This window comes from Odocoileus virginianus, chromosome 12, assembly GCF_023699985.2.
Source record: "Odocoileus virginianus isolate 20LAN1187 ecotype Illinois chromosome 12, Ovbor_1.2, whole genome shotgun sequence".
Classification (NCBI taxonomy): domain Eukaryota; kingdom Metazoa; phylum Chordata; class Mammalia; order Artiodactyla; family Cervidae; genus Odocoileus; species Odocoileus virginianus.
In genome coordinates this window covers 66,019,355-66,162,122 of record NC_069685.1, presented here as the reverse complement: position 1 = coordinate 66,162,122, position 142,768 = coordinate 66,019,355, and the positions used below count along the sequence as shown (strand labels likewise).

Sequence of the window (142,768 nt, the reverse complement as noted above, 5' to 3'; positions counted from 1 at the left end):
TGAGGTGGAAACTCTCAAGGCAGGTCAGGAGACACCCTCTAAACTGTGGGTCCGGCAAAGGGAGGGCAGTGGGGAGGGGCCATCACTGGGGTTTTGGTCTCACTTCTCTGCCCGTGTCACTGTGGGTTACACGAAGCTGCTCCCACTGCCATGGGCTGCCCCACAGATGTATTCAGCCTCGTCTTCGTCCTGGATGTTCTGGAAGGTCAGGGACCCTCCAGGCCAGAGCCCAAGCCTGAGAAGTGGTCAGAGATCCCATCCCCCTTGGATCCAGCAACACCACTGGTGCCCACTCGCATCAGGAAACGGGGGCCCCTCCCTGGGACCTGCTGGTACCAGTTCACATAGTAGCTGCTGAAGCCGCTGCTCAGGGTGCAGGTGAGCTTGGCCGAGGCTCCCAGGGGGGCAGAGGCAGAGGGCGGCTGTGTCAGCTCAGGCTGGAAGAGGGACCCTGAGATCCCAGACACCCTTCATGTCCCGAGGAAGGACAGGGAGGCACGTTTCCTGCACGTGGTGGGAGCGGTGAGGGAGGGGGCGTCAGGGTGCTGAGGGCTGTCCTGACCTCTGCAGTGAAGGAGGGGGTCAGGACTGCAGGGGAGGCCAGCCGCCCCAGAGCTGTGCTGAGGCCGCGACTGCCCGTCTCTCAGCCCCCACCCCCAGGACAAAGGGCCCCTCAGACGAACGTGCCCCCGCCCTCTGACCTAGCAAACACCTCCCTGGGTTCTGTGTGTCGCCCAGGGCTCAGCATCACATCTGGGAGGGTGGCCTGAGCTGGGTCTGTCCTGAGGTTCCCAGGGACACCGAGAGGACCCGCAGCTGGGAGTCTGGGACCTGAGGCTTCTGGAGAAGGGAGATGTCAGCCCGGCTCAAGGGGAGGAGGAGGGAGTGAGCGTCCCGTTCAGGAAGCTCTGGAAACACGTCCATGGCCTTCTGACAAAGTGAGCTTGATCAGGCTGGAGGAGGTCACGGGGTGGAGGGCTGTAGAAAGAAGGGAGCCCAGGACTGGGGAGGAAGGCCATGAATCAGAGCGGGAGGGGAGGGAACGGAGGCTCTTAGGGAAGCGCTGAGGAGGAGCAGGAGGAGACGGAGGGGAACTGAGGGCTGCATGGGGCCGGGATCCGGGAGCGCCTCCCCTCCTCTGCTCCTGGGGAAGACGGTGGGGCCTGATTACCGCCTGAGCCCAGACCCTCCAGGTCTCACTCATGGGCCCCCTTTGCAGCTTCACTCCCAGGAGGAGGCCGGGGGGTTCAGGGCCCTGAGTCTGTCCCCGGAGAGGAAGCACCTGCTGTCACGTCCATCTCGGGCCACTGAGCCTGGGGACTCGCCCAGTCAGGGGCCCTTCTGGTGTGTTCAGGCTTTGCCCGTTCTGAGCACGTGCACAGCGCCCCCTGGTGACGCGCGCGGGGAATGACCATGGTGGGGAAAGAGCGAAGAAGGAGGGGCGACTGCCTGTTCTCAGGTCATGAAATACTCCAACCATGAACAAATTAATTAAACAACCATAAGTATCACATGTCTTTTATTTCAACAAATGAATTTCTTTTTTACTTTCACCTGATGAATTTCTATGTTTCTGCCTACTTTGTTCTCATGGTGGTGGTGGTTTAGTTGGTAAGCCGTGAGTCCAATCTAGCAACCCCCGTGGTCTGTAGCCCGCCAGGTTCCTCTGTCCACGGGATTCTCCAGGCAAGAACACTGGAGTGGGTTGCCATTTCCTTCTCCAGGAGATCTTCCAGACCCAGCAATCGAACCTGGTCTCTTGCATTGCAGGCGGATTCCTGCATTGCCGGCGGATTATTTACCGACTGAGCTATGAGGGAAAAGCCCCACTTTGTTCTCTGAACTGTATTTTTTGCATTTATTTCCTTTTCCCTTTTCCCAAAAGTGCTTATACTTGCTCATCAAATAGATTTGATGGTTGTTCACTAAAAATATCTGTCACCTGATTTCATCATCTGAGTCACCTCAGCATTGATGTCTATGTAAGTCTCTTTTCCCATCATTACTTACTTTCCTGGTTCTTGATAGCAGTGATATTTTTTACTAGGTCCTGGACTTTGGGGAGATTACATGAAGCAACTTGTTTGGACCAGCCCAACAACGAACCAATCTGAGGGAGTGGTGCTGCAGAAGAATAAGGGAAAATAAGACTCAGAAATAAAGTGGGGATCAGGGGTCTGATGCCATTCACAGGGAAAAGCCAAGATCCTAATCCTTGCATGCCTTTTATTGTTAACTTCTACTTCCTTAATCGTGCTTTAGAGATATCTGTTCTTTACAATCTCAGATGGGGGATAAAGATATAGAATGCACAGTCCTCAATGTCAAACCTTCAGGCCTTTCATGACTTTGTTTAGCCCTTCGGCTAGTGACGCCCTTTCTCAGCAACTCCCTCAAGGCTCTGGTTATGGGAACAGTCACTAATGGTTTTCCATCAGTCACATCAGTACTTCAAGATGTCTTTCCACGATGTACTTTTAACTACTCCCAGCCCTTCACCTGGGGGTGATGAGAAAGTCATGCTTATTTGTCAAAGAGGCCCTGGTTATTATAGCACAGGCCTGTGCATAGCATATTCCCTAAAGAAACTGTGATTCCCATTTCTTCTTCTTTTTATCTGGAGAGCCTCCTGCAGCAGAAGATCAGAGGTGTGTGTTCACTGACCGGTGACCCAGCAAAGGGGGCACTGGCCCCAGTTCTCTGAGCTGCTGACTCTGACCTGGGGACGTGGGGCAACGACTGTCGACTGTCGGCAGCTTCTTCCATCCGGGTGGGTGTGAAACCACGCTCTGCTGGGCTGCTGCCCTCAGGGAGGGGAGTCAGGCTGAGGGGGCTGCTGTGCTGCAGTGGGTGGGCTCAGACCCTGGGCTCCCTGGCCTCAGTCAACAGAGAGGGAGCGGGTGACTGCAGGGCCACCGCCTGTGCCCACCTGGTATTCAGCACTGTTGACCTGGGGGGGCGGGGGTCAGTCTCATGTCCTCACTGGCCCCACAGTCACAAACAGGAGACAGGAGCGCAGACATGCTTGCCTTGTCCCTGGGGTTCTGCTCAGTCACCTGCAAATGGGGACTCGGACTTGGTGACTGAACAGATCTGCGTGCCAAGCAGATCTGCTCATTATCTGCAGTAGTAATGGGAACGAGGCTTTGAGGAGCTGTGACTTCAAAACACAAGCTCACCAGGTCTCAATGACACAGTGGATATAAAGTGGCATAAAGCAGAAGATGACCTTGGAAACTTTTACTGTTTTTGGACTGAGGGAAATGTTAAATTATACACATAGATAGAAGTAGAGTAGTATTAATATAAAGTATCTTAACAGACCCAAGACCAGGATTGATAAGTACTAATAACTGTCAATGAAGCAGATGGTGATTGCAGCCATGAAATTAAAAGACGCTTACTCCTTGGAAGGAAAGTAATGACCAACCTAGATATCATATTAAAAAGCAGAGACATTACTTTGCCAACAAAGTCCGTCTAATCAAGGCTATGGTTTTTCCAGTGGTCATGTTGTGAGGCTGCACCATGACAGGCAGCCTAGATTAGGAGTAGGCCTGGTTTTCCAGGGTAACATGATTATCAGGCCACCTGGAGCCAGCCAATCAACATGCGCCTAGTAAGAAAAAGGGAACCTATCAGGGGAAAGCTGAAAAGCCTGTGAACGCCCAAGTTTGAAAAAAGCCCACGAAGGTTTGGGCCAATAAGATTACTTTGCAAACATGTAACCAATCCGCTTAAGCCAGCTACCAACTGCTTATGCACACCTTATAAATTTGGTAACAGCTGGGGCTCTCTGACCCCGTACCACTGTGTTGGACGTGCGGCAGGAGCCCTGACTCGAGTCAGCAATAAAGTTCCCTTTTATGCGAGTTGCATTGTCTTGGAAGCCTTCTCTCTTCCCGCTCAGGGATTCGGACATCGGGCATAACAATGTATGGATGTGAGAGTTGAACTATGAAGAAAGCTGAGCACCGAAGAATTGATGCTTTTGAACTGTGGTGTTGGAGAAGACTCTTGAGAGCCCCTTGGACTGCAAGGAGGTCCAACCAGTCCATCCTAGAGGAGATCAGTTCTGGGTGTTCATTGGAAGGACTGTTGCTAAAGCTGAGACTCCAATACTTCAGCCACCTAATGCGAAGAGTTGACTCATTGGAAAAGAGCCTGATGCTGGGAGGGATTGGGGGCAGGAGGAGAAGGGGACGACAGAGGATGAGATGGCTGGATGGCATTACTGACTCGATGGACATGAGTTTGAGTAATGTCTGGGAGTTTGTGATGGACAGGGAGGCCTGGCGTGTTGCGATTCATGGGGCTGCAAAGAGTGGGACACGACTGAGCGACTGAACTGAACTGAACTGAACGACTTTCAATTTTTGCTTTATTATTATTATTTGTAATTATCATCTCTGTGTTTAGCACCCAATTGTACTTGACCCAGAGTTGCCTACCTGAACCCCAACTGACCAGTCCAAGGTTACCAGACAAACACAGACCCTTCTCTCAGACAGGACATCCCTGGGACTTATAGAATGCTTCCTAGGACCAAAATCAGAGGTCAGTCTCTTGTCTAGTGATGCGAATGATTTTACACTGTGGTTATATGTACATCAGGGATTCCCATTTACATCCAGAGGGTGTGAGCCTGGGGGACAGTCTCTCATCTCGTGATTCTCAGGGGATCCATGGAGTTGACACAGAGTGGATGTGAGACCAGCATGGAGGCGGCCCTCAGACAGATCCCCTCACAGGATGTGCTGAGGCTGAAGGAGGAACAGACAGAGCTGGACTCCGTCTCAGGCCAGGCTGCAAACTTTAGGCTACACGCATGGTCACCCTCCCAGTGGACTCTGAACTTTGTACCCGATGTTTATAGAAATGGCAAGCCAATGGGAAACCAGACCGCCCCGGATAAAAGAGCCTCAGGACTTGGACTTGGACTCTCTGTTGCCTAAAAGAATGTGCTAATTATCTCTGTAACAGAAGAAAGTGGTAAATTCCACTATGTTTACTGGGATATGACCACAGGCCTGTTGATAAATATCCACTGTTTATCTAGTCTTATGACACATGAATCATGGGTTAACTGTGATCGTATCTCTTACCTTGTCCAGACTAGTTTCAAGGAATTTGGGGAGGTGGGCTTGAGCAAGTACACTTAGGGTATGTAAGGTTTTCACAAAAACTGGTCGGGGTCATTGGCTAAGAGGAGACTCTGCCTTGGGCCTGCCAGTGTAATAAACTGCACTCCACTATCTGCATTGTCCTCCTGAATGAGTTTGTTTCCCAGAATGTGTGGCTACAACAAGACCCCAGCTCCAGACCCTCCAATGTGGGGAGGGTGATATAACAGAGAATCCAGTCCTCCCACTGCTGCGGGACGCCCGTCATCTCAAAGAGCCATCAGCCACCAGGAGGTTCTCGTCGCACTTCCCCACAGCCCTGGGCACCGTGGGAACACTGAGGCCGCGGGCCCAAGGTGAACATTAATAGTCAGCCTCGTCCTCAGCCTGCAGCCCAGAGATGGTCAGCGAGGTGGTGGAGCCAGAACGGGAGCCCGAGAACGGGGCTGGGATGCCCCTGAGGAACTGGTGCCGGCTCTCGGGTCACCGCGTCCAGTTCAGGGAAATGGAGGAAATGACAGTGATTCAGCCGAGGCTGACGGTGAGGGAGGGTGGCGGAGGCTGCGTCCACACCGAGTGCCCGGCGATGCCCACAGGAGGCCTGCCCAGCTGCCAGAGGATCAGGGAGAAGGAATTTACACCAAACCCAAAGGATATATTTAGGAGTCAGCTGTGGGCCAGTTCTTCCTGAGCCTCTGAGGCAGTAGGGAGACACAGAGGAAGCCTTGCCTGCGGGCCCCAGATTGTGCCTTCTCCCCAAAGTAAAAGCTGTGATCCTGACACTCCTCCAGCCCTTCCTGCTCCACACCCACCTCCATCACATACACACACACACACACACACACACACACGCCTCCATCTCACACACACACCTCCATCTCACACACACACACACCCACCTCCATCACACACACACACCTCCATCGCACACACACCTCCATCACAGAGACACACACACACACACCACTCCATCACACACACATCCTCAAACCCCTCCATCACACGCACAAACACACACACCTCCATCTCACACACATACCCTTCCATCACACATACACAGACCTCCATCACACACACACACAGACACACACACCCCTCCGTCCCACACAAACGTTGGGACCAAGCGTCGGGGGACTGGGGACAGACTGTGGGGGACACCATGACACCACCCCTTTTCTCACAGATGCGGGATCTCCCAAAGGCTCTTCTCCCCAGAGAGGGAACCTGGAGACAGTGGGTCCTGGGGAAGTAACATCACGGACTGTGCCACTGCCACACTCTGCACCTCCCTCATTCACTGAGGCGCCCTCAAAGCTCCCCCGCATCCAGGGCCTGCCTGCCCTTCCTCACAGATTCCCCTGTGCCCACAGCCTCCCCTTCACCCACCCTGCTGAGCTGATCTCAGAGTCAGGATCGCTCATGGCTGGAGTGCTGGCCACTCAGCCCTTCCTGCTGCTGTTCTGAGCCCAGATCTGCACTCAGGGCTCCCACCTCCGCATCCCGTGTCTCCTCCTCCAGAGCAAGGACACAAGTCCTTTCATCCCCCGAGTGGGGCCAAGCCTCACGTAGAGCAGCTCACGGCAGGCCCAGGGATGGCCGCTCTATCAAGAGCCAAGGGTTCAGTTCTGTTGTGGTGTTGTGGTTGCTGTTTACCCGAATCACAGACACGATCTCTTTCAACTCCCCTCTTTGATGGGTGAGTTTAGTGAATCGGACTGAGGCAGGGAGATTCAGAGTTTGCCCCCCCAGGAGCGGCCAGGAGGAAGCATCTCCCGGGATCCACAGTGGCCTGTGAGCAGGGACCCTGCCCAGGCCAGAGAGGACACCCTGCTGAGTGCCCGTCACACACAGAGACCCACTCATGCAGAGCTAGTAGTTGGTGGGGGCGGGGGCCACACAGCAGGGGCTGCCCACAGGTCAGACCCTGGGGAGACCCACAGCGCCCCTTATAATCCCCACAGACCAACTCTCGGTGGAAGTGGTGCTGGGCCGGGCTGATGCCGGCTCACCGCCAGCCTAGGAACATACACAGCCATGCCCTGTGCTATGAGCACAGTTAGCGATTGACAACGACTGCCCCGCTTCTCAGGGAGCAGCACTTCCAACGTCAAATACATGTACATACATGCATCCATATGTATACATATATGTTTTATACATATATATACATGGATATGGATGTTGAAAAAGCTACCAATATGGTCGTCAATAAAATTCATAGAAATTTAATATGTCATTTTAAAATATTAAAACTATGTCAGATTTGAAAATAAAAAAAAGGCCTAGAAGTCTGAGAAAAGACTTCCAGAGAGCCGGAGCTGTCTGGGGCAGTATCAGACTTGCAGGCTTTCAAAGCTTCTTTTCCACGATTAGCTTCAGTGCAATGACTGTGAGCACGTGGTGTATAATCAGATCAGCATGTGTTCTGTGGATCAGGCTATTGCACACATATAAAAAAATGTTTAGGGATTACTTTATTCTCCATCTTCAAGTTAACGAAATTGAGTATGTCTCTTGAAACTCTGAACAAGAAGGGTCGTGCTGGCTGTTGGGGGTCTCTGAGTCTCTATGTTGTTGATAAAATGTGCACCTGAGCCCCTCTACCCGTCCTCTTGGGGACCTGGACACACCTGGGGAGAGACTGCAGGAGGCGCGGGGCCGTGGCCCACTGGACACGAGATGGGCCCGGAGCCTCCCCCCCCACAGGGGGGCTGACCACTTCCGCCCCTCCTGCCTCTCCTGCGTCTACAGGCTGCGCCCTCTGAGCGTGGGCAGGTTTCAGCAGCGCTTCCCCAGGGGCTCCCAGCACTGTGCAGCTGTAAGTACCGCTGCCCTTGTACAGTAAGCAGTGATAGTCGGCCTCGTCCTCGGGCTGGGCCCCCGTGATGGTGAGCGTGGCTTTGTTCCCAGAGATGGAGCCAGAGAAGCGATCAGGGATTCCAGAGGGGCGGCTGTTTGTGCTGTAGATAACAGTTCTGGGAGCCTGGCCTGGGGTCTGCTGGAACCAGCTGGGTTCAGTGTACTGTAGTGACTGACCCAGAGCTCAGTCCACAGGTGAGGGTGACCGTCCCTCCTGGAGACACTGACAGTGACGGTTCCTGGATCACAGTCTGAGCTTCTACCACTAAGAGCGACAGAGAGAGAAAGGGGTTGTTATGGCGACAAGGTGCCCTGAGACCCTGCGTGGAGGTGGCCCAAGGGTGCAGAGTCCCGGCCCCTGACCTGAGCCGTAAGCCAGCAGCCCGAGCAGAAGCACCGTCCAGGCCATGGTGGGGACCCTCCCAGGACACGGCCTCCTCAGCCTCCTGGGCCGGAGGTGGGGTCCTGGGCCTTTTCATGCCTCCAGCCTGTCAGGAGGAGGAGGGGCCTCATGCAAACCACTTCCTCCTCTCCCTGCCCAGGTCACCTGAGGTCCCTGGGGTGGGGGGACTTGAAGGAGGCAGATGCTGGACCTCACACAGAGCGGGGACAGAACCGGAAGGAGCCCCTAAGTGATGGGGCGACGTCTTTCAGCAAATGTGCTCCCGTGACCTTGGTGACCTCGGTCCTCTATCTCCTCCCTGGAGAGTCTGAGGCTGAAGGAGGAGTTTACAAGTCTGTCTCTCTTGCCCCAATAATCTAGCCTTTCCCAAACCTGAGCCCATCTTTAGAACACTCTCTGTCCTTCTCAGGGAAACGCTGTGTCCCGTCTGTGTGATGCTGTCCGTCCTTGTCCCTCCAGCCCTGAGCCCAGTAGAGTATCCAGAACCCGTGTCTGGTGTGAAGGGAAAGGCGTGGCCCTTGAACACAATCTTGTAAAGTGTCTCTAGTCCCAGCGGTGGGGGGCCCAGGCCTGGAGGTGGGGGGTGACATGTAGAGATACAGGCCTGGGGTGACGGCGTCCTGTGCTGTGAACGGCCATGACCATGGGGAGTCGCGGCACAGAGCCACGGATTTTAGGGGTAAAGGTCACCATGTCATCATGCAATGATGATAGCTGGCAAGTTCGGTTCCAACAAAGTTGGCATACATGTCTCATCATCAGAAATAGAAAAGCACCGTGTGTGAACAGGCAGGTGTGCTGAGCACCGTGGACACTGTAAACTCCCTTCCCTGCGGTTCTGCTGTGGAGCCGATGGACTCGGGAGGGAGGAGGGATGTGGGGGCAACGAGGACGAGAAAGAGCTCAGACACCTCAAGTGTTAACGTGTGTGGAAGAGACGGGAAAGTCTTGTTCGCCTCTTGTTTCTTTGACATAAAAATGTAAATACTGTTCATGTTAGATTTGCTGCTAAAGTAGCTGTTTAATAAAATTCACATGATTTTTGTCAGAGGTGTTTGAGAACCTCAACTCATAGAGGTGAAAAATATATATTTCTACATAATTCTTTTCTTATTATACGAACATATTGATGACAGTTTGGCGGAACTTGTGATTTCATATATTTCATGTTACAAGTGTTAATATAAAGTATTAACATAATGGAAAGGAAGGAGTAAGGGAGCCACAAAAACTGAAACAATATCAGTTTCCATAGTTCACTCTAAAATGTTGAAACTGCCAAATAACACAACAGGGATAATTTCAAATGACATAATGGTGACAAAGTGTCCGTGCCTGCATCCCTCTCCCACTGTGAACACCGGGCGTTCTGTCGGCAATGGGGCAGCCCCTCTGCAGGGGTCTCTCATCCCCTGTCCAGGTATCCCTGGAGGTCGAGGTTACTGAAGGAAGTTCATTTCTGTTGTATGACCGTCCCTCTGTCTTTGGTTGGATGTCAGGTCTGGGCACTGATCCATGACAGAGGAGCAGGAACTGAGAGGCAAGCCTGTGGCTCTGAGCTGAGAGCTGTCATGTCTCCTGGGGGCCCAGGTGCAGGAACGTCACCCTCCAGTGAGGACCCTGCTGCCCACGTGGGCAAGAGCCAGGGGAGGAGGTGCCAGCCTGCCTGGCCAGGACCCTGAGCTCTCAGGACCAGGCCCACAGCGCCCCCTGCTGGACTCAGACCTCCTCCTCCCGCACTTCACACCACAGCCTCCTGGAAGGGCTTTCTCACAGTTGCAGGAGGGTCTTCCTGATGTCACCTCCCAGGGCAGTAGAATGAATCCCCTTCTTCTAGTTTGGGCCTGGACATTAATTTTTCCAGGTACCTAATGACCTCAGACCCCTGAACGGTTTGCTGATAAACTAATGAATTTCAGGATTCCCTGATGTCTGAGTTTGCTCTGCCTTGCTCATGGGTTCACTACCAGAACACAACCACCTGAACCAAGTCCCAGGATTCAAACACCCAGCGTGCCCATGGGTTGTGCCTGGTCATGATTCTGTCTGAGTTTCCTTCCCAGGTTGATATGTAGTCAAGGCTGAATTTGCAGGGCCTCCCGAGACCTTCCCAGCCCAGGCTGCATGGCTGTGTTCTTATCTCTCTCTTTGCAAAGAGAATAGGAGGCTCTCAGGTACAACAAATCTCTTCCTGATCTCTTCCAGGGGTTCTCATTTACCCTTGATCATGGTCCTCAGAGTACTTCTTTTTGACTCAGATATTTAAAGATGTTTTTAGTCCAATTTTGTAATCTTTCTATATTAAATGTTTGGTGTAAAAGATTATGCCTATAAATGGGAATCTCATCCTTGTCTGAGCTCCTGTTTCATCTCTGGTTGAGAAACCCTTATGACTGTTACCTGATCTTAACTGACATAGTGAAGTCTAACCTTCTAAACTTCAATTGTTAGAATCCATGGAGATTTAATGGAGGTGAGTTTATAAGGTATGTGTCCAAAATAGTGACATTTATCCAATATCATCTCAAACAAGGGACCAGGGAGGGAAAAGTGGGAGAGACCATGAGGCAAAAGACGAGGATATGAGCAAGTGAGGAGTGTGAGAGGTGCGTCCTACTGGGGAGGGTCTCCCAGTACCTGGAGAGGAGGGCAGCAATCCCTGGGGAAAGGGAGGACCCAGTTTACCTAAGGGTCAGGGTTCAGGCAGAGCACAAAGCCTGGAGCAGGAGAGGGATGTGCAGGGGGATGGGAGAGGCCCCCTGGGGCTCCAGGGCACAGATGCTGGACTTCTGCTTCCTCGTCATCCTGCCCAGTACCTGTGAGGGACCCTGTGTATCTGGGCACATGGGCATTCTGCTTGGATTTGGAGACCAGAGAGAAAGGGAGACAATTTCATGGACCCCATAAAGATGGACCTGGATGAGGAGGTGAGACTGCCTGGATTTAACAGCACAAGTGACCGCAGAGACCTAACCCAGCACAGCTGATGTCACCGTCAGGCTCAGGGCAGTGATGGGTCCCACCCTGGAGTAGAGGGCAAACTTTCATCAGACATCCCCATCACACGGGAATTCCTTGTGGCTGTGGTTAGTGATGAGGTGTGTGACACTGATGACCAGTCTCCTCATCACCATGGGGTCCAAAGTGATCCAGGAGGGCATGTGGACCCACCAGCAGCAGGAGAGCAGGGCCAAACCTCTCAGTGTCCCTCACCTCTGTCCTGGGTCACAAAGGCAGGGCTTTGCCTGGCATCCCTGGTCATCATTGCCATGGTGATCCCGTGTCCCTACTGCTCCCTCTGCAGGAGACGGTGCTCTCAGATCTGGGCTCATTAGGGGCATCATAGGCAGCGGGACATGGGAATATATTGTGGAGCCCCTGCTCCTGACAGTCCATAGACCTCCCCGACTCTGAAGTAGGAAATGCTCCGATGGGGTAGAGAGGAGAGGAGGAGAGGGAAAGACACAGCCAGCACCTTGGGTCAGGAGAACCACTCCCGGGGTTCCCCGCCTCCTGCGATGTATCACTGGTGCCCCTGACTCCTCAGGGTCTCTGCTCTGACCTTTCAGGAGCAGAGTTCACGCCCTGGGGACAATCCGCCTGCTGGGATGGTCCACAGACTGCTGCAGGCACATCTGGGAAAGCCTCCTGCTCCTGATCTCAGCTGAGGGAGCTCAGCTCCACGGCTCTCTTGATCACATGGATGATCAGGGTGCACTTCAGTGGTGTCAGAATCTGTTTACATTTTCTGAGACTTCAGCAAAACTGACTGTGCAATTGGGAGTAGACTTATTATGAACTAGAACATATCTCAGGAATTAATTGATTCTGTGGACTTATTTAAAATTTGACAGTTCTCTGAGAACAAGCCCCTGACAGGCTGAGGTCTCATCCCAGTTTCCATCTGCCTGTGTCTCTGTGAGAGGCCCTATTGTACCAGCCTGCACGGTCAGAGTCAGCCTCGTCCTCAGGCTCCAGCATAGAGACGAGCAGGAGCCCTGCGTCATCCGAGGCACCTTTGGATCCAGAAAACCCGCGGGGGACCCCGGAGCCTGGTTCTTCCTGGAGTCTGAGTGGTAGGACAGAGGACTGAGGAGGCCTCGCTGGCTTCTGCTGGTCCCAGGATAGAGCACAGCGGCGACAGTGATGTCCCTGCTCAGGGTGCAGGGAGCCACAGCGCCACCTGTGGTCTGGGGGGTCAGGGGTCTCCCCACACACGGGCCGTGACATCACTGATGGTCTCAACAGTCCAGGGCATCAGGGCTGCGGTGTGGACACCCACACCAACCAGCTCTAGGGGCTTAGCTATCCTGTGTGAGAGCAACCAACAATAACCGGGGGTAGAATTCATATACCTGCAACCTTACAGACGACAGCTAACAATACAGGCATTAAGTTCAGACTCTTCTAAATTATCAGTTGAAAATAATAGGAAAACACACTACTCAAGATCAGAAATTAAAATGATAGTGTTTGAACATGGTGGTTTGAACAAATTTGCTTTCCACTAAATGGTCGTACATGGATTAGAAGGACTGGGAAGAGCAGCTGAGGGCGTTGGGGTGAAAACTTTGGCAGTAAGCTGTGAAGTACGGCTGAACATTCTTGCTCCCACCGTGTGAAATGAAATACGATTTATGTCCATTTCAGAGCTGCTGCTACAGTGTCTGCTTTGACAGAGATGTTTCAGCCCCAGGAGGCCCATGACTTGGGGGAGAGCAGGTTTTTGTCTCACTTCCCCCCTGGCCTGGAGCACTGTGCCATTATAACTACTACTGTCATAAGATGCACAGTAATAATCCCCCTCGTCCTCAGCCTGGAGCGAACTGATGGTCAGGGTGGCTGTGTTCCCAGACCTGGAGCCGGAGAATCGGTCGGGGACCCCCGAGGCTCGACTGGTTGCACCATAGATGAGGGTTCTGGGGGCCGATCCTGGGACCTGTTGGTACCAGCCCACATAATTACCACGCCCAACATTGCTGCTGCTTCCAGAGCAGGTGATGCTGACCCTCTGGCCCGGGGACCCGGACACGGAGGACGGCTGAGTCAGAACAGTCTGGGCCCAGGATCCTGGAAGGGAGAGAGACAGAGATGGTCACTCGGGGGTTCAGGCACGAGAGCAGAGAGCAGGGCCCATGAGTCTTCCAAGACCCTTCCCCTGTCCCCCCATCCAGTCACCTGTGCAGAGAGCGACCAGGGTGAGGAGCAGAGGGCACCAGGCCATGGTGGACATGGTCAGGGCGTCCTGCCTTCTGTGGCCCCACAGCTGAGCAGAGCGTCCCCACACCGCTCCTTCCCCTCTTCATACTCTGAGAGGGGGAGGGTCCTTTCATGCAAATCACCCTCCTCCCCCCCAACTCCCACAATGCTCTGATGACCTCTGGGACCTGGGTCAGCTTCCTGTGCCTGAGGGAGGCCAGTTGTGGTCAGACGTGGGGTTGCCTGGGGCTTGGGGGAGGGAGGTCACAGCAGGAACCCTGAGCAGAAAGCACCAGGAAGTACCAGGGGACTGGTCTCTGCTCTCACAGGTCCAGACACTCAGGAAAGGCCTCCGATCGCCCCCTGGTGTCCTGGCACAAACACACATCCTGACCTGGTGATCAGAGCTCTTAAGAGGCAACTTTCCCCAAAGTGGTTTTGAAATTACACCCTTCAGGCTGTGTCTGGATGGGAAACAACAGCCAACTGTACCTTACCCTGTAGTGCATGTGAGTGTTACACATTGGTGTGTGACTTTGAGATTTCAAGTGAACCAAAATGTGTTCATGGATTAGTGAAAGTCTAAGGTCATCACTTAAAATAGATGCCTAAATTGGTTTTTTTTTTTATTTTTTTTTCCATTTATTTTTATTAGTTGGAGGCTAATTACTTTACATCATTGCAGTGGTTTTTGTCATACATTGAGATGAATTAGCCATGGATTTACATGTATTCCCCATCCCGGTCCCCCCTCCCACCTCCCTCTCCACCCGATCCCTCTGGGTCTTCCCAGTGCACCAGGCCCGAGCACTTGTCTCATGCACCCAACCTGGGCTGGTGATCTGTTTCACCCTAGATAATATACATGTTTCGATGCTGAGATGCCTAAATTTAACTGAAGAAGATGTTGTTGTTAAATCACTAAGTGGTCTCCAACTCTGGCTCTGTTTTAATTTTGCATTGCCATGGTACTATTTCTAAAACATAATTTTCCTTGTAGCCTGTGTTCTTTAAACAAGATAATTGTAAAGACTTTCTGACACGTATGGCATCTCCACTGAGGGATTTTTACATCGTAGCAGGATGTTCTATCTGTGAAAACAGGGCAGACTGAATTATCAGAGCCATTGGTGGGTCTCAGATCTGAGATGAGGGACAGGACACGACACGGCAGGTCGTTGTTGTCAGGACACTCAGATGTGACCACAGGGAGCAAACCACTTAGACCTGGTCCAGTAGGAGCAGCAGTGATCGCCCCAGGGGCAAAACCCCAGGAGAGCGTCTGCTTTCCCAGCCGAGGGCCCCAACAGCTTCTCTGCTCACTGTGCATAAAATCAATCCCACAGCAGCTGAGCAGAGACACTCCTCAGCCAGGAATCATTTCCCAGGTCTCAGGACCAGGGTTTCTCTCCCCACCTGATTCCTCACTCGATGGCACACAGGACAGAGTGTGAGGTTTCAGGGGATAAATCAGCCACACGAGGGATTCAAAATCCCCTGGGACACAAGGGGAACCTGGGGAGGAGCACCGAGGGGAAAGCTGGGTCACACCTGAGAGCCAGAGCCCTGAGGCTTCTCGGGGAGGAAGGGTTACAGAGGTTCAAGGAGGAGCCGAGGAAGTGAGTGTAAAGTTCAGGAAGATTTGGAAACGTGTCCATGATCTTCTGATAGAGTGAACTGGCTCATCACCATGGAGGTCAACACTGTAGGTCTGTAGAAAGAGAGAGGCCCAGGATCGGGAGGAAAGTCATGAATGAGGGGAGCGGGAGGGCAGGCTCTTAGCAAAGAGATGAGGAGCAGCAGGAGCGGGCTGAGCAGAGCTGGAGGGGGGCACGGGGCGGGCTCCGGGGGCTCCTCCCCTCCTCTGTTTCTGAGAAGAGGGTGGGGACTGATGACCACCTCACCCCTTCACCCTCCAATTCTGGGTGCTCGGCTCCATGGGCAGCATCACTCCCAGGAGGAGGCCTGGGGGCCGCGGCTCAGAGTTTGTCCCCTGAGAGGAAGCACCTGCTGTCACGTCCAACTCAGGCCACTGAGCCCCGTGCAGGGCCAGGTCAAGGGACCACGCCGGTTGTGTTGAGGTTTGGCCAACTCTGAGCTGGTAAACAGCGCCCCCTGGTGACGAACTCGGCAACATGCCTGGTGTTGAAAGTGAGCAAGGTGCTGCTCAGTTGCTTGGTTCTCAATCCTGTCTGACTCTTGGGACCCCACGGACTGGAGCCCACCAGGCTCGTCTGTCCATGGGATTCTCCAGGCAAGAACACTGAAGTGGGTTGCCGTTTCTTGCTCCAGAGGATCTCCCCAACCCAGGGAGAGAACCCACATCTCTTATGTCTTTTGCATTGGTAGGCGGGTTCTTTACCCCTTGTGACACCTGGGAAGCCTTGTGAGGAAGGAGGGGCTGCCTTTTTTCCAGTCACCAAATACCTAACCAATGAACAAATAAATGAGTTAAATAATAAATATTACACGTCTTTGATAGTATAGAGAGGACTTTTTTATTTTCACCCATTGTACTTTCAGGTTATTCTGACTATCTTGTTCTCATGATTCTTTTTTTTCCCTTCCATTTATATCCTTTTCCTTTGGACCCAAGAGTGTTTGTATTTGCTCACCAGATAGATTTGATGATTTATCCCTAAAAATATCTGTCACTTGATTTCATCATCTGAGGCATCTCAGCATTGATGTCTATGCTCTCTCACTTTCCTTCAATATTTAGTTTCCTGGTTCTTGATAGAAGTGACAATTTTTACTGGATCTTGGACTGTGCGGAAATTACTTGAAGAAACTCTGAATTCCATTTCCTTTTCCTTTAACACAGATCCTTCTGTGGCGGAATGTCAGGTGCCAGGAGCCAGCTCACGAGATCCCACCCATGACAAGGTCGTGAGGAGAAGACCCGGGGGGAGGGGACAGGTGGCACGTCCCTGCTGCAGAGCCTGACTCTGAGCAGGCAGTGACCCTTGGGGCGTGTCAGGAAGCAGCATCCTTCCTTCTGACATCTAAGGGCTCCACTCCATCCCTTCTGCTTATACTCCCTCCAACTTTTCAAGGGAAAACAAGTATAAGGAAGCAACACTATAAATAATAAACGGCTTGCACAACCTGGTTACTCAGTGTTTCCCTGGAAGAAAATATTTCACTCTTGTTCAAATTTTCTTTTCTATTTCTTGCTGAAAGTTTCTTGTTGTCATGTAAATATGGTAAAAGTTTATGCCTTTTTTTTAAGCTACTGGAACCAGAATCACACACACTCTGAACTACTTTTAAATTTATATAATTTAAAAATTCTATACTATTTTTAATAATTGTGAAATTGAGCACTTCTGTATTCATTCTCCTTAAACATCAGCATGACTCATATGTAGTGTTCATTTCAAAATATTTTCATGTATATTTCTTAACTTCTATCATTGATTTGCCATACTTCCAAGGAAGTGGATGTCTGGGAAATACTCTCCCTCACCAGGTGCATGCATGACTCCATGTAACCCAACTAGAACAGGGTGTCAGCACCCCATATGTTGCAGGGCAACTTCACTCTCTTTCTGGACCGGCCAACACTGCTGTGGAGAAAATCTATGATTATGTGTGTGGTTGGTGGGGTGGGGGTGGTATTCGGATTTTCTATTCAGAGTTCATGGGTGTAGCTTCCATTTTAAGCTTTGGAAATACTGCCCAGAGCCCTGAAATCACACTGGCATCCTCTTCTGTTTAGAGGCCAGGTCATAATTCTCACCAACTGGTTGTGGGTCACAAAGGTGTTCCTGGTGGAGAGGTGACCCCAGGTGCCCACTGCAGGTGAAGTTCAGGAACCCAGCAGCCCCCCACCCAGCCACTACACCCACACTCTGCCCACCACCCTTCCCTCACCTGTTCTGTGCCACGTCCAGGACTAAATCTGATCTCTCCATCTCACTGGGATTTCCCAGAACAGAACACGTGTTCCTGGAGTTCAAGCACCGCTTCATGCCTCTTCCCTTCCTCAGACATATCAGGTCTACTGGGACTAGGAGAATGGTTCCAGGGCTGTTTTTTCCTCTATTTCTTTTCTCACAGTTTCCATTTCTTTGCTAGAACTTCCTACCTCGCGCTTCATGGCAGGTGAAGACCGTGTTTGCAGAATTGTGATCCATTTGGGAATGATTGTCATCATTTAGTTATTGGAGTATAGCTGCTTTCCGACGACACTATGGTGCTGGAGAAGACTCTAGAGCATCCCTTGGACGGCAAGGAGAGTAAACCCGTCAATCCTTAAGAAAATCAAACCTGAATACTCATGGAAGGACGATGCAAAAGCGGAGGCTACAATACTTTGGCCCCTTGATGTGAACAGCTGACTCATTGGAAAAGACTTGGATGCTGGGAAAGATTGAGGGCAGGAGGAGAAGGGGACAACAGAGGATGAAATGGTCGGATGGCATCACCAATTCAATGGACTTTGAAACTGGGCAAACTCCAAGAGATGGTGAAGGACAGGGAACCCTGATATGCTGCAGTCCATGGGGTCACAAAGAGTCAGACATGACTTAGTGACTGAACGAGTTGCTTTACAATGTTGTGCTATTTTCAGGGACTGTGATCTTAGTGACAGTCAGTGTTTTGAACGATATACCAGGAGTATCTATTCATTATTTTACGAAATTCTCGCATGTCTGTAGTTTTCAGTGCACAAAGTTTTAATCTTCCTCAGAATTTTTCAGTGTTTTTTATTGATTAGATATTGCATGTTACTATTTTTAGAAACTGGAGATTCATTACTCCACTACAGAATACAATTATTTCTGCATGTTGGCCTTTATATCACAAAATCCCAAGTGAAACACTCACAGAAGCACGTCTTATTGAACCCTCGACCCTGAACTGGTCTGGCCTGAAACCACCTCTTCTGGGCTCAACAAGTGTATCCATCAAAAGGTTTTTATCTCTGAACAAGCAATGTTTGCAAAAAAAAAAAAAAAAACTGCATTGGATAAGAGTATTTTAGCAATCTAAAAGGTGAATTGAAGTAAAAGATACAATGTTATCAAAAATGCTGGATCTAGGGAAATCAGGTGCTTGCCAAACATCTGATGATTTAAGTCACCCCTGAACGAGACTTCATCCGAGCCACGAGCAGGCGTGAGTGGAGGTTTCGTCTCACTTCCTCCCTGGTCTGGAGCGCCTTGTAAGCATTGGTGCCCTATGCCCCACAGCACAGGCATAGTCGGCCTCGGCCTCGGGCTGCAGCCCAGAGACGAGCAGGCGCCCTGCACTGGCTGAGGCGTCTTCGGATCCAGAGAAGAGGCTGGGGACCCCGGAGCCCTGGTGCTTATCGGAGTCTGAGTAGAAATTCAGGAGGTAATGCGGGTGCTCCCTGGCTTCTGCTGGAACCAACGTATGGAGAAACCACCACCACTGTAGCTGCTGGTCAGGGTGCGGGAGAGTCTGGCTGATGCTCCCGGAGAGGGAGGCGGGCTGAGTCAGCACAGGATGGGAGATGGAGCCTGCAGACACAGACACGGGGAGACGGGGCAGGAGCTGCAGGAAAGGTTCCCGGAGTCTGCGCCCCGGGGGCTGATGCAGGCCGGGGACCGAGCCCTGGTGTCCGGGGCCCGTCACCACCTGTGCAGAGAGAGAGGAGCTCGAGCAGGAGAGGAGTCCAGGCCACGGTGCCCAGGACCCTGGTCCCCACAGTGGGGTGGGCTGCCCCAGGCCTCCTGTTCTGCCCCAGCCTCTGAGACGAGAGGCTGCCAGGCAAACGGGGTCCACCCAGGGCCCACCCAGCCCCTCCTCGACCCTGGTGCAGGAGCTCAGCTCACAGCCCAGACTCAGAGGTGGAAGGGGCTTCCCCCTTGGGACCCAGTGGGAGGAAGCCCCTGCTGAGACCACACAGCTCCCTGCTGCGGGGACTCTGCAGCCGGAGAGGACACACTGCTGAGACCCCCAGGAGCACAGGCCCCGCCGCCAGCCCAGCTGCTGTCCTGAGCAAAGCTCCCTGAGCACCCGTGCAGGGCCCCACGGCCGTCCTGCAGCGCCCCCTGTAGGTGGCATGTGGAAAATTATAAATGGAAAGACAGAAAACAAGGGAGAAAATTCATGCTTTTTGGCAACTTACAATACTGGCCCTGTTAGACAAAATATGTAAACAGATAAACTGCTTTCCAAAGTAAACAAATTTCTTGTACTTCTCTGTTGGTTCGGGGGTTAAGAATCCGCCTGCCAATGTAGGGGACAGAGGTTCAAGCCCTGGACAGGGAGGATTCCACATGCCACAGAGCAACGAAGCCCTGCAGACAGCTACTGAGCCTGCATCCCAGAGCCTGAGCCCACAAGGAGAGAAGCCCCTTCTTGCCACAACTATGACAGCCCGCTTGCAGCAATGAAAAAAGTGTTTCCCGAATCTCTTTCAGAGACATGATATCTACACTTTCAGGAATATCTACAAACACCAACAGTGGTCACATGGTTCCAAAAGATCTGCTTTGTGTAGTATTACAGAACATGAAGAAAATGTAAATTTTCCTAGTTCTTTGGTAAAACAATTAAACTAGTTATACATGCACCTAATAAATTAAACTTAAGGTGAAAATTGACAAACAACTATCAATGATTAGTCATCTAATTATTCTTTTTAAAATCAATATAGAAATTAACATACCAGATAAGTAATATGATACTATTACTAAACACCCTTTTTCAAACAAAAACCTTGTGTTTTTATTAGGATATTAAGCAATAGATTTACCATCCATAAAAGAAACCACCAGACACATCTGTAATGTGCTAATACACACTTCTCACATACCTCACTCCACACACGTCACCCTGCGGGGCCTCTGCCCACAACTGTGTCTTCTCCTCTGTGCACACTCTCCCAGGAGCCGCCTCCTCCTTGGAGACACCTTCGGACCCCTCACCTTCCAGCAAGCCCTCCCTGACTCCACCACAGCCACACATGGACCAGGATGAGGGACCCGAATCTGAACCGCGTGGGGACGGACCAGGAGCTCCAGTGCATGGGCCTCACAATTCCCAGGGTCCCCATAAGAGAGGACAGTTTTCCCAGCGCCCTGAGTGTTTTCCCTGTTGTCCGGCTCAGAACCCCCTCTGGGACTCTGCACTGCGGCCCCTGCGGGCCACAGGCACCTCCTCCAGCTCCTGGGATGTCCCAGCCCCCAGGCAGAGTGGCGCCTTGTATGGCAGGCATTGCTGATGGCACCCCCGGGAGAGACGGCTGAGGGGCCTTTGTAGGTCCTCCCTGGGCACAGGGATGCCCTCACACTGGGACTCTCGTCTCCATGGAAACCGACCGTACTCCACAATGTGCATCTCTGTTAACTGTGATCCCACAGCCCAGCTCTGCCTGCTGCGCGGCCCCTGCACGTGTGTGTGAAAGGGCAGTGACAGGGATCAGCAGGACACACGCCTGGTGACCTGTCTTATATGCTGGTCAGGGTTGGGGTCAAAGAGGTCTGAAGAAAGCTTGCCCGGTGGGAATGTGAGGGAGGAGGCAGGCTTCTCCCTGCAGAGACAGAAGAGTCCTGGGGCAGGAGGTCAGGGCACGGGCCACAGTCCAGAGAAGGGGAGGTCGGTGAGCCTGGTGAGCGGCCTTTCTAGGTCAGAGAGGTGGGCCCTCTGAGCGTAGCACTCCAGCTCCTCCAAATAGAACAGAGAGGAAAGGCTAGGGAAAATAATATCATCTTGCTTAAGCCCCGAGAACATTTTTAAAAATATTATTTCTTGTTTGTGACTGCGCTGCATCTTTGTTGCTGCACATGGCCTTTCTCTAGTTGTGGAGAGTGTGGGCCACTCTCTCTCTGTGGTGCAAGGGATTCTCCTTACAGTGGCTTCTCTTGTTGAAGAGTGTGGTCTCTGCGGCAAGCAGTCTTCAGTAGTGGTGGCTTAGGACATTGTTGCCCCAGGCATGTGGGATCTTCCCGGAGGAGGGATCAAACCTGTGTCCCCTGCATTTCGAGGCCAATTTCTAACCTCGGCATCACCAGGGAAGTCACTGAAATCATTTTATTTTTTTGCTTCTTATTTTAGTGTCTGTGAAGGTACATGTGTTTCTACATCCTCAGACCCAATCACAGCAATACTGACCACATTATTTGTTTAATCCACTGCATAGCACCTCGGGGCATTCCACGTCTTTAGGCGTCCAGCCATGACCTGGCATCAGGTCACCCAGGGAGTCAGCTGGGCGTGTAGGGTGTTTTGGAGCCAGTTCTAAATAAAGTTCTTCCAGAAGAATAAAGCCTCCCCGTGAGTCTTTAGACAACACAAGTTTGTGGAAATTCCTCCCAATTTCTACCTTATTTTAAATCAAGACACAGATTCCCCCATGGCATCAGATGTGAATTGTCTTTGCGGGGTTTTGGATTTTGATCGTGAGCTGGGAGTGAATGTGTCAGGGGAAATTAACATGAATGGGCTGAATTCTAGGACAATTCTCCGGGGTTTATTCACAATAATAGACAAAGACATTCATCTGGAACTTTGATGTTCCTGAATATTTGGGGAGAGGGGGCAGTTTCTTGTTAACCACAGATTCCTTCCATCAACAAAAGTTGTGATTCAGGAGCTCTAGTAGGGAAATTGCATTTCTAGTGGTGCCCCTTCAGGAAAATGGAATATTAATTTATCTGCAAGATCAAGTTCATGATGCTGGACATCTCAGTGTGATTTGAATGACAAGAGTCCTCTTGGCAGTGGTGGGGGTCTGAGTCTCCCTGTGGAGCTAAGCCTCCTTCCCAGCAACATGGAGAGAGAGGGCTCCCCTTGGAGAGATGGACACAGCCGGGGAGAGCTGGGAGGAGACTCGGGGCCATGAAGCAGTGGACAGGAGACGGGGCCCAGCGCCTCCCTCCCCACGGGGATCCTGACCTGTCCCCCCCTTCCCTGCCTCTCCTGCCACTAAGGGCTGAGCCCTCTGGGCACAAGGGCAGGTTTTGGTAGCACTTCCCCACGGGCTTCCATCACCACGATATTGTAACTACTAGTTTCCAGACCACAGTAATAGTCGGCATCGTCCTCAGAATGGGCGCCCGTGATGGTGAGGGCGGCTTTGTTCCCAGAGATGGAGCCAGAGAAGCGAGCAGGGACCCCAGGATATCGGCTGTTTGTGCTGTAGATCAGCAGTCAGGGAGCCTGGCCTGGGGTCTGCTGGAACCAGCCGCGTTAGTTACTGGTAGTGACTGACCCAGACATGTCAGGGTGACCGTCCCTCCTGGAGACAACTGACAGTGCTGGCTCCTGGACCACAGTCTGAGCATCCACCCCTAAAAGCGACAAGGAAGAGGAGGGGTTGTTATGGAGACAATGTCCCTGAGATTCTGCTTGGAGGTGCCGTCAAGGATGGAGAGCCCCAGCCCCTGACCTCAAATGTAATTGAGGAGCCCGAGCAGAAGCACCGCCCAGGCCATGGTGGGGACCCTCCCAGGACTCGGCCTTCTCAGCCTCCTGGGCTGGAGGTGGGGTCCTGGGTGTTTTCATGTCTCCCATCTCATCAGGAGAAGAGGCCTCATGCAAATCACCTCCTTCTCCCCCTGCTCAGATCACCTGATGTGATCACCTGGGTGGGGGTTCTTGAAGGAGGCAGATGCTGGACCTCACCCAGCGTGGGGACAGCACAGGGAGGAGACCCTGAGTGATGGGGTGACAACCTTCCCCTAATCAGCCCCCAGATCCTTCGTTTCTCAAACCTGAATCCTTCCCTGCAGATGTGAGGCTGAGTGATAATGGATGTGCTCCCCTTCCTGCCCCAGCGATCCTGTTCACCCCAACACCACCAGTCCCCCCGTGACTGTGAACCTCTCCTCCCTCCCCAGTGGAATCGCTTCCTGCTCCTTGTGAGGATCTGTGAGTGCCCCTTCCTTCATCAGGAAACCAAACAGGGAGCCACAGAGTCACATCTGAGCACACGTTTTCTCTTCCTACACTCCTGCAACCTTATAGATGACAGTTAAAAATACAGCCATTAAATTGAGATTCTTCTAAATTATCAGCTGAAAATAATAGGAAAACACACGACTCAAGATCAGAAATTAAAATGATAGTGTTTGAACAAGTTGGTTTGAACATGGTGATTTGAACAAATTTGCTCACTAAATGGTCTCAACGTGGAGCAGAAGGACTGGGAAGAGCAGCTGAGGGCATTGGGGTGAAAACTTTGGCAGTAAGCTGTGAAGTACGGCTGAACATTCTTGCTCCCACCGTGTGAAATGAAATACGATTTATGTCCATTTCACAGCTGCTGCTACAGTGTCTGCTTTGACAGAGATGGTTCAGCCCCGGGAGGCCCATGTCTGGAGCAGAGCAGGTTTTTGTCTCACTTCCCCCCTGGCCTGGAGCACCGTGCCATCATAGCCGCTACCGTCAGCAGATGCACAGTAATAATCCGCCTCGTCCTCAGCCTGCAGCGAACTGATGGTCAGGGTGGCCGTGTTCCCAGACCTGGAGCCGGAGAATCGGTCCGGGACCCCTGAGTGTCGACCGGTGATATCATAGATGAGGGTTCTGGGGGCCGACCCTGGGATCTGTTGGAACCAGCCCACATCATACCACCCCCAGTGTTGCTGCTGCTCCCAGTGCAGGAGATGGTGACCCTCTGGCCCGGGGACCCGGACACGGAGGGCGGCTGAGTCAGCACATCCTGGGCCCAGGATCCTGTAATGGGGAGAGACAGAGATGGTGACTCTGGGGCCCAGACATGAGAGTGGGGAACACAGCATGTGTGTCTTCCCAAGCCCCTTCCCCTGTCCCCCCATCCAGTCACCTGTGCAGAGAGCGACCAGGGTGAGGAGCAGAGGGGACCAGGCCATGGTGGACATGGTCAGGGCGTCCTGCCTTCTGTGGCCCCACAGCTGAGCAGAGCGTCCCCACACCGCTCCTTCCCCTCTTCATACTCTGAGAGGGGGAGGGTCCTTTCATGCAAATGACCCCCCACCCCCAGCTCTCTGATCCCTCCCTGGGCCCTCGGGGTAGCCAGATTAGGTGCGGGGTGTGTGGGGCTTGGGAGTGGGAGGTCCCCTCTGGGAGCCATTCATGTAAATGATGACACCCCCACTCCCTGTTACACTGTGAGTTCATGACCCTTCAGAACAGCCTGGGAAAACCCCCTGGTGTCCCGTCCAGACACACTTCCTGTTACCTGGTGATCAGAGTCAACTCTCCCAAGACTGGTTTTGACATGACACAGTTCAGGAAGTGTTTGGTTGGAAAAGAACAGCCAAGGTAGTTCACCCTGTAGCGCGTGTGCGTGTTACACTGTGGGTGTGTGACTTTGAGACTTTAAATGAACCAAAATGTGTTCATGGATTAGTGAAAATCTAAGGTCATATCTTTAAATAGGTGCATAAATATAACTGAAAGAAATGTTGTTCAGTCGCTAAGCTGTGTTCGACTCTGTTTTAATTTTGCATTGCCACGGTATTGTTTTTAAAACATCATTTTCTTTGTAGGTTCTGTTCATCAAATAAAACAATCTTAACTAAATCACATGAGAGGTGTCTTATGAAATTTTATTATTAAGTAAAAGAACATTTTCACAAAGATATTGGCATTCTTAATTATACTGGCCTCTGAGTGAGGCAGGGCCAGAAGCAACCTTTCTAACTCTTATGGCATCTCCACTGAGGGATCTTCATGTCTTAGCAGGAAGCTCTATCTGTGAAAACAGGGCAGGCTGAGTTATCAGAGCCACGGGTCAGTCTCAGGTCTGAGATGAGACACAGGACATGACAAGGCAGATCAGTGGTCCTCAGGACACTCAGACGAGACCACGGGGAGCAAACCTGACTTAGACGTGGTCCAGTAGGAGCAGCAGTGATCGCCCCTGGGTCAGAGCCCCAGGACAGGGTCTGCTTTCCCAGCCGAGGGCCCCAACAGCTTCTCTGCTCACTGTGCATAAAATCAATCCCACAGCAGCTGAGCACAGACACTCCTCAGCCAGGAATCATTTCCCGCATCTCAGAACTGGGTTTCTCTCCCCACCTGATTCCTCACTCAAGGGCACACAGAACGGAGTGTGAGCATTCAGGGGATAAATCAGCGACTAGAGGGCTTCATGGATCTCTTGGGAAGCAAAGGGGAACCTGGGGAGGAGCACGGAAGAAACAAACTGCGGTCACACATAGAGCCAGAGACCTGAGGCTTCCCGGGAAGGAAGGGCTACAGAGGTTCAAGGAGGGGTGGAGGAAGTGAGTGTCCAGTTCAGGAAGATCTGGAAACATGTCCGTGACCTTCTGACAGACTGAGCTTGGTCATGATCGTGGAGGTCACCAGTGCAGGTTTGTAGAGAGAGAGGCTCAGGATTGGGGAAAGTCATGAATGAGGGGAGCGGGAGCGGAGACTCTTGGCAAAGAGATGAGGAGGAGCAGGGGCAGGCTGAGGAGAGCTGGAGGGGGGCACGGGGCGGGCTCCGGGGGCTCCTCCCCTCCCCTGTTTCTGGGACGAGGATGGGGACTGATGACCACCTGATCCCTTCACCCTCCAATTCTGGGTGCTCGGCCCCGTGTGCAGCGTCACTCCCAGGAGGAGGCCTGGGGGCCGAGGCTCTGAGTCTGTCCCCTTTGAGGAAGTACCTGCTGTCTCGTCCAACTCAGGCCACTGAGCCCGGGTGCAGGGCCAGGTCAGGGGACCACGTGGGTGTGTTGAGGCTTTGCCAGTTCTGAGCACGTGAACAGCGCCCCCTGGTGGCCCATTTAGGGAACAGTCACGGTGGTGAGATTGTGAGCAAGGTGCTGCTCAATTGCTTGGTTCTCAATCCTGCCTGACTCTTGTGACCCCATGGACTATAGTCCACCAGGCTCCTCTGTCCACAGGATCCTCTAGACAAGAACACTGAAGTGGGTTGCCGTTTCTTGCTCCAGAGGATCTTCCCAACCCAGGGACAGCGCCCACATCTCTTATGACTCTTGTGTTGGCAGGAGGCTTCCTTACCACTAGTGACACCTGGGAAGCCTTTTGAGGAAGGAGGGGCTGCCTCTTTTTCCTGTCACCAAATACTCTGTCAAAAAACAAATAAATGAATTAAATAATAAGTTTTACATGTCTTTGATAACATACAGAGAATTCTCTTTTATTTTCATGTATTTTATTTTCAAATGATTCTGACTACATTTTCTCATGATTCTTTTATTTTTTTTTCATTTATCTCCTTTTCCTTTGGACCCAAGAGTGTTTGTATTTGCTCATCAAATAGATTTGATGATTTATCCCTAAAAATATCTGTCACCTGATTTCATCATCTGAGGCATCTCAGCATTGATGTCTATGCCGTCTCACTTCCCTTCAATATTTAGTTTCCTGGTTCTTGATAGAAGTGACAATTTTTACTGGATCCTGGACTGTGTGGAAATTACTTGAAGAAACTCTGAATTCTGTTTCCTTTTCCTATAACAGGAGATCCTCCTGTGGCGGAAGCTCAGGGATGTGCGTTCACCGCCCACTGACCCAGCAAGGGCGGCACTGACCGCCCTGCTCTGTGCTGCTGACTCCGACCTGGGAACCGGGGGCAACTGCCGTCAGCAGCTCCTTCATCCAGGGGTGTGTGACCAGCCCTTGTGAGCCGCTGCCCTGGGGAGGGGAGTCGAGCTGAGGGGGCAGCTGTGCTGCAGTCAGGGACACTCAGTCCCCTGGGTTCCGTGCTCTCAGGGACCCCAGGAAGGGAGGGGCAGACACCTTGCCCTGGGAGCCCCATGGCTGTGGGGGAAGCAGGTTTTTGTCTCCTTCCACTCTGGCCTGAAGCACTGCGGAAACTTTCAAGCCGTCAGCCCATGAGAAACAGTAATAATCAGTGTCGTCCTCAGCCTGAACTGAAGTGGTCAGAGAGGCCGACTTGCCAGACTTGGAGCCAGAGACTCAATTTGGGGCCCCTGAGGGCTGTTTGCTGTTTTCATAGATCAGAGGTGTGGGGGACGATCCTGGCAGCTGTTGGTTCCAGCTGACATAATTACCCCCAGTGTTGCTCCTGTTTCCAGTACAAGAGATGGGGACCCTCTGTCCCAAAGTCCCGGACATGGAGGGCGGCTGAGTCAGCACTGCCTGGGCCCAGGATCCTGGAGAGAGGAGAGACAGAGATGGTGACTGTGGGCTTCAGGAAGGAGAGGAGGGAGAAGGGACATGAATCTCTCAGGCCCGTCCCCCGTCCCCCCATCCAGTCAGCTGCGCAGAGAGCGACCAGGGTGAGGAGCAGAGGGCACCAGGCCATGGTGGACACGGTCAGGGCGCCCTGCCTTCTGTGGCCCCACAGCTGAGCAGAGCGTCCCCACACCGCTCCTTCCCCTCTTCATACTCTGAGAGGGGAGGATCCTCTCATGCAAATGAGCCCCTTCCCCAAACAATTTTCTGATGCCTCCCTGGGCCCTGGGTCAGGCCCCTGTGCCTGAGGGTGGCCAGTGGGTTCACTGGGGCGGGGTTGTGGGGGGCCCCGGGGTGGGAGGTCACACTGGGAGCCAGGAGCAGGGGCCACCAGGCAGCGCCAGAGTCCCAGCGCCCATCCCCCTAAGCACCCTCGGGATCGGCCCCCGAGCGCCCCCTGGTGTCCAGGCCCAGACACACAGCCTGCGACCTGGTGACCAGAGCCCAGGTAGCACGGAGAACTACCTGCTCTGTGCTCTGTCTCCTTCTAGGGGTCAGGCCAGGTGCCTGTTCTGTGTCCCCTGTGACCTCAGGGCCGCCTGTGGGCTGCCCTCACACCCTCAGGGTGAGTCTGTACGCGGCGCCCTCGGCAGCTCAGGGGTCAGGACTGAGGGGACGTCAGGGTAAGGTCAGGACAGTGATGACCCCGTGGATGCAGCTATATACTCCGTGACCCCACTGTACTAGTTCCTGGCCTCCTCTTTCCTACGTGAGTTAAATATTTACCACGTGTTCACTCCCTATTGGCTTGAGAATCAGAAGCTACCTCTCTTAGTGAGGCTAACTCTGCTCCCAGCTCCCAGGACACAGAAGAGAAGGTGACTGTGGGGGCACCACCTGTGTCCAGGTGCCCAGATCATGATCACCCCCATCCTCCTCTCTTTCATCCGAGGATAGGAGCCCCCAGTCGTCACGGAACCTGAGTGACCGCATCTGGAGCCAAAGGACCCATCACAGATCCTGAGGGTTGGGGACCAGCACACATCATGGTTTGGGGTCTCTGGCTGGGACCTGTCGGTTCCCGGACACCTCACACCGCCAGCTCTGCTGCTCTTTCCAGGACTGGAGGACCTGAGCACTGCACTGGACAGTGGGCCCGGCTGACGCAGCGCAGACTGTGCTCAGGACTCTGTGCTCAGCGGGGAGGGGACAGGTGGCACGTCACTGCTGCAGAGCCTGACTCTGAGCAGGCAGTGACCCTTCTGTGGTGTCAGGAACCAGCATCCTTCCTTCTGACATCTAAGGGCTCCACCCCATCCCCTCTGCTCATACCCCCTCCTACTTCTCAAGGGAAAGCAGGTGTAAGGAAGCAACACTATAAATAATGAAGGACTTGCACTACCTGGCTACTCACTGTTTTCCTGGAAGAAAATATTTCACTCTTGTTCAAATTTTCTTTTATCTTTCTTGCTGATTGTTTATTGTTATCATACAAATACAGTCAAATTTTATGTTCTTTTTATTACTGGGACCAGAATAACACACACTTTGAACTACTTTTAACTTTATATAATTTTAAAGTTATATACTATTTTTGATAATTGTGGACTTGATCATTTTCATATTCATTCTCATTAATTTTCAGTGTAGTCTCATATTTATGACTCATCGGAAAACACCTTTTGCTAGGAAAGATTGAGGGCAGGAGGAGAAGGCGATGACAGGTTGAGATGGTTGGATGGCATCACGGATTCAACGGACTTGAACTTGGCAAACTCCAGGATGGTGAGGGACAGGGAAGCCTGGTATGTTGCAGTCCATGGGGTCAGACACGACTTAGTGACTGAAAAACAAGTTGCTTTACGATGCTGTGCTACTTTTGATGACTATTATCTAAGTTACACTCAGTGTTTTGAACTGAAGACCAGGAGTCCCTGTTCACTGTGCCTTTAATTTCTCTTGCATGTTTGTCGTTTTCAGCGCACAGACTTCTGATCTTAGAGTTATCTTCAAGTGTTTTATATTGATTGTATCATACATGTTAGTGGTTTTATTTCTAGAAACTGGAGATTCATTGCTGCTGCTGCTAAGTCGCTTCAGTCGTGTCCGACTCTGTGTGGCCCCATAGATGGCAGCCCACCAGGCTCCCCCATCCCTGGGATTCTCCAGGCAAGAATAGTGGAGTGGGTTGCCATTTCCTTCTCCAATGCATGAAAATTAAAAGTGAACTACAAAATACAATTCACTTCTGCATGTTGACTTTTATATCACAAAATCCCAAGTGAAACACTCACAGAAACCTGTCTTATTGACCCCTTGACCCTGAGCTGGGCCTGGCCTGAAACCACCTCTTCTGGGCTCAGCCAGTGTCTCCATCAAAAAGTTTTTATCTCTGAACAAGCAACGTTTGCCCAAGAAAACCTGCGTTGGATAAGACCATCTTAGCAATCTAAAAGCTGAATTGAAGCAAAAGATACAATATTATCAAATCTGCTGGTTCGAGGAAAGTCAGTTCCTTGTCTAACATCTGAAAATTGGAAGTCATCCCCTGAACGAGACTTCATCCGAGCCACGAGCAGGCGTGAGTGGAGGTTTTTGTCTCACTTCCTCCCTGGTCTGAAGCGCCGTGTAAGCATTACTGCCACCATGCCACACAGCACAGTCATAGTCGGCCTCGTCCTCAGGCTGCAACCCAGAGATGAGCAGGAGGCCTGCGTTGGTCAAGGCATCTTTGGATCCAGAGAAGCGGCTGGGGACCCTGGAGCCCTGGTGCTTATCCAAGTCTGACTTGACCCTCAGGAGGTACTGGGGTGGGCTCCCTGCCTTCTGCTGATACCAGTATATGGTATAGCTGCCAACACTGTAGCCGCTGCTCAGGGTGCAGGAGAGTCTGGCTGATGCTCCCGGAGACGCAGAGAGGGGGGCGGGCTGAGTCAGCACAGGCTGGGAGACGGAGCCTGCAGACACAGACACGGGGAGACGGGGCAGGAGCTGCGGGAAAGGTTCCCAGAGTCTGTGCCCCAGGGGCTGATGCAGGCCGGGGATGGAGCCCTGGTGTCCGGGGCCTGGGCCTACCTGTGCAGAGAGAGAGGAGCTCGAGCAGGAGAGGAGTCCAGGCCACGGTGCCCAGGACCCTGGTCGCCACAGTGGGGCTGGGCTGCCCCAGGCCTCCTGTTCTCTTCCAGCCTCTTCCAGAGGAGGGGCTGCCATGCAAATAGGGGTCCACCCAGGGCCCATCCAGCCCGTCTCTCAGCCCTGATGCTGGCGCTCAGCTCACAGCCCAAACTCGGGGGTGGAATGAGTTCCCTCTTGGGAGCCCCTGGAGGAAGCACCTGCTGAGACCACATGTCAGGGGACTCTGTAGCCAGAGAGGACACACTGCTGAGTCCCCCTCCACCCCGGGAGTGCAGGCCTCGCCCCAAGCCCAGCTCCTGGAGGGAGTGATGCTCTATTAGCAGCTGTTCAGGGACCTCAGGGCTGTCCCACAGCGCCACCTGCTGGTCACATGTGGAAAATAAAAAACAAAAAGCAAAAATAACCTCTAGAATTAAGGAGGTAAAATGCAAACTTTTCTAGGAAGGTGCACACCGATGGGATAGTAGAGAAAACAAGCAAGAAGACTAATTTCCTTAGAAGAAGATGGAAACTTTTACTATGGAATTAGTCCACAAAAAGACATAACATGTATTTCCTCACCTGAAATATGTAACAAACTTGAGCCACTACATTGTTCTAATTGATTTGCATTCTATGCATGTCTTTTTAAAAACATTGAAAAAGATGCAATATTTCCTAGTTTTTTGAGAATTAGTTAAAACATTTGTACATATACCCGGAAAATTTATAAGAGGAAATATTACCAGCCACTAACATTAAGTATTGATCAAAATGTTCTAATCAGAAAGTTAACAAAAAATTCCAAATTTAAGAACTTGATACTGATACCAAATGTTATTTTCTCCCATCTACAAGTTGTATCTTATATTAAGACATATTAAAAAATAAATTTAGAACCGAGAATAAAATCCCTGTAAAAATAGAAACACCTAGACACAATTGTAGTATGGCTAGTACATACTCATTTACATACATGTGATTTCATACAGGAGGACAACAAGAGGACTTAATGTCTCCATTAATTGGGAAAATTAAGGGACAAAAATAACGCTAATCAGTGTAAAGTAAAATTATGGTTTTGTGTTCAGATCAGATGTTCTTGTAACTTAGCTATTTAATAAAATTCATATGATTATTTTCTTTTCTCAACACGTGTTTGTGAGATTCATCTCATATCAAACAAAATATTCATTCTAAATGAATTCTAAAGTCCTGTTATTCCAATGCATGGATGATTGCGTAGGGAAAAATAGGAAAATAGGTGAAGATAGGAACTGGTAAATGACAGAACCATCAGCGTGTGGCCCAGGCCCCTTGAAGGAGGGTGAGAAGGTGACAGGAAGCATGGGTGTCCCACGCCCTGTGCCCAGATGCCTCATGCACGAGGCAGGGCAAAGACCTCCAAACCCACATCCCGTCACTGTCCCCTAAAGGACAGTCTTGGTTCAGGAGTGAGGACATGAAGGGAGGGGTCCAGGTTGTGGAGGAGGGCCCCAGGACCCTGCTCTTGAGACTAAGTTGTTGACATGGAGAAAGTCCCTCCCCTGGGGTCTCTTATCCTCTGTCCAGGCATCACTGTAGGTCAAGTTTACTAACATTTTCGTTGTGTAATTTCCCATCCATCCTAGCCTGGACCTCAGGTCTAAGCACTGACCCTCCAGACAGAGGAGCAGGAAGTAAGAGGCAAGACTGTTGCTCACAGCTGAGAGCTCTCATGTCCCCTGGGGCCCAGGTGCAGGAAAGTCACTCTCCAGTGAGCGCCCTGCTTCCCACGTGGGCAAGAGCCAGTGGAGGAGGTTCCCAGGATGCCTGGTCAGGAGCCTGGAACCCTGGGTGAGCCTGAGAGGCTGTCACAGGAAAGGCAGGAGCAGCAGCCAGGGACTCAGCTCAGCCCAATGGTGGCCAAGGAGCCTGAATGCCAGACTTGAGGCCAGGGAACTGAGCAGGGACCCTACTAGCATCAGAGAGAAGGAGAGCTGCTGGGACCAGGACACATACTGGACGCTCTGATGAGTCCAGAATCAGAACTATACTGTGTTTCTCTGGTTCTGACCTGACCCATCATGGACTCTGACCCTAGGGCACCTGCACCTCGTACCAGGGATTTCTGCTCAAGTTGAGAAAATAAGACGATGTTTTGCTGCAAAGGAAATCTGGAGAAGGGGTAAATTAAGAAGCTGTGAACAGATTTTTCTAGACCAAGTTCCCTGGTGTGACTCTGAACCCAGTCCTCAGCCAAACAGACAAGTGAAGCAGCTGCCTTTGCAGAGGACGTTGCTGCCCCGACTCTGAGGAAACAGCAGGTTTTTGTCTCACTTCCCCCTGGCCTGGAGCACTGTGGGACTAACAAGACTGAGGTCAGCAGATGCACAGTAATAATCAGCCTCGTCCTCAGCCTGGAGCGAAGTGATGGTCAGGGTGCCTGTGTTGCCAGACTTGGTGCCAGAGAATCGGTCGGGGACCCCCGTGGGTCGTTTGTTACTATCATAGATCAGGGTTTTAGGGGCTGATCCTGGGAGCTGTTGGTACCAGCTCACACCCAATATCCCAATGTTGCTGCTGCTTCCAGAGCAGGTGATGGTGACCCTCTGGCCCGGGGACCCGGACACAGAGGGCGGCTGAGTCAGCACAGCCTGGGCCCAGGATCCTGGAAGGGGGAGAGACAGAGATGGTGACTCTGGGGTCCAGACATGAGAGCACAGAGCACGGCCCGTGTGTCTTCCCAAGACCCTTCCCCTGTCCCCCCATCCAGTCACCTGTGCAGAGAGCGACCAGGGTGAGGAGCAGAGGGCACCAGGCCATGGTGGACACGGTCAGGGCGTCCTGCCTTCTGTGGCCCCACAGCTGAGCAGAGCGTCCCCACACCGCTCCTTCCCCTCTTCATACTCTGAGAGGGGGAGGGTCCTTTCATGCAAATGACCCTCCTCCCCCCCAAGTCCCACAATGCTCTGATGACCTCTGGGCCCCGGGTCAGGTCTCTGTGCCTGAGGGGGCAGGGTGTGGACTGCGGCGGGGCTCTTGGGGCCCAGGGGTGGGAGGTCCCATCTAGGAGCCCGGAGCAGTGGTTGCCTGGCAACCTCAGGGGCTGGGCCCAGCTCTCAGCCCACTAACCGCCTCAGGAATGGTCCTGGCGCGCCGCCTGCTGCCCAGGCCCAGACACGCTTCCTGTGACCTGGTGACCAGAGCCCTCAGGGACAGCTCCTGGCCCAGCTCTGTGCTCTGTCCCCGCCTCAGAGCCAGTTCGGGGGCCTCCTCTGTGTCCCCTGCGCCCTCGGGGCCCCCTGTGTGCTCCCCTCGGGCCCCTCAGGCCGAGTCTGTCCATGGCTCCCTGGGCTGCTCAGGGTCGGGACTGAGAGGGCGTCTGGGGCCCAAGTTCCTCTCACAGCAGGATCAGGTCAGGGCCGTGCTGGCCCCGGGGAGGCCCGTCCCCTTCTGCGCAGGATAGTGGGTCCCTCCTCTGTGGGTCCCCTCCATGGCGGCCTCTGTGTGTCCCCTCAGCCGTGAGGAGGAGAGGGCTTTTCTCTGTTGACGTGGGAAGGTGTAGGGGGAGAAGCCTGGGGTGAGACCCTTGATTCCTAAACTCCTGGATCTTTACTGTGGGCAAACCTTTCCACACACTGGGCCCCGTGCTCGTGTCCTGTCTTACGAAGGGACCCCTCCTGGGCGTCTCTCCTGCAGGCACAGGGCACAGGCTGCAGGGAGCAGGCTGGTGATGCTCCTGGCAGATTTTATTGAGACTCTGAAGGGCTCTGAGCAGCATGTGTTCCCAGGGATCCTGATATGTGGTGGCTGTTAGGACGAATTGTTCCAATCAGTGGGTTCGAGAAGACACAGTTCAGGGAAAGTTTGGTTAGAGAAGAATGGCCCGACTGTAATTTGCCCCGCACTGAATGTGTGTGTTACACTGTAGGTGTGTGACTTTGAGATTCTTAAAAAATATTTATTTATTAATTATCTGGGTGCTGTCTTAGGTGTGGCATGTGAGATATAGTTCCCTGACAAGGATGAAACCAGGCTGACTGCACTGGGAACATGGAGTCTTAGCCACTAGACCACCTGGGAATTCCCTGAGATAGTAAATGTATGAAAATATGTTAGTGGATTAGTGAAATTTTTACAGTCATTGCTTTAAATACATGCATGATTTTAACTGAAGGACAATCTATGTTTATTTCAACTTTTCGTTGATAAGAGTTACGTATCTGAAATATAATTATCTTTGTAAGGTTTTTTATTAAGAAAATATTAAATAAATGACATAAGACAGATCTTTTGAAATTTTTTATTTGTAAGTAAAACTTTATTTTTACACAGATATTTGCATTATTAATTTTGGGGGGTCTGAGTGAAGCAGAGCAGGAACCAGCCTCTTTCTGCCACTTATAGCATCTCCACTGTGGGATTTTTATCTCTGATTAGGAAGATGTGAAGACCTACAAGACTTTTTAGAACTAACACCCAAAAAAGATATTCTTTTTCGTTATAAAGGACTGAATGTAAAAGTAGGAAGTCAAGAAATACCTGGAGTAACAGGCAAATTTATCCTTGGAGTACAGAATGAAGCAGGGCAAAGGCTCATAGAGTTTTGCCAAGAGAACGTACTGCTCATAGCAAACACCCTCTTCCAACAGCACAAGAGAAGACTCTACACATGGACATCACCAGATAGTCAACACCGAAATCAGACTGATTATATTCTTTGTAGCCAAAGATGGAGAATCTCTATACAGTCAGCAAAAACAAGACCGGGAGCTGACTGTGGCTCAGATCATGAACTCCTTATTGCCAAATTCAGACTTAAATGAAAGAAAGTAGGGAAAACCACTAGACGATTCAGGTATGACCTAAATCAAATCCCTTATGATTATACAGTGGAAGTGTAATAGATTTAAGGTACTAGATTTGATAGACAGAGTGCCTGATGAACTAGGGACAGAGGTTCATGACATTATACAGGAGACAGGGATCAAGACCATCCCCAAGAAAAAGAAAAGCAAAAAAGCAAAATGGCTGTCTGAGGAGGCCTTACAAATAGCTGTGAAATGAAGAGAAGCCAAAAGCAAAGGAGAAAAGGAAAGATATACCCATTTGAATGCAGAGTTCCAAAGAATAGCAAGGAGAGATAAGAAAACCTTCCTCAGTGATCAATGCAAAGAAATAGAGGAAAATAATAGAATGGGAAAGACTAGAGATCTCTTCAAGAAAATTAGAGATACCAAGGGAACATTTCATGCAAAGATGGGTTCGATAAAGGACAGAAATGGTATGGACCTAACAGAAGCAGAAGATATTAAGAAAAGGTGGCACGAATACACAGAAGAACTATACAAAAAAGATCTTCACAACCCAGATGATCACGATGGTGTGATCACTCACCCAGAGCCAGACATCCTGGAATGTGAAGTCAAGTGGGCCTTAATAAGCATCACTACGAACAAAGCTAGTAGAGGTGATGGAATTCCAGTTGAGCTATTTCAAATCCTAAAAGATGATGCTGTGAAAGTGCTGCACAATATGCCAGCAAATTTGGGAAACTCAGCAGTGGCCACAGGACTGGAAAAGGTCAGTTTTCATTCCAATCCCAAAGAAAGGCAATGCCAAAGAATGCTCAAACTACTGCATAATTGCAGTCATCTCACATGCTAGTAAAGTAATGCTCAAAATTCTCCAAGCCAGGCTTCAGCAATACATGAACCGTGAACTTCCAGATGTTCAAGCTGGTTTTAGAACAGGCAGAGGAACCAGAAATCAAATTGCCAACATCCATTGGATCATTGAAAAAGCAAGAGAGTTCCAGAAAAACATCTATTTCTGCTTTGTTGACTATGCCAAAGCCTTTGACTGTGTGGATCACAATAAACTGTGGAAAATTCTGAAAGAGATGGGCATACCAGATCACCTGACCTGCCTCTTGAGAAACCTGTATGCAGATCAGGAAGCAAAGGTTAGAACTGGACATGGAACAACAGACTGGTTCCAAATAGGAAAAGGAGTACATCAAGGCTGTATATTATCACTCTGCTTATTTAACTTACATGCAGAATACATCATGAAAAATGCTGGGCTGAATGAAGCACAAGCTGGAATCAAGATTGCAGGAGAAATATCAATAACTTCAGATATGTAGATGACACCACCCTTATGGCAGAAAGTGAAAAAGAACCTCTTGATGAAAGTGAAAGAGGAGAGTGAAAAAGCTGGCTGAAAACTAAGATCATGGCATCCTATCCCACAACTTCATGGCAAATAAATGGGGAAACAATGATAGACTTTATTTTGGGGGGTTCCAAAATCACTGCAGATGTTGACTGCAGCCAAAAAATTAAAAGATGCTTACGCCTTGGAAGGAAATTTATGACCAAAGTAGACAGCATATGAAAAAGCAGAGACATTAATTTGCCACCAAAGTCCATCTAGTCAAGGCTGTGGTTTTTCCAGTAGTCATGTATGGATGCGAGAGTTGGACTGCAAAGAAAGCTGAGTGCTGAAGAATTGATGCTTTTGAACTGTGGTGTTGGAGGAGACTTTCAAAAGTCCCTTGGACTGCAAGGAGATCCAACCAGTCAATCCTAAAGGAAATCAGTCCTGAGTGTTCATTGGAAGGACTGATGTTGAAGCTGAAACTCCAATACTTTGGCTACCTGATGTGAAGAACTGACTCGTTTTGAAAAGACCCTGATGCTGGGCAAGATTGAAGGCGGGAGGAGGAGGGGAGGACAGAGGACGAGATGGTTGGATGGCATCACCGACTCAATGAACATGAGTTTGAGTAAACTCTGGGAGTTGGTGATGGACAGGGAGGCCTGTGTGCTGCAGCCCATGGGGTCACAAAGAGCCAGACACAACTGAGCAACTGAACTGAACTGAACTGAGGAAGATATGTGTCAAAACATGGCAGTCTGAGCGATCAGAGCCGTGGGTGGGTCTCAGATATGAGATGAGGGCAGTACATAACAGGTCAGATCTGTTGTTCTCAGAAGCTCAGAAGTGACCACAGGAAGTTAACCAGAGTGAGAGCAGAACAGCAGTGACAGCCACATGAGGGAGGGCACAGGGCCGCTGTGGGTCTGAAGCACCTTGTAAATACCAGTGTTTTGGTGAACGGTAGCACAGTTATAATCAGCCTCATCCTCAGGCTGCAGCCCAGAGATGAGCAGGAGCCCTGCATTGGCCGAGGCATCTTTGGATCCAGAGAAGTGACTGGGGACCCGGGAGCCCTGGGGCTTATTGGAGTCTGACTTGAACATCAGGAGGTCCTGGGGAGGGCTCCCTGGCTTCTGCTGGAAACAGGACATTTCACCAACACTGTAGCCACTGCCCAGGGTGCGGGAGAGTCTGGCTGATGCTCCCGGAGACGCAGAGAGGGAGGTGGGCTGAGTCAGCACAGGCTGGGAGACGGAGCCTGCAGACACAGACACGGGGGAGACGGGGCAGGAGCTGCAGGAAAGGTTCCCGGAGTCTGTGCCCCAGGGGCTGATGCAGGCCGGGGATGGAGCCCTGGTGCCTGGGGCCCGTCACTACCTGTGCAGAGAGAGAGGAGCTCGAGCAGGAGAGGAGTCCAGGCCACGGTGCCCACAGGACCCTGGTCCCCACAGTGGGGTGGGCTGCCCCAGGCCTCCTGTTCTGCCCCAGCCTCTGAGAGGAGGGGCTGCCAGGCAAATGGGGTCCCCCCAGGGCCCACCCAGCCCCTCCTTGACCCTGGTGCAGGAGCTCAGCTCACAGCCCAGACTCAGAGGGTAGAGGGGAGTTCCCTCTTGGGAGCCCCTGGAGGAAGCACCTGCTGAGACCACACTGGTCCCTGCTCAGGTGTTCCTGCAGCGAGAGAAGATGCACGGCTGAGTCCCTCCAGGAGCACACACCCCACCCCAGCCCAGCTCCTGGAGGGAGTGGTGCTCCCTGAGCAGCTGTGCAGGGACCCCAGGGCAGTCCCACAGCGCCCCCTGCCGGTAACATGAGGGAAAATTTTGCAGAAAAAGGGAATGAAATTGTGCCTAAGAAGGCACAACATTTGTTCTAGCAGAGAAAATAAGTAAACAGATGAAGATGCTTAGAAAAAACAGAAAATTTTATCATAAAATTACTCCACAAAAAGACATAATGTATCCTTATTTAGTGTAAATATCTAACAAACTTCAGGAGTTATATGCTTCCCATACATTTGATTTGTATTTTTTTTAAACATTGAAAAAGATGCAAAATTTGCAGTTCTTTGAGAAAGCAGTTAAAGTATTTTACATACAACCCATAAATAAAACACATAAGAGGGAAATTTATAGGACTTCCCTTTTGGTCCAGTGTTTAAGGATCTGCCTGTCAATGCAAGGATTCTTTAATATCCGCAAGTCAATCAATGTAATACACCACATTAACAAATTGAAAGATAAAAACCATATGATTATCTCAATAGATGCAGAAAAAGCCTTTGACAAAATTCAACATCCATTTATGATTAAAACTCTCCAGAAAGCAGGAATAGAAGGAACATACCTCAACATAATAAAAGCTATATATGACAAATCCACAGCAAGCATCACCCTCAATGGTGAAAAATTGAAAGCATTTCCCCTGAAATCAGGAACAAGACAAGGGTGCCCACTCTCACCACTACTATTCAACATAGTTTTGGAAGTTTTGGCCACAGCAATCAGGGCAGAAAAAGAAGTCAAAGGAATTCAGATAGGAAAAGAAGAAGTGAAACTCTCTCTGTTTGCAGATGACATGATCCTCTACATAGAAAACCCTAAAGACTCTACCAGAAAATTACTAGAGCTAATCAATGAATATAGTAAAGTTGCAGGATATAAAATTAACACACAGAAATCTCTTGCATTCCTATACACTAACAATGAGAAAACAGAAAGAGAAATTAAGGAAACAATACCATTCACCATTGCAACAAAAAGAATAAATACTTAGGAGTATATCTACCTAAAGAAACAAAAGACCTATACATAGAAAACTATAAAATACTGATGAAAGAAATCAAAGAGGACACAAACAGATGGAGAAATATACCGTGTTCATGGATTGGAAGAATCAATATTGTCAAAATGGCTATACTACCCAAAGCAATCTATAGATTCAATGCAATCCCTATCAAACTACCAACGGTATTTTTCACAGAACTAGAACAAATAATTTCACAATTTGTATGGAAATACAAAAAACCTCGAATAGCCAAAGTAATCCTGAGAAAGAAGAATGGAACTGGAGGAATCAATCTGCCTGACTTCAGACTCTACTACAAAGCCACAGTCATCAAGACAGTATGGTACTGGCACAAAGACAGAAATATAGATCAATGGAACAGAATAGAAAGCCCAGAGATAAATCCATGAACCTATGGTCACCTTATCTTCGACAAAGGAGGCAAGGATATACAATGGAAAAAAGATAACCTCTTTAACAAGTGGTGCTGGGAAAACTGGTCAACCACCTGTAAAAGAATGAAACTAGAACACTTTCTAACACCATACACAAAAATAAACTCAAAATGGATTAATGATCTAAATGTAAGACCAGAAACTATCAAACTCCTAGAGGAGAACATAGGCAAAACACTCTCCGACATAAATCACAGCAGGATCCTCTATGACCCACATCCCAGAATTTTAGAAATAAAAGCAAGAATAAACAAATGGGACCTAATGAAACTTAAAAGCTTTTGCACAACAAAGGAAACTATAAGCAAGGTGAAAAGACAGCCCTCAGATTGGGAGAAAATAATAGCAAACGAAGCAACAGACAAAGGATTAATCTCAAAAATATACAAGCAACTCCTCCAGCTAATGGCCCAAAGAACTCAACAGACATTTCTCCAAGGAAGACATACAGATGGCTAACAAACACATGAAAAGATGCTCAACATCACTCATTATCAGAGAAATGCAAATCAAAACCACAATGAGGTACCATTACACGCCAGTCAGGATGGCTGCTATCCAAAAGTCTACAAGCAATAAATGCTGGAGAGGGTGTGGAGAAAAGGGAACCCTCTTACACTGTTGGTGGGAATGCAAATTAGTACAGCCACTATGGAAAACAGTGTGGAGATTTCTTAAAAAGCTGGAAATAGAATTGCCATATGACCCAACAATCCCACTTCTGGGCATACACACCGAGGAAACCAGATCTGAAAGAGACACGTGCACCCCAATGTTCATCGCAGCACTGTTTATAATAGCCAGGACATGGAAGCAACCCAGATGCCCATCAGCAGACGAATGGATGAGGAAGCTGTGGTACATATACACCATGGAATATTACTCAGCCATTAAAAAGAATTCATTTGAATCAGTTCTAATGAGATGGATGAAACTGGAGCCCATTATACAGAGCGAAGTAAGCCAGAAAGATAAAGACCATTACAGTATACTAACACATATATATGGACTTTAGAAAGATGGTAATGATAACCCTATATGCAAAACAGAAAAAGAGACTCAGATGTATAGAACAGACTTGTGGACTCTGGGAGAAGGCGAGGGTGGGATGTTTCAAGAGAGCAGCATCGAAACATGTATATTATCTAGGGTGAAACAGATCACCAGCCCAGGTTGGGTGCATGAGACAAGTGCTCGGGCCTGGTGCACTGGGAAGACCCAAAGGGATCAGGTGGAGAGGGAGGTGGGAGGGGGGACTGGGATGGGGAATACATGTAAATCCATGGCTAATTCATTTCAATGTATGACAAAAACTACTGTAATGATGTAAAGTAATTAGCCTCCAACTAATAAAAATAAATGGAAAAAAAAAAAAAGAAAAAAAAAAATAGGATCTGCCTGTCGATGGAAGGGACATGGTTTCAGTACCGGATCCAGGAGGCTCCCACATTCTGCAGATCAACTCAGCAGGAAAGCAGAACTGCTGAAGCTCCATTCCCCAGACCTGGTGATCTGCAACAAGAGAATCGACCCCAGTGAGAAGCCAGTGCACTGCAATGAAGAGCGGCCTCACCTCCCCACAACCAGAGAGCCCGGGAGCAGTGAAGACCCAGCACAGCCATCAATCAACCAATCAAGTGTAAAAAACAACCTGACAACCAAACCAGTAGAAGGGAATATTACAAACCACTATCATTAAATATTGATCCAAATACTCTAAACAAAATGAAAAATTAGAAAGTTAGAAAAATTCTAATATCAGATTAAGAAATTGACAGTGTTACCAAGTGTTGTTTTTTCAAATATTTTCATTTTATATTTTATATTAAGACTCTCAAACATAAATTTACAGAGCAATCCAGTTCACACACTCCCAGCCGCCCCCGACCTCTTCGGGCTCCTCTCGTGTCTCTGGACCCAGGGCGTTTGCCGAGACCAAGCTGGGGGCACCCTCCTTGTCCAAGGCGACTGAGGCCGCCCCAGGGAGCAGCCTGGAGGGAACCTGGTGACCCTGGTGCTCGGTGGGAAGTGGGTCAGTGAAGGCAAGGGGAAGGTGGGGGATCTGCTAGTGCAGGACCCCAACGCTCTGTGCCACTGCCAGGGAGGAAAAAACGCTGGCCTGGACAGTTGTTGTAGATTCTGTGGAGGGTGATTTTCGTCTTTTACCCAGTGGAATAATTATCCAGTGGGATAATTCTGGCTCCCAGTGGAATCTGAATATTACTGCATTCATTGGAAATGATGTGGTAATTCATCTAGCTGGATTGTTTGAGGAAGCAGAAAAAAACATTCAAAAAGGGAAAGGTCTGGAAGGCTGAGACAAAGGCTTCTCATACCTGCCAGAGCTCATATTGTGCTTGATTTTCATCAAACAGCTGGTGGTATCCAGGAACAACAGAGAGGAGAACAAGCAGGAAAAAATTTGGGTACCACAAAAAAGGCGTGTGCCCCGTTCATTCTTCCAAAGAGGACCAGAGTGGACTTAGGATATGCCATCTTATTTCCAACTTCAATGGCTTTTCTGAGAGGTTCCAAGTTCTGGCTAACCGCTACAAATCTCTATACCCCACTTCGGAAATAGACGTTGAAGATGAATTCCAAAAAATCAAGGGTTATATGGTAAGGATTAAACTAACTGCAAGATGTATGGAGTTTATTTCCTATATGAGGCTTTCCATGGACCATCAGTGAAAATCTTGGTAGAAGGTGCAAATGCAGAACTGCTAGATATTGATTTTGAAATTTCTCCTTTCATAACCTCTTTGAACTGTACAGTTGGAGGTGTTTGTTCTGGCTTGGGTATGCCCCCTTAAAATGTTGGAGAAGTGTATGGAGTTGTGAAAGCTTATACAACTAGAGTTGGGATTGATCCCTTTCCTACAGAGCAAGACAATGAAATTGGAGAATTATTACAAACAAGGGATAGAGAGTTTGGTGTAACTACAGGAAGGGAAAGAAGATGTGCCTGGTTGAACCTTGTTTTGATTAAATATGCTCATATGATTAATGGATTTACTGCATTGGTTCTTAAAACTTTTGATATTTTGGAAAAATTTATGGAAATCAGAGTTGAAGTTGCATACAAGTTAGATGGTGAGATTACTCATTTCCCAATAAACCAAGAACTCTTAAATAAATGGATTTAAATATAAGACCCTCCAGAATGGAACACACACATATGAGAGGCAAGGACATTTAATGAACTACCTATTAATGCCCAGAATTGTTTGGTTTATTGAAGATGAAGTTCAAATTCCAGTTAAATAGATTTGCTTAGATAAATCCAGAGTCTATGATTCAACTCTTTTAAGGATTTCCAGTGATACAAGAAGCATTCCTGGAGAGGTGGGGAAAGGACTTTCTTAAATATTTCATTTATGATCTACGAATTCTAAGAATAAAGACACTGAAATGAGTTTAGGCCCTACAGTCACTTCCAGTCTTTCAATATGGATGACTGGTATGGAGATACACTTTGGCAATTTGAAAATTTCCTTAGCCGGCATAATTGAAAAATCATTTGTTGCTCCTCCTGCTCATGGTGTCATATTTTCTTTTAATTTTAAAAATAATATAATCAATGTTGTTTGAAATCTAAAATAGAATTACTTTCAAAAATGAAGTTTTCCTTCATTATTGTTGTGTGTTCATAGGTTTTATCTCTATTGAATAGTAAGAATAATTAATGCAGTTTTGCACAAATATTTTTGCATTCTTATTGATCATTCAATTCTGTCACTGTAAATTTTGTTGTTCAAAAAATTGATGAGAGGAATCCTGTAAATGTTTGTAGTGATATAAATTTTGTTTAAATTTTTAACTGTTCATTTTCCTTTGAGACCGCTGCAAATTTGAGCTTTGGTGGTAGGCGTGTGTTATATTCAAGGGTCCTTTAATTTGTACAGTACACAAAACATGTTTCTCTCTGTGAATTATTTAACACATTGAACATTTAATTAAACATTAAAAGGAAAAAACTGTTCCCTAGAATAACTACTGCAATGTTAAAAAGACTTAGTCATTAAAAGACCTGTTGTGATAAAATAAATAAATAAATTTAACACCAATAATAGCAAGAACTACATAATACTGACACCTAGACATCTTAGTAACATCCTAGTACACACTAGGAACATACACACCTAACTCCACACAGGTCACCCTGCAGAGCCTCTGCCCACAGCTTTGTCTCCTCCTCTGCAGAGACGCTCCCAGGAGCCACCCCCTCCTTAGAGACACCTTCTGATTCTCAGCTTCCAGCTGCCCCTCCCCAACACAGACTCGGCTAATATAAGACCTCACACGGACCAGGAGGTGGGAACTGAATCGGAACTGTTGGGTGCGGAGCAGGAGTTCTGGGGGATGGGCCTCACGGAGATGAGGGTCCCCATCATGGAGGAAGGTTTCAGAGCGCCCTGAGTGGTTTCGCCTCTTGTTGGCCCACCACCCATTCTGAGACTCAGCATTTTGGCCCGTGCTGGCCATGGGCACCTCTTCTAACCTCTGGGATGTCTTAGCCCCCATTCTAAGTGGCCCACTGTACAGCAAGCTTTGCTGATGGTACCCCCAGGAGAGTGGGTTGAGGGGCATTTCTAGGTCCACCGTGGGCACAGGAATATGCTTACATTGGGACTCTTGTCTCCTTGGAAACTGACCTTATTCCAAAATGTATATCTCTGTCAGCTGTGGCCCCACAGTCCAGACCTGCCTGCGGTGCAAATCTTATGCATATGTGAAAGGACATTGAAAGGACACTCGAGTGGTGACCTGAGGTACTCTGTGAGCCATACATTCAGGGTGAAGACAGGAGCTCAGGATTCAGGGTCACCTTCCATTGGTCTGAATTCCCCTGTGAGCAGCATGGCTGCCATCCCAGCTGAGCACAGTCAGCCACGTCCTCAGGCTGGAGCCCAGGGATGGTCAGGGGTCCTGACGGACTTGGAACCAGAGAACTTCTCTGAGATGATAAGGACTGCTTGTGACTCCTTTGGGTCAGGAGTTTGGGGACCCAGCCAGGGTATGGCTGCAGCCAAGACGCAGAAAATAACATAAACTAGGACATACTGAGGCAAAACCTAAGAGAAAATAAAAAAGAGTTTCTGAAGTAAAAATGTACAGAAAAAAATTAGTTTATGTGATAAAATTGGAAAGAGGTTCAGATGTAAAATCTCGAAGAAACTACAGGGTTCTGAGGAAAAACTCTGAGAGAAAGTAAGATGATATGAGTTAAAATCTGTCAGTAAGAAATAGGGTCTGAGGAAAAATCTGACAGAAAATAGAGGGTACTGAGGTTAAATCTGACAAAAACTAGAGTGTTCAGAGGTAAAATCTGATAGAAATTATGGGATTCTTAGGAAAACTGACAGAACCTAGGGTTTCTGAGGTGAAATCTGAGAAACAAGAGGGTTCTGAGGTAAAATCTGACAGAAACTAGAGGATTCTGAATTAAAATCTGACAGAAAATCAGGAGATCTGAAGTAAAATCTTACAGAAACTCAGGGGGTCTGAGGAAAAATTGGACAGAAACTAGGGGGTTTTGAGGAAAAATTTGACAGAAACTAGGGGATTCTGAGGTAAAAATCTGAGTAACAAGAGGGTTCTGAGGTAAAATCTGACAGAAACAAAAGGGTTCTAGGTGAAACCTGACAGAAACTAGGGAGATCTGAGGTAAAATCTGACAGGGTCTTTTTCAATGAGTTGGCTCTTTGCATCATGTGGCCAAAGTATTGGAGATTAAGCTTCAGCATCAGTCCTTCCAATGAATATTCAGGATTGATTTCCTTTAGGATTGACTGGTTTGATTTCCTTGGTGCCCAAGGGACTCTCAAGAGTCTTCTCCAACACCACAGTTCAAAAGTATTAATTATTAAGTCCTTAGCCTTCTTTATGGCCCAAACCTCACATGTGTACATGACTACTGGAAGAACCATAGCTTTGATTATAAGAACCTTTGTCAGCAAAGTGATGTCTCTGCTTTTTAATATGTTGTCTAGGTTGGTTATAGCTTTTCTTCCAAGGAGCAAGCTTCTTTTAATTTCCTGGCTGCAGTCACTGTCCACAGTGATTTTGGAGCTCAAGAAAATAAAATCTGCCACTGTTTTCACTTTTCCCTCATCTGATTGCATGAAGTGATGGGACCAGATGCCATGATCTTCATTTTCTGAATGTTGAGCTTTAAGCCAGCCTCTTCACTCTCCTCTTTCACCCTCATCAAGAGGCTCTTCACTTTCTGCCATGAGGGTGGTGTCATTTGCATATCTGAGGTTGTTGATATTTCTTCCAGCATTTTCCATGATGTACTCTGCATATACATAAAATAAGCAGGGTGACAATATATAGCCTTGATGTACTGCTTTCCCAATTTTGAACCAGTTCATTGTTCCATATCCGGTTCTCACTGTTGCTTCTTTTCCTGCATACAGATTTCTCAGGAGGCAGGTAAGTTGGTCTGCTATTCCCATCTTTAGGAATTTCTCACAGTTTATTGTGACTCATACAGTCAAAGGTTTTTGCATAGTTAACAAAGCAGAAGTAGATGTTTTTCTGGAATTATCTTGCTTTTTCTATGATCCAACAAATGTTGACCAAATTTGGTCAATGTTTCCTGTGCTTTTTCTAAATCCAGCTTGTGCATCTGGAGTTCTCAGTTCACATACTGTTGAAGCCTAGTTTGAAGGATTTTGAGCATGTCTTTGGTAGCATATGAAATGAGGGCAATTGTACAGTGGCTCCTCCAAATAAAACACAAATGTCAGTGAAAAAAAAATATTTCCTTACTTACACCCTGAAATCCCCTTTAACTAAGTTTTGGAGCCAGTAAAGGTGAATATTTTTCTACAGTCTCAGATCCACTCAGAGTCAAGCTGACCATGTGCTTTGACTCCTTGTGCAGGTCCTGGCTGTATTGCTCACATTATTATCTTTAATCTGCCAACCAGAAAAGATGCACAACTTGAGAGTTGCAAGTTAAGCTTTATTTGGGACAAAATGAAGACTGCAGCCCAGGAGGCAGCAGCTCAGATAGCTCTCAGAGACTGCTTGAAAGCAGCAGTGGGAGAAGATCAATATATAAGTTTCAGATGAAGGAGAAGTTCAATACCATTAAGCATTCATTTCACAAAAGGTATTTTGTTAGTCATGAGGATCTGATGTCACCATGAAGGGATTTAGTACTACTCTAGATATGAGGAGATATCAATGATTGAGATCATAAAATCTGTTCCTAAAAACATCAGTTCAGTTCAGTTCAGTCCCTCAGTTGTCTCTGACTCTTTGCAACCCCATGGACCACAGCATGCAAGGCCTCCCTGTCCATCATCAATTCCTGGAGTTTACTCAAATTCACGTCCATTGAGTCAGAGATGCCATCCAACCATCTCATCTTCTGTTGTCCCCTTCTCCTCCTGCCTTCAATCTTTCCCAGCATCAGGGTCTTTTCCAATGAGTCAGCTCTTGACAACAGGTGGCCAAAGTATTGGAGTTTCAACTTCAACATCAGTCCTTCCAATGAACACTCAGGACTGATCTTCTTTAGGATGGACTGGTTGGATCTCCTTGCAGTCCAAGGGACTCTCAAGAGTCTTCTTCAACACCACTGTTCAAAAGCATCAATTCTTCAGCACTCAGTTTTCTTCACAGTCCAACTCTCACATCCATAGATGACCACTGGAAAAACTATAGCCTTGACTAGAACAGACCTTTGTTGGCATAGTAATGCCTCTGCTTTTCAATATGCTGTCTAGGTTGGTCATGACTTTCCTTCCAAGCAGTAAGTGTCTTTTAATTTCATGGCTGCAGTCACCATCTGCAGTGATTTTGGAGCCCCAAAAAAATAAAGTCTGACACTGTTTCCACTGTTTCCCCATTTATTTGCCATAAAATGATGGGACCAAATGCCATGATCTTACTTTTCTGAATGTTGAGAGCTTTAAGCCAACTTTTTCACTCTCCTCTTTCACTTTCATCAAGAGGCTCTTTTCTTCTTCTTCACTTTCTGCCATAAGGGCATGCCATCTGCATATCTGAGATTACTGATGTTTCTCCCAGCAATCTTGATTCCAGCTTGTGCTTCATCCAGCCCAGCATTTCTCATGATATACTCTGCATATAAGTTAAATAAGCAGAGTGACAATATATAGCCTTGATGTACTCCTTTTCCTATTTGGAACCAGACTGTTGTTCCATGTCCAGTTCTAACCTTTGCTTCCTAACCTGCATACAGGTTTCTCAAGAGGCAAGTCAGGTGATCTGGTATTCCCATTTCTTTCAGAATTTCCCACAGTTTATTGTGATTCACACAGTTAAAGGCTTTGGCATAATCAATAAAGCAGAAGTAGATGTTTTTCTGGAACTCTCTTGCTTTTTCGATGATCCAGCGGGTGTTGGCAATTTGATCTCTGGTTCCTCTGCCTTTTCTAAAACCAGCTTGGGAAAGGCTATATAGAAGAGGATCTGACTCAAGTCTGAAGCAACAGGACAGCCAGACCCAGGAGCTCCTGGGGGTGATAAGGAGGCATCACAGGTGGAGAAAAGTCACACATTGATGAGAACACAGTTTGCCCAAATCCCCTGGAGCAAGCTGAGTGGTTTGTCAGCTGTCTAGCACACCTGCAGTCTCAGGAACGGACGTCACACAGGACCCCCTGCTGGCCATAGGGGCCACATCCTCTGGTCACTGTGATAACAGGACATGGAGCAGTGTTCTTTTTATACTGTCATTTTTCCCCCAATGTCACTACCTCAGATAGAGTGAGTAGAGGCCTCAGAAGATCCACCACTGGAACAGTGATGCTTTCACATCTGAATTTTTATTTCGATAGAAGCATATTATTTTTTAACTGTCAATCTCTGTCAACTGAACCCCTACAGCTCCAACCTTGCCGGCTGTTTCCAGACACTGCACAGATATGTGAAAGGTCAGTTAAAGGGTACAACAGAAACACACATGGGAAAACACCCTGTATGCATGTTTTTAAATGTTTTTTTAAAGACTTTTTTTATATGGACCATTTTTAGAATTTTCATTGAATTTGTCACAACATTGCTTCTTTTATGTTTTTCAGGGGGAGGGCGGTTGGCATGAGGCATGTCGGGGTCCTAGCTTCCTCACCAGGGATCGAACCCATACTCCTTGAATTGGAAGGCAAAGTCTCAACCACTGGACCACACGGGGAGTCCCCAGCCTGTATGCATGTTGAGCAGCACAGGGAAGTTGGGCCAAAGAAGCCTCAAGAAATCTGTTGTCTAAGTTTGGATCTGTAGGCTGTCAGGTGGTCTCCATGGCAGAGAGGAAGAAAGATCCCTGGAGTGAGATGTCAGAGCATGTGCCAAGGGCAGAAAAAGAAGCAAGAAAAAGGTGACTGATGATCTTGGTGAATGGCCACTCAAGGTCAGAGAGGTGGACCCTCTGAACACGTGACTCCAGCACCTCCAATTGGAATAGAAAAGAAAAATCTGGGAATAAGTCTATCCCGTTAGTTAAACCTTATTCCTTTTTACCAATTTTTACCCTGTGTGAACGTATATAACTTTAAGTTGCTGCAAATATATTCACAATGATAACTATACACTTACCAATTGTGAGGTCCAGTCACTTTTACTCATTAGTTTCAATGCTCCTGAATAGCACAAACTATTTTTTTAATATAAATTTATTTTTATTGTAATTGGACTCTAATTACTTTACAATATTGTATTGGTTTTGCCATACATTGACATGAATCTGCCATGGATGTACATGTGTTCCCCATCTTGAACCCCCCTCCCACCTCCCTCCCCATTCCATCCCCTGGGTCACCCCAGTGCACCAGCCCCGAACACCCTGTATCATGCATTGAACCTGGATTGGTGATTCATTTCACATATGATAATATATATGTTTCAATGCCATTCTCCCAAACCATCCCACCCTTGTCCTCTCCTACAGAGTCCTAAAGACTGTTCTATACATCTGTGTCTCTTCTGCTGTCTTGCATACAGGGTTATCATTACCATCTTTCTAAATTCCATATATATGCATTAGTATTCTGTATTGGTGTTCTTCTTTCTGGCTTACTTCACTCTGTATAATAGGCTCCAGTTTCATCCACCTCATTAGAACTGATTTAAATGTATTCTTTTTAATGGCTGAGTAATATTCCATTGTGTATATGTACCATAGCTTTCTCGTCCATTCATCTGCTGATGGGCATCTAGGTTGCTTCCACGTCCTGGCTATTATAAACAGTAGCACACACTCTTGTCAGTAGGAACTCACCTCTTGTCTTTTCTCAGGCCAGTTAAACAGTGCTCTGAGTTTCCCCAGGTGACTGGTGAGGCTTGGGGAGCTCAGGGTTTGTGTTTCACTTCCCCCCTGGCCTGAAGCACTGTGTGAGCTTGGGCTGCTGTTCCAGGCTTAGCAGGATTAGTCAGCCTCCTCCTCCTCAGTTTGGAGCCCAGAGATGGTCAGGGAGGCCAACTGCCTGACCTGGAGCTAGAGAATCAGGCTGAAACCCCTATCATGTTATAGTATAGTGGACTTCTCTGGTGCTCTAAGGGGTAAGAATCTGCTGGCCAATACAGGGACATTCAGCCCCTGATGCAGGAAGGCTCCACATGCCGCAAAGCAGTTAACCCCGTGCACCGCAACTGCTGAGCCTGCTCACCCTAGAAACTGCTCCCCAACATGAGAAGCCATTGCAATGAGGCCGGCAGCACAGCTAGAGAGCAGCCCCGGCTCTCCACAACTAGAGAAAACCCACGCGCAGCAACGAAGCTCCAGCACAGCCAAAAATAAACCACTAAATAAATTAAAATTTTCTATATATATGCATAAAAATTATAGTGCACTAGAGCCGCTTCCCTGGTGGCTCAGATGGTAGAGAATCCATCTGCGATATGGAGGAGACCTGGGATCAGTCCCTGGGTGGGGAAGATCCCTTGGAGAAAGGAACAGCTACCCACTCCAGTATTTTTGCCTGGAGAATTCCATGGACGGTACTCTCCATGGAGTCACAGAGAGTCAGACACAACTGAGCTCCTTTCAATTTCACTTTCATACTATAATACAGACTATATATTATAAATTGTATATCATGTGTAATATGATATGGTATAATGTAAATTACTTATTGTATTATATATATAAAATATTATATAATAATGATGCCCTTGGGGATCCAAAGAAATAAAATTCTGCACCACAGAAGACCACAGAACAAAGCTATTTATTTTAGAAGAATAAATCTCAAGAAAAATTGAGTATGGCTCCCAGTCTTCTGCTGAATGACTTATAGATCATCGCCTATGACTCCACAGATGTCCCTCCTCAGAAGGACGCAGTTGCGAAGCCCCCAGCGGGGAGCCAAAGTCTCCTGCCCTCAGGCTTGGGGTTCATCCGCTCGGGAGCAGCTGAAAGCAGAGAACCCACTACTAATTCCACAGCAGCCCCTGCTGGTTCAAGCTGAACTCCCTCTGCCCGCAGAGCTGGAAATCCTGGGACTTCTCTTGTCACAAGATGTTACTGATGCTGAAACTCCAACACTTTGGCCACCTGATGCCAAGAGCCAGCTCATTTGAAAAGACCCCGATGCTGAGGAAGATTGAAGGCCAAAGCAGAGGAGGACAGCAGAAGATGAGATGGTTAGGTAGCATTACCAACTTAATGGACACGAGTCTGAGCGAACTCTAGGAGGTAGCGAAGGACAGGGGAGACTGGCGTGCGGCAGTCCATGGGGTAGCAAACAGTCAGAGATGACTTAGCGACTGAACAGCAACAAGAGACTTTGCAGCTCACATCGTTTTCATGACTCCAACAGATCAAGCAGTGTCCTGGCCTTAATGTTGCAGCAACAAACACATGACTCTTCATATAACTTTACATGACTCTGGTCTCCCAAAGGAGGAAGAACTTGCTCTAGTTCTAACAAGTTAGCAGAAAGGACGTTTTACGGCGAGGAAATAGAAAGCATAATGCCTCTATTGTATTTAAGGTCAAGGGACACCCAGGAGGCGGCAGAAGTCTGCAGTGTGTGCCACTTGCTAATGGTGGTCAGGTGGGGAAAGCCTAGGCAGATAAAGAAAGGGACAAGAGAGGCCTGTATGGGCGGAGGGGTGCTTTATGTGACAGGTAGCAGACAGAGGCACTGTGACTGCAGCAGTGAGGTGAGGACACAGGGGGTGATGGAACCGTTCCCAAAGACCAGCCTAGACCCCTGCCTGCAAATGCAGGGCTTTTAATAATGTTATTTGTTTCTTTAATTTTGGCTTTGCTGGTCTTCATCGTTGCACGGGCTTTTCTCTAGTTGCAGTGTTCAGGCTTCTCGTTGTCGTGGCTGCTCTTGCTGTGGACCACGGACTCCAGGGTGCCCAGGGTTCAGTAGCTGCAGTGAGTGGGCACAGTAGTTGCAGCTCCAGGCTTTAGAGTACAGGCTTAGTGGTCGTAGCGCATGGGCTCAGTTGCTCCTCAGCACGTGGGATTTTCCCAGGCTAGGGATCAAACCCGTGTTTCCTGCACTGGCAGGAGGATTCTTTACCACCAAGCCACCAGGGAAGCCCCAAACAAACACAATTGTCAAGCCAACTCTTCTATATAGATTTCCCAGAGAAGGCAGGAGAACTCGCTTCTCTTCTAGGGTAATAAAGTAATAAAGCTCCTTTATTAATTTTTCAGACTGGTCAATGTTCAGGAACTGTAGACCCACAGGTCTCTGAGGTATCCTGGTTTCCAGACTCCTCCTCCTCCCTCCCCATGGGCCTGAGATGAGAGAATGTGAGTGCACGGCTGCAGGAACTAGAGAGGTTGAAGCCAAATAGCTTCGAGAAGCAAGGGCTTCAGAAGGCCAGGATGCAGCACCTTGAGCCTCCATCCTGCGCACAGGATGAGGTAGGAGCTCAGAAGGCAAAAACTCCAGGCCTATAGTTGGAAGACAATGTGATGCCCAGCAGAAATTCCTTACCCAGAAAGAAAAATGATCCAAAGGAGACCTGCTGCTTGGTGGGTTTATTTATTTGGTGAAGGAAAGTTATAAATATGGAGCTTTCCAAATCCTTTCCCACATGCTCTATGATGGTTTTAGACTCAGGTTCACAGGTCTCTCTAAAAGGTGACATTTTCTTACCTTACTCTAAGGTCAAAGTTTATTTTTTTTCCTAGTGAGATCCATATTTTATGCTCAAAGTTTAGTTAACTTGGGACTTCTACGGTGGTCCAGTGGTTAAGGGTCCATCCCTCTAGCAGGGGGCATGGGTTTGATCCCTGGTCTGGGAACTAAGATTCCACATGCTTCAAGACAAAAAAAAAATAAAAATAAAAAATTATTTTTAAGTAAATAAATTGATTAATTAAAGTGTGCAGTTTGATGAGTTTTTTTTGTTTTTTTTTTGAGGTTTAGGTAACTTAGCTATACTCCTATTTTCTGTATAGGGCCCATTCGATTTTCCTGTTGGCTCCTACTGAGGCTTTTATTTCATCCATGTTACTTCTTGACCTGCTTTTAAATGGTCAGAAATGCTGACAGACAAAGGGACACTTTAAATGCTGACAGATGTTGCAGGGGATACTTTATCCAGGATAGGGTCTCTGGGAGAGTGTGGGGGGATAATAGTAACGACCTGATGAGATGCCTCAGTCTACAGATCTCCATTATAATCATGAAATGGCCAGCAAAATGGTGGCCTAAGATATTCTAAGATTTCATTCCCCAACAGAAACATCAAAACAAGCAAAGCAGAATGTTGTTTGAGCTCTGGAAAACAGTGAAAAGTTGACAGCAATCAAACAAATGTTCAATCAAGTAAAAGACATCTTTAAAATGGTACAGGGGTTCATGAGGTGACATCAGCAAGATGATGGAATAGAAAGTCTCCAGCTAGTATCCCCCCTCAGCGAAAAAAATTCAGTATGGCTCCATGGGCAAAAGTACTTTTGGGAATCATGTGAATCCCTGATGGAGTCCAAGACCAGGGAGAGGCACATTTAGAAGGTGAGCTCATGCCCAGGTCATTGTCTCACTGACTGGGGTCCCATATACAGACATGAAAACAGATAGAGGAAAAGGATTTAACACCTTTTAATGATTAAAAACTCTCAACAAAACAGGTGCTGAAGGAACTTATCTCAACTCAATAAAGGCCATATCTGACAAGCCCACGGCTAACATACTCAGCGGTGGAAAGCTGAAAGCTTTCCTTCTAAGATCAGGAGTCAGACAGGGTGCCCACTCTCACCACTCCTATTCGACATAATACTGGAAGTACTAGCCAAAGCGATTAGGCAATAAACCCTAAGAACTCCACACACACACACAAAAGGTGTTCAAACTAGTAAACAAATGCAGTAAAGTAGTGGGATATAAAGTCAACACACAAAAATCAGTTGCATTTTTAAACACCAACAATGAACTGACAAATAAATAAATGAAATAATCTCATTTACAATAGCAGCAAAAAGAATAAAATAGGAATAAATTTAACCAAGGAAATGATAGATCTGTATACTGAAAACTATAAAGCCTTGATGAAAATAGCTGAAGAAGATATAAATAAATGGGAAGATATCCCACATTCATGGACTGAAAGAATTAATATTGTCAAAATCTCATACTACCCAAGGCAATCTAGAGATTCAATGAAATCCCCATTAAAATGCCAGTGATATTTGTTCACAGAAATAGGAAAAAAATATCCTGCCACAAAAGTTTTCAAATAGATAAAGAAATCTTGAGAAAGAAGAACAAAACTGGAGGCATGACACTCTGGGATTTCAAACTAAATTACAAATCTATAGTAATCAAAATAGTATAACACTGGGGTAAAAAAGAGATACATTGGCCAATGGAACAGAATCAACAGCCCATAAATAAACCCCAGAAAATGGTCAATTAATCTTTGACAAGGATGCCAAGAACACAATGAAAAAGGATAGTCTCTTCAATAAACGGTCCTGGGAAAACTGCATACCACATGCCAAAGAATTAAACTGGATCCCTATCTTTCAACACTGAAAAAAATTAACTTGAAATGGAATAAAGATTTAAATGTAAGACCTGAAACTATAAATTTCTAGAAGAAAATATAGGGGGAAATCTCCTTGACTTTGGTGTTAGTAATAACTTTTCTGGGTATGACATCAAAAACCCAGGCAAGAAAAGAAAAAAATAAATGCAAATGGGACTACATTAAACTGAAAGTTTTCTGCACAGCAAAGAGATCAGTCAACAAAATGAAAAGGCAACCTACAGAATGGAGAAAATATTTGTAAACCATATATCTGGTAAGGAGTTAATATCTAAAGTATGCAAACACTCATCAACTCAAAAGCCAAACTAGGGACTTCCTTGGTGGTCCAGTGGTTAAGAATCTGCCTTGCAATGGAGGAGATTCAGGTTTGATCCCTGGTCAGGGAATTAAGATCCCACCTGCAGTGGAGCTACTGTGCCCTTGCACTCTTGAGCCTGTGTGCCACAACTAGAGAGTCCATGCACCACGCTGAAACATCCAGCATGGCAAAGATCCTGAGTGCTGCAACTAAGATCCAGTGCAGCCAAATAAATATTTTTAAATGCTTAAAAAAAAATAAAGAAAAACCAAATAGCCTGATTTTCAAATAGGGAAAGGACCTGAATAGAATTTTTTCCAGAGAAGACATACGAACTACCAAAAAAGTATATGAAAAGGTGTTCAACATCACTAATTATTTGGTAAATGCAAGTCAGCACCAAAATGAGATATCACCTTATACTTGTTAGTATGACTATTAAATCAAAAAGATTTAATATCCATTGACAGATGAATGGATAAAGAAGTGGGGGTACATATACACAATGGAATATTACTCAGCCATAAAAAGGAACACATTTGAGTCAGTTTTAAACAGGTGGATGAACCTAGAACCTACTATACAGAGTGAAGTAGGTCAGAAAGAGAAAGATAAATATCATATTCTAATGCCTATGTACGGAATCTAGAAAAATGGTATTGAAGAATTTATTTACAGGGCAACAGTAGAGAAACACACATAGAGAATAGACTTGTGGACATGGGGAGAGAGGAGGAGAGGGTGAGATGTATGGAAAGAGTAACATGGAAACTTACATACTTACATTATGATATGTAAAATAGATAGCCAATGGGAATTTGCTATATGGCTCAGGAAACTCAAACAGAGGCTCTGTGTCAACCTGGAGGGGTGGGGTGGGGGGGGAGATGGGAGGGAGTTTCAGGAGGGAGGGGATACGTGTATATATATGGCTGATTCATGTTGAGGTTTGACAGAATACAACAAAATTCTATAAAGCAATTATCCTTCAATAAAAAATTAATTAAAAAAATCAAAAAGACGAGAACTTACAAATTCTGGCAACTATCTGGAGAAAAGGGAACCCCTATGCACCATTGCTGCTGTTGTTTAGTCGCTAAGTCATATCCAGCTCTCTTGCGACCCCATAGACTGTAGACTGCCAGGTTCCTCTGTCCATGGATTTCCCAGGCAAGAGTATTGGAGTGGGTTGCCATTTCCTCCTCCAGGGGATCTTCCTGACCCAGGGACTGAACCCATGTTTCCTGCATTGACGGGCAGATTCTTTACCACTGAGCCTCTAGGGAAGCCACTATACACCATTGGTGGGGTATAGATTGATAGTCATCAGGGCAAACAGTATGGAGATCCCTCAAAAAGTTAAAAATAGAGCTATCGTATGATCAAGCAATCCGACATCTTTATATGAGTCCTGAGAATCATTATCACATGCTTTTAGGTTGATACGCCCATTGTCAAAACCTCTGTCCCAACCCACTCCACACCCCCGCCCTGACCCCTCTGAACGCAGTGCTCATAGAGCCACTTCCCCTTCTTGCATGGGCTGCCTCAGTCCTGATGTGTAATACAAAGTCTAACTCAGATTACCTGCTCCAGAGAAACATAGAGGAACCTAGGAAATACAAAATAACTTCACTTTCAAGGGATGTAATTTCTTGGTCAGGAATCTTATCCGCTCTATAAGGATCCCTCACCCCTTGTCCTCCTGACTCTTTTCTAGACCCTTCACCTCTCTCTTGCCTCTCTCTTTGTCCCCTTCATCTCTCCCTAATCCTCACCCAGACTATCCAAATATTCTTAAAGATGCCATCTTTCCACACAGTGAACACCCCTCTCTCCACCTCCATTTTCACCCCGTTTCTCATCTCTCACCCCTCCTTCCCACACCTCACCTGGTCCAACATGGCTCTGGAGGGCCAGGGTCTCAGGGCTTCAGGGGAGAGGTTTAAAGGTCCTCCTGCCCAGGAGACGGCTCTGATAGTGCTCCCCACTTGCCCAAGGCTGATCATTAACCTAGAGCACATATAAGAAATGGGCTGTCCCTGGGAAGGGGAAAGCAGTGCCTGCAGCCATGGCCAGCACGCTAAGCCCCAGCACGGTGACTGAGACTTCCAGTCCTCCTGAGACCTCACAGCGCATACACAATGCTGCTGACATCTCCGTCATTGTCATATATTTCGTGTTGGTGATGGCCGTTGGACTGTGGGTATGTAGGAGCTTAGTGGGATGTTCAGAGTGGGCTCAAGGCTTGAGGGTGGGGGAAATGACTGAGGGAGGGAAAAGTGTGATGTGACAGAGCAGAGAGGACATTAAATCAGCTGTCAATAATCAGCTGTCACAGATTTTATTGTCTCTCCCTAAGCAGTCATTTTCTCATGTGTGATGTCAGTAATGCTTCCACTGATTTACTTTATTCTTCTAACAAGCCCATCGTGAGAACAGGACTGTAGACTTATCCTGTTCGGCATTTCCAGCACCTGACATCATGAATAAAGGTGTTGTGTTATTATCTCATTGATTTTATTTTCCTTTGCTCACTTTCTATTAACAACTTAGTTGATTTGGATGCTTATGTCATTTACATTCTTTCTTTCTTTTAAGTAATGAGCTGGAGGCTGCAAATTTTCTTCCAAGCACAGCTTTAGCAATAGATACCTCACATTGTATTCATCAATGAAAATAAACAGAGCAATTAGGACAGAAGTTGGGAAATATGATTTCTTAAAGTGCTTTGGTTTCTATGAAGTTGTGATTTTGAAGTCCTTGAAAAATTGGTGCTGTATCACAGTTTTGAGGATAATGTTTCTCTTTAGGAGTGCTGGAAAAGAAGGTCATGTCTGTCAGAACCCTGGCCAGAGATTCTGGGACATCTCAGGGGCTCTTTCTGAGGCTTGACTCGTAAATGTCTTCCCTTCTGCTCAGGCAATGCTGAGGACTAACCGGGGCACTGTTGGAGGCTTCTTTCTGGCTGGCCGAGATGTGACCTGGTGGCCGGTGAGTGAGTCAAAGCTTCCTGGCGATACATTTCCAGTGTGTATGTTTAAGGACAAGCCAAGGAAACATGTAGAGTGCTGATCATGTCTGAGGTGCTTTGATTGCCTGCTTTCTGGTGTCTCTTTTCCTAAACCCCTGACCTCAGAGCTCAGCCCTGTCATTCCAGTAAACAAGAATACATCACCCATTATGAGAGCAGGTGTCGTGTGGCATTTGGAAAGAGCTGGTTTGGCTCCGATTCTTTTCTTTTAATTTATTTTTAATCGGAGGATAATTGTTTGCAGTGTTGTGTTAGTTTCTGCCGTAGGGCAACGTGAATCATCCATAAGTATACATATGCCCCCTCCCACGTGAACCCCCCACCCACCCTCGTCCCCTCCTCTAGGTCGTCACGGAGCACCAGGCTGAGCTCCCTGTGCCACACAGCGGGTTCCCACTAGCTGTCTATTTTACACACGGGAGCGTATACATGTCAACTCTACTCTCTCAATTTTTAAAAATCATTCAGGGCCTTTCCTGGTGGCCCAGTGGCTGAGACCCCACCTTCTAATGCAGGGGACGCAGGCTCGATCCCTGGTTGGGGAACTAAGATCCCACATGCCAACGGATAACTAAGCCGAGTGCGGCGACTAGAGAAGCCCAAAAGCCGCAACTACTGAGCCCAAGCACTCTAGAGCCCATGCCCCGAAACAAGGGAAGCCTGTGCACCAAAATGAAAAGACCCAGCACAGCCAAAAAATAATTCAAAAATGTGAAAACAATATTATATACCAACCGCGCAAAAACTGATGACCAGCTAAATTTAGGCCACAAGCTATAAGCTTGCTGACTCCTGCCGTATGGAGAAGTAATGGAAACATCTCAATATTTACCTGAAGAAGTCTGACTTGGGACTTTTAGCTCTGACCCTAATCTCTTCCCTTGGATTCCAGATGGGCGCCTCCCTCTTCGCCAGTAACATCGGCAGTGGCCACTTCGTGGGGCTGGCAGGGACCGGAGCAGCTTCGGGAATCGCCATTGCAGCATTTGAATGGAACGTAAGTGACATCACGGGCTTGTTCTTTAAATCGAAACTCTAGGTGTGTTTGTCTGTGCTACCCATTCCGATATTCTTGGGCTTCCCCTGTGGCTCAGCTGGTAAAGAATCCACCTGCAATGCAGGAGACCTGGGTTTGATCCCCGGGTTGGGAAGATCCCCTGGAGAAGGGAAATTACCCCACTCCAGTATTTGGCCTGGAGAATTCCATGGACTGTACAGTCCATGGGGTTGTGAAGAGTTGGACACAACTGAGTGACTTTCACTTTCCCTTTTCTTTTCTGCATAGCACAAACTCCTCTTTGGTTTGACTTCTATTTCTCCTTCTTCTTGAACCTCAGGGCCTTCCCTGTGTAACCCATTTTGCCCAGGCCATACCCTACCTCTGAGGTTTCACTAAAGCCATTATTCCCACCCTGGAAGTCATCTCTATATCATTTAATCCCACTTTTACTTGACCTCCTTGATCATTTTAGCTCTCATTTTTCTCTCTCCCCCCGCCCCGAGCTATATTATACATTCAGTCTGAATTAGAAGCAAGAAATTAAAACATGTACAAGTAATGACCCCGTCTTTGAAAAGCTTACATCCCAGTGGGAGAGACAGATAAACATTCACTGCAGTGTAGAAAGCACAAGGAGAGAAGCATGCATGGAGCACTGAGAGATCTCAACAGAAGGAAACAGAAGGGGCATGGATGGATGCAGAAGGGGCATCCATCCTAGATGGTGGGTGGGACCAGGCAGGTGTCCAGGGAACTTCCTGAGGCTGCTGCCAGACAGAGGAGTAGAAATTGGCCAAGGAAGTGACAGAACAGTAAAGAGTAAATGATTTGGAGGTAGCAGATCGAATCTCTAAGACTTGGTGATTGAGTTCCTAATTGCTGCACTGCCACCTCACCAGTGCAAGCTGTGTGTTCTTAATTAGATTCTAAGATCTTTAAGCACAAGGGGCCATCTCCTCTCGTGTCACTCACACCACCCCATCATTCAGCATTTGACTGGGCACAATCTGTAAACATTTCGTGAGTTGACTGAGTGTCTTCGGTTCTATTCACTTATCCTTTCTAGTGTTTGTTTGTGAATGTATATGCCTATCAGTCAGGGAGATGCTTATGTGGAAGAAAGTTGGATCATTGTAAACTATATGTATATAAACAGACTATCCTGGATAGACTCAGCAAGGGAATTTGTGTCGTCACAAGTAACCGTGCCCCACCCCTATTGAAGATTTTGCCCCAGTAATTACTTTAGTAGTATCAGAGACTCAGAATGGACCCAGCCTCCCCGTGTGCCCTATGGTCTGGGTTTCGCTTTGATGGTGCCATGGAGTCGAGAAAGGAGCCAGCCTCCAGAAGCGTGGACAAAATGCCCTATGGCCCCAGGGAGTGTGGTTATCAGCTTGCTGGGAGCCTGGCTCTTTTAACTGTGACCTTGGGTTTCTTTAATCTCTGTGAGGTTCAGGTTACCCCTCCATAAATCAGGAATAACTGTGCTTATCGCATCTGCCTCACCTGGTGCTGTGAGAACAGCATGAGTGATAGAAGTGAAGATGTTTTCATAAATGTTAATATTCATGTAAGATTGTACTATTATCATCATTATATATGGCAAGACTTGGGGAGGCAATGGGAATATTCTTCTGTCTCTAAATTTCTCATTGGTTTGTCACTCTATATGATTCCTGACATTCAAGAATAATTCCTAGGGCCTTCCCTCGTGGCTTAGTGGTTAAGAATCCACCTCCCAATATAGGGGATAATGGTTTGATCCATGGTGGGGGAACCGAGATCCCTCATGCCGCAGGGCAACTAAGCCCACTCACCGTACAGAAAGATTCCATGTGCTGCAAGGAAGACTCGACACAACTACATTTTTTTTAAGAATAATTCCTTTTGGTTAAGATTGTATGACCTTCTAGTGGTCCAGCTGGGCTCAGATCTCTGACTGTCCATTTTTCACCACACATCTTTGCCACATCCTAAGCCCCAGGAAATGTGATCTCTGGATCATGGAAGCAGAAGAAAGAGACCCACAGCTGTCTTGGGATCCTGAGTGGGACAGGATTGAAGCAAACATTATATCTTCAGACTTGGAGGTTGTGAAGCGAAAAGGCCCACAAGCCAAACCTCTCTAACTTCCTCTCTGTCCTTGGTTTCTTATAGGCCTTGCTGCTGTTGCTGGTTCTAGGGTGGTTCTTTGTCCCCATTTACATCAAGGCAGGGGTGAGTAGCCACAGGTGTTCTCTGGCGCACATGTCAGGCATTCATTTATTCCCTCATTTTTTTCTGCTCAGCTATGAAACCTGAGTAACATTATTCGCCCCAGAATTTCTGAGCTTACATTTACATAAGACCACTAACTACTGGACTTCCCTGGTGATCCAGTGGTAAAGAATCTGCCTGCCAATGCAGGAGACAAGGGTTTGATCGCTGGTCCAGGAAGACCCCACACATCGCTGGATGACTCATCCCATGTGCCATACTACTGAGCATGTGCTCTAGAGCCCTCCAGCCGCAACTACTGAGCCCACGTGCTGCCCACAAAACTACTGAAACCAGCTCCTGGAGCCTGTGCTCTGAGACAAGAAAAAGCCACTGCAATGAGAAGTCCACGCATCACCAGCAAGGAGCAGGCCCCGCTCGCTGCAACTAGAGAAAGCCTGCAAGCAGCAACAAATACCCAGCGCGGCCAAAAAATAATACAAATCACAAAAGAATTTTCAAAACTTAAAAAAAGACCACGAAGTGCTGCAGGATTGCTCTTGAAAATGGCTGCAGTCAGCTATCCTCTTGCTGATCACTGTTGGGATTCTACTTTTCCGACATTCTTACCAATACATGATATTTTCCTTTATTCTAACTTTTGTCATCCTGACGTTTGTAAGGTAGCTTTTTTTAATGACGGGTAGGAAGCACCATGCTGTGGTGGCTCCCCTTCAATCTGGGCGTTGCCAGCCAACTGGGGCGCTGCTGTGCCTCTTGCAGCATAACTGCCACACCCACTCCCTCTGCGCTGAGGGGTGCCGTGTCCTGGGATAATTCCTGGGATGGGGCTCCCAGGGAGCAAGCTTTACTGCCTACTCCCTCTGCATGTCACTGTATAGCCTGTGCTCATCCTGAGTCCCTTCCCATTCCGGGCTTGGGCAAGCTCTGCCCTCTTTGGTGCAGGGATCCACAGCACATAACTCATGCATGTGTTCTTGGACATGGCTTACCATCCTTGCGGTGGTTCTGCACAGTCTCTGAGCCCCAAGAGTTCCCCTTCTTGTTTTTGATAATATTATATTAATATTTATTTAAGATTCTTTTATACTGGGGGAGATGAAGCCATGAGCTTTGTCTGCTGTGAAGGAACCAGAAAAATGTACCCTTTAAGCTGATCACAAAGCTGATCTAGTATTTTGATAATGATAACCTCAGCTTTTTCTCTACATAGGATTTAATGTAACTCTTCTTTTCGATAAAGACAATCATGTGAATGTACATACAGATGCATATTTGCAATTTATTCAATTATCTATTTATCATGTAACTGTAATTGCAGTCCGTTATTTATGTTGTTTTTGCTAGACTGCAACATTATCAGTGAAAATAATAAATATTATCTCTTGAGCATCACCATTCATTTGGTGTTGTGGTAGGTATTTTACACCTACTTCCATATTAAAGCCCCACATTACAGGTGAGAAAACAGAGGTTCAGAGAGACCGTCATTTGCCAAAGGTCACAATCTGGGAACAGATCCCAAGAATGCTTGAGTCCAATGCCCATGTTCTTTCCAGACTCACAGCTTCCCAAGGGACTGTGCCTTCTCACTCATGTCTCCCCACCTTGGGGGTGTTACCCACCTTGAGGGTAACTGCCACACACAGTTACCTGTCCACAGAGGCTTAATACATGTTGGATCATCTGAATGTGTGGGACCCTGAAGATGAATCCCTGCTGGTGTCTGTCTCTGCAGGTGATGACCATGCCGGAATACCTGAGGAAGCGGTTTGGTGGGAAGCGGCTCCAGGTCTACCTCTCCATCCTCTCCCTGTTTATCTGTGTGGCTTTGAGAATCTCAGTGAGTTCAGTGCCCTCCTGGTGTTTTAGCTTCAAGAGGGACAAGAGTGCTAAGATCAGAGAACTTTATGGGTCAAGCCATATATGGATGTTTTAAAACTACTTGGGGTCTCTCTCAACGTGTTAATCATTCAGTTGTGTCTGACTCTGTGACCCCATGGAGCTCAGCAGGCTCCTCTGCCCGTGGAATTCTCCAGGCAAGAATTCTGGAGTGGGTAGCAATTCCCTTCTACAGAGGATCTTCCCAACCCAAGTATCAAACCCAGGTTTCCTGCATGGCAGACAGATTCTTTAAAATCTGAGCCACCAGGGGGTCTCTCTGCCAAGATTTTATGCCCAAAAGAAAGGGTGGGGGGAGCTTCAGAAACCCTGCATTCATAGAGTAAAAGAATTCTGAGTCACAAGAGCCTCCAGAGTATAAACCCATTGTTCCACTAAGACCATGAAAAAATAATGGATGGACAGAAAGAGCAGAAGGTCTCATTCAAGTGTCACAGCAATTCAGTAGCAGAAACAAGAAGGATTCTCTAGCTCCCACCTCCCTCTGCATAATAACCTTTTCATTCTCATTGTCAAGGCCAGTCTAGGTTTACATTTTCCTTTTCAGCTTGACTATCTAACATGAAGACCAGAAGGGAAAGTGTTTTGTATTATTATACTGATTTTGCTTAAATGTACCTTATTTTATCTGAGATTGCCCATATGAAACAAATGACACAAACAAGAGTTAAAAGAATTCTAAAGTTTTTTTTTTTAGTCTCTTGGAGATAATTATTGAGGAAAGAAGAAATTTGAAGATTCAGTAGTACATGTAGAAACCAAAGAGAAATCTCCTCATGTGTCAGTGACTAAGGACATGATCTCCTGAGAGTTTATAGTCCAGGCAGTCCACTAGAGCAGAAGTTCACCCTGCTTATCGATCCATGATTGAGCCGAATCATGATTGGAAGTAAACCAGCTGCTTAGATTAGATGGCCCGAGCCTTCCTAATGCAACGTGAGCATTTCCCAGTACTTATTATAAATTGTTGGGCTCCATGTTAGGGGAACAAGATTCCTGTTCACTAGCAGTTCACTACTTCCTTCCTGTCGTTAAGGAAGGGTATAAGAATTTTACATGTGAAATAGCACTTTATGGCATTATATGCAAATATATTAAACTAAGAGCTGGACTAGAGTGTGTAGATAAGTGCAGGAAATGTGCTGCAGGGCGGGAAAGAGGATGGCAGTCCGTGCTGGGTGGAATTGGAGGTCGTCCCCATTGGTGAGGGCTGGGGGCACTTGAGTCCCAGGACAGGAAGGTGAGGAGAGTCCAAGGGAGGCAGAGGAGCCTGCAGGTGTTGGGGGCTTCGTGCTTACATGCTCCTCCGGTGAGTGGGAGCTGGTGATTTCCGTTCTCCTCTGGCTCTGACATCTAGAGCTTTATGATGCTAGAGTATGAACGAGGTGCTGGAGCAGAATGACAGGTACCAAAGGGAGGCAGCCTCCTGAGGTGGTTGGTTCCTGCTGGTGGGGAAGGGGTGGAAGATTGGGGAGCTGAATGGAGCAACACAGAGGCCCAGAGCATGCGTGTGACTATGCACGGTCTGGTGTGGGCAGCTGGAAAGATCCTGTAGCAGGAGTCCATTCTCACCTACAAGGTTATATCTTAAGTGGTATCAATAGTCCTAGACATGACATTTTGTGTACTCTTATACACTGATAACAGCTTCTGTCCTGGTTACTTATTAAACAGATCAACAACTTTCACAGCCATCTCCTGCCCCAAGTTTTAAAAAGATCATATTGTTCACTGGTTCTCAACCTCCAGTAATGTATAAGGTCCAAGAGTGCTCAGTCATGTCTGACTCTTTTGCGCCTCCATGGAATGTAGCCCACCAGGCTCCTCTGTCCATGGGATTCTCCAGGCAAGAATATTGGAGTGGGTGGCCATGCCCTTTTCCAGGGGATCTTCCCAGCCCCGGGATAGAACTGGCATCTCTTATGTCTCCTGCACTGACAGGCAGATTCTTCTCTTCTAGCACCACCTGGGAAGCCCCAAAGGATGGTATGGTCTCACTAGGGTTGTGGTAGGTGGCAAGCTGAGAGAAAAGAAAGGCTTTTCTTGACTGGGAATCAAACCTGGGCCAAGGCTGTGAGAGTGCTGAATCCTAATCACTAGGCCACCAGGGAGCATCAAATATTAATGGGAAGACATCAGTGATGAGCTGAGTGAGGCAGTGCATGTTTCCTTTCCACCCTGATTGTTCTCTCTTTAGTCAGACATATTTTCTGGAGCCATATTCATCAAACTGGCCTTGGGATTGGACCTATACCTGGCGATCTTCATCCTCTTGGCTATCACTGCTATTTACACAATCACTGGTGAGCCCGTGCTATCCTTTGCCTACCTCACCCCAAGCTGTCATTAGCATTGTCACTGCCATGTAAGGATACCCTTTTTTTCCATTATGAGATTCAAGCACAGATGGAGAAACATAACTAGAGCAAAGAAAACAGTATGAGGTGTGAGCACCATGACATGGTAAACGGGATGGGAAAATGGTGACTTGGCTCAGCTATGTGTCTGGTACGCAGACCGGCATTTGGAATCCTGCGTAACATACACATGGGAGGTCGAGATGAAATAGTGGCTTAGACCCGAGACTGGCAACACCAAGGCAGGGCCCAAGTGAGTACATGCCAGGGCACAGTGGTGGGACTATGAGCCGCAGAATCAGGAAAGGAAAACAGGAACAGAGGGTTGGTTGTGGGAGGAAAGGTGTGGTAATAATTCAAGCAGGCTTTCATGAGCCAGATGTACCAGTGTTCTCCCTCATGCATACAAATATGAAAATCAAACTATGCCAGCTCAACTGGAAAAATAAAGAAAAAGTATAGCTGGAACAATAGAGACAGTCCTAAAGCCATTTTTATACATCAAGTACGTGTCTCAGGATAAGTGACAGATAAGGGCATAAATCTCCTATTTTCAGTAACCATCTTGTTTCCCTCTCATAAAGGGAGTATCTCATTAACTGAGATTCTGTGAGCCCAGAGTTGAAAGGGAAGTTTTTGTGGTTCGAACAACACTGCAGGAAAACACAGCTCATCAAATGTATCTGGTTCTCGACTAATGAAACAATAATACACTCCAACGGGAGAGCAAAAATGGCCTTGCCCAGTTTTTTGAGAGCAAGTGTAATTGTGCTAAATGGAGCAAACTGAGGGATCAGCGAGGGAAAATCTATGGTATTAAAACTTTGCCTTTATTGCTATTTAATATTCAAAAATTCACACAAAGGTGGAACTCCACTATAATTCATAGAAACTGAGTCAAGTCAAGGCAAGGAAGACAAGAGGACCAACGAGAGCCATGACTACTAAGGCGACAAAGATGCCGAGAGGGGCTTGTGGTCCATCCAGGAGCGTTTGATATGTTTTTTGCTGAGTTATTTCTAGAGTTTGGGTAGAGGAGAACACAGAAGTGACAGCAGATAGATGAGGACGCATGAGTAAAATGTCCTGATTCCTTTCTTTCTCTTCACAGGGGGCTTGGCCTCAGTTATTTACACAGACACCCTCCAAACGGTCATCATGCTCATAGGTTCCTTTATTCTCATGGGGTTTGGTAAGTGATAATGGTATGAGCAATGCCCTGGGGTCAGAAACCCTGGGACTTGCGTCTGTTCAGTCTGACTGCTCTTGACTGTGTCAGCTGCCTCCCTTTTGTTTGGTCACATTTTCCAATCATTCGCATAATTCGGAGAACTTCTTTCTTTCGCGTACTCCTTACGCAGAAAGGAGTGTCTGCGAACTTCTTTCTTACTGTACTATCTCAGCATGAAGAAGTAAGGGAGAACTTTGCCTTCTATGGCGCTCCCTGGTCGCTCAGATGGTAAAGAGTCTGCCTGCAGTGCGGAGACCTGGGTTCGATCCCTGGCTGGGGAAGATCCCCTGGAGAAGGAAATGGCAACCTACTCCAATATTCTTGCCTGGAAAATCCCATGGACGGAGGAACCTGGCAGGTTACAGCCCATGGGGTCGCAAAGAGTTGGACGTGACTGAGCGACTTCACTTTCACTTTTCACTTTTACCTCCTTTGAAAAACTATTGCTTAGATAAATTATTTTGTTTAATCTTAATATCCTTGTGTTCAGAATGGGCAAAATTAGTACCACTGAGTTGACATTTTGTGAAAGTATTCGTGCATGGATCCAATGCACAGAAACCTTTCATTTACCTAAAATCCTCATTAAATGAAGGATTAAATATTAGGAAATATTTACATAACTAAATATTAACTTAATTATGACTGATGGAAATTATTGAAGAATATTCATTACTCTATTATTATATAAGTAACAGATATACTTTGTATTTTCCTTTATGACTCTCACTTATTAGTACCATCAGTTATTCATTCTTTTAAGTCATGCCAGATCACTATTGATGAATCTGATTTACAGCTTGCTAATTTTGGGCTTCTTTTATTATAGTTTTTGTTTTTGTTTCCATAGAAAATCCATGCATAAAGTAAAAAGGATATAGGGTGAAGACAAATGCCCTTTCATCCCTCCCTTGTCCAGCAGTCACCCTGCTCCAACACCCACTCGAGTTGCACTGAATGAAACATTCCTGAACACGCAGGCACCTAATCAGAGCTTAAAGATACAAGGCAAAAACTGATAGAACTACAGAGACAACAAATTCACAATGATGACTGGTGATTTTGTCGGAACATGGCTGCCATTAACCACATGTGGCTATTTAAATTTAAGCTAATTAAAAATTCAGTTTCTCACTTGCTTAGCCATATTTCAAGCACTCAGTATATGGCAGTGTCCTGCACTTAGCTGCTCAGGCATGTCCAACTCTTTGTGACCCCATGGACTGTAGCCCACCAAGCTCCTCTGTCCATGGGATTTTTCAAGCAAAATTACTGGAGTGGGTTGCCATTTTCCTCCTCCAGGGGATCTTCCCGACCCAGGGATTGCACCCACATCTCTTGTGCCCCCACATTGCAGATTCTTTACCCACTGAGCCATTAGGGAATTCCCAGCAGATGGCCAGCAGCTACCACATAGGACAGCACAGGCAACGGCTCCGTCCTTGTAGGAAGTTCTATGGCACAGCGCTACTCCTGAAGCAGCTGCTACTGCCAGTTCCTTGTGAACTTGCTACTTAGCCAGAATTTCTGTTACTCTCGTTCATGCTCCTTTGGTCTCTGGCCTCAGTGGTGTACACCCTGGCATCAGCTTCTCTAAGACTCACTTATCCTATCCTTATGGGTAGACTCTCACCTCCTAGGTCCTCCATGTATTTTTGCTACAAACCATGTTTCCCTTATCAGAACAATTTCCTTGTATTGTCTGCATCCTCCATTAGGTTGAGTTTCTGCCTTGCACATTCATTTTGCCCATAATCCCACCACAATATTTGGTGCACACAAACGTGTTAGCGCTAAATTAAATAATGAATAAAGAAGTAAACTGTCGACCTCAACTCCACAAATGTAGAATTGTAATATCTACCACTCTAAAATTTACTCTGATGAATTTTGTGTCATCTGAACCTTTATAAGTTGTCCCAAATGTCTGGGCTCATCTTTCTAAGGTTTCCATCCATTGTGGTTCTTTGCTACACCTGACTAGCTTTTCCAGACCCTCTCATTGGGGTAAGTTTCCCTATATCCCCTCACCACGCATAATCTGATTGGAGGTGTTTGAGTACCTCCACCACAAAGGAGTGATTATGAACACTTTAGATGTCTAAGATTTGACAGAAATTTCATTTCATCCAATTCCTTTTCAGCTTTTGCCGAAGTCGGAGGCTACGAGAATTTTACAGAGAAGTACATGAATGCCATCCCAACCATAGTGGAGGGGGACAACCTGACAATCAAATCCAAGTGCTACACACCTCAGGGAGACTCCTTCCATATTTTTCGAGATGCTGTCACTGGGGATATTCCATGGCCAGGAACAATATTCGGAATGACTGTTGTAGCTGCGTGGTATTGGTGTACAGATCAGGTAAAGTGTGTGTGTGCGTGTGAGAGAGAGAGAGACAGAGAGAGAGAGATACATGAATATGTTTATGTTGTTCTTTTTCTACTCATAGAAAAACATCTAGTTTCTATTTCATACACACACATACATCATTTAAAGAGCCAAAACCTTCTATGAATACGACGCTTCTTATGAAATTTAAAAAAGAATGGACCCTTTCCTGGTGGCTCAGATGGTAGAGTCTGCCTGCAAAGCAGGAGACCCAGGTTAGATTCCTAGGTCAGAAAGAACCCCTGGGGAAGGGCATGACAACCCACTCCAGTATCCTGGCTTGGAGAATTCCATGGACAGAGGAGTCTGGCAGGCTACAGTCCCTGGGGTCACAAAGAATCAGACTTGACTGAGTGACTAATACTGTTATGAAAAATAGCTGTCTAGTGTCCAACTTTCTACCTATTTCTCATCTCCCAAAGGCAAACAATTTCAACTCCCTCAGTTAAGTATTTTGGTATGCATTTTTATTCTCTAAATCTTGTACTCACTGTATAGTTTGTGAACAACTGGCATGGATATTACCTTAGAGTTCATTAGAAATGAATGCTCTTAGATGCTACCCACACCCATTGAATCAGAATTTTCTCATAAACCTGATTCCCGGGAGATTCAAATAAATCCTTGTATTGCTTCTTCTTACTTTTCCAGTTTTAGAGTTTTCTATTGGCTTCCCATAAAGAGAGATGAGAGTTTACCTTTTCAGTTTTCCACCCTCAGTCCCCTACAAGGCACATCTCCTGTTCATTCATCTTCCTAATAGATCCAGTTCACAATTTTGGCGAGATGTGCATTCAATGCAGCAATTTTTTGTGACTGCATAAATGTAACTCATAACCGAGCTACATATTCTCTGATTGATTTTTCCTTAGCTTTTTCTTTTCCCTAAAACGAATAACTCTAAATACTTCTGTTTTAAATTCTCTTGGTGATTATTACTCATTCAGTAACAAACCCTCAGCAAATTGCCTAAATCTCCTCTCAATTCTTGCACACACATCAAGTATTCTGTGAGCTGCTTGTTTCCTCTTGGAGCCTTTCATCTCTCACCAGCTCACGGGTTGTCCACTCTACTTGGTGCTCATCCTAACTCAGAACTCCCTTCGTGACCACATTTGACATCCCCTTCGCTTCATTCTTGGCTTGTATTTCCTATTTCCAGTATTCTACATCATCTTCTTTCTTTGTTTAGTCCAGCTTTTTGAGGCAATGAATTCTCCGGTTAGCTGCTGAGAAAGAAGGGAGATGTATTAGCTGTGAATTTGCATGTTTCAAAACGTCTTCAACCTAACTCTAAGTAAATTGATCCTCTGGCCATGTGCACATTTGTAGGTTGGAAATAATCTTCCCAGAGTCATAGATTCATTGTATTTTGACTTCCACCATCACAGGTGAGAAGCCTGAAGTTACTCTTGATCTTTTGGGTGTGACTCTGCTGGGGAAAAAATTGAAGGCAGAAGTAGAAGAGGGTGATAGAGTATGAGCTGGTCGGATGGCGTCTCCGATTCAATGGACGTGAACTTGGGCAAACTTCAGGAGTTAGTGAGGGACAGGGAGGCCTGGTGTGCTGCTGTCCATGGCGTCGCGAAGAGTCGGACATGACTGAGTGACTGAACAACTGCTTTTTCTCTCTGGAACCTTGCCTTTCCTTTGGCCTCAGCATTTTGAAATTTCACCACAATGTACTATTGTGTGTGGATCTATTTTTACCCATTAGGACAGGCTGCTGTGAACTTCTTTGATCGAGTAACTGATGTCTTGAATAATTTGGGGAGATTCTTTGCTGCCTTCCATTTTGTTTTGTTTTGTTTTCTTGGAACTCTATTTTTGGATGTTGGTCTTCCTCAGCTGGTTCTCTAGTGTTTTACCTTCTTCTCTCCATCATCCATCTCTTGGTCTTTTGCACTACTTAAGAGGAGACTTTCTTAATTTTATCCTGCAGTTTTTCTGCCTTTGTATTTAAAGCTTCTAAGATCTTATTTTTTGTTTTCTGGGTGCTCCTTTTTATATCAAATGAGTTTGTTTTTATTTTGGTGGGTTTTTTTGGAAGTTTTCTTCTTCCTAAATAGTCTCTGTCAACTTAAACTTACAATTTCACAATTTTAACTCACTTTATATCAATGGCCATACATGATGTTAGTGTCAGTTTTCTTTTTCTCTATATAGTAAACTGATTTCTTCAACATGTCTATCAAAGAATGCATCCTTACGCCACTGATTTGTGGAACCATCTTTATTACTTTTGTTTTGCCTCTGATTAACTAACTAACTTAAGTGACCTCACATTCTTCTTAGATGCAGGGGCTGAACCTGCTTGTCTGCTGACGAGGCTTCTCTCCTTACCTGTAATTCGTGTTGCCCCTCCAACCATCAGCTTCCAGACCTCTGTCCAAAAATATCGCCTGCTCCATCAGCACTAAATAACACTGCCACTGTCCCTAACAGATCTGTCTCCCCAGAGACAACTAAGCAGAAAAAGACATCTCTGTTTTACAACATTCCTTGAGAAGAAAGAGTGACATCAAAATATTATTATGGTTGAAAATTCCACTTTGCTAGGAAATTACTAGTCAAGAAATTATACAACTTAAGTAGGAATTATGAAATTACACACATTCATTTCCCCAGGACCATCATATTTGATTCATAACTCAGTGCAGTCTGAAGAAATTTGGAGATGAATATCTCAGAATTCTGTTCTGATGGCTGCCTGCCTCTGGTGTTTCCATGTCAGTGAGCTGACTTTCCCTTCGGGATAATTGCCTAGCAGTAGTAGAGAGAAACCAATGAGTATATGACTTACTTAGCGCCTGAAATATCAAAGACTTCGCAGGTGACACAGTATTAAACAACCTGCCTGCCAGTGCAGGAGACAGTTTCCATCCCTAGGTCAGGAAGATCCCCTGGAGTAGGAAATGGCAAACTGCTCCAGTGTTCTTGCCTGGGAAATTCCACCTGGTGGGCTACAGTCCATGAGGTCACAAAGAGTCGGACATGACTGAGGGCTGAGCGCATGCACACACACACACACCAAAGGCACAACTTGTGGCAAAAGTCAATAGTGACAGCTTTGTGCCTGCAGGAGCACATGGCCCTTGTTGCAGTGCAGCCTGGGAACTGCAAACGTTTGAATAGAAGTGATAGGTATTGATTTAAACATGACAAGAGTCTTACAAACAGACCAAATACTCAGGATGCCCTACAAGAGATAACTTTATTTAGAGATGAAAAAACTGAGACTCACAGAAGTCAAATACTCACGTAAGAGGAGCAAGGATTCAAGTTCCAATTTTACTCTGAAGCCCATTATTTTCCGCTACCACGACTCTCTTTTTCACTGTAACATTAATTCTGAAGTGAGGCACTCCCCTTCACTGAAGTCACCCTCTGGTTTTCTTGTGACTACATCATGTTCCCCTGGCAGGTCATTGTGCAGCGCTGCCTGTCGGGCAAGGACATGTCGCACGTGAAGGCCGCCTGCATCATGTGTGGGTACCTGAAGCTGCTGCCCATGTTCCTCATGGTGATGCCAGGGATGATCAGCCGCATCCTGTTCACAGGTGAGTCTTGAATCCACAGATCCTTTTTTACTTTATTACATGTGAATTCTGAGTAGTGGTTTCAAGATAGATAAAAACTTTGATAAACTAGAAAATCCATTACATACGACAGTAAAAACAGAATCCCAAGTGGAGAGAACAGCCTGTGCAGAGGCTCAGAAGCAGGAAATCTTGGCACACTTCACATTCTGTTCTCTTATTTCTTTTGCACTGTACGCCTGTCTCCTTGCAGACATTTGAGCTTGTGAGCCTGTTTTCATGAGTGGCGTGGATTTAAGCTAGTCTAGAGGATAATGCAGGAGGATGAGATAAACTGGAAAAATGTGAGCTGAGTGAGCTGTGATGGTTGAGTCCAAGACGTCTTTGACTGAGAATGTCATCAAGATTCACTGTCACTTCTTGGTCCTTCCAAGATGGTTAGAGACCGGACTGGGCTTTGGAATTGGGTTTTATGGGTACTTTAACTTCTGAGCCAGCTGAAAGTAGCTACTAATGTTGAAAATCTTCCTTAAAAAATCAACTTTTCCTTTATTATGACGGGTACAGGAAATATATTCAGCTAAGCAAGGCCTCTGGTTCTAATGGGGCAATCCATCAGATAACACTGAATCCACATCATATTTTCTCAACTGGGCACCAGTTTATTTAGCTAAAATATTGTTACAATGAAAATCACCTTTTTTCCCCCAAAATGATCCATTTTACTGTAAATAACTCCTTATAGGTATTCCTTGTGCTTCAGTTCCCACTCTTCCTTATTTTTTTGTCTTAATTTTTTTAATGATGTTTATTACAAGACTACTGTTTCCTTGGGGGTGTGGTGTCACATTAAAATGATTCCCCTACACAGCAAGTTAGAATGTTTCTTTGTTCTTCTTACTGCAACATTATAGTGCTGTTGAAAATATCCAACAACAACAAAAAAGAAAATATCCAACAAGTAAAGAATGGTCAAAGAACATACTATATCCCTGTTCATAGAAAATTGCACACAAGGGACTGAAGACTATCTCGAAAGTCAGGAAAATGCTGAAGTTATTATGTTAAATGTAAAAATCAGATTACAAAATATTACCTCAACAATTACCATAGCTATGCAAAAAAAAAAAAATATATATATATATATATATAGGTGGAAAAGGATTATAAAAGACTACTGAAAAAAACAAAAGAAGTTAAAGTGCTAAGGTATTAGCATTCTGGGTGGGGTTTTTGAAATCAAGTTTTGCTATCTGTTGTCATAATATTGTTTAAGGAAAGAAAAAAAAAGATATCGTGCAAATGCCACAGTGAAGTAAGATATCATCCTACATGGGGCAGTCACTCCAACAACCAGCACAGGTGATACTTCTTAGGTATAGGTGGTAAAACACTGGGCTAAGTGATCAGACAAGGGTAACATCTGGGTGTTGTGGTGGGGGTGGGGTGCTGGAGGTGGGAGTTAGGGTGGGGTTGGTTTTGTCTCTGGAGCTCCATGCTCCCCAGAGGAGCTGCACTCTTGCGGCTTTGTTGGAGGATGGAGCAGCTCCCTCTGTTTGCTGTCCTGCCATCACCCAGCCACATCCCAAAGAAGAGTCCTGCCCCTCAGGTCAATGCACAGGGAGCTATAGGCATGAGACACTTAGGAGGTCATATTCTGGGCAAAAAGGGAGCAGGTTCAGAGTGTGGAGTCCAAAACTGAATCTCTAATTTCCATGCATGAAAATTCCTCTCACCCATGATATTACGACTTGTCTCTATGTCCAATGGTTGTAGATCTTCCTGTTTGGCCCCACTCACTGAACCCACTTTTCTGAATCCGCCCCCCCCCCCCCCCTCAGAGAAGGTGGCCTGTGTTGTACCTTCGGAATGCGTGAAGCACTGTGGAGTTAAAGTCGGCTGCTCCAACTATGCTTACCCAATGCTGGTGATGGAACTGATGCCCAATGGTAAGAAAACATGCATGCTTGGATGACTGGATGGAGAAAATGTGATGCTCGGTAGAGACAGATGGGCGGATGAACAATAGACAGAGAGAGAGAGAGGTGTTGATAAGTGAACAGTATTCAGCTGTAGGGCTTCCCCAATGGATCAGTGGTAAAGAACCTGCCTGCAATACAGAAGACATGAGTTTACCCTAGGTTGGGAAGATCCCATGAAGGAAAACATGGCAACCCATTCCAGTGTTCTTGCCTGGAGAATCCTATGGACAGAGGAGCCTGGCAGACTACAGTCCATAGGGTCCCAAAGAGTCAGACGCCACTGAGCATGCATACATGCATTCAGCCTTAAAAAAAAAAAAAAGAAGGCAATCCTGCCACTTGCAATAACATAGACAAAGGTAGAGGACATTATGCTGAGTGAAACAGTCAAGCACCTGAAGACAAATACTGCATGACATCACTTATATGCGGAATCTTAAAGAAATCAGACTCCTAGAAGCAGAGAGTGGAGGGTGATCATCAGGGGCTTGGTGGAGAGCGGCAGTCATGGGGAGATGTTGGTCAAAGAGTATAAACTTTCTGTTATAAGATGAATAAGTTCTGGAGACCTAATGTATATATATTAACTATATATGTATATATGTTAACTATAGTTAATAGTAATATACTACTAATATTTACTTAAAACTAAGAGAATAGATCTCAAGTCTAATCATCACAAAACCAGAATGTGGTAACCATGTGAGTGATGGACATGTTAATTAGCCTGACTGTGGTAACCATTTCACATCACGTTATACACGTTACTACTACTATTGATATCCATCAATCATACCTTGATAAATCGTTGTGCTGGGACTGCCTCAGAGGCCAGGTCTGTAGATGGGCCATGAGAAAGGGTTATGCCATAATCTTTAATCATTCTTACTTCCATTAATTCAGTTGTTTCCATCAAACCTCTCTTGAACACCTTCCATAGGCTACCAGCCCTGTTCTTGGCCTGGGGAATACAGAAATGAACCAGATATAATTCTTATTAGAAGAATTCTTACTCCTCTGAATTCAAAACTATCAAGGCAATCAAGGGCACTTAAGTGATTGATTTATCACTAAAAGAGTTTCATAGCAATAAACTTATAAGTTCAGAGGGCTAGAGGTTAAATATTCATTCTGCTTTCTTTACAGTAGTGGTATCCAAATAATATACCTCAATCTATTTAATTTGCAACTGTTTATTGAGTGCCTACTATGTACCAGACACCACTTTGTGCTCAGAAAACAACAGTGAAGCAGGCACAAAATCCCCTATTAAAATTCATATTCCAGTTTTGTGAGATAAAAAACAAACCACACATTATGTGAAATAAGTAAGTTATTAGGATACTAGATGGTAAGCAAGGTAAGGGGCTCAGTAGTGACCAGATGATCCTGTACCTTAGATTCATCGAAGGTTGGCTAACACTTTTGTGACCTTTCTCCTCCCTGACCCACAAGAGCATTGTCAAGCGGAAGGGAGCATGACCCACAAGTGACCCCATCTACCCTCTTTCACACTTTGGGAAGCCTACATGGCATCACTAGTAAGAAGAGGGAACTGAAGGATAAAGTTGCCACAATTTTTCAAAACTCTGCTTTGCCCACCAAAGATGTCTTCAAGAGAATCTCCCACTAGGCTTTTCCCTCTCCAGTTCCCTAACCTTCAAGAAGCCAAGAATTCCTCCCCAAAGAAAGGTGGCAGAACCCAGCTTCCTCTCTTTCAAATGGCCTCTAAGTTTATATTTACAACCAAAATTCTATGCTGGACTATTCTCAAGTCACCAGGAAATGTGCAGGAAGTGCCATATGATGATCCATGTTGATAGGCACACCAGTCAATGAATGTTCCAGATGACACTTCATCTTTGAACAACTCTCTGGTTTGGCAAGGCCCTCGTAGACCACGGTGTTCAGTTCCTAACTGGTGACTGCACCCTCTCCCGGCCCCAGGACTGCGAGGCCTGATGCTGTCGGTCATGCTGGCCTCTCTGATGAGCTCCCTGACCTCCATCTTCAACAGTGCCAGCGCCCTCTTCACCATTGATCTGTACACCAAGATCCGGGAGAGAGCATCTGAGAAAGAGCTCCTCATAGCTGGACGGTGAGATACTCCTGGTTTCTGTCTAAAATTTCTCTGCAAAAAGGCAGACATAGGGACTTCTCTGGTGGTCTAGTGGCTAAGACTCTGCACTCCCAATGCAGGGGGCCTGGGTTCAATCCTTGGTTGGGGAACTAAGACTGGGTGCAACCAAATAAATATTTTTAAAAAGAAAGAAAGAAAAAGGCAGATAAATGAACTAGAATCTCCTCAACTTTGGATTCAGGAAATTAACCGTAGCATTCTAGAGTAGGAGGAAGAGATCTTTACTCTCAGTTGCTAAGCTATGTCTGACTCCTTTAAGACCCCATGGACTGTAGCCCTCCAGGCTCCTCCGTGCATGGGATTTCCCAGGCAAGAATACTGGAGTCGGCTGCCATTTCCTCCTCCAGATGATCTTTCTGACCCAGGGATCTAACCCTTGTCCGCTGTGTCTCCTGCATTGGCAGACAGATTTGGAAGAGACATTAGAGGACATTTAATTCAACATCATCTTTATAGCTACAAAATTGGGGGCCATATTTTAAGTGAAATAGTTGCTTTGTCCAGACTTTCAACTGCCTCTGTTTCTTATTTCTTCCTCTCCTCACACCATCTCCCAACCACATCTTCATGATGCTCCTTCCATGTTTTTCTGGGCGTGTAAACTTCCCACTTACTCTGATAGACTAAATGCATTGTCTCTAGAAGCTTCCATGTGTATCTAAACCATCCACACACTACTACAGAGAAGTTTATCAACTACATTCATTAAGAAATGAGGTGTTAAGAGAAACTGACCACTATCTAAACAATTATGCATTATTGAATACAGTTACAAATGCTTTAGTAAATTAAGCACCTGAGGGAAAAATTCCAAGGGCTCACTTGGTCCAGATCTTGACTCTGGACAAAAGACAGGAAGAAAAATAAGACATCTGTGCTTTTGTGGTGGGGACAGTGTTGGACTAGAATTCAGCAGGTCCCAAGAGGCAGTGGTCACACTAAGAGGTATGTAGTTTTAGGCATCATTCTACATTAAGTCTCAATAGTCTACTAATGAGCTTTTCTTTTTATCTCTCTTATTAAATGTCTACTACATCTCAGAATACAAATATGAAAAAAGGACATATATGTGACAAGCAATTTCCTGCTTTGTGGGATTTATGCCTTTGTGAGGAATGTAAACAATAAATGTATGTTATACCTGACTCCCCGGGTGGCTCAGTGGTAAAGAATCTGCCTGCCAACGAAGGAGACGCAAGGGATGAGGGTTCGACCCCTGGGTCGGGAAGATCCCCTAGAGGAGGAAACGAAAACCACTCCGGGATTCTTGTCTGGGAAACCCCGAGGACAGAGGAGCCTGATGGGCTACGGTTCTGGAGAATGTAAAGAGTTGGACATGACTGAGCGTGTGTGCGTGCACACATACACACACACTCACACACATTCTATACCTGATAAAAAATGTTAGGTAGAAAAGCAAAACAGGGTTAAAGGCTGGTGGCTACTGAAGACAGGCGCTCAGGGAGTCCCCCCTTGAGGGTGTGACGTTTGAGCACAACCCTGAAGGAAGTCCAGGAGTGAGTCCCATGGCTCAGTGTGGACAGAAGAGTAAGTGCTGCGTGCTTGCAAGAGTCACGTGCGTGTCATGCGTGTGAGGACCAAGGGGCGGGGCTGGCACAGGAGGAGCAGCTGGAGGGAGACAGGAAACACAGTCAGAGGTAAAGGGAGGAGGACACGCAGGTCCATTCACGTCATAGCAAGACTTTGGATTTCATTCCGCGTGTGTTAGAAATCAGTCAAAGATAAGAGCAAGGGAGGTATGTGGTTTGCTTTCCAATGAGGATAACAGCTGGGATGGTGGGTGTTATCTATTGAATCTATACTGTGTTCTGGGCATCATGCTCAGACTTGCCATGGTTTACCACATTTAGTTATTGCAAAGTTGCAGAGGTCTTGTCAAGATTACATGAGACACTGTGCCTCAGGTCTCCTGCCCGAATGCTTGCCCCTCTTGTCTCTCAGTCTTCAGGCCTCTGTTTCAGGTGAGCACGGGGTTGTGATAACCTTTTGCAGAAAGTCCAGTGAACTAGGTTTGTTTGTTAACTTACACGACAAGCATAACTGAAGTTTAGAAACGTGAATCAGTCAGGATCCCTGGACCCCAGGAGCCTCTAGAAGGTTTTCACTTTTGTCAATATTTTAACCAATTTTTTCTACCTGTCAAAGTACTCAAGTAGTAAAACACACAAATTAGTATTTCTGGCCACTTCACTCAGCATATCTGTTTTAATTCCCACCTATACAGACTGACTTAGTTTCTCTCAAGCTAGGATAAAAGACCACCATGGGAGTCTGCTTTCTTTATCATGCAAATAATTGCTTATTAATAGAAATAGTGTGTTGTAGTTTCAATTGATATATTGCATAAACCACAGTACAGATTAATCAATTGCTGACATTTGAATATTTAATCTCATTGTTGAAGATATTATGACTAATTATAGATAAGCAATTGCTTTATTAGAATTTTACTAACAGATAATCACTAGGCACAGTGTGGCTCCATGTGAGGTCAAGAAGCTTGATTTTATTTAGAAAATCAATGAATGGCCTCAAAATGAATTCAAAACATAATACAAGTACCAATAAGGCTTTTGTTTAATATTGAAATAATTCTATTTTCTTCCCAGGTTATTTATCATCCTTTTAATTGCCATCAGCATTGTGTGGGTCCCCTTAGTACAGGTTGCTCAAAATGGACAACTATTCCATTACATAGAATCTATTTCTAGCTACCTTGGGCCTCCAATTGCAGCTGTCTTCCTGCTTGCCATCTTCTGTAAAAGAGTCAACGAACAGGTAAGTGAAGATCGGGAAACTTCTCCCCTGCTGGAGTGAGAACAAGGTATTTCATTCACTGGTAGAAAAATGCTTTCTTCCCACTCTATTTATACATCTCAAGGCCCCTTTCAAGTTCAACTGTGGTCAGCTGCAATGCCTAATTCTAACTAAAGTGTATAGAAACATAGTGCACAGAGTACAGTCTTTTTATTTCTTACAAAATAGTATCTACATCCTCATCACAGAGCTGAGGAACACAAGGTCGGGAGTAAGACCACCAGGGTCCAATCCTGGCTCTACCACTGAATATCGTTGTGATCTTAATCAGACCATTTGACTCTCTGTAAAATTAAGACAATCACAGTGCCTACCTTAAAAGATTGATGTAAGAAATTTTAAAAGATTTTTAAAACATGAAGTACTTAGAAGAAAATCTACTACATTCATAAAGATTTAAAAAATGTTTATTTATGATGTATATAATTGATTATTGTGGGCCTTGAACATTTAACTGCTTCTTTGTTCCCAGGTATTAGCCTTATTATTATAATTTTCAGATGAGGAACAGATGCTGAGAAATTAATATGTATGTTCTTTCCATATGTTACTTAACATTAGTAAGTGGAAACTTGAGATACAGACTAGGGTCTTCTTCCATCTAAAGCTCACAGCCTTAATCCCTATGCAATACTGTTTTTCCTAAACATAACATCTTGATCGGGCTTCCCTGGTGGCTCAGTGGAAAAGAATCCACCTGGAATGCAGGAGATGTGGGTTTGATCTCTGGGTTGGGAAGATCCTCTGGAGAACAAAACGGCAACCCACTCCAGTATTCTTGCTCGGGAAATCCCATGGACAGAGGAGCCTGGCAAGCTATAGTCCGTGGGGTTGCAAAAGGTTCAGACACAACTTAGCCACTAAACAACAACAAATTATTGATCAGGGAAACAGGGATACGTGTTTCTACTCCCACCAACTTCACAGATAAAATGAATGCTTTTAATTGTCAAAACCTTAATAAAGTTGTCAAACTAATATCAATTCTTTAAATTGTGTAACATAAGGCATAGTTATGTTTATTCTCCAAAATGTCACAAGTTTTAACATATACATATATATAAAGTCAAACACAGAGGAAACTTCAGTTTGTGTCAGCCTAGGCAGTAATGTCCTGAAGTTGGAGAACCAACAGTGGAATGATCTTTCAGAACCACAGACAGCAACAGCCCACTGGTAACAGGTATTTTCAGCTTTTCCCTGCTTTGATAACCTTGTGGTCAAGGTTAGCCTTTTGTTGGTCCTTAGTGGAGAAAACAGACAGGATGATGATTATGACTTTCTTGAATGAGTGTGTTGTCTTTTCTAAATACACAAATTTTACTCTTGTTTCTTTCTCAGGGAGCCTTCTGGGGTCTAATTGTTGGATTTGTGATTGGCCTCATCCGTATGGTCGCAGAGTTTGTCTATGGAACCGGGAGTTGTTTGGCCACCAGTAACTGCCCCCAAGTCATCTGTGGAGTGCACTATCTGTACTTTGCCCTCATTCTCTTTTTTGTTTCCATACTAATCATCCTGGGAATTTCCCTGTTAACAAAACCCATTCCTGATGTACATGTGAGTAATAAGTAATAGATATGCTCATTTTCAAAGGATTCTTTGCCTTTTAAAGCTTCAACTGGTGTATGAGTCCCATACAATGGGACCTGGAAATAAGGGTTTTAAACATATTATTGATGATTTTTAATAACTACCAGAAAATAGAAATATTATTAAAACCATAAATAACTTTGTTTTTTTAAATGCAGAAATAATTTTAAATGATAAATGTTTTTGTGGGTGAGAGTGATGGAAGAGCTCTTCTTTGTTGTCTGTACTTTTCTGTGCTGTTTGATTTTTTTGCACTATACAATAAACAAATGTATCATTGCCTTATTGTAAACACTTGCTATCACTAATATGTTTGTCTCTGGTCTCTGGTTAGCTATATCGCCTGTGCTGGGCTCTTCGGAATAGTACAGAGGAACGAATTGATTTAGATGCAGAAGAGGAAAGACACGAAGAAGCTGATGATGATGCTGATAATGGTAATACCTGGTTTACATTTGGTTTTCTCATAGAAACTCTATGTAACTGTCTTTGTTTCTTTTTTTTTTAATGCCATGAAATTCAGCTTTGGAAAAAGCTCTTAGGTTTATGGCAAACTTAGACTTTAAAATCTTACCTTCCCAACAACCAAGACAATTTGCTACATGTGAAATCCGTCCCTTCATCCACTTGTCTGTCAATCTGTCTGTCCATCCATCCACCATCTATCCATGTGTGCCAGGAATTCCTGTAACACTTAGCGGCTATAATCATCCTTTACAAGCACCTGTACTACACTGACAGGATTTTTATTTCCCGTGTTCTGTGATCATTTATTTCTTCATTTCAGATAATCCTGAGGAAACTCGTGGATGTCTCAGGAAGGCTTATGACTTGTTCTGTGGTTTGCAGAACAAAGGCCCCAAACTGAGCAAAGAGGAGGAAGAAGCCCAGAAGAAGAAGCTGACAGACACGTCTGAGAAGCCCTTATGGAGGACAGTAGTGAACATCAATGCCATCATCCTCCTGGCAGTGGCAGTCTTTGTTCATGGCTATTTTGCCTAAACTCTGTCTGAGCTACTAGAGTATTTATTAAGCAAAGGATAATTTTATTGATTTTTCACTTGTATAACTTTTTTGTGTTGCAAAGGCAGATAAGCATTTTATTGAATGAGATGACTATACACCTGGATTTTAGCTTTTGTTGTTCCTTTGTGTCAATAAAGAGAAAGAAAGAGTTGATAATTTAGAAAGTCAGTGAGTTGACTCAAGGTGTACGTAAACCAGAAGCACTGGGTCTAACTTTTTTCTTATAGCTCAACAGGCAGATTGCCCTAACTTACATTCACTTTCTGCAATTTCCAGAGGTTTCCACTTAGAAGGAATGCCTCTCCCAACTCTGCCTCACATAGTAACCTCTTCATCTATCAAAGTGAACTTCTTCTGTCTTCCCTTCATTGCTCTCAAAGATTTGGAAAGTAGAAATATTTCCTAAAGGTTAAGAGGAGATGAGTTGAAAATATCAGCTGTAAATATATTTGTGAATTTACTGGATATTATTAGCTTATATCTAAATAAAGTCACCCCCTACTAAATATTAGCATATCAAGCTTTTGATTTTTAGACTTCTTCTTTATTTTAATTTGGCCATGCCTTGTGGCTATAGGATCTTAGTTCCTCAACCAGGGATTAAACTTGGGCCCTGGCTGTGAAAGCACTGAGTCCCAGCCACTGAACCACCAGAGAATTTGCATGATTTTTAGACTACTTTTTTAAATAGTTTGATTCTATTTTTATAGATTTCTCGGCTACTTTTTAAAAATAGTTCACACAATTCATCTATTTAAAGTGTACAATTAAGTTTATTTCAGAATAGTCAGAGTTGTGCAATAATTACCAAATCTAATTTTCTATATTAACATTAATTCTTTATTTACTTTGTTACTGGAATATGTCTTTCTCTGTATTTATTTTATTTTGACATTGTGTGTTGTTCTGTGACTGACTTTTCCATATAAAATTTATCTTGGAGCTCTCCACCTATTAGTACATACAGATATCCCTCATTCTTTTTAGTAGCATATTATTCCATAAAATCATTTACCATAATTTGACCATTTTTCTACTGAGAAACATTCACATTTGTTTCAATTACTTGGTATTATCTAAATATTTGACTAATATGTGCATGCTAAGTCACTTCAGTTGTGTTCGACTCTTTGTGACCCCATGGACTGTAGCCTGCCAGGTTCCTTTGTCCATGGAATTTTTCAAGCAAGAATATTGGAGTGGGTTAGCATTTCCTCCTCCAGGGGGTCTTTCCCCCTTGGTAACCATAAGATTGTATTCTACATCTGTTTCTGTTTGTAAATAAGTTCATTTGTACCATTTTTTGATTCCACGTATAAGCAGTATCACATGATATTTGTTTTTCTGGCTTACTTCATTCAATATGACAATCTCTAGGTCCATCCAGGTCAGTGCAAATGGCATCATTTTGTTTTTATTGGTGAGTAATATTCCACTGTATACATGTATCACATCTTCTTTATCCTTTCATCCATTGATGGATATTTAGGTTGTCTCCTTGCCCTGGCTATTGTAAATCGTGCTACAATGAACAATGGGTTGTATATATCTTTTCAAATTATGGTTTTCTCTGGAGCGGGATGCCCAGGAGTGAGATTGCTGGATCATATGGTAGCTCTATTTTTGGACTTTTGAGGAACCTTCATACTGTTCTCCATACTTGCTGTACCAGTTGATATTTCCATCAACAGTGTAGATAGGTTCCTTTTTCTCCACACCCTCTCCAGTATTTACTGATTGTAGATTTTTTGATGATGGCCATTCTGACTGGTGTGAGGTGATACCTCATTGTAGTTTTGATTTGCATTTCCCTAAGAATTAGTGATGTTGAGCATCTTTTCCTGTGCTTTTGGCCACCCGAATGTCTCCTTTGGAGAAATATCTATTTAGATCTCCCACCCATTTTTTGGTCAGCTTGTTTGATATTGAGCTGCATGAGCTGTTTGTATATTTTGTTCATTGTTAAATGGTGTACAAGTCCATTTGTTTAGTGACTGTCCCAGACTATAGTGGCAATGCCCATATTCTTTATTGATGTGGCTACGGAAGTCTTTGTTCCTTAGCTTCTGTTCCATTGTTTTGATAGAGATTTCCTTGAATTCCAGGAAGTCTCCCAGTTTTCCAAACTGACTGTTCTGAGGCCCTTCTTCAGCTCCTAACCAGGCTTGCACTGGATCTGATCAAGGTGAAAGCTTAGGGTCTTCTCAGCCCTTTTCTAATCATGTGTCTTACACTGGTCTTTCTAAATATGGCTTTCTAAATTCCCCAGTATATATAGTTGCTTTGGATGTCTTCATTTCCCAATGACATTTCCCCGAGATTTTGCCTTAAGCAGCCTATGCTATGCTTTTTATTTTTAGGCCATGCTGCATGGCACGTGTGATCTTAGCTCCCAGACCAGGGATGGAACCCACATCCCCTGCCTTGGAAGCACGGAGTCTTAACCACTGGACCACCAGGGAACTCCCTATCGTATGTTTTGATACAACAGGCGTCTGCGGCTTGCAGTTTGGCTTGCAGTGTTTTCAAGCTTCCTCACTCGAGTTCAGTTAGGTGAGACAGAGTGCCACCTAGTGTCAGTCATCCAGGTAGCCAGCCAGGGAGCAAGGAACAGGCTTACACAGTCATTGGTGAACACGGTCTGCTCCGCCCTCTCTGGACCTAGGGAAGCGGCTCCACGCTGGGGGCATGGGCTACACCTGCCCTAAGACTGGTGCCACTCATGGCAGGTGCTACTTCAAGACTGCCAGCACGCAGAGAGAGAGGGTGAGGGGAAGGAGTAAGAGGGCCACAAAACCTGCCAACCATTTGCTAGTGACTTTTTCTTGCTTCCATGCTTGTTTGTTCGCTATCAACTTCTATAAACCATTTTCTAGAATTCTCACAAAATTAGTTCTGACAGTTTCTGTTCAATTTTCAATGTTTCTATTGGAGAATGAGAGTATGGAGTGGCCTCCTCCACCATGTTGCAGACATCACCATTTTTTTGATGTTTATTTATTTATGACTGTGCTGAGTCTTCACTGCTTTGTGGGCTTTTCTCTGGGTGCTACTCTCTAGTGGGCTTCTCACTGCAGTAGCTTCTCTTGTTGTGGAGCACAAGTTCTGGGGCGCTTGCCCTTCAGTTAATTGCAGCATGTGGGCTCAATAGTGGGCTCCCCGACTCTGGAGCACAGGCTCAGTAGTTGTGGCTTAGTTGATCTGCGGCTTGTGCTTGTGGGATCTTCCCAGATCAGAGATCGAACCTATGTTTCCTGCATTGGCAGGCAGATTCTCTACCACTGAGCCACCAGGAAAGCCCTAGACATCACTATTTTTCAGTTCAGTTCAGTTCAGTCGCTCAGTCGTGTCCGACTCTTTGCGACCCCATGAATCGCAGCACACCAGGCCTCCCTGTTCATCACCAACTCCCGAAGTTTACTCAAACTCATGTCCCATCGAGTCAGAGATGCCATCCAGCCATCTCATCCTCTGTCGTCCCCTTCTCCTCCTGCCCCCAATCCCTCCCAGCATCAGGCTCTTTTCCAATGAGTCAACTCTTCGCATGAGGTGGCCAAAGTATTGGAGTTTCAGCTTCAACATCAGTCCTTCCAATGAACACCCAGGACTGATCTCCTTCAGGATGGACGGGTTGGATCTCCTTGCAGAGCAAGGGACTCTCAAGAGTCTTCTCCAACACCACAGTTCAAAAGCATCAATTCTTCAGCGCTCAGCTTTCTTCACAGTCCAACTCTTACATCCATACATGACCACTGAAAAACCATAGCCTTGACTAGACAGACCTTTGATGGCAAAGTAATGTCTCTGCTTTTTAATATGCTATCTAGGTTGGTCATAACTTTCCTTCCAAGAAGTAAGTGTCTTTTAATTTCATGGCTACAAGCACCATCTGCAGTGATTTTGGATCCCAAAAAAATAAAGTCTGACACTGTTTCCACTGTTTCCCCATATCTATTTCCCATGAAGTGATGGGACCAGATGCCATGATCTTAGTTTTCTGAATGTTCAGTTTTAAGCCAACTTTTTCACTCTCCTCTTTCACTTTCATCAAGAGGCCCTTTAGTTCCTCTTCACTTTCTGCCATAAAGGTGGTGTCATCTGCATATCTGAGGTTATTGATATTTCTCCCGGCAATCTTGATTCCAGCTTGTGCTTCTTCCAGCCCAGCATTTCTCATGATGTACTCTGCATATAAGTTAAATAGTCAGGGTGACAATACTTTTCGGGTGATGTACTCCTTTTCCTATTTGGAACCAGTCTGTTGTTCCATGTCCAGGTCTAACTGTTGCTTCCTGACCTGCATATAGGTTTCTCAAGAGGCAGGTCAGGTGGTCTGGTGTTCCCATCTCTTTCAGAATTTTCCACAATTTATTGTAATCTACACAGTCAAAGGCTCTGGCATAGTCAATAAAGCAGAAATAGATGTTTTTCTGGAACTCTCTTTATTTTTATTGAATTTATTTTATTTTCTAAACTTTATTACCTGGTGGGGGGGCGCGGGGTGCCACACCAAATGGCATGTAGGATCTTAGTTCCCGTGGCCCCTGCAGTCACCGTCTGGGGCACTAGGGAATTAGACCTAACCAAACGAATAAGTGGGAGAAGAGAACACAATTAAGCCTACAACACAGGTAAAGTCAGTTCTGCATCTTATGGATTTCCAAGTCATAGTTTCCTGCGGGAACAATGATCTGAAGTGGATGTCAGGCAGCAAAAGGAAATAGAATTCCAAACTGAACGCATAGGGCCTGAGGGTGAGAGAAGGCAGGAGGGGCAGGGCCTTTGGCTGGCAGGATCACAGAGGTTTTCAACCAAGAGTGAAAGAGAAAGCATCTGGGGCTCCCAGGACTACAGCACCGTGACTCCTGGACTACCAGAAGGCACAAGCCAAGCATCAGAACTCTAATTTGAATTTTTCCAGTCTGAAATATCTAATGTTTATTTTGGCCTTTGAGTGTGATTTAGGAATGCAGGTCCACACAGGGACCAGCTTCTCTCCAGCTGGGTGTGCCCTAGAACCAGACAGCATCGTTACCTGTGTCCTAGGAGTCTTGGAAGAGCCGTCATAGAAGAGCAGAAGCTAATGTGACAGAAAAAAACTGGCTGAGTCACGGATGCAATGTGAAGCTCAGGGACTGAATAACACTCACCTGAATCCTCCAGAGCCAGTCAAGCAATCCTGCCCCGTTAACCCACCCACACCACCTTAATTCCATCCCCACCAACCCGTCAAGGCAATAGCACCTCATTCGAAACCTTGGTTCACCGAAACCCAGTTTGGAGGTTAGAAGGAGTATTCTTGGGACGGGGTTGGGGGTAATGTTAAAAAAAAAAAATCTGTCTCCTCCAGCTAAGCACACATGTGTTTTTCTTCCAAGGTTTGCTTTTGTGAAGCGGAACAAGCTGTAGCAGATCTTTCAGGAAATGGTGATTTCAGTACTAGTGAAAAGTGAGAGCTCTAATGAGTTTCAAAGGGAGAGACTTGACTGAGAGTAGCGCTGACACATACACACGACCCCGTGGAACATAGCTGGCTCGTGGGAAGCTGCTGTATAGCTCAAGGAGCTCGTGCGGAGCCCTGTGATGACCGCGAGGGGCGGGATGGGTTGGGTGGGAGGGAAGCTCAAGAGGGAGGGGACACATGAACACTCCTGGCGGAGTCACTCTGCTGTGCAGCAGACACTAACACAGCATTGTAAAGCGATTATACTCCAATTTTTAAAGTAGTTTTTTTTAAGGTAGAATTTTTTCCATGTAAACACCAATGCCTGACTCAATTGTGCAGAAGAAAGAAATGCTACGAGGTCTGTCAAAGGCCCAAGAACCAACATCATTCTGCACAGAAGGAGCTTTGTCTTCTCATTTTGAGAGATTCCTTTTAAAATGGCCCTCCATATGTTCAGTTCAGTTCAGTCGCTCAGTCATGTCCGACTCTGCACCCTCATGGACTGCAGCACGCCAGGCTTTCCTGTCCATCACCAACCCCTGGAGTTTACTCAAACTGATGTCCATTGAGTTGGTGATGCCATCCAACCACCTCATCCTCTGTTGTCCCCTTCTCCTCCCACCTTTAATCTTTCCTAGCATCAGGGTCTTTTCAAATGAGTCAGTTCTTTGCATCAGGTGGACAAAGTATTGGAGTTTCAGCTTCAGCATCAGTCCACATGTAAAGAAGCTCCATATGTAAGGAAGATTTTTTCCTGACAGGGTATGGTTTTTCAGTTCTATAAACTAACATTAATGAGCAATAACTCTGCACCACAGCACATGCCTCGCATCTGAGGAAAGAAACAGCTCTTTCTTGCATCCCTGACATCTTTCTAGTACAATTAATCAGTTACTGGGCCCTGGTTACCAAAGTGGTTCTCATGGAACACTGTGCATTGAAGGTAGAGTTACTCACCTCGTTTTTACTGAGGTTTTGAAGTTGAAATCCTCTCCAAACTTTGCTACATGTAGTTAACTTGTTCAAGTTGCTAGGTTCTATTAACTTTCCTGGCTTCTGCTTCCTAATCCATATCTCATGCCAACTAATTCTCACCACAGACATGGTCAGTATTTGTCTAGAATGGCTAGAAAACAGGAAATCAAGACGTCATGGCTTTTCAGTATTTTTATTTTTTTTTTACCAAAGTAATAAATTTTAATGAAAAGGACTAAATGCAGTTTAATATAACATCTGTTGGCATTCTTCATGTATGTAAGAAAGATGCCATCCTCTTTTCACTCATCCACTTTTCAAAGTGACCTTGTCACACCTAGAGGAGGTAGGTATATGCTATAAGTACCAAGGTCCTCATTTTTTCAAAAAGAAAAATACACAGTTGAGACAAAAAAATAATTTACCACAATATACACAGTGAATCATTGGCAAGGTCAGAAACAGAATCTAGGACATCTAGATACTGAATGCCTGCTCAATCCACCAGCTTTCAGTCATCATTCTTTATCTTCTCTGAGCTCAAAAAATTTCACAAACTTCACACAAAGCTGAGTACTCTGAGTAATACTAGCCATGTGAAATTTTCCACTCTTCCCTCTTCTCTGCCTGGCTTAAGGGGAATATGAGGGCACATCAAATATTTTCATTTCCTTTCATAAGAACAAGCCATTCTTTACCTGTTGAACCATTTTTAAACCCCAGGAACTACTACCTCAGATTCCACCTATTTGCTAAGCTAGTCTCAAATCAGTCAATACAAACAACATGACTTCCACAGAATTATATTACAAAATGATTAGATTTCACAGGTGGAACTAAAAGGATTAATCAAATTTAAATTTAATTTTTAAAATTTCTCCTTAGGAAAGAGGTACAACAGGAAATGAATATGTTGAACAAAATACCACCTGGAACAGAGACCACCCACTCTAACCTTGTTCAACGGATGATCACCAAACAAGACACATAGGGGAAAAGAGCTGTGGCCGCCTGAACTCACAGGGAGGAGGATCTTGGGCTAAAAGTGTCAGTGTTTTAGGAGAGTGCAGCCGCTCTGAGATGACAAGTGCCGCCAGAGGCATGTTTGCTCATTATGTGACACAGAGTCAATTACTAAGCCCCCACAGAATCAGTTACATCAGCACCACGAGGAAGCGGAGCCTCTGGAAAATGCACCCCGATTCATTATAGTCACCAGAGAGTGTACTCGGTGCAGCCATAAGGTTAACCAAAAAGAAAAGGGAAGTCACTCAGTCGTGTCCAACTCTTTGTAACCCCATGGACTGTAGCCTGCCAGGCTCCTCTGTCCATGGGATTCTCCAGGCAAGAATACTGGAGTGGGTTGCCATTTCCTTCTCCAGGGGATCTTCCCGATCCAGGGATCAAACCCAGGTCTCCTGAACTGCAGGCAGACTCTTTGTCATCTAAGCCACCAGGGAAGCCCAAAAAGAAAATAAGCATTTATTAACAAATACACATGTCATCCTTTCAGTCCACAAACATTACTGAGTGGCTAAGATAGTCCAGGCACAGGAAATGCCAAAACAAATGAAATCTCAAACACAAGGAACTGACAATGAACATTTTCAAGAAAGCCAGAAAACCCCCTTGACTCAAGATTATCTGCTTTCCCCTCTGGCCCAAGGCTGGTGCCTGGATCCCTTTTATTGGCACTGGTACTGCCATGTCCAGGCCTCTCCTTCAAAGAGCAAACACCCAGGACACAGACCCCATCAAGCTTCCATCCTCAGGTTCAATGTGTTCATCAATTTATCAGATTGATTTTTCTTGTGCCAGGAAAACTTGACAAGGATTTCATGAGGTAGGGTGATGCTTCTTTCAAAAAAAAAAAATGAGGGGGGAGGTTAGATAGAGAAAGTGGTAGTAATCAGGGGACCACAACTCTTTAAGCAATATTTAAGGATCACAAACAATGTTAACACACTGAATCTACCTGAGAAAAACTTGCATCAGACATCACGGGGCTTCTGTATCTTAGTCTGCTTTTTCCTAGTCACTGGACTGAGGGGAATTTCCTTCTGCAGCTCTGATACGTACAGATGACTGTACCACACTGGCCTCAAATATATAAGTTAACAGCAAATCAGTGATTTTTCTCCAGCTAGCCTGTAATTACAAATGTACACATTTATTGACAGGGCAGTTTACAACTGGCTGTTGTCCCTTTAACACCACTGAATGGGACCAAAGAGAAACAGAGTGAAGACTCCAGCCTCCACAAGCACAGCCTGCAGCAGAAAGCAGGACTCAGGCAAAGTAGGCATGGCAGAAGACAGCCACGGCCAACAGAATGATGCCATTGATGTTCACTACCATCCGCCACAAACGGTTCTCCGAGGTGTCTGTCATCTTCAGCTTCATGGCTGCCTCCTCTTCCTTCGTCATTTTGGGGCCTTTCTGCTGGTCCAGGCCACAGAACAGGTCATAGGCCCGCCTGAAGCATCCTTTTTTCTCCTCAGAAGCTTCTGTGTCTGGGGAAAGGAATAAAAGGACTGTTGGATACAGAAGCAGGAGGCACTAGAAAAGATTTCCAGAGGAGATATCAGGTCATGATACATCTGCCACTTTGAACACAGCTCCCAATTTTCTTGTTTGCAGGAATAAAAATGGTACAAATTAGTGTTTGGATAAATGTAATTAATTATAAGATGATGTTAATAGTTGGAGTCTATATAATATACTGTGGTGGTATATTTTACCTCTGTTGGGCCCAAAGGAAATACATTTTGATTTAGGACACTCAGAATCAAACAAGAAATAATAGCTTATGAGAGAGAAATGTTAACCATTGACTGGGGGACTGTGACATGTGAAGAATGTGGAAAACCCACCTCTCAACCAGAGAAACCCATATCTGTTTGCTACATCGCTGAAAGCAATGAGTTTGGCATGACTCAAGAGTGTATTGACTGCACCTGGAAATCCAAGGCTCCACAACAGATCCAGCCATGTGGCAAGGATTGGTCTTTTCAGTCCCTGATCCAGGGCAGCAAGTGATCAACAAGTAAGCAGCAAGTGAGCAAGTGAGCTTAAGATCTGATACTGTTGAGTCAAACCATTCAACTGACCTTGACACTAAAAGTGGATGCCCACCAAGGGAACTAATGCTGTGCTCTGAGCCCAGGTGTGGCATTAAAGGTGAGCAGACCTGGGTTAGAATCCCAGGTTTGTGACTCACTAAATACGAAATCAAGCCCACTGTGTTTTCAGCACCATGGTCAGAGACCACTCCCCTCTCTAGCCCAGGACCAGTAAATCACACATGACCTTGTGCTCCCACACCTCTGCACACCACACATCACCACGACCAACCTCCATGTGTGCACCCCTCCCATGTAGGGAGAAAGAGCTCCGACACAGAAATTGAGGAAGACATTGCTCCATGATCAGGATAAGTCGCTAAGCATTGACTAAGCAGTATCTTAGAGCTCTGAAGAATTGATGCTTTAGAATGATGGTGCCAGAGAAGACTCTTGAGAGTTCCTTGGACAGCAAGGAGACCAAATCAGTCAACCCTAAACAAAATCAACCCTGAATATTCATTGGAAGGACTGGTGCTGAAGCTGAAACTCCAATACTTTGGCCACCTGATATGAAGAGCTGATTTATTGGAAAGACCCTGATGCTGGAGAAGATTGAAGGCAAAAAGAGAAGAGGGTGGCAGATGATGAAATGATTGGATGGCATCACCAACTCAATGGATGTGAGTTTGAGCAAACTCCAGGAGAAAGTGAGGGCAGGGAAGAATTGTGGGCTGCAGTCTATGGGGTCACAAAGAATCAGAAACCACTTAGTGACTGAACAACAAATAACAACAAGCATTATCTTAGCGGACTTGCAGGGAAATCTGATATTTTAAACATGATATGGTAAGCCAGCAAGACACAAAACACTAAGAGTCTCCATCTCATCCCCCCGATATCACTAGAACTGACCATAGCTTTGGTTCCAACTACTTTCAGTTTATAGGCTAGTGTCTTCCCTGTCCCTAGCCAAGCCCAAAACCAAGTCAGGGTGGTGAATATCTCACCTGTGCTTACTCACTGAGCACTGTAAACCAAGAAGGGGGACGATTCTGCATCCTCCTCCTCCCCTTGACAAGGCCTTGAGTGAACTGCTCAAAGCCCATTTATCCATCTCACCCCATACTCCGCTCCTCACTCCCCTCCAGAAGAGAGATCTGAGCTTTGAAGGCACTTGGTGAAGGCTTCAGTAAGGTGGTCTTGTAGTTGGAGGAGTAACTTGGGAATAGGCTCTGAGCCACAAATCACCTATTTCTAAAGCATCCTCCCGGGCATCTTGAATGTCCTCGTCTTCTGCATCCAGATCAATACGCTCCTCTTTGCTGTTACGCAGGCTCCAGCACAAGCGGTAGAGCTGTGGAGAAAGCAGAACAGGTTAGCAGGAAGATCCAAGTAGTGTCCTGGGCCAAGAAGTTGGGAGAACAAAGAGATGTGTGTCGAGAAGGGAAAAGGAATGTGGCTCTCAACTCCATCAACAACACAGATGACAGTTCCCATCCACAGCACTATCTCTGAATATGTTGGGAACGTGGATATAAATCATATACATGCACGTACCATCCCCTAGGATATGAGCATATTCAGAGGCTAAGAGACTGTCATGAGCATAGAAATGTTTTGAATGAATGATCTCTTGTTACATATGATAAATGAATTTGTTCCTTTTAGCACTCATGCTAGGAAACAAGGCCAGGCACCCATTTATCCAGAGAGCAGTGTAAGTAAGATCAGATTTTTGTACCATATTAATCGTAGACTCACGAGCCAGTTAGAATAGGAAGAGCTGGAGGTATACTTTCTATGGACATGAAACCAGAAACTACTTTATTTCAAGAAGCAGGGAACTAAATGAGTTTGGGGCTACAATACTTTGGAAAACTGAGGCATCAAGAAGCAATTAATACAACATAAACAGAGTCTGTGACAGAGTTAGCCAATAACCATGATGGCAGTTCTACTGCTATAAAAGCAATCTTTGCTTGACATTAAGGTTGGTCACAGTTTTGAAAATTTGGCGGTGAGGTTAAAGGTCTGTTAGGGATTCCTATTTTTGTGTATGCATGAGAAAGGGACCAACAAAAGCCTTTCTCTTTCTCTTCAGACAAAAGTGATCTTGGGTTAACTCTCTAACTCTGTTCACTGGAAACCTGAAAAGGGTAGAATGCTAGCTGTGCTGGGTTACCAGACTACACTGCTTATGGTAAAAAGTGACCCACAATTGGTCATCTTCATCTGCATTGGGAGGGCTGTGAACATTCCCTAAACCAAGAGCAACATTTAGAGCTAAAGAAGAGTACCTGTCATCTTTGAAGTCTTGAATCAATTAGACTTTGATACCATTTGAAATTTCTTAAATTTCATGGGCAACTGTTTGGAGGCTTCATTGGGAAAAAAAAAAAATAAAGGGTATACCATGCTTCAGATTTCCCTCAGTGTGGTGACTTTTACAACGAGGTATGTCCCTTGCTGGGACCTTTGGAAGCTATGACCTAGAGACTATTACAAGAAACACGAATTCCTATCTGGGACCTAGGCATCCAAGCTGGGGTAACCCTGTGTCTGCCCACGTGATCTCACGGCCTCGTTCCCGAGTCGGCACCCAGCAGCAGGACCCAGAGAAGCAGTCCCTTGGACGGAAACGTGACCTGCTGCTCTGCTGACAAACCATGCTTCCGGGCCTGTCCTGCGCATGCTCAGTTGCTAAGTCATGTCCGACTCCCTGCAGCACCATGGACTGTAGCCCATCCGACTCCTCTGTCCATACAATTTCCCAGGCAATAATACTGGAGTGGGTTGCTATTTCCTCCTCTGGGGCATCTTCCTGACACAGGGATCGGACCCAGGTCTCCTGCATTGCAACTGGATTCTTTACCACTGAGCCATCTGGGAAGCCCATGGGTCCTTTTACATGACACCAAAGACAAGGACAGCCTATTTCAGTCATGAGCGTAAGAGACCTCTAACTGAGCCAAAGCAGTCAAGTCGAGTGCTGCAGCATGAACATGAAACCAGCGCGGGACAGTCTTCTACCCGGACACTCACATGCACATCTGCAATGGGCTTGGTGAAGAGGGAGACGGCCAGGATGATGATGATAGTAATGACAAAGAGGATGATGGCAAAATACAAGTAGTGGACACCACAGATAATCGTGGGACAGTTGCTGGGCTCCATGCAGCTCCCGGTTCCATAGGCAAACTCGGTAATCATACGGGACACCCCGATCAAAAATCCTATGATCAATCCCCAAAAGGCTCCCTGTGAAAGAAAAGCCTGGTTAATGAACACTGTATTTGGGAAACAGCTGTGCATTCATTGGGGGACAGAGACAAAAGAATAACAGTGAGAGAAATACGAGCTCCAGGCCATCTGAAACAGGAACACTGGAGTTGAGAACATGACTAGGAACGTTATGTCAGGCCTTCGATGGCTCCATTTACCATCTTTTAGTAACTCGACTTGGTGTTCGCGTGTGCTTAGTTGCCCAGTCATGTCCAGCCAACTCTTTTGCGACCCCATGGACCTGCCAGGCTCCTCTGTCCATGGGATTTTCCAGGCAAGGGTACTGGATTGGGTTGCCATTTCCTCCTCCAGGGGATCTTCCCAATGGAGGGATTGGACCCGTGTCTCCTACATCTTCTGCACTGGCAGGTATATTCTTTGCCACTGAGCTACCTGGGAAGCCCTTGGTTAGAATAGCACCCAAGTTCTCAGTGCCAAAAAAAATCCCTTTAACTTTAAAAATACTTTGAATTTCTCTACCTGCAGCTGCTATTACCATCAGACTCCAGATTTAGGTACATTCAGTTATAACACAATTACTTGTGAGCTAATCTGTATTCCTTGAAGACATGGGAAAGAAACTGGGTCTCTTAGAGGAAGAGGAGAAAGGAACTCTTCCACCAGCCCCTGTTATAGATCCAAAGTCCCCTCACCCTTATCCCTATCTGGCTGGAGTATCACTTTTTGGTCCTTCACTGGGCCCTGAGAAGTGCTGGCTGGAAAACCTAGCCCCCTGAAGAACCCAGGAGGTAGACTGTGCTAGCACTTCCTATGGAGCTGTTCACCCAGAGGCCACAAGCTTCCCAGAGAGTGCCACATAGTCAGAATCACCCAGAGTAGATGGAAAACACACATCATTACTTGGGAATTAATTTAGAACCTGCAGCGAGGAGAGTCCCAAGGTCCCTGGAGGATTTTCCATATAAATCCTCACCAGCACCTTCATTCCTGCTCAAGATATCTGGAAGTAGAATTCCTCCCAGAGAATATACAAATCCAGATGGGAATTTCTGTGCCCAAATTACTTTTCTAAATATTCATGATACCTACCGGCTCATTGACTCTCTTGCAGAAAATAGCAAGCAGGAAGACTGCTGCGATGGGTGGTCCCAAGTAACTGGTGATGGACTGGATGTAGTCGAAGAGCTGTCCGCCTTGTGCTGACTGCACGATGGGCACCCAGGCGATGCTGACACCGATCAGCACCAGCATGAACAACCTGAAATTAAGCCCCACAACAGGGTGTCAACAAATGGCTCCACTGGAATAGTTATAGATAGATAGATAGAGAAACTACCTGCAATACAGGAGACTCAGGTTCAATCCCTAGATCATGAAGATCCCCTGGAGAAGGAAATGGCAACACTCTCCAGTACTCTTGCCTGGGAAACCCCACATACAGAGGAGCCTGGAGGGCTATATTCCACAGGGTCACAAAGAGTCAGACGTGACTGAGCTACTGAATAACAGCAACAGTAGAGATAGATAGATAGAAAGGTTCATATGACCAGAGCAAGGAAAAATAATTAGCAAATTCACTGAGACCCTTTTCTTCTGTATTCTGCTTCTTCAGAGGTTTCCCTTGTGGCTCAGACAGTAAAGAATCCACCTGCACTGTGGGAAACGTGGGTTCGATCCCTGAGTTGGGAAGATCCCCTGAAGGAGGGCATGGCAACTCACTCCAGTATTCTTGCCTGGAGAATCCCCAAGGACAGAGGAGCCTGGTGGGCTACAGTCCATGGGGTCACAAAGAGTTGGACATGACTGAGCAACTAAGCACATAGCACTGCTCTTTCAGGAAAATCTTCTTTGCCTATAAGTAAAATGCACTTGATTTTCGACAGTAAAGTAGACCTACTAACCACCAGGAAAGAATCCACTTTGAGAGGCAGTGGTGTTTGGGAACAAAGGTGAGGACTTTGGAACCAGTCTCCTTTTTTTTTTTTTTTTTTTTTTTGGCCATGCCTCATAACTTATGGGATCTCAGTTTCCCAACCAGGGATTGAACTTGCACCCTTGGCAGTGACAACACGGAATCCTAACCACAGGACCACCTGGGAATTCTCTGAAAGTTAAAGTGAAGTCGATCAGTTGTCTCCGACTCTTTGCGACCCTATGAACTGTAGCCAACCAGGCTCTTCCATCCATGGGATTTTCCAGGCAAGAATACTAGAGTGGGTTGCCATTTTCTTCTCCAGGGGGTCTTCCCAACCCAGGGATTGAACTCAGGTCTCCCACACTGCAGGAAGACTCTTTGCTATCTGAGCCACCAGGGATCCCTAGCTCTCCTCCTTTTGAGTTTCACTTCAAGTCCTGAAAAGATGGGATGCGTGCTCAGTTATATATGACTCTTCACAACCCCATAGACTGTAGCCTGCCAGGCTCCTCTGCCCTTGAGGTTTTCCAGGGAAGAATACTAGAGTGGGTTGCCATTTCTTCCTCCAGTGGACCTTCCTGACCTAGGGATCAGACCCGGGTGTCCTGGAATTTCTGCATTGGTAGAGAGATTCTTTACCACTGAATCACCTGGGGGAAATGGGAGGGTTCCTTTTAACCTCTTGATTTAATTAGAAAGAAAGCAGTGGTTCTCTTATCTCTTGAATTTAAGGCAGAAGAGTCTTAAGCTAACCTTCACAAGGTAGTGTTCTTGCTCACATATTTCTCCCTCTAAAGTGCCCCTCCCATTGCCTCCCACTTACTCAGATCCTATCCACCATTGAGACACAGCTTGGGTCTCCCTCCCCCAGGAGCCTTGCCCAGCTACTGACTAGTACACTCGTCTCTCCCTTCTCTGAGCCTGTGATTGCTCTTACAGGCAGCACAGCACAGTGTCGAATTGTTTCTTGTAACTGTAAGCTTATTGAAGACAGGGACAAACCCCAGAGCAGCAGTTATTGGATGCACAAAAAGTGTGAGCCCCATCACAGTCTCAGGGCCAAGAGATCCAGCCCTGAGCAAAGCAACAAAATGATTTTCTTTCCATGTTGCATCTTGAGTCGTATACATAACAGAGAATGCCAGTAAACCTCTTTCAGAGGAAAACCCTGTCAGGGAACCATGCTGCTTCCTGTGAAGCAGAGGGCAGACTCTGGCCCAGTCTGACCTCCCCTGGGTGCCAGGTGTCTCATCGCCTGCGAGTCACCTGTCATGTTCCTTTCCTTCCTTTGCCCCAGTCTTGCTCATGAGATGTAGGAGGTGGCAGCACTCCCTGGGAAACTTTCCCTGGACAGACATCCCAGGGATTTTTTCACCTGCCCTGAGGAGGTTGGCCTGCCTTCACCCCACAGAAAGACACAGCAGAGCTTCTGCTGGTCCTCTACCCAGAGCCTCTGCTCCACGGATAGTCAAGATAATGGGCACACCTGGCCCACAGATCCATACTTACTGTGTCAAGTATCCTGTTGTGTCCATTAGCCCACTTGACAATAACAAGTGCACACAGTCTGGTGTTTTAGACTTTACAAAGCACATTCACAAGCATAGTATCACCTGACCCTTACAATGGTCCTATAAAACGCTACAGCAAAGGGTCAAGGCATTGGAGGCACCTGGGCCTAAAAGACATCCAGAGAGGAGAGCTGCAATGTGCAGGCCTGAGGAAAACAGTGTGGGATGGTATACAGGGCCTAGACGAGGACTCAGTTGGGGGTGGGTTCCAGTCCTGGTTCTGCTGCTGTCCAAACTTCCCTATTTAGGTATGACAAGCCTCATTTTGTTCACTGATAACTGAGGTTAGATTAATGATCCCTGATGTTGTTTCATGCTCCAGATTAAATGATCTCTGATGTCATTTCATGTTTCAGAGGGACACTGTTTTAATGATCTTGGATTTAAAGTTAAATGCCACTGAGAGCAATATAACTTCCACAGTGGTTACTCTCATTCTACCCAGCATCTACCAATCTTCCCCATCTTGAGAGAACCTCTCTGGTTATTCAAGTTTTCATGGAGCTTGACAGGGGGAGCTGTACTTACCTTCCTGCGATCATGAGCTCTTTCTCAGACGCTTTCTTCCGGATCTTGGTGTAGATGTCCATGGTGAAGAGGGTGCTGGCGCTGTTGAAGATGGAGGTCAGGGAGCTCATGAGAGAGGCCAGCATGACCGACAGCATCAGGCCTCGCAGTCCTGGAAGAAAAGGAGGCTCTGAGTGGTACATGCAGCATTTCAGCTCTTTTGTGCTTGAAGTTGTGACAACTCAAGGTTTTTTGCCTTCTGACACCATGCCATATTATTTGATTTATCTCTCCAGAGAGATTAGACATTTAAGGAATGGACTGTGTCTTTAAATTATATTGGAAGTCCACAGCAGTCAACAAAGAGCTAGGGACAAAGTATACATGCAGTAAATGCTTTCCAGTTGGATTGCTGGCGGTAGTGGTGGTGATGGGTGTGTGTGTGTGTGTGTGTGTGTGTGTGTGTGTGTGTGCGTGTATGTGTTTCCATCTGAGCCTTTATAAGGTCTCTCATCTGAAAGATTAATGATAATAGAGAAATATTTACACTAGGATTCAAAAGATGAGGTTTCAAGAAAGTGAAAAGACAGCCATAGAATGGGAGAAAATATTTTCATATATCTAATAGAGTTTTGGAAAACTATTCTATCATCCTCTAGGTATTGTATCTGTAAATAATTTTATAGTTTTGTTTTAATCTACAGACTAACAAGAAGAAAATTAAATTTGCCTATTCTGATCATTTTGTCATTTGTTGGGAGGGTTTTTTAATGGTTCCTCTTGAGAGTCTGTCATGTAGACTACAGACTATTGGAGCTACGGAGATCATCCAACTCTCTCATTTTTCAGTAATAGAATAAAATGTCCATTTCAAGGAATTAGTCTGTAGGGCTTTAAGTCTTAGTTCTGCCCTTTGCTCAGAGTGATTTACCAGTTAATTGCTAAGCTGGGATATAGCTCTCTCCTTTCTGTATCACCTCTTATCAAGCTTACATTCATTTATTCACTCAACAAATATTTGTTGAACATAATTTTACAGCAGTCCAGGAAACAGACAATGGCATATCAGAGTAGCATGATGGAGACAACAAGAGGAGGTAGATGAATATATGGAGGTAATATTGACAGACTTTGGTGAGGGATTGGTGGGGTAATATTTACCAGCTAAGTGAAGAAGGGTGAATCCGCAAATGAGACTTAAAAGGAATAGTTGGAAAGGATGAGGAGAAAACAGGAAAGGATAGCATTATAGAATCCAAGAGGAGGGAATAACTCAAGAAAGAGGAATGGTCAATAATGCTGAATGCTACTGAGGAACATATGGAAAATATCTATTTGATTTAGCATGGGGAGGTCACTGGGGAATCTGGTGTTTACAGAGGCCAGATTCCAGCCAAAAAGACTGGCAATGGTTTGTGCAGACACAATATTTTGTCTTGCATGCCACGCAGCTTTCTATCATGCATAATCCACTCTCGTATAGTGTTCAGAGCTACCTCACTCAGGATCTGCAGGTCCAAGGAAACAGCATAAACACCCCAACAGAGGCAAGAATCCCAGCCAGAACTCTAAAAGAGCCATGATTCTTGATAACAGCAACCTTAATTAATAAGCAGACCAGTTCAGTGGAATTGTTAACTATTACTCCCATTTTTATCGAAGTTGAATACAAACGATTTGCCCAAGGTCATATATCAAGTCTGTGGTTTAAAAAAAAAACAAATTCCTCAATTCTCACCTTCAGCAGAGTTAACCATGCCAGACACTGAGTTACTGCGTGATCTTAGAAAATCACTTTCTCTATGTAGGCCTCAATTTTCCCAACTGTAAAATGAACAGGTTTTACTAGATGATCTTCATGTTTCCTTTCAGTAAAAAAAAATGTTGTTTACTCTAAATTTTCCTGATGAATACCTTTGAATTTTTGGTCTCCTGGGGCCCCTAACCTAAAGAGATTTCCATGCCTTAAAGCCAGAATTAGATTTTTAGTCAACATGAAGATGAAGAGTAAACACACAGGTCTACCCCAAAACTAACTATTCTGGGCTGTAAGTCTTCACTCTCCTGGATTCCATATTCTCTATAATGAGACGCACCCTTATATCTAATCTACCTACTGCCTTGAACTTCTTCATTCTAAAGCTAAAATCGCTCTTTGCCCTTCTCTCCATGTTTTTCCTTGGAAAAACCTAGGAGTCAATTCATTCTCCAGATAGAATTCCATTTAGTTCAACCCTCATGTTAATGTCTGTTGCAGAGCATCAAAAGACCTTAGAGCACGAAAAAGTTGTGTTTTTTCCCTAACACGTTTTCAGATGATGTCCTTCCCATGCCTGACTGATGGATGAGTGCCAGGACTCACAGAGCCCAACCAAGCCAGAGGTCTCCTTCCCACTGAAGCAAAGACAAGTTCCAATACTGAGGACCCCAGAGTGAGACTTGCTCTCCTAGACCTCCAGGCTCAGAAACAGCTTTGCTCCAGAGGGCCCACAGAGAGCTATGTAGATAGAGCCCAAGTCCAATCAGCCTCCCAGGAGAGACCCTGCCAGCCAGGACAGCTCTCACCATTGGGCATGAGCTCCACTACCAAGGTGGGGTAGGCGATGTTGGTGCAGCCAACCTTGGTGCCGCAATATTTCTCGCACTCTGAGGGGACGGTGCAGGCGACTTTCTCTAAGGAGAGATAGAGAGTCATGTCAGCAAGCAGACATCAGAAATGTTTCCAAGATGCACCTTGTTAAGCAGGCATGCGTGCTAGGTGCTGTCATGTCTGACTCTTTGGGACCTCACGGACTGTAGACCACCAGGTTCCTCTGTCCATGGGATTTTCTAGGCAAGAAAATCAGTGGGTAGCCATTTCTTTATGCAGGGTATCTTCCCAACCCAGGGATCTAATGTGCATCTCCTGTGTCCGCTGATTGGGCAGGTGAATTCTTTACCACTCATGCCACCTAGGACAACACTTCAAACAAGACATTCCTGCCCACAGCCCTGAAGTGGTTTCACAAAGAATGCAGCACCCAAGAGGCCCTTCTATGCCATCCCCCTGCCCTGCTAGTCCTCGCCATCCCAAGCTCTGCCTGGGGAGGAAAGACAGCTTCGAGGCAGAGGAGGGAAAAGCGAAGAATGCTTAGGGAGGAAAGCAGAGGGAATAGTCCCCAGACTTTAGCTAGCTACAGATGTGAGAATCAGACCATAAAGAAAGCTGAGCACCTTCGAATTGTGGTGCTGGAGAAGAGTCTTGACAGTCCCTTGACTGGAAGGAGATCAAACCAGTGAATCCTAAAGGAAATCAACCCTGAATGTTCATTGGAAGCACTGATGCTGAAGCTGAAGCTCCAGTACTTTGGTCACTTGATGTGAAGAGTCAACTCATTGGAAAAGACCCTGATGCTGGGTAAGATTGAGGGCAAAAGGAGAAGGGGGCGACAAAGGATGAGATGGTTGGATGGCATCACCAACTCAATGGACATGAGTTTGAACAGACTCTGGGAGATGGTGAAGGACAGGGAAGCCTGGCATGATGCAGTCCATGGGGTCGCAAAGAGTCATACAGGACTTAGCAACTGAACAGCAACACACTACCATAACCTGGGGGTGTGGGGGGACACAGAGCAAAGGATGAGTAAATGTTAGCTAGAAGAAGCCTTAGCTAGAGGCATGTCATGACTTCAGAGAATCTGCAAAAGGGGAAACCGTAACTGTCTACGTAAAGAAACAGGGAACACAATTACACAAGTTCTGTGACCTCAAGTCACTCAGTGTCTGGGGCAGGGGTGACAATAATGCTTCATAATCATGGCAGGAAAAGAAGAGGGCAGAAAAAAAGGAAGAGGGAGCCATGGGGGGTTTGAGGCGGGAAAAAGAGGTTGGTGAGTCCAGCAGAAGGTGTCTCTGTCACCTGTGAACAGGATGCGACTGATCATCCCTGGCATCACCATGAGGAACATGGGCAGCAGCTTCATGTACCCACACATGATGCAGCCGGCCTTCACGTGCGACATGTTTTTGGCGGAGAGGCAGCGCTGCACAATGACCTGCCAGGGAAAGCCCAGTGAGGGGGGGGGTGTAAGCAAGAGACCCTGCAATATGTTCTGACCACCCCAGCTCCCACCACCACTCCGGGTCGTCCGCCTGGCACTCCCATATCACCAAGACTCAGCAGCCCTCAGACCACAGGAGCCTGCCCTGCCTTCCCCACAAGCTGCACGAAAGGCAGCAGGCTCTGCAGCACCCTGGGGAAGACCTTATGGTCTTCCTCTCTCCTCTCTCTCCTCCCAGACCCAACAGCATGGGTACCTGGTCTGTGCACCAGTACCACAGGGAGATGATGGTCAGCCCAAAGATGAGCCCAGGCCAGGGCAGGTCTCCCTTGAGAGGATCTCGGAAGATGTGGAAGGAGTCAGCCCTCGGGGTGTAGCACTCTTCCTTGATGGTGGTGTTTCCATAAGATGTCACAGTTGGAATGGCATTCATGTATTTTGTCACGAAGGCACCATACCCTCCCACTTTGTGGAAAGCTGGAAAACATTGGTGACAAAGTCAACTTCCTGAAACTCTCAGCTCTTCACAGCAGTTTTTTTCTGCAGATGCCTGAGAAGCCCACAGCCAGAACTTGCACTGTGCAATCTCGGGCAAGTCATTGTCCCATTCTGGGCCTCAGCTTTCTCATCCATAGAATGGGATTATTAACCCTGCCCAGCCCCATTGGGGGCTACTGTGTGGGTCCAAAGCAATAACCTGTGAATGTACTCCAACCATGAGCTTCTTTACAAAGGGCAAGTATTTGAATTATTAAAAGATAGACCTTGGTTTTGAACCAGATTCAGAGATTCTGCTTTCCCCCTCACCACCTGCTCTCCTCAGTGGCCTTTGGGATCCTGGACGCAGACTAGGCACCCCCCATCCCAGCAGTGTGATGGGATGGAAGAGGATGGGTGAGGAAGTCAGGGACTCTGCCGCACGTTGGCTGTGGGAATAAGGTATTCCAGGCCCTGACCTGTGGAATAAGGCATTCCTTTCTCCTCCCCCAGTCTCCTGAGGACACCAAGGAAAACCAAACGGAAGCTCTTGGAAAACACAGCATAGAGAGACAATAAGAGGCTTCACAGAACACCCAGAAAGCATGGGCCCCCTTAAAAATAAAATGGTTTTTTATATCCTCCCATAACAAGTACCTCTATTTGCAGGGTTTTCGGTCTTGTCCTTAGGATTTCAAGACAAATAAAATTTCAAAATTGGGGGGACTGGGACTACAGAGTTGCTGACTTTTTTTTTTTGTCAAATAGGGAAGTAAATAAGAAAATGATCAATTCACAAAAGAAAGGACATTTAACTTTAAAAGGTAGATGACACAATCCAAGATTTAAGATGTGACATTTAAATATATTTAGTCTGATAGATATTTAGCCTTATCTTTTTTTCTTTTCTTTTTTGTTCCAGTTTCTCTTTGGAGAGAAGACCATGACATCAGAGGCCCTCCCTGGGGTGCACTAGCCCAGACTGTGTAGAGAGGGCAGCAAGGAATCCAGGTATTGCCTGGGCTGGACCCAACCTGAGACCTCCAGGGCTGGGGAAGGTGTCCCCCGCATACCCACAGTGATGGCCAATCCAGACCAGTCCACTCCCCCAGGGAGGGCAGAGTGTGCCCAGTTCACTGCCCAGGTCAGTGGCCTCTAACTCTGCCTCCCCACCTCCCCACCTGCCCCTGCCCCACTTACCAAACCCAGTCAGGATGAAAGACCCCAGCAGCATGATCACCGTCTGCAAGGTGTCTGTGTAAATCACAGCCGCCAGGCCCCCTAAGAGCAAAGGATGTGATGCATCTGACCTCGGGGGAGGGCACCCCGTCGGCCCACCTCCCTTCCCCACCCTCTCCCTCTGCACGTCTTCTGCACCTCTCAGTCACCCTCCTGCCCTCCCTCCTTCCCTCTTTTGTCCTGTTACAGCCGCCTGCCACCCACATGTTCCACTTTTCACAGAATGGCTGGGAAGGCCTTGGAAATAAAGTTTCCCCCTATTTGAGGATGGAGAGTTTGATGTAATGCTTTAAGCCAGGAGAGCATCTGCCACAGACAGAGAAGGGAAGAGCAAAGAGCTGACACCTCACAAGATGTCTGGGGACGGGAGCAAATCAGCACATTTCAAAGGGCTACTTGCGTGTCCACTCTTTGTTTCCTCAGGCCGTCTGAGTACCTTGTCCCCAACACTATGGGGCTCCAGCTTGGCAGCAAGTTCCGTCACCTACCCTGCCTGCCCCTAATCAGAGCAGGGCAACACAGCTCTGCAAAGGCGCCCCCAGTGGCTACTCATGTCTCCAGCTTCTCCAGCCACGTCTCGAGTCTTCCTCTAAAACCTGTGAGTCACTCCCCCCTCCCTCCCCATAGTGCCCCTCACCCCCTGTCACGTCAAACCCAAGGTCTCTGTCAAATGACCTTCAATACCCCCACACTGTGACCCCACTTCAGCCATCAGGTCTTACCACCTCCACCCTCCACCCTTAACCACTGCCCACTGAGCCCCCTCCTCCAGCAGGACGCACCCACTTGCTCACCTGCCCAGCCCTGCCACTCCCACTCCTGACTCCCTCGGTCCCACATCTCCCTGCACCTGGCCCTCCCTCTCTGCTTCTCCTGACTAGGACAAGTTCTCTGCTGTTCCCACCAACACTGGATTTTTCTGGGGCACCTACAACTGTTTCCTGGGTGGATCTCTTCCTTGAGAGGAGAAGCCACGTCTCCTCCCTCCTTTCACCCTTCACAAGTGCCTAACCCAAGCTGGGTTGGGGCTGAGCCATTCGAGGGAACTCACCTGTGATTGTGTAAAGGGCAGTGATTGCCAATAAGATAAAGATGGCTAGGTAGAGATCCAGGCCCAAGGCCAAGTTGATGAATATGGCCCCAGAAAAGATGTCTGCCTGAAAGGAGAGGAGAGGTGGGTTTGGGGTGAGAGAGACCAGCTGAGGCACGTCAGTCAGCTGTAGGGACAGGTAGGAGGGCTTGGAGAGGGTAGCAGAAACCGACTCCTAAGTCAGGTCAATGCCTGTGACTTCTGGGGCCCCATGCTGGCCCACAACCCCTTAACCTTTGGCTGAAATTTCACAATTAGTGGTTCACATCCTTATCCCCAGTTGAGGATATGAAAGACAAACAGTGCACAATTCCATGTATATGAGGTTTCTAAAATAGTCAAACTCATAAAATCTGGGGCTGGAATGGCTGTTACTAGGGGCTGGGGGAAGGTGGAGTTATTAATCAACAGACATAATCTCTCAGTTAAGTAAGAGTAATAAGCTCTAAAGATCTGCCCCACATCGCAGCTGGTCAACAATATGTATTGTACACTCAGAATCTGTCAAGAGGTTGGACGGGAAGCTATGTGTTCTGACCACAATAAAAGTAAACATAAAAAACAAAAGGAGGACTTCCCTGGTGGTACAGTGGATAGGAATCTGCCTGCCAACGCAGGGGACACTGGTTCAGTCCCTGTCTGAGAAGATCCCACAAGCCACAGAGCAACTACTGAGCCTGAGAGCTGCAACTACTGAAGCCCATGTGCCTAGAGTCTGTGCTCTGCGATGAGAGAAGCCGCCACAATGAGAAGCCTGTGGGCTGCAACAAGGAGTGGCCCCTACTCACTGCAACTAGAGAAAGCCCAAACACAGCAATGAACATTCAGCACCACCAAAAAATAATAACTAATTAATTAAAATAAACTAACAGAAATAATAGAAAAATAAGAATATATATGAAAAAAACAAAAGGATATGAATACCTGAAAGAGAATCCTACTCTATTCCTAAATTTCCCAAAACGCTTTATTCAAGATGATAATAAATATTCCATAATTTAAAAAAAAAAAGAAGTCTGTAAAAGAGGCCTGTGAAATGCTGAATTAAACAAAGTTAAGGCAGTTTCTTTACCCACAACTTCCCTGAGCCTTCAGTATACTGTGACTCCCCAGGAGAGAAATGTAGTAAATGACCCTTAACAAACTCACTCAACTGTGAAACTCTGTTTGCCAAGAAACAACTATTAACACCCTGAGGCTCCTCACAACCCACTTTGTGGGCTGCTGTTGTGAGCTGTTATCCTTCATTTACACCTCAGTGTAAAAGGTTTATCAGATCTACTCCCAAATACAAGTGTGAGTGCTGGAGTCTGAGAGGGAAAACCACCCTCACCCTGGAATGGAGAGAGATGTAAACACCACCATAATTGTATCTCCTCTGTCTAGATGGGATCCATCTGGATTCAGACACAGCCAGAGCATCACCAAGAACCTCCTGTGTGGCAGGCTTGGTGATAGATGTCTTTATCCAGATCAGAGGTGTGCAACCTCTGGGCCAGTACCTCCTGTCAGATCGGTGGTGGCATTAGATTAGAAATAAAGTGCACAATAAATGTAATGCACTTGAATCAGCTTGAAACCATCCCCTACCCCCCAGTCCATGGAAAAATTGTCTTTCATAAAACCAGTCCCTGGTGCCAAAAAGGTTGGGGACAGTTGATCTAGATTATCTCAAGTAAGTTTAGGGGGAAACACTCCCTCTTCACTCCTGAATTCACTAGTCCTTGATGCAGTTATTTTTCTACCTGCCTCATTTAGCCCCATAAAGAACTTTCTACCTGGCTGGTTGGTGCAGTTAAACCAACAGAGAGCCCTGGAGTCACCCAAAATGAATGTTCTTGTTGTCTCCAAAGTAGTACCAGAAGGACAGTATTAAGGGATGATGGTGGTGAACCTTTTGTTTTCAAATCTCTAGATGCAAAAGAACTAGGCTTTCCCTAGATCCAGTGCAAGGACTGTTTTATTGCATAAAACTGAACACATTTCAGAGCATGTAAGGGGCCACTCAGTCAGGCCCTGGGGAAGGGCGCCCTTGCATCTTCTCTCGATTCTTATCATCCCCTCTACTCCTCCTCACAGCTCCTCAGGGCCTCCAGTGGCTTGGTCCCACCGACCATATATCCTATTCCCTGCCTCTTGGTTGGCAGAGAGCTCATCTCACACCAACTAATGTCTGGCCTCTTCCCCCAAATCGGGCCTCTTGAGGACCTAGTGCCTTAGCTCCTGAGAAGATTCTCTAGTCCCAGGGGACCTACTGTCACTGTCTTCCCTGGAAGAGGAAGAGAGGCTGATCCAGGACATGGGGAGAGAGATGGTGACTTAGAAAGAGACCTCTGCCCTTAGGGTTGGTGGTGAGAGGACCTGGGTTTTATCCCCAATACTACCAGGATAGGTCTAAGTGACCTTGGATAAGACATTTCACCTCTCCCTGTCTCAGGGTTCTCATCTTTAAGGTGGGAAGCTCTGACTCCTGGGGCTTGTGATCTTCAGTAGCTGGAAGTGGAAAAGATCTGCAGCTGAGGAAAGCATTCCCCTCCTAGGTCTGAGACCTCTTCTACCTTGCCTTCTGGAGCAGCTAAGGCTGAAGAGGAAGAAAGAGCCCCCTGCTGCACAAAAGACTCGCTAAGGGTGAAATGGCCACTCCTGCCAGACTCTGCACTCTGGGCCACGTGGAACTGTGATGAGTGTTCACAAAGTCAGTCTCTCCCCTCTGAGGCCTCTGTACCGTCACTAAAGTTATTTCAGTTTGAGGGGTTCCATTCATTGGAATGCTGTTAAATGTGCACACTGCAGATTCAGTGAATTAGCTAATAAGCATAAGTGAGCTATAAAAAGATTACAAGGCTGTTTCTCCTGCCTTTAAAATGCCCTTGGTTTATTTTTCAGCATAGTTAATTTGTAATGCTTTATGACAACACACCATAGCAGACTATGATACCCTCATTAATATTTGCTTTGCCATCATTAGTCACAAATAAGTAACACAGTTCCTAAGATAACATTATAAATGAAGTGTATAGAGACTATGGGATGTGTTGGGCTAATTGAAATCTTGCTTTTATAATATGCACTGTTTCCAGTTAACAGGACAGATAAAGAATTTCAAGAAAACCTCCTTCATGAACTGGAAAAGCTCTTCCTTGAAAAATTCTTCCTCCTATGAGTCATTCTTAACTTCAAGAATGAATTCTCTCTGCCCTTGGAACCCTGAAAGTCAGCAGGTGTGACCAAGGACATGATAGCTAAGCTTATTGTTAACCCCAGGCACTCTGACATGTCTTGGGGTCTCTTAGGTGCCCACATATATCCCCACTTCATAAGAATAGTTTTTCCTCCATATCTAGGGGGTTTTACAGTTGACCGAGGACTTTTAGATACATATGTTGTTCTGATTCTCAAAACAAGGTAACAGGACAAGTAAACTGACTCCACTTTATAGATGAGAGAGAAAAACTCAGTGACTTGCTCAAGGGCTAAAATCCAGGATTTCCATCTCCAAATTCAAAGATTTCCCACAACATTCAAAGGTAAATGTCTTCTTTTCTGGAATAGTTTCTGCAGAGAGCAAGGTTTTTTTTTAATCAAAAAAAAATGTGTTTACTTCTTTTTAAAATAAAATAATTATGTTGTATGATTTCAAAACAATAGCACAGAAAGTTATACATTGAAAGTTAATACAGTCTTGCTTCTATCACTAGACCCAAAGATGACCACTATTGAGAGTCTTTCATCCACCAGAGGATTTTTAGGTGGCTGGCTGAAATCTGTATATCAACAATTATGCTCCATGGCCCCTAAAAAATAATTGTTAAGATGGAAATATGGGGAAATGTTTACAGTTTGATACTAAGAAGGGGGAGAATGACCATAAAATGGCTTGCGTATTCTGAATTCTGAATTGCATATTCTCTAAAGGAAAACACACACTATAGGCCAAGTCAAACTGTGAAAATGTCTGTGTCATAATTATAGGGTTATGGGTGCTTTTCCCCTCTAGATATTCTTAAATGCCATCGTTATATTTTTTTTACAGTTCCAAAGTGAGGAAACAGAAATTTAATGACACAATATATTCCCTATGGATATATGAGTAATACACATTTTATAGTAAAAATATTCTTAAAATAGACCAGAAGAATACATACCAAGTTCAAGATAATGTTTACCTTTTAAGAAGAAGAAAATGGGGTTAGAAGGTTATAGATGAGCCTTACTATTATTATTATTATTATTTTATTTCTTTTTTTTCTAATGATAAGCTATTTAGATCTATAGAATCTTGGTGGTAGTACTAGCTATATTATTTTTTGTACTTTACTGTATGTTTGAAGCATTTCATTACTTTTTTATTCATAAAATTTGAGGACTGGATGCAGAATATACCACCAGCTTTGATATAAAAGAACTTGCATCTAAACCTGTGAGATCAATTATTTCACAGCTCATCCCAAATTGCTCCTTCTCGAAACCCCTCTTAGCCCTTACTAAAGAAAGAAGGGAGAAGGTGAGGGGGTGGGGGACACAGAACTTTTTCCCAGTGCTGCTAAGCAAAACCAACTTGAAGTGAACTAGACATTTATGATTCTCTAGACCAGGGGCCAGCAAACTTTTTCTGTAAAGGCTTGCTTCATACATGTTTTAAGCTTTGCAGGACATACAGTTTCTGTCCAACCTGCACAAAGTCATCTACTGTTGAAGCATGAAAGCAGCCAAAGATGATACATCAATTAACAGGCATGACTGTGTTCCAAGAAAACTTTATTTACAAAAACAGGAAGGTGGATTTAGCCTTTGAAAGCTTGACTGAACAAGCTCTATGGAACTCACAGGGAACAATAAAATACAAATCCAGTTAGAAACCCTCTTAGAGTAACTAATCTCATTAGCCTTGGGAAGGTTATTTAGGCTTAGTTCTGATGCTTTGAAATTCTGTGATTTTACATGCATGCACTTGCTGCCCACTCTAGTCCGAGTTGTATCAGAGCACCCAGTAAATCTTGCCTGGCAATGAGGTTTGAGATGGAGAACCCAGTTATTCAAATTTCTCTATTTGTGAGTGAATGCACAAGGTGATAAGCATTCAAAACTTAAGCCAAAGCCAAAGCTCTTATTTTCAACCAAAGACACAGAATAGATAGCAAAGTTGCTATAGAAGTTTATTACAGTTGTGATCTGTGATAAGAGTCCCAGGAAACATACCCAGGGATGTTTGGTCATCACAAGTAATTCATAAAATCTGAGGCTTTATCTCAAGTGAGGCTTTATCTTGTACATTTGAATAAGAGACACGATGCCAGGAAATTTTACAGCACAGAATGCTTCTCCGAACTTGATAAGGCAGGGTGTTAGGGTAGAGTGGGTGGATGGGAGGGAGCCTATAAAATTCTGAGGAATACATGCTTGTATTCAGTCACTCAGTTATGTCCAACTCTTTGTGACCCCATGGACTATAGTCCACCGGGCTCCTCTATCCATGGGATTTTCCAGGCAAGAATACCGGAATGGGTTGCCATTTCCTTCTCCAGGGGATCTTCCCAAGCCAGGGATTGAACCCAAGTCTCCTGTACTGGCAGGCAGGTTCTTTACCACTGTGTCATCAGAGGAGCACATGGAGGAAAAATGAAGTGTCGGTCTCAGAAACTCAGAGTCCAAAAGACATGGCCCCAAGTGGCAGCCAGAGTCAAGACTCCATGCCACCCGTGGTCAGTGGCCTGGGCCACACCTGGGACCCTGCACCTGAAATTCATTTCAGTTTTTCTCTCCTATCAGTTACATGCCCGCTGGATCCCAACATCCTCCCAAAGCCTTCCTGTCAGGTCTCTGGTTGCTCCCTGTCTGGACGTGGATCTCAAAGGCCACTCTTCTTTTCTCATCCATCATAAACTACCCATGCCTCCACACGCACAACAACAGTGACTAATCTCTGTGTGCAATGACTACCTTATTTTAATTAACGATTCCTTTCGCCCACAAGCCCTGAACCACGTGCATCTTAATGTGCGCTCCCAGCGAGTACAGTCACTATCCGTGTAATTCTTTTAAGGATTTCATGCTGTGTGACCCACGGTGAATCTGAAGTCAGGCTAATTTTTAAAGACAAAGCCTTGCCTTTCTGGCCTTCCCTGTCCCTCCCCACTGCCTAAATGGCCCACCTTCAGATCCTTCATGCACCCAGTGTGAGCTGACTTCTCCCTTCACAGTCCTCTCAAATCCCACTCTCAGAGATGTGGTTATATTGGAAGGTCACTTAACTGGCTATTTTACTTTTCCCCAAGGTCTTGAATTTTGATCTGTTTATACTGGACTTAGAAGACCCAGGGGACATATTGTCAAAAGTATCAGAGACTCTGCTTCTCAACCTAGCTCTGCTACTGTTTCACCCCACAAAGCCCCTTCTCTTCTCTGGTCCTCAGTTTCTCCACTGAAAAATAGGAGCGTCAATCATAGAACTAGGTAATCTATCCCACTCTGTTATCCTATGCCTTCATCCCATCCAAGCACAGAGCAGAATTGTGAGAATACGGACAATGGGACTAGAGAGACCCAGACCCCAGTCTTGTCTTTGCCTACACTAGCTACACGACTGGAGACAAATTACTCAATTTCTCTGAGACTCAGTTTTCTCCTCCATGAAGTGGAAAATAAGTTAAAATCCCCACCCATGCCATACTCTTATGAGGACTGGAGATGGAAATAGTCAAGCCCCTACTGGAGACTAAATAAAAAGATTGGCACAAAACAAAAGGCAGAGGTCATCCTTCATATGCATTTTCAAGCGATCACTGGCTCTGGGCATTGGGTGGACATTGGGCAAGGCCTCCAGTAAGCAGCCCCAGAAATCACACAGAAAGGGTGCAAGTTACTTCAATCATGTCTGACTCTTTGTGACCTTCTGGACTTTAGCTCACTCAACTCCTCTGTCCATGGGATTCTCTAGGAAACAGTACTGGAGTGGGTTGCCATATTCTCCTCCAGGGAATTTTCCCAACCCAGGGATTGAATCCATATCTCTTACGTCTACCTGCATTGGCAGGCAGGTTCTTTACCACTAGTACCACCTAGGAAGCCCACAATCCATACTAAGTACAATTCAAAAGTAAAATTCAGAAGAAGCCAAGTGCTAGGGAAAGGATGGACTCCATCAGGACCTGAGCTGAGGGAGGCTGCCCCTCAGGTACCTGTGGGATCCCAGGTCCAGGAGGTTTAATCAGTAACCTGAACTATAGGTGAGGTTATTGGGAAGGCAGACAGAGAGGCTGAGCCTTGAGCTTATTTATATGACTGTTGCTGCATTGCTCCAAGGGCAAAGCTCAGCCAGCAGACTTTCCCCCACCTGAACTGTGGACTTGGAGAAGGTTGGCTTCCAAGAAATGGAATGCCAGTGCCCCCCTCTACATGCTCCCTAGACAGGTGCCACCTCACAAGCTGAATCAGGGAGCAAGGAGCGGTCCCCATCAGCTTCTATGGGTGCCAGGGTCACCTCCGTACCTTTCTGCTTACATTCCTTTCCTCCTCTCGCCCCTGCCCTCCCCTCCCTCAGGAAGCCTGATTTCTCCACCCCTCTCAGCAACTCCCAGTCCAGTCTATACACACCTGTCTCTAAGGAAGTAAGACTGAAATGCCCAGGGTTTTCATCTTGTAACTAAAAACTACCCTGAAGGAAGGCAGGAAAAAGTGAAGGAGTGGAATCATCACACAGGCACCAGTCAAGGGTAGCAGCCCCTGACACCAGGAAGCTGGGGTGGGAGAGAACAGTGAGGCTGGGTATCAGTCCCAACTCCAATCAAAGCCCTACGGGCCCAATTCCTGAGCCTATGTTCCCGGTGAGACCATTCAGTCGGGACATAACAATCGCTTCAGTGGTTCTGGGAGAAAACAGACGTCCATGTGCAAAAGAATGAACTTGGACTCTACTTCAATCATATACAAAGATCACTCAAAGTAGATCAAATACCTCAATGTAAGAGCTAAGACTATAAAACTCTTAGGAACAAACATAGCATTCAATCTTCATGATCTTGGATTTGGCAACGGATTCTTAAAATGACACCAAAAGCACAAGCAAGAAAAGAAAAAACATAAATTGGACTTCGTCAAGATTGAAAACTTTTGTGCATCAGAGGACACTAAAGTGAAAAGACAACCTACAGAATGGGAGAAAATATTTGCAAATCATATATCAGATAAGGGTAAGTTATTCAGAATATATAAAGAACAATTTTAATGCAACAACAATAAGACAACCCAATCAAAAAAAGTATAAGAAAAAAAAAAGTATAAGAATGTAAAAGGTAATAATAGAAAACAGAAAAATTATTGTGGTAGTCTGAAAAAATATATATACATATATATACATATATACATATATATATGTATATATACATATATTTCCTCTAGAGAAAGAAAACAGTCAAATGCCAAGTGTAAATTTCATGTGACCCTGATTTAAGCAAATCCACTGAAAGAAGACATTTTCCAGATAATCAGGAAAATCTGAATATGGACCAGGAGTTAAACTACCTAAAATAAGAAATGACTATAAATTTTGTTAAGCATGATAACAGCATAATGGCTATATGTTTTCAAAAGGTAAAGGTGCATTCCAAAGAATCTACACTGAGATGACATGATGTCTGGCATTTGACTTAAAATACTACTGGAGAAAAAAAGGTGGAAAGGAAGAGATGAACCAAGAATGGCAAAATGCTGTTCACTCTGAAAGCCAGGTGACAAGACTAGGTCCAGATTCTGACCCTGACAGGGTATAAAGGCTTACAGCTTTATGTCAGGGCCAGCCCTCAGGCATCCGTTACTTCCTTTTAATCTTCTACTAAGAACAGCTTTCACTGAACCTTCTCGAACCACTTGTCTTCAACCTTCCCCACAGTAAGGAGGTCTGTGTGTTCAGTCCTTGATGTGTGAAATAGGACTTTACCCTCAGAAGCAAGAAGGCCTGAGGGACCGAGTTAACAGCAACACAGCACTAGCCTTTGTGGACCAGCATTTGCTGAGGAGCAAGAGGAGGCAGGTTCTGAGCCAGCCAGTGCCCAGCACCCGGGGCGGGGGACTCACCGAGATCTTGGTGAAAATGTACAGCACCAGGGACAGGACAGACAGGTAGACCTGGATCCGCTGGCCTCCAAATCGCTTCCGCAGGTACTCTGGCATCGTCACCACCTGCACGGACGGAAGGGCGGTCACTGCCAGCCTAGGTGATCAGAAGGCCCAGACCAAGCAGAGCAGGGCACCACTCTGGTGTCAGAGGTGTGGTCACATCTCTGACCCTGCTGGTCAGAGGAGTCTGAGAGGTGTCCATGTGTTCCTGTCCTCCAGCCATTTGCTCATCTCAATTCTACACTCCCAGGCAACTGATCCCAGGACATAGTATGTGCCCAATAAACAATATTTTAATGAACACATGAATGCATATAACCAAGAAGACAGATCCTTGCCTTGAAGGAGAAAGTGATAGATAAATAGATCGGTGTGCATCTGTGCTCAGTCATGTCCAACAATTTTTGGATCCCATGGACTATAGCCCCCTAGGCTCCTCCATCCATGGGATTTTCCAGGCAAAAATACTGGAGCAGGTTGCCATTTCCTCTTCCAAGGGATCTTCCTGACCCAGGAATTAAACCCACATATCCTGCATTGCAGGTGGATTCTTTACCACAGTGCCACTGGGAAGCCCCTAAATAGATAGTCTTATACAAAGCAGCTACTGTAAACAAGACGTCATAACCACGGTGGGATCTTTTCAGTGCCCTGAAACAAGATGGCCAGGCTGGGAGCATGCTTCACCCTGCTCTGCACAGAAGCCTTGCCAAGGGCTGTGGCTGCTGGCCAGCTCAACTGCTCTCCTAGCTCCTTTCTGCAAATTCCAACCACACTCTGTCTCTTATCCTCAACCCTGAGCCTGCTGTCTCCTGGAATCAGACATGTGTCACCAACAGTCCATGAGCCTCCAGGAGATGCAGGAGCGCAGGTTTACCTGTGCTTCCTCTTTACTGCTTTCAGCTCCCAATGTATAGATGTACAGGTAGTAGATGCTCATTACATCTCAGTGGATGGATGATGCTAAAGCTGTCTTATGTAAAATGTCAGAGGTTTAGTCAAGAGACTGAACACACATTTGATAGATGAGTGCAGCTGCATGCTCAGCAACAAGGACTGTTGACGTTTGTAAATGAAAAGAAACTGTGGTTCTTTTTTCTCATGCTGCTTCCCTTCCAGGGGCAGAGGTAGACGGTTATGTATCATGAGCAATGCACAGCAGTACCTTGCAAGTATTCATTCACCCGAATGTGAGGGAATGTGATAATTTAGGTGCTGAATAGACTGAGCCTGCTTAGGAGGGCTTCCTAGAGGGACAAGTCGTGGCCAAGTGGCCTCTGAGAGCAGTCAGGAACTTTATAGCCCAGGAAAGAGCCAAGTCATAGGCTCTTGTCCCAAAAAGTCTCCTCTGCTTTCCAGGAGGACCAAGTTTACACAAATACTTGCCAGCAGGAAAATACATCTTACATAATAACAGAGCAGATACTTACCCCTGCCTTAATGTAAATGGGGACAAACACCCAGCCCAGCACAACCACCAAAACCAGGGCCTAAAACCAAAAAGGAGGCGGAGTCAAACCAGGAGGAGACTTAACCCACACTGCTGCCTGCAGGGCCCACAGCTGCTCCAGAACAACCACCTGGCATTTTCTCTTTGAGCTCTAGGGACAACTTCCTAAGTGACATCAGTGCCTGAAGGAGACCTGTGATGCCTGATGGGCCCATGGGGACAACAGTTGGGCAACAGTGGACAGGGACCCAGGCGGCTACCCACTGGCATCACAGTCCCTTCGCCCTTCTCCCTGGTTTACAGGAGTAAAATGCCATTTAGAAAGCTTTTAAAAATAATAATAATGTTGGAAATCTGGTGGTAAGTATTTCCAAACCTCTAATGTGGCTAAAAGGGTAGGAGAGGGCTTGGCTTTTTTGAATTTATGTTTAGTTGAAGGACAATTGCTTTACAATGCTGTGTTGGTTTCTGCCGAACAGCAACGTGAATCAGCCATGAGTACACATGTGTCCTCTCCCTCTTGGACCTCCCGCACCACATCCCATCACTCTAGGTCATCGCAGAGCACAGGGCTGAGCTCCCGATGCTTTCTAGCAGCTTCCCACTAGCTAGCTACTTTACACGTGGTAACGTGTATATGTCAGTGCTACTCTCTCAATTTGCCCCACCCTTTTAAAAGAAGGCCATCGTGTCAGTGATTTCTTGCGGTGGAAGGGGAGCCGGACCCTGGGGGCCTGAAACTGAGCCCCTCCTCTACCGCACTGCAAGGTGGCCCCGGGAGGTCCTCTAATGTCTAGAACATCTCTGAGTGTGAACTGCACTGGCCGGCTGCTGAAGCTACTTCCAGGACCAGGACACAGTCTCCAGTGTCACTCACATTCCATTCAAAGCCCCCAGTGGCAATTCCTGCAGCTGCTCCGGTCCCCGCCAGTCCCACAAAGTGGCCGCTTCCAATGTTGCTGGCAAACAGAGAGGCTCCAATCTGGAAACACAGAAAGTTCAGGTGAGGACTCTGTGATTCACCAGGACACTCAAGGCCAGACCAAAGATAGAAGAGACATGGCAACCAAGAGAAGGGTAAGAAAGAGCAGAAGCCGCCCAGGAACCTGACTGCTAGAGTCTGCTGCGACCGCTGGTTCAGAAGGTGAATGTGGGGACTTGGGGAATGGTGAAGATAAAAAGGGGGGGACTGGAGGAGCTGTGGGATGTATCCCCAGATCAGATCGCTGTGAGACCTTTGTGAGCCCAGTGCTCAATAGTTAAGGAGGTATGGTAAGCCCACATCCCATCAGGCCTCCTCTAGAAGTCTCCTCAGGGGCTGGGGGTGCAGGTGCAGGGCCTCTGCCATTCATCTCAGTGTTCTCCAGCACTGCTGACTGGGGACCTTGACCAATACAGGCTCTCAGGAAATGGGGACAGTTTCGTTGAAAGAAATCATTTAAAAGGAAGCCTCCGGACCTTAGATCACTTGTCACTTGTCAAATAAGGCAAGGGGTAGGGCCAATAATTTCCAAGTGACTCCTAGCCGTTACATTCTGTAATCCCATTAGCTCCCAAGGACTTCACTTTTTTTTCACTTATATAAGAGACACTACTAGTAATGATACTCTCTAAGGTGCTCAGTTGCTCAGTCAAGTCTGACTCTTTTTGACTCCATGGACTGTAGCTCACTAGGCTCCTCTGTCCATGGAATTTTCCAGGCAAAAATACTGGAGTGGGTTGCCATTTCCTCCTCCAGGGGTCTTCCCAGCCCAGGGACTGAACTCACATCTCCTGTGTCTCCAGCATTGCAGGCGAATTCTTTACCACTGAGTCACCAGGGAACCCCAATATCTCTCTAAATTGATTTTTTTTTTTTGGCCTTATCACAATCTTGTGGAATCTTAGTTCCCCCACCAGGGATCGAACCTGAGCCCCTGGCAGTGAAAGCATGGAGTTGTAACCACTGAATGGCCAGGGAATTCCTTCAATATAGTATTTTTATCTTTTTTACAAAGATCTCCAAGACCCCATATATACATGTACAAAACACTGCATTTTTCAAAGGTGTGTTTCTAATAACATAAGCTAGAAGACAAATTGGAAGGATGTGTATTAAATACCCAAGAGTGGAAGCCTGGGAGAGGAAAGGAGAATGGGACTGTGACTAGGAGATGAAGGAGGAAGTATCAGGGGAAACGAGAGAGGGATTTGCACTGACTGATCATGATACTGTACCATCAACTCAACTGCATCTGAGATCCAAGAGAACGCCAAAAAGTTCTAGAGTTTTTCTATATCCAGGAGAAGAAGGCAGAGCAACAATTGAAAAGCACCACACTAGTATTGATATAATTATCCCCAGTCTTGCTGAGCAATGCCGAGAGGCTCTATTTGTCTAAAATCCTAAAATGGTTCAATCCTGGAACAAAACATATTTCCCAAAAGGCAGATTATTGTTCAAGGAACTGTCCTAACTCTCCCTCAATATATGATTTACAGCTGATATGCTTAGTGCCATATCCTAAGTCGGAGGAGAGGGTCTGGAGGTCTCCAGAATGATGAGGAGATGATGGTGTAAGTGGCTTCGTTCATTCATCCCACAAATGTTAATTAGCACCTATTCAATATGTCAAGCTCTATTCTAGACACTGAGGATTCCTCTATGAAAAGTACTGACAAAAAAGAAAAGAAAAAGAGAGATCAGTGCTGTGAAGAGAATAGAAAAGTGTGATAGAGTGATCCTCTGTGGGGTGTCTAAACTGAGATAAGAATGATAAAAGAACTCAACCACGCTGAGATCAGAGGGAAAGCATTCCAGCAAAGATCACTCCTCTGGCCAAGTAGGAAGGTCATCGTGGTTGGAAAGCAGAAAGAAGGCCAGAGTGGCTGCAGTGTATGGGTGGAGTGAGATGAGGTTGGAAAGCTGGGAGGGGTACATCACGTAGGTCCAAGTGGGCCGCAGTAGGAGTGTGGATTTTACTCTGTGATGGGAAGCCACTGGAGGGCTTCAAGCAGGGCAGGAACAGGATCTAACCTGTTTTCAAGGCTTTCTCTCAAGTATGTGGAGAGTGTAGTGCTGGGGGCAAAAGAGAAAACAGAAACATGCAAGAGGCAATTGCTGCTTGTAGATGAGAAGGGACAGTGGCTTGGTCTCCGGTGGTGGCAGTTGAGACAAAGACAAGCATAGACATTGGGGTACATTTCAGAAACAAACTTGATGAGCCTTGTTGATGGATCAGATGTAGGAGACTGGAGAGAGGGGTCATCAAAGATAATGCCTAGAATCAGGACTTCAGTGACTAGGTGGATGTCATTCACTGAGAAGGGAAACTGTGTACTTTAATTATTGCAGCTTAAGAATTTTAATCTTTTGTTGCCTATACTTTAAAGTGTGTTGAACAACATACACTTACTTGCCTTAGTTAAAAGAATAGGACCCGGTAAACTCTGCATAAAGAAGTAAATTACCGGGGACTTCCCTGGTGATCCAGCGGTTAAGGATCTGCCTTCCAGTGCAGGGGACACGGGTTCTATCCTTGGCCAGGCAACTAAAGCCCACACGTGCCGCTACTACTGAGCCCACATGCAATGAAAAGATCCCAAATGCCACAACTAAGACCCAACAGCCAAAAATAAAAATAATAAATTAAGTAATTAAGTGAAAAAAAAGAAATGAAAAAAAGAAGTAAGTTACCATTGCCTCCAATCATAAATGGAATTCTCATGATGTGAAAATTCTATTGATTCACACTACAATTTGTCCTCATTGTAGCACAAACATTAAAATACTTTGTGAAGGTAAAAAATGAAGAAAAGGAAAGAGGAAGAGGGGAAGGGGAACTGAGAGGAAAGCTGGCTGTTTAAGCACATCCACCTCCTCCTCAAAGCTTGGTGGGAATAACAGTGCGCCTTTAATCAGAATTCCCTTCTGTGTGTAGCCTGCCTGTCATGATCCATCATCTTTTTTTTTTTCATTTATCATCTCTTACTCAATAAATGATTAAGCCTAATGTTGTACTATTAAGAGCATAATAATCAGTAATGATTAACTGCATTAGATTAACCTTAAGTTTAAGAAGTCTTCTCCAAGATCCCCCCAAAGGGAGACAGTGGACTTCGAGCAGTTGTAGGCTTTCTTGAGGCAGTCTGTCACCATATGATGGAGTGGTGGCCAGGGGAGCTCTGGGGATATTGGTCCAGATTCAGTTCATTTTTATCACGGTCATCACTGTTCTCCAGTTGTTCGCCTTGGCCTCATCTGAACTCCTAACCATTGCCATAGGACCTGCACTGAATCATTTACACCTGACTCTGCCTTCACAACGGCACTGGCACCCAGCACTTTTCACATGGTCCTTGTACAGGCTGTCATTATCTCCCATTTTTTCTTTTTAAAAAATTTTTTTAAATTTATTGGCTGTGCCAGGTGTCAGTTGCAACACTCAGGATCCTCAACCTTCATTGTGGCATGCTGAATCTTTAGTTTCGGCATGAGAACTCTTAGTTGTGGCACATGGGATCTAGTTCTCTGAACAGGGGTTGTTGTTGTTCAGTTGCTAAGTCATGTCTGACTCTTAGCAACCCCACGGACTGAAGGATGCCAGGCTTCCCTGTCCTTCACCATCTCCCAGAGTTTGCTCAAACTCATGTCCATTGAGTCAGTGATGCTATCTAATCATCCCATCTTCTGCCACCCTCTTCTCCTTCTGCCTTCTATCTTTCCCAGCATCAGGATCTTTTCCAATGAGCTCTTTGCATCAAGTGGCCAAGTATTGGAGCTTCAGCTTCAGTATCAGTCCTTCCAATGAATATTCAGGACTGATTTCCTTTAGGATTAATTGGTTTGATCTCCTTGCAGGGGACAGGGGCTGTGCCTACCCTCAAATCTTCTCCAGGCTAAGCTTCGTCTTCTCATGTGTCTGCTCCTCAAGAGCCACTTTTGTCACTCTCTCTGTTGCCTGCAGCCCCAGTTATGACCCCAGATGGGCTTCAGACCTGAATCGACCAGTCCAGACATGACTGGACTGAATAACCAGCCTGAGCAGGCTACCCTTCTTGACTTCACATCTGTTTTTGACATCATGTGGCTTCAGGTACTCTTTCAAACCTGCCACTCAGCACTGGGTCCTTGGCAGTGCTGAGGACAAAGCCAGTGCCTCTGATTCCCATCCCTGTCAGAGACTCTGCCTCTAAATTATCTGGACCATTTAACAGAAACAGATTTCTTCTCATTGCAATTTAGATTCCTGACAATGTGGAATTATCAATTCCACATTAACAATACAGTGGCTCTATCACTTAGAATTCTTTCCTTCAATCCCTCCAGGATTTTGCACAAATTTGATGTCTTCCCATGAGCCTTTTCTGAAGGGACGACTACTGAAACCACAAGGAAAACATCTGGCCAAATTCATTTCTCCATACCAACTACAGTCAGTCCCCTACATACAAACCTTCAAGTAGGGAACTTTCAAAGATGCAAATGTGCATACCAGCCCCGGTACACCAGCTGTTTTACTACTGTACTTTTCAAGGTGTGTGTGTGCTTAGTCGCTCAGTCATATCTGACTCTTTGCAACCCTAAGGACTGTAGCCTGCCAGGGTCCTCCGTCCAGGGTTTTCCCAGGCAAGAATACCAGAGAAGGTTGCCATTTCCTTCTCCAAGGGATCTTCCTGACCCAGGAATTGAACCTATGTCTCCTACACTGGGGCTTCCCTGGTGGTTCAGACGGTAAAGCGTCTTCCTGCAATGCGGGAGACCCGGGTTCGATCCCTGGGTCAGGAAGATCCCCTGGAGAAGGAAATGGCAACCCACTCCAGTACTCATGCCTGGAAAATCCCATGGACCAAGGAACCTGGTAGGCTACAGTCCATGGGGTCTCGAAGAGTCGGACACGACTGAGCGACTTCTCTTCTTCTCTTCTCTTCTCCTACATTGGCATGCAGATTTTTTACCACTGAGCCACCTAGGAAGCCCTTTCAAGGTACTGTACTGTAAGATTAGATGTGTTTTCTTTATTTTTTGCATTTTTTTTGGTGTATGTATTATTTCTATGAAAAGTATTATAAACCTATTACAATACAGTACTATATAGTTGACTGTGTTAGTTGAGTACCTAGGCTCACTTACAAACATGCTCCTATGTATTTAGGGGACTTACTGCATTAATGTCAGGAGTTGGAAGCTAGCAGGAACTACATCTATCTCTCAAACCAAAGGAAAACATCAGTTCATCTAACGATCGTTCCTTCAGTGTTCAGCCCTAGGGCTCCCTGAATCAATGCTACTCACAGAGTGCGCTGTGGGCCTGGAGCATTGGCTTCACCCAGGTGCTCTGGAGAGCTATGCAAGTTCAGTCCCCATCCCAGACCCACTGAATCAGAAGAGTAAGGGTGATTCTTTTTTTTTTTTTTTTTAGATAATTATTTTTTTTATTCCTCAGACTTTTCTTCATTATTCCACTTCTTTTGGCATATTGTAAAGTCTATTCATTAATCAGCCTGTTTCAGACCCTTAACCCTATGTTATACATTTGCCAATTGCTATTTTTTTTTATTTTATTTTTTTTTCTTCCATTTATTTTTATTAGTTGGAGGCTAATTACTTTACATCATTACAGTAGTTTTTCAGTGTGGAGATTTCTTAAAAAGCTGGACATAGAACTGCCATATGACCCAGCAATCCCACTTCTGGGCATACACACCAAGGAAACCAGATCTGAAAGAGACACGTGCACCCCAGTGTTCATCGCAGCACTGTTTATAATAGCCAGGACATGGAAGCAACCCAGATGCCCATCAGCAGACGAATGGATGAGGAAGCTGTGGTACATATACACCATGGAATATTACTCAGCCATTAAAAAGAGACAAGGGTGATTCTTATACACAGTAAAGCTAGAGGAGCCTGCCCTAGACTGTACTGAAAGTCACTATTTCTTCTTAAGCTTGTTTTGGCCTCTTTTCTGGGGAGCAGAAGTACAGTGACTAACTACAACCTTGGGATGCTAAGATGAGGAGGACAAAAAACTTGGGCTGAAAGAAGCTCCCTGCCCAAAATCTCCTACTTACCTCTAGAGTTGTTTGGGAGTTTTTTTAGTATTATTTTTATTTTAACACTTTCAGAGTTTTAAAGGCCTATTACCATGGCACTCAGGCTACAAAGTGGGAGACACTGTCACTTCCCCATATGCCAAGATAACAGCACGTGAACTGGAACAAGCTTTGGCCAATCTCACTGGTGAAACCCTAGAACTGGCAGGCTCAATTGAATAAAGACTTCCAGAGGATCCTCACACCACAGGAAAGTTATTGAGACACTACAAATGGAAATCTACAAAGCCACTCAAAGGCTCTTTGGGAAATTCTTCCACAAACACTTTGTCACCTCAAGAGATGGAGTCATAAGAGTTCCCAGAGGGTGATCTCAACCACCAGAGTCAATCAATAGTGCCAACTGGAGGGCTCGTCTTTCCTGCCATGGCATGCAACTGGGAAGAGGACTTACAGGCTCTCAGTGGCCTTTGTAAACTAGCCCCGTCCTTCTTCTCCAGTCCCAGTAGCCCTCCACCCCTACCCCTAATGCCTTCCAAGTCCTCTGCACTCCAGTTTAATCACACAGACTCAGCCTCCTAGACATACTCAGGAGGCTTTCTTGCCTCCTGCATCTGTTTGCAACATTTCCTTCTGCTTGGAATTCCCTCTCCATCAAGTTTTACCTGCAAAAACACTACCCCCATGTTCAAAGAGAAGCCCAGTCCAATCTCTCTGCTGACACCATCCAGAGCCAGGCTCTTCCTCCCCTGACCTTGCCCCATGTGTTGCCTGTTGCACTTTCCCAGTGCCTATCAGGCCCCATTTTGGTAACTGCTCTGTATAAGTGCTGTTCCCCAAACATCCTCTAGTTCTTAAGAGCATTCATGCTTCCACTTAGCACAGGAGCTTCCTTGCACATGGCAAGCACTCTGTAAAAGCCTGCTGAGTGAGTGTGTGGGTGGGTGATTGACAGCAAATCCTGGGGAAACAACAGGAACCGAGTGACCAAATGCCCCTGAGGTGCATTGACTCCCACCAGCTGCATGGTGTCGGGACTCTTAACGGGGACATGCCAAGGATGGCTCTCTCCTGAGGAAGAGGCAATAAACCTGTCCTGCCAGGCCCACAAAGAGCCCATAAAAACAGTGAGGCTCACTAGAGGCTATGGACTGCTCTGAGATGTCATTAGGGTGACCTGTAAGCTTAGTGTTAGTAAAAACAAGACCTCAAGGTGGGGGGTCCCACCTTGTGTGCGTCTGCATCACCCTTGTACTTCCGATTCCTCCCTCATCCTTTGGGGAACTGGTCTAATCTAAATTAACATCTTGATTCCCTAGTAAAGAGCCTTTTCACAGGGGAAGTTTGAGAAGGTTTAATCTTTGACGCTCACCATCTCTTAGGGATGATATTTCCTGGTTGGGGATAGAAGAGAAGGTGGAGTTCCTACATTCAGGCTATTTCATTTCTTAAGGCTCTGGTAAATATTAGACACAGGCCTTCTCAAGAGTCATCATAATCTCTGTTTACTCTACATCAACTCACATTCCCCATGGACAAAGGTGGCCTTTCACTTCTTATCTTCATGAACTCTCTCTTTGTCCCAGGAACCAAACAAGTGTGAAATCAGGAAACCACTGCCAAAGCTGTCATCTGCCCAGAGGCTGTAGGTGGGTGAGGCCTTCTGTTGGCATTTATGGGTCAAGGAGGCTGGAGACCAGTCCTCTCACAAACTCAGACAAACTCGTCCTTGGGATCATCGACAACTCAGGGCCCCTCGCCTGAAGGGCATGATCAGTATGCATGATCTCTCACCTACACTGGCCCCCCTTCAGGTCCTAAGTACCCCAACCTCCTCCCCACCTCAGACCTTTGGCCATTCTGTCCCTTCTGCTTGGATTGCTCTTCCCCCAATCTTCACATGGCTGCCTCCTTCTCATCCTTCAGAATTCAATCTAAAAACGGCCTTCCCTGATCCTCTTGTGTAGGTTAAGACCCAAAACACTGCCTTCTTACCACTCACCACTGTTTGTAATTTTAGATACATTTTGTAAGAAGTTGTGTCATACACACACACAAATATATACCAAGACCTAACACAGATGTGACACATAGAAGCTAATCAACATGCAAACATAGGATGAAATCACAGCACTGCATATATAAGTAAATGGTTGAATTCATACTTTAACAAGGAGGATTTGGAGATGAGACACAGGGATAAGGAGGATGATAAGGGATAAGGAGGATGATGATAAGAATGGCCAAGCTGGGTAGCACTAACTGTATACTATTCTAAGAGATTTACATGTATTAACTAACTCAATCCTCAAAACAACTCTGTGACATAGGCGCTATGATCTCTATTTTGAAATTGAGAAAACTGAGGCAGGAGAGGGTAAGTAACTCACCCTAGGCCATGGAGATAGGAATGGATAGAGCTGAGATTCAAACCAAGGCAGCCTGGTTCTTAATCCCAACTCCAAATCACCTCCCTAACATAAAGCTTACCCAAAAAGAAACAACCTCAGAATGAGCCATGTCATTCATGGCTCATGTAGACAGGGAAAGCCCAGATACATTTCTAACTTGAGTGATCCAAAGACTTCATCTTGGCTGATAGTTTCAGCACTCTTCTGACTTCCACCAACTAGCGACATTGATTATAGGTTACTTTTCCCTTTCTCTGTCGGCGGAAGTACTAACGTGTTAGAAAATGCTGGGAAGGCAGCCAGGCAGAGGAGAAGCCAGGAACTTAGGTACAAACTAGAGGACAGGAACTTGGCTACCCTCCAGGCAGCTGAGGCCTTGGAACACAAAGAATACGTGGGGTAGTGAGCACCTGCACAGGAATCAGAGAAACTCCTCAGAGGAGACCAACAAGCCTTGAAGGATGGGAGGGAAATGGGTCCAGAAAAGACAGAGGGAGAGAGAAGGATGTGGGGGAGAGCGAGAGAGGGGAGGAAGAGGAGGAGAAGGAAGAGAAGAAAGAGGAGGAGGAAGAGAGAGAACAGGTTCTTCAAGAGCTAAGCAGACACTGATACGGCAGGCAAAAACTCTTACCAGGAAGGCAACACAGATATGCAGGAACTGACAAGTTTTGCAAAATTTTGACTCAAACTGAGAGAAACTACATGTCTGAAATAACAAGGAAGCGTGGTCACACCAGATTTTACCACAGTGTCCAGTATGGGCTGAAATCGAGCACTCTGATTAGGGCCAGGCTTGGTTTTCCAGTTTTACTACTAAAATGGAGCCTAAAAAAATATATCCTAAAAGAAAAAATTTAGGTATACATAGGAACAGAAATGTGGAGCACTGCTGAAGGCAGGTTTTCACTTGGACCTCCTGAATTCTTAACACAGCCTACACTGTGCAATCACTGTGCCAGAGCAGAATGTGGGCTGAGGGCTCAGGTGACATCAACAAAGGGATCCGGCGTGAGCGTCTGGGGACACCGCTCTCTTCTCCCTCTCATTCTTTCAATTCAGTACATACTGGATGCAAGGCCCTGGACTAGGTGTGGGAAGAGTTTTCTCTTGTTTAATGATTAAGAAAAATACAGGCTCAGCTCTGACATAAATGAAAGCACACACAGCTTCATGCAATCAGCAGGAAGAGAGGGCTGCCTGGACACTTGGCAATCACCCCCACCCAGGCTTATGAAGGCCAAGTACCTGTCTGTCTCCCAGCTCACATTTTCCCGACCTTGCTCCCTAGGTGAGCGCTCTGCTTCTCCTGTGCCCATTCACTTCACTCCTGTTTTCCTCTCACTCATGAGTTCCCACCTAGGTCTCAGGCCTGGCAGTCTCTTCCCAGTGGCCACTCCTAAGTGACTGACCTTTGATCTGATCCCTAGGTTTTAGACTTAGCGACAAAATTAGATACATTTCACTCAAGAGAGTTTAAGAAGTATGAGAAGCTGTCCTCTTTTCTCAGAAAATTTCCATCAGGGTCTCTGGTCAAACATAAATGAAAGAATGTCTTGGTTTTCAGATAAACCTGTAGACTGTGCCTATAGATCTCAGAAATTTCCATCTCAAAGAATAAGGAGAAAGAGAACTGAGCAACCAGAAGAACAGGGAGAACCCTAGCTCTGTTCTTATCTTGTGGGAACATGGGCAACTCATGGGGTTAATCGTCATTCTTGCTGGATGGCTGAGGATTCAATCAGATAAGTAATTGAAGAAAGAACAAGAGCTAAACCTGAGAGTTTATCATATGCCAGGTTCTATTCTGAGACTAAATGTGCATCTTCACAACAACCTCAAGTAAGTACTATTTCTCTGTTATAAGAAACAAATGTAAGTCACAGAGATATTCTGTAACTCCAACAGGATCACACAGCTAGTGAGGGGCAGAGGCTGAATTTGAACCCAAGCAGCCTGACTCCAGAGCCCAGGCCTGAATAAGAGGTCAACAAACTAGAGCCCACGGGCCAAATCTGGCCCTCTGCCTGTTTTATAAATAAAGTTTTATTGGAACACAGCCATGCTTATCCATCTTATTGTCCATGGCTGCTTTCATGCTACAGCAGCAAGGTTAAGTAGTTGTGACAGAGATTGTATAGCCTCCAGAAATATTTGCTCTCTGGGCCTCTGCAAAGAAAGTTTGTCAACCTGTGACCTAAACCACTGTGATATACTCCTCTCTGATGATTCTCAAATAGTAAAGGAAGGAAAGAAACTATGGCTACTGAGAGACATGCAGCCATCCTATCTCCACTGGAGACAGACTGGCTAGGATGATTGTTCCTTCTTCTGTAGTGTGGGATCTCAGCATTTCAGTACTGGTCAAGGCTTTGAGATCTTGATCTTACTATCTCCCACAGAGAGGAGACTCTCTGAGACTCAAAGAAGCTAATGATTGGCCTGACGTCACAATCTAGGACAAGGCAAATCCTCCGGCTCCTTGTAAGATCCCCACTCCCTTTGGATACTAGCTTCTGAAGTGTTTGAAAATGCCTTGAGGGTTGTTACAGGGTTGGCTCAGCCCTGTTGTACCTGATGCTCCATGGAGCTGCCTCTGCCAGTGGTTCTGGCTGGTGTAACCAAACTCTCCTCCAAAACAAAAGTTCTCTGTGGGACTGTGTACATAGGGCTCTACCTCTCTGAGTAATTTCTGCTGCCACTAGCCAAGGCATGGGGAATTTCCCCTTCAGAGCTCACCTTCCTGCTTTCACATCACCTACACCCTTGAAAAATCATTACAACACAACACCCAGGCAGTTGTTCATCAACACACCAAGCCATGGTGCTATAGCAAAGGGGACTCTGGCCCACAGTTACATAAGGTTTCATTTACTCACAAGGTTTCGTGTTTCTCAGTGGGCTTCGCTTGCCTCAAATTACTCGCACTTCCGAGTCAAAGACCCCTGCCTGGCCATCTCTGTGAGCTAATTCCTCCTATAACGCAGCCCTGGAGTCCTTGCTCCTCCTCCTGCTGGTCCCGCACTTCTATACCCAGGCCAAGCACACACTCTCTCTCTCTCTCAGCCTCATTAACTTTTTAGGAATGGAATCTTTTTCCAGAGTGCCTGGACCTCCACCTGTTACAGATCACAACTGCACCATTCAAAGTCACCAAAGCCCCCAGGTATACCCCAAAAAACTGGTCTCTCCTCTGTCCAATCTTCTTTCAGACTTTATGAGCTCTGATTTCCACTTGCTTTTCTCATGGATGACTATCCAAGCCCTTGGGGCTTCAGGTATATCAGTCCAAGGCCAGTGCAAGTTCTTTCCTCCTAAAAACTCCCTGGGACTATTGTTCTGAAGCTTCTTTGCTTGCTCACCCTTGTTGCTGTTGTTTAAACACTAAGTCGTGTCCAACTTTTTTGCAACACCATGAACTGTAGCCTGCCAGGCTCCTCTGTCCATGGGATTTCCCAGGCAAGTATACTGGAGTGGGCTGTCATTCCCTTCTCCAGGGGATCTTCCCAACCCAAGGATTGAACCCAGGTCTCATGAACTGCAAGTGGATTCTTCACCATCTGAACCACCAAAGAAGCTCAAAACATAGGTTGGTGGGTTGCTCACCCTACTATAGCACAAAGCAACAGATCTAAAGGCAGATGAAGGGGACGTGGGGGCCACCGGAAGCTGAGAGAGATGTCAGCTCTGAGAGCCTCTGGTCCCTGCGATGTCCTCCTTGAGCCAGCACACTCGAGGACTGATATTCTGACAATAAACTTACAGACCAATGACAGGTTTAAACTGACTTTGTATTTTAGCCCAAAGGGAAATTTAGAAGTATAGAAGTATAGCTTTGATGCAGTTTAGACGATTTTTCAAGTTTGAAAAGTACTTTGATTTGCATTTTCTTGCATGCTGTGTTGTCCTTTCAGATGTGTACTGCAATAGTTTGTCCTTTTTTTAAACTGCAATGGTTTTTAAATCATTTTAAATTTTAGAATGGAAATCATCATGATTATTTTTCTTCTAAATTAGAGGTTGTTAAATTTCATAAGTTAGCAGAACATTAACCTCAAACAAAATTTTAGTAGAGTCCCCTCATATAAAAATAAGTAAAAACTGGGTTGCTGGGAAGGAGAGCAAAAGCAGTCCCTGAAGCATCTCTGCAGCTTCCAAAGGTGTTAGCCGCTCAGTTGCGTCCGACTCTTTGGGACCCCATGGGCTACAGTCCGCCAGGCTCCTCTGTCCACAGAATTCTCCAGGCAAGAATACTGGAGTGGGTAGCCATTCCCTTCTCCAGGGGATGTTCCTGACCCAGGGATGGAATCTGGGTCTCCTACATTGCAGGTGGATTCTTTACCATCTGAGCCATCAGGGAAGCCTATAACCACACTTCACAGAATCTAAAACACCAACTATTGTTAAGACATACCACATAGCACAAAGCTTGTCACTTAAAGTATGACATGCCACTGACTGATTGTCAGAGTCAGTCTCAGAGCTGCAAAATGTGGTCAATGTGTAGCTGGAATTGATGATTTACAGTAGGTATAAATAAATTACATATAAATTGTGTTCATTTACTCACACAGTCAATGTGAAAGCTAAATTTAAGTGATGTGGCAGCAATGGCTTTATATAAATGCCAGCTTCCAGGTACTTGGCAGCCAACAAGTGCTAACTGAGGGGTTCTGTCCTGAGTCTCCTAACCTTCCTTCCACATGTTAACGTTTGCATTTACTGAGCCCCTGCCAAGCACAGTGCTGAGCACTGTACATGCATAATCTCATTTAATCCTGATAAAGGTCCTCCACATAGGTATTATTCTTCTACTCTATAGAAGGAGAAACTGAAGCTCAGGGAAGTTCAGTGACTTGCCCAAAGTCATACAACTAATACATGAAGCAGGTCAAATGGGCTGACTTCAAAGCCCATGCTCATTCTACTCTGGAATTTCCTGGAATTAGAGCATTTGGGGGGGGGGGTCACTGCATCCCCATTCAAGAATCTCCTTGGGGTTTCCCTGGTGGCTCAGTGGTAAAGAATCCACCTACCAATGTAGGAGACACAGGTTCAATCCCTGATCATGGAGGATTCCACGTGCATTGGAGCAACTAAGCCCATGTGCCACAACTACTGAGCCCGTGCTCTAGAGCCTGGGAAACACAACTACTGAGCCCACATGCCCTAGAGCCCATGCTCTGCAACAAAAGAAGCGACTGCAACAAGAAGCCTGCGAATGCAACCAGAGAGTAGCCCCTGCTCGCCCCAAATAGAGAAAGTCTGTGCACAGCAGCAAAGACCAGCACCACCAAAAATAAATAAATTTTTTAAAAATAGAGCTATCCAGACAGGTTAGATTTTTAATTTGTTGCCCATGGTTAATTCCCACAAAGAACCTTCTCCTAGAGCTCTGGGCTTCTTGCTGTTCTCCATGTTTAGGACTTTGAAGGAAACAAAACATTCCCCTATTTTAGCACTGGGAAGTGTAGAGTCTTAACCATTGAACCACCAGGGAAGCCCCTAAGAAGCTTTTTTTTTTTTTAATGCAGATTCTTGGAGCCCTCCTTCAAGGTATTTTATGTAGTGGATCTGGAATGAGGCCCGGGAATCTGCATTTTTTAAAAGTACACCAGGTGACCTGGATACATGGGCAGTTTACAAACCTTTCATATAATCTCATGAAACCTTAGATACCATTGTTGGAAGAAGAATTTGAGCCTCATCAGGGAAGCAGGGACTTCTCCACAAAAGAAGAATGATTTTACCTTCGTCAGAATAATCCAACACTGAGACAGGAAAACAAAACCCACAGGAAACCCACATAAACCTCTGAACCTGACCTGTTTGGTCAGGGTGCGGTGGAGCCAGTTCCTCTCATCAACCAACTCTCAGCCCAGATCCAAACCCAGGTGTCATCAGGAAGGAAGACATCATCACTGGTTAAGATGTGATGTGTTCCCAGGCCTAACCTAAAATGTCTGTCTCCTAGGGTGGTTCCACCCCATGTCTCTGCCTTCTCATCAGCTTCTCTAAGATTCAGAGAGTGGAAGCTAAGGGTTTATCCCTAATGAATCAGCCCCAGAAAGTTTACAGGAAGAGATCTGAGTTTCTGTTAAGGTTGGGGGAAGCAAGAGAAAAGAGGTCTGGATGCAAACAGAGGCTGGATGAGCACATGGCAGGCTTACTCTTGGGGGTGCTGAAGCATTCAATGCGGTGGGGTGTCAGTTTCCAAACAATTAAAGTAAACTTCAAAGTCCTACTCAGTTTTTTAATTCAGCAAATCTCAAATCCACTGAGATTTCATGCCAGCCTCTGGTCTGAAGTATGTAGAGCAGCAGTGTCCGATAGAACTTTCTAAAATGATGGAAATGTTCTAGATCTGCAGCATCCAATATGGTGACCACCATCCACATGTACCTGTTAAGCACTTGAAGCATGGCTAGTGTGACTGAGGAAATAAATTTTTGATCTTATTTTAATTTCAATTTAAAAAACCAATGTGGTTAGTGGCTACCATATTAGACATTGCATTTCAACCTTGTCTTGAACTTTGTGGTCACAGTTGCCTATTCAACACCAGCCTTTAGAAAAGCATCAAAGGCCAAAGCATGAGAAGATAAAATGTGTCATGAGAGACCACCATGAGGGACCCCCACAGAAGTCAGCAGCTGCCCAGTGTTCTTGGCCACCTTAAAGATAAAGAGAAATGACTTCAGGGATAAAGCTAGCAACTGTGAAGATACTGATTTACTTACTTGCTTGTTTTACATTTTGACGGTGCAGTGTAGTGTATGGGCTCTTAACCCCCCAACCAGAGATTGAACCTGTACCATCTGTGGTAGAAGCATGGAGTCCTAACCACTAGACTGTCAGGCAAGTCCCAAGATGCTAATGATTAACTCCCATCTCCAAATAACTGATCAGAGGGCAGTTGCAGGAAGTGTCACGGTTTCCTCCTACCTTCCCTCTATGCCGTGTGTTATGACAGTGACAGTCTCTACTTTCTTATGTCTCTTCCTCCATAGCTGTCACTCTCTTCTTATTGTATGTACGCTTCATTAACCCCCCTTTCACCAGCCAGTCCTGCTTCTATCTTAGGCCCAAGGAATTGCACAGTTTGGTCAATCTGGTTAACAGTAGTTTCGATGAGAACTCTGGATAGAACCGGTCATTGGGCTGACCTGATAACCCAGCAGAGCCCTGAGGAGACAGGGTGAAAGGGTCCTCCCACTTTCTCTTCCACCTATGCATATGTCCTGTGGTTGGGATTCTTCTGCCATGTGCAAGTGTCAGGGAAACCACCCTGCATACATACAAAATACAAAATCCACCAAGAGATGAGGAGAACTGTGATTGCGGACAGTAGGGGCCCCTCCTCCAGCTACTCTTCAAGGATTTATTGAGAGCCTCCTGGGTATCAGGCCCTGTGTTAGGCTCCTGATGTAGACAGAGAAATTCTCTCCTCTGTGGAACTTGAAGCACAAAGAACTACTATTTACTGAGTTTCTACCCCATAAGAGGGTCTCCACTTCTCATAATACTCCTAGAAGGTAAATATCATCACTCCCATCTTATGGAAACTGACATGGAAGCTCAGACTTGCCCAAGATCACCTTGGGCTAGATGCTCTTTTTGCTCTTCCATACTGTCCTCCGTGAAGTCTTTCCTCTATTTATCCCTTGAAAAAAATGTCAAGCATTATTTCTTTAAAGCTTGCTCCCTTACCACTGGAGATTAAGGTGAATTGGTGACCTGGTGAGAAGGTGATCCATTTTTCGGGATCAAAGGCAAGAAGAAAGAATCACCACCGCCCAGAGCCAACAAGAAAATGGAGAATATCATAGTTCAGGGAAATATGTATTTCAGAGAAAACTTACCGGCCACCACACCATACTTCGTCCTGCCAGGAAGAAGCCTCCAACGGTCCCACGGTTAGTGGAAAACATGGCCTGGGGAGGAAGTGTCAAAAACTTAATAGAAAACCAGAACAGAGTAAACTTGCCAGCCAAGAGGACATCCCCCATCTCCCCATTTACTCACACTTTCTTCAACCTACTTTACTTTCTGAAACAATTCCACACTCTAGGACATCAGGTCACAGCTCAGTACCAGGAAGAATTTCCTTGCCACCAGAGTCATCCAGGAATGGAAATAGCGCTCCTGGGGGAAGTTTCTGCTGGAAGTTTTGGAGTCAAGCGCTGACAATTTGGAGGCTTCCCAGGTGGCTCAGTGGTAAAGAGCCACCTGCCAATGCAGGAGATGCAGGTTTGACCCCTGGGTCGGGAAGAGCCCCTGGAGGAGGAAATGGCAACCCGCTCCAGTATGCTTGCCCAGAAAACCCCAGGGACAGAGGAGCCTGGTGGGCTAGAGTCCATAGGGCTGCAAAGAGTCGCACACGCCTGAGCGACTGAGCACACACACATGCTGACAATTTGTCAAGGTGATTTTGTAAAGTGGTTCAAACAAAAGATTTGAAAATAGGATGAAGAGGGTTGAACATGATCAAGTTAGGTCCTCACTTTACGAGAATATGTGAGGGACACTGTAACAGCAGTGCAAGTGGTGGTAAGGACCATAAAGAGGGTGTTCCCAGAAAGGACAGAGTCTTAGGGAAGGGGACGGGTGAGATATTGGAAAGAGCATTGCCTTTGGCATCGAAAGTTCTGGGCTCTGGTCCCAGCCCTGGGGCTGATTCCTGAGTGGCTTCTAGTCACCCTCTCTGATCCTCGTCTGTTAAATAGAAAGGCTAGGCTCCCCCATTACGAATCAGGCATCTAATGATGCTGTTAATGCAAATGCTGCATAAAGCAGGGGTCAGTACATTTTTTTTCCATTAAGAAAAGGGACATGTGATGTGAGCTTGTGTTTAGTCATGTCCAACTTTTTGCAATCCCATGGACTGTAGCCCCCCAGGCTCCTCTGTCCATGGGATTTTCCAGGCAAGAATACTGGAGTAGGTTGCCATTTCCCCCTCCAGAGGGATCTTCCCAACCCAGGGATCAAACCCTCATCTCCTGCATCAGCAGGCAGATTCTTTACCACTGAGCTACCTTGGAAGCTCTAAGAAAAAGGGCCAGGTAGTAAATAGGCTTTGTGGGACATATATGATCTCCACTACATATTCTTTTCATTTGCTTTGGTTTTTTACAACCCCTGAAAAGCATTTTTTAAAAAATCTCAACTTGTAAGCCATACAAAAATAGGCTGTGGGCCAGATTTGGTCCATGGGCTGTAGTTTAGCAATGCCAACACAAAGGGTTTCAGGATATCTTAACGAAGTCTTCCAGAAGGAATAGTCAGTCGAAAAGGATACAAAACTCCCCATAGGAGGTGGTGAAAGACACATGGAACTATACCCTAAAGAAATAAGAAATTCAAGAAACTCAAGCCCAGATACCATTGGATGAGGCAGCATTTTCCAATGATTAAAAGGATTTTTAAAAAAGAAAAAATACTGGGAGAGACAGGGATGGACAAAGGGATTCTGGCCTGGGTGCCTTTTCTAAGTTGGGGAAGCACAGTGGGCCTGGATGACTGTTTCTGCAGCCTAGAGATCACACAAGAGTCAGGATGACCATCCCTGAGCCAACCCACTCTTGACACTCCGTTGGAAGAAAGAAACTTAAACTAGAAGAAAGCTACTAGAAGAAAGCTAGCGTGTTATATGATCAGGGGGTCCGAGGCATTAACTAATAGGGAAAGACTAACTGTAGACAAACACTAAGAGGCTCATTAGGCAGCATTTAACAAGACAAGTAATACAAATTCACAGGTAATTGAGAAGTGTAAACACCATAACCATCGAGACTGGCGGGCTAAAATGAGATTGGTTAGGGGAGTTGAGCTTATCGACAGTTGTCAGGGAAACAGGAGGTACCGCTAGCAAACGATGGATTCCCATCTCACTTGCAGCACTTATTAACACAAGCTGGGGTGAGGGATGAAGGCAGACAGAGCACACCGTGTTGTGGAAAACTGAGAGTCAGTGACCTGAGTTCCATGCATCTCAACCTTAGGCAAACCACAATCACACAGAGCTTCCATTTCTTATTCTGTAAAACGAGGACTAGCATTCCTGCCCTCCTTGTGGCTTTTTGTGAGATTTCCTGCCCATCTGACCACTTTTGCCCATTTTACTTAAAAGAACAAAAATCATTCAGGGTCTGACTCGTACCCTGGAGAGCAAATGATAGTATTAGGTTAGCCAAAAATTTGTTTGGGTTTTTCTGTAAGATATTGGAAAAACATAGATGAACTTCTTGGTCAACCCAATTATACTTTTAAAAGATTCCTAGAGTCCATAATGAGCTTTCAGATGCATCTCCCAGACCCTCCCAGCCATTTATGAGGAATCATAAGAACAGGTAAGATTATACCCGTTACACACCTGAATAAACTGAGACTGGACAGAGTTACCAACACTGAAAGAACACTGGAAGGTGTAGAAGCCAGTGGTAAACCTGAGAACCTTGGCCCCTGGCTGGACTTTCCAGAGTCTAAGAAGCTGAGGCTACTGAGCAAGAATCAGTCACATAGACCCCTTGTGACACTTAAGGCCTTCAGTCACATCTGGTTTCTTTTTAAATTACACTTTTCTTTTTAAAAATCAATACTTCCCTTTTTCTGTTAAAAGAAAAAAAAAGCATTCTATGACCATGAAGGGGTTAATGTCCACCCTCCTCTCCTCTAAGTCAAAAGATTTCAATCACCTGCTAGCACCTCAGCTTCCTGGCCTGCCACCCCCCCATGGAAGCCTTTGAGAGTGGCTGGAAGATGTTCACACTTAAAACACCTGTCTTCCAGCTGCTGGGTGTGCCAGAGTCTGTCCCAAGTGAAATTTCCAAGTTCAGGACTGCTGAGAACGAGTTTCTCTGGTTTGGTGTGTCCCCAGAGTCCCAAGAGGGAGCCCAGTCATTTCCTTCTCCCCAGCCCAGCCCAGGCCACACTCCGACCTGCCTCCTCCTCCTCTCCCTGGGCCCAGCTTTCCCAGCTCTCTCTCACTTCAGCCCCTGCACGGGCACTGAGCCTCTCCCAGGAGGGGCCGCCCCACAGCATCCGCAGCTGACCGGTGCTGTGTCCTTCCCGACCCACCTGTCTCTCCTCCATCTGACTCAAGGCAGGAGGCAGTCACTCCCTGAGTCTCACTTCTCAGCCCCGGGACCCTCTGTAGCTGCAAGCGGGTCCTCTGCTGCCTCTCCAAGCTCTCACTCTCCTTCTCTGCCCACTGGCCTGGGATGGGGAGCCTCCCTGGACACTGACCAGCACCCCTCACTTCTGCTCACCCTTGCTTGCCCCCTCCCCTCACATGGTGCCCCCCGAACTCCTCTCAGACGTTTCCAAGTCACTTCCACCTAGCTCCACATGCCCTCCAGCCCACCCTCCCCTCCTCAGGCCTCACCAAGACTATGGCTTCTCCGCGGGCCCCCTCCTCCCTCCCTCCCGTTGGCCCTTGCGCCCTCAAGCCCCGTGTTTCAGGACCCCCCACCTACCCACAGTCCGACAGCCATCACCACCACGAAGTAGATGACGATGACAGAGATGTCAGCCGCATTGCGGATGCGCTCATAGGCCTTGAGGGGCTCGGCAGTGGTCGTGGCCGGGGGGCTCCAGGTGCTGCCGTCCATAGTGGCAGCTGCAAGGTGTCCCTCCTGCCCGGGCTGTTGGTTCCTTATACAGCCTCCAGGTTAATGATCAGCCTGGGGAGGGGACCTGTGGAGTCTGGCAGAAGGACTGTCGAGCGGGGGCCCCAGCGCTGGTCGGAGAGCAACTCTGAGTGCAGAATGAGGGCAAGCTGGCAGAGCTATTGGCAGGAGGTAGGCGGGTAGGTAAAGGCTCTCCAGAGAGCGGGGTGGGGCCAGCCAGGGGGTGGTGCCCACGGAGCACAAAAGCCCGCTGTGCTCCCATCACTGGGCACCCGGCAGCCTCGCCCGGCCTGCTGTGGGGCCACACCCAGGCCAGGGCTCCAGCGGCTCTCTTGAGGAGCCAGGCTGCCTGGTGCTGGGGACCTAGAAGCTTCAGGTCACCTGCCACCTGCCCGTGGACCAGTCTCGTGTTCTCCACAGACCTGGTTTCTCCATGTGTAAAAGGCATGCAGGACTGTCTCAGGAATCAGCCAAGTTCTTGGTCTCCATGGAGAACATTCTGGGGAAAATCAGAAGTAGCTGGATGTTGCTGAAGAAAATTCAGCACAGTGGCAGTATCTTAGCCAATGGGATGACCGCTCACCCCCCCACCTTTCTGCCCCTCCCTCTACAACCTGCAGCCCCCCACACATGGTTATCCCAACTTAAGGAGGGAGACACCGAGACTGGGAAAGGGGAGCTATTTCCTTGCCCTGTACCTCACCCAGTGATGTTATTTGGGGCCCTTCCAAGCCAGGGAGGGAAGATGCTAGAGAATCCCTCCCAAGGAGCTCACCAAACCCTGGCCCTCTCTGGGGCTCAGCCTGTCCACCTGGAAACACATGTCTAATCTGGAAGTCAGGGCTCAGGAGAGAGGGCAGTGAGGAGAGGCATGGCTCACCTGAGGGCACGCAGCGAGCCAGTGACGGAGGTGACCATGCAGCCCAGGCCAAGGCAGGCCTCGTTCAGAGGAGGGTTGGGATGCTCTCAGGGGCTGGTGCTAGAAAACCCCGAGCAGGCACTCTAGAGAGGGGAGCCTTGCTGGGTGATGAGATGCTTAGAGTAGGGAAGGTCCACCCAAACCCTGCCAGGACGCTATGATGCCTTGGGCCCTCCCTGCCCACCAGACATCCAACCACTGCTTAAAGTCAAGCAGCCCGTTCCTTTGCACCTCACTGCCTCCAAGGGCTACTCCCCTCCTGTCCCTCCAGTGCCTGTTCGTCCCCTCTTCCCCATCTGTTCCCCAGGATAATAAACTCTATGAGGCTATGTCCAAGGCCCATCATAATACCTGTCCACCACATGTGTACCTATCATACATGTGTACCTGATTTTTGTTGGTGTTGATGTGTGGCAGAAATCAACACAACATTGTAAAGCAATTATCCCCCAAATAAAGAAATAAATAAACAGTGAAAAAAATAATACCTGTCCACAGGAAAAAGAAGTTCCCCATCTGGGGATCTTGGAAGCAGCGGCTCTTCACCATGGATGCCTCCCATGAATTAGAGCTCAGCCATCAGCCACAGCGTGGAGCCACTCACCTTCAATCCATGTCTATCAGCTCCCGCATTGAGCAAAGATTTTTTTTCACCTGGCTCTGTGCCAAGCAGAGTCCTTGCCCTCAGGGAACTTCCAGTCTAATCTGGAAGTGAACCCCCACACCCGAGGAAAAGAGGAGCATTGAGCCCCCAGCTGCAGGTAGCCAGCCCATGCCCAGTTCTAAAAGTGAAGTCTGTGGAAATGAGAAAACTTAAAACGTGAGTGGGAGGTAGGCTCAGAAATGTTAATGGACCTCAGGGGGGACACAGCTGTTCTTTGACTCTTTCTAGGGCAGCAGAACATAGGTGGCCAGAGGAGGTAAGGTGCGGGTGGCAGCCAGGGAGAGACGGAGAATGCACTCATTCATGTATTCATTCATTCATTCTTGCAACAAAAGAGCAGCTTCTGTGTGCCAGGTCATTGATGACACTGGGGTTACAGCTGTGAATGAGACTCCCAGGGTTCTTGCCCTTCTCACAGGGCTTCCAGCCCAGTAGCGGAAACAGACTGTCAGCAAAGATGAGACATATACTTCTAAAATTAGCACAGTGATGTGTGCTTTGCAAGAGAAGCACTAATGCTCCAAATATCTAGCAAGGATTTTGACCCGGGAATGAGTTGAGGTTGCGGGAAGGTCTGGTTTGGGCAGGACCCTGAAACGGAAGGAATGAGTCAGGTGAGAGGGGAGTGAGGGATGTGCCAGGAGAGGGCAAGCATGGTGACGGAGGGGGAGGATTCGTCTGCAGGGTGTAAGGAGTCACCAGCTGGGACTGGAGATAAAAAATAAACTAAAGGCACGTCATCAGCAAGCAATCCCCACCATGGCTATCCCCAAGCTTACTGAGGTCCTTTTGCAATTTCTCTTCCTCATTGGTCTTGAACAAATTAAGCCCAAGAAAACAGTATGGAGGTTTCTCAAAAAATTAAAACTAGAACTACCATATAAACCAGCAATCCCATTTCTGGGAATATATTCAAAGGAAAAAAAACACTGTGTCAAAGAGATATCTGTACTCCTGTGTTCGTAGCAGCATTAATTGCAACAACCAAGACATGGAAACAGCCTAAGCACCCACTGATGGATGAATGCATGAAGAAGGTGTGATATATATCACACGATGGAATGTTATTCAGCCATACAAAAAGAAGGACATCTGGCCATTTGTGACACCATGAAGGAAACTTAATAGCATTGTGCTAAATGAAGTATCACGCATGGAAAAACAACTGCTGTGTGATCTTACCTACATTCTAAAAAAAAGGAAACTCATAGAACCAAAAAGTAGAATGGTAGTTGCCAGGGGCTGGGGGTGGAAGAAATGGTGGAGACATTGGTCAAAGGATATAAGTTCTAAGATTAATAAATTCTGGAAATTGAAAGCACAGTATGGTGATTATAGTTAACAGTAGGTGATTATAGTTAACAGTACTTTATTGGAAGTTGCTAAGAGATCTTAAGTGTTCTTATCACAAAGAAAGAAGAAAAAAAGGTAACTACGTGAGGTTAGTTAACTTGATGGTGGTAATCATTTCACACTGTATACACATATTAAATCATCACATAGTATACCTTTTATTTATTTATTTTAAATGGACAAGTTATTTAATTAGGTTCTTTGCAAGAAGTTCAGAATACTACTTTGTGAGGGTAAATTCCATTTGTGAGAGCAAACTCAGAGCGGAGGTAGCCCTGGAGCTGAGGGACAGCTTTGATTCTTCGCAGAATTTGTGAGTCCACAGCTTTCTGATCAACCTTGCAATGCTCTGTGATCTCGTATTTCTCTCTCTGTGTGTCGAAGATCTCACCCTCCTGGTGTCTCGGCTTACGCAGCTTCTTCTTCTTGAAGTAAGTGTCATTGAGATGTTCTGGGATTTTCACACCACTGATACCGATTTTGGTGGAGGTGGCAATGACAAATTTCTGGTGTGTTCTACGCAGAGGAACTTGATTGAGGGATAGAGGCCCAGTCACAAGTAGCAAGCCACTGCCCAGCTGCTTCAGGAAAACAACCCTCTTGCCTCTGTGGCGCCCCGTGAGGATGATCAGAACAGTCCCAGGAGTGATGCTGGCATGCAGCTTCCTCACGTGCTTACTGAACGGTTTCTTGCCGTGACTCAACAGTTTCCGAGGCACATCTTCAGTAGGGTAATACCTAGGCATTTTGCGAAGTTTGACCGCTTGGGTACCACAATTCTCATCACCACCAACTGGTTTTGTGACAGTAGCAAGAACCCAAACCTTCTTTTTCTTTTCGACCTTGGATTTAGCTGCTGAATACTTTCTTTTGTACAGGGCCTTTCTGGAGTACATGGCTGATCGGGAATATCTGCCAATTCCTCTGACCAGGACAGGGTTTTGGCTGCAGTGGGGCTTCCCCTTCTTAACTTTCTTCACCATTTTCACCTTTTTAGCCTTGTTGACAGCATCAGCCTTCTTGGCTTCAGGTTTTTTCTCCTTAGTATCTGGCTTCTCAGCCTTTTCACCTGCCATCTTGCAAGACAGGAAAGAGCAAATTATCACATAGTACACCTTTTAAAAAGTCTTGTGGTATGACCTAATTTTTTTTTAATTTCCCCTGAACAGATGCTTTCAGAGGAAGAAAGTATGATGCACCATTTGCCTTCACAGCTGGCCAGAGCTGCCGAGTCACTGCTTATTGGTAAGGATCCTATTCACCTCTCTCCTGGCCTCCCTGTTGCCAACAAAAACCCGGGTCTGGTCTTTTAAAAGGACCTTGTTACCTGAACCTCAGAGAAAAAAGCAGGCCAACCAACCTGACATGGGGAAGATGAGGCCGATGAAGAAAGACAGATGTGAGAGCACGAAGCAGAACCCACCTGAATCCACAGATTCACAACCTCTGGTGAGATTGGGGTCTTAAGTTTGAAAAGCCAGGTGCTCACAGGTTCACAGCTAAACCTGACTGTTGGAGAAAAATATTCAAATGACTCAGATTGCTAAGCTAGTATCTACAGATGGCCAAGGAGAGACCCAAGATTTGGAGGGTTGTTGTTTTGGTTATTTCATCACTAAGTCATGTCTGACTCTTTTTGTGAACCCATGGACTGTAACCCACCAAGTTTCTCTGTCCATGGGATTTCCCAGGCAAGAATACTGGAGTGGGTTGCCGTTTCCTTCTCCAGGGGATCTTCCCAACTAAGGGATCGAACCAGAGTCTCCCGAGAACCCTGCAAAAAAGGCGGGTTCTTTACCACTGAGCCACCTGGGAAGCCCTCATTATTAAGCGGGAATTGTCCCGTCTCCTCTCCTCTGCCTGCCTCCTCACTGCTTGTCTGTGCAGGTCTCACAAGAGTCCAACCTGCTCCTGCCAGCCAGGAAGGCCC

General features: G+C 46.2%; 3 protein-coding genes, 3 long non-coding RNA genes, 2 pseudogenes and 1 gene segment (V, D, J or C); 3 read left to right on the top strand and 6 right to left on the bottom strand.

The window, feature by feature from the left end:
- Positions 1-7,332: 7,332 nt before the first annotated feature.
- On the bottom strand, positions 7,333-8,694 carry LOC139037720 (uncharacterized). Its single transcript, XR_011490560.1, has 2 exons — positions 8,346-8,694; positions 7,333-8,247 (listed from the first exon to the last, which is right to left on the bottom strand). It is a non-coding gene; the product is annotated as an uncharacterized lncRNA (long non-coding RNA).
- A 4,666-nt stretch (positions 8,695-13,360) lies between these two features.
- Positions 13,361-13,669, bottom strand: LOC110124305 (uncharacterized). Its single transcript, XR_011490771.1, has 2 exons — positions 13,564-13,669; positions 13,361-13,455 (listed from the first exon to the last, which is right to left on the bottom strand). It is a non-coding gene; the product is annotated as an uncharacterized lncRNA (long non-coding RNA).
- Positions 13,670-13,720: 51 nt separating this feature from the next.
- Positions 13,721-16,696, top strand: LOC139037840 (uncharacterized). The gene is made up of 2 exons (XR_011490772.1): positions 13,721-14,093; positions 16,409-16,696. It is a non-coding gene; the product is annotated as an uncharacterized lncRNA (long non-coding RNA).
- A 6,912-nt stretch (positions 16,697-23,608) lies between these two features.
- On the bottom strand, positions 23,609-24,459 carry LOC110124306 (immunoglobulin lambda variable 1-40-like). The segment is given in 2 exon segments: positions 23,609-24,237; positions 24,347-24,459. Coding segments are annotated over 2 exon segments (437 nt in total).
- A 4,643-nt stretch (positions 24,460-29,102) lies between these two features.
- Positions 29,103-38,063, bottom strand: LOC139037674 (immunoglobulin lambda-1 light chain-like). Its single transcript, XM_070474665.1, has 4 exons — positions 37,856-38,063; positions 33,140-33,415; positions 30,727-30,918; positions 29,103-30,608 (listed from the first exon to the last, which is right to left on the bottom strand). The coding sequence occupies exons 1-4, from the start codon at positions 38,061-38,063 to the stop codon at positions 30,193-30,195; spliced, it is 1,092 nt and encodes a 363-aa protein (XP_070330766.1). The 3' UTR covers positions 29,103-30,192.
- Positions 38,064-41,555: 3,492 nt separating this feature from the next.
- LOC110123569 (adenylosuccinate synthetase isozyme 2-like) lies at positions 41,556-43,418 on the top strand (annotated as a pseudogene).
- Positions 43,419-51,583: 8,165 nt separating this feature from the next.
- Positions 51,584-82,673, top strand: LOC110123562 (solute carrier family 5 member 4). Of its 2 annotated transcripts, XM_070474684.1 has the most exons (16): positions 51,584-51,637; positions 57,581-57,652; positions 58,369-58,440; positions 59,373-59,477; positions 61,641-61,700; positions 63,439-63,543; positions 65,800-65,905; positions 67,071-67,151; positions 69,335-69,555; positions 73,007-73,142; positions 74,963-75,070; positions 77,051-77,201; positions 79,874-80,042; positions 81,423-81,638; positions 82,006-82,108; positions 82,459-82,673. In XM_070474684.1, the coding sequence occupies exons 2-16, from the start codon at positions 57,635-57,637 to the stop codon at positions 82,671-82,673; spliced, it is 1,866 nt and encodes a 621-aa protein (XP_070330785.1). In that variant the 5' UTR covers positions 51,584-51,637; positions 57,581-57,634. The 2 variants fall into 2 exon arrangements, with proteins under 2 accessions (XP_070330785.1, XP_070330784.1); XM_070474683.1 differs by lacking the exon at positions 51,584-51,637 and having other exon boundaries at positions 57,491-57,652.
- A 6,622-nt stretch (positions 82,674-89,295) lies between these two features.
- Positions 89,296-138,054, bottom strand: SLC5A1 (solute carrier family 5 member 1). 3 transcript variants are annotated; one of them, XM_020871612.2, is made up of 15 exons: positions 137,750-138,054; positions 134,138-134,209; positions 117,710-117,814; positions 116,813-116,872; positions 115,341-115,445; positions 106,230-106,335; positions 105,140-105,220; positions 103,719-103,939; positions 103,321-103,456; positions 101,985-102,092; positions 99,441-99,591; positions 96,516-96,684; positions 95,226-95,441; positions 93,432-93,537; positions 89,296-91,631 (listed from the first exon to the last, which is right to left on the bottom strand). In XM_020871612.2, the coding sequence occupies exons 1-15, from the start codon at positions 137,882-137,884 to the stop codon at positions 91,408-91,410; spliced, it is 1,995 nt and encodes a 664-aa protein (XP_020727271.1). In that variant the 5' UTR covers positions 137,885-138,054; the 3' UTR covers positions 89,296-91,407. The 3 variants fall into 3 exon arrangements, with proteins under 3 accessions (XP_020727271.1, XP_020727274.1, XP_070331730.1); XM_020871615.2 differs by lacking the exons at positions 134,138-134,209; positions 137,750-138,054 and adding an exon at positions 126,910-127,043; XM_070475629.1 differs by lacking the exons at positions 134,138-134,209; positions 137,750-138,054 and adding an exon at positions 125,392-125,617.
- Positions 138,055-141,022: 2,968 nt separating this feature from the next.
- On the bottom strand, positions 141,023-141,934 carry LOC110123561 (large ribosomal subunit protein eL6 pseudogene; annotated as a pseudogene).
- Positions 141,935-142,768: the final 834 nt, after the last annotated feature.

What these genes read in the sequence shown, in the direction of transcription:
- SLC5A1 (XM_020871612.2), bottom strand. Translation starts at nt 137,884, where the DNA reads ATGGACGGCAGCACCTGGAGCCCCCCGGCCACGACCACTGCCGAGCCC. An exon ending in TTTCATCCTGACTGGGTTTG is followed by an intron (nt 103,940 to 105,139) that starts GTAAGTGGGGCA and finishes AATGTTTTCCAG; the next exon opens with CTTTCCACAAAGTGGGAGGG. An exon ending in AGTGGAGCTCATGCCCAATG is followed by an intron (nt 99,592 to 101,984) that starts GTGAGAGCTGTC and finishes CTTTTCTTCCAG; the next exon opens with GACTGCGAGGCCTGATGCTG.
- LOC139037674 (XM_070474665.1), bottom strand. Translation starts at nt 38,063, where the DNA reads ATGTCCTGTTTCCAGCAGAAGCCAGGGAGCCCTCCCCAGGACCTCCTG. An exon ending in TACCGTTCACCAAAACACTG is followed by an intron (nt 33,416 to 37,855) that starts GTATTTACAAGG and finishes TCCCCCTTCCAG; the next exon opens with GATCCTGGGCCCAGGCTGTG. An exon ending in GGACGAGGCTGATTATTACT is followed by an intron (nt 30,919 to 33,139) that starts GTGCATCTGCTG and finishes CTGTGAGCTGAG; the next exon opens with CGCCAGCATCAGGGCTGAGA.
- LOC110123562 (XM_070474683.1), top strand. Translation starts at nt 57,518, where the DNA reads ATGGCCAGCACGCTAAGCCCCAGCACGGTGACTGAGACTTCCAGTCCT. An exon ending in GGTATTGGTGTACAGATCAG is followed by an intron (nt 69,556 to 73,006) that starts GTAAAGTGTGTG and finishes TTCCCCTGGCAG; the next exon opens with GTCATTGTGCAGCGCTGCCT. An exon ending in AACCCATTCCTGATGTACAT is followed by an intron (nt 81,639 to 82,005) that starts GTGAGTAATAAG and finishes GTCTCTGGTTAG; the next exon opens with CTATATCGCCTGTGCTGGGC.